This window comes from Hippopotamus amphibius, chromosome 5 (assembly GCF_030028045.1).
Source record: "Hippopotamus amphibius kiboko isolate mHipAmp2 chromosome 5, mHipAmp2.hap2, whole genome shotgun sequence".
Lineage (NCBI taxonomy): Eukaryota > Metazoa > Chordata > Mammalia > Artiodactyla > Hippopotamidae > Hippopotamus > Hippopotamus amphibius.
In genome coordinates, this window is record NC_080190.1 from 131,071,912 (window position 1) to 131,216,090 (window position 144,179).

A 144,179-nucleotide genomic window follows, 5' to 3' on the forward strand; every position below is an offset into this window, starting at 1 on the left:
ATGAAATCCATTCTTGGAAATATTAAATCCAGGGGGCAGTGCCACAGGCACTCTGTTATATCAAGTGACATGGGCATTTTAATCCTTCGGGCAATTGTTAATTGTAAGCCAGACTTGAAATTAGCTTTAATAAATAGAGAAAAAGTGCCTTAAATTAACTGCACTTATGTTGCTTTTGCCTCACATTTTGATTTCAGACACACAGCCAAGCAGGATGACTCGTGGTCATTATCCTAATGATATGGGTCTCCTGGATATAGTCAGAATGTGCCAGACAACTGTGGCCATTCCTTGGCATTCTTCACAGGGTGTGTATAATAATGTCACGCAAATAGATGCTAAGAACAACCAAAGAAAATCCTATAGAAACTCTGGGATACTGCATATTTGAGATGTGGCTTGTTGGTTAAATTCTATCAATAAATACTTTTAAGACATACTAAAGGTCTCTAAGATAATCTAAGAAATTGAATAAAAGTTTATTATATATTCACTCAATGCTAAGCAGCAGATACAAAAATCTACTTTGAATGTACTGTTTCTGCAGGAAGCTGCTTGCTGCCAACTCAATAGGAGAGTAATTGTTTATTATTTGTTCATCCTCTTAGAAAATAGTATAGAGGTTCTTTTCAGTTAACTAGTCTTTATGTACACACTTCTTTCTCTTATTCCTGGACTCATTTTTTTCTCTCTCATAGCCTCTCTTTCAGCTTTAGTCTCTCGCATTCTCTCATCAATTTCTTATTCTCTCAGTCTCCTATATTTTCATTGTTTCTCTTTCGCTTACATTCTTAGCAGATGGCATGTCTGTAGTAATGGTTTTTTAAATTTCAGAATGACATCATCACCAGGCAAGTCAAATATTGTATACTTTATTGATTCTTTCAGTAAATATTCATTAAGCAACTACTATGTGCCAGGTACTGTTCTGGACCAATGCTGAAGAACCACAATTAACAAAACCAATGACATTTCTTCTATTGGGGAGGCTGATATTCCCATTTAATTCTCACCCATTAAAAAGCAAATAGACAATCAATGAAGTAGATCCTAATCACATTTAGCACATGGAAATACTGCAGCTTAGAGATATTAAATACCTTGATTAATGTTGTATATCAAAGCTTTGTATTTTTCTATTATATACACTGCCTTAGTTGAATCAATAATACAAAATAGCTGTGGTAGAAAATGAAGGTGGTCAGCAAATCTTATGAAGACAGTCTTCAAAATATTCAGAGTAATGTGGTGTGAGACCCTAAAATAAATATTGTTAAAACTACATTATTTAAAAAGGACAAGTTACAACTGACACCATAAAAATACAAAGGACCATAAGAGACTAATACAAACAATTATATACCAATAAAACAGATAACCTAGGAAAAATGACCACTTCCTAGAAATGTACAATCTCCTAAGACTGAATAAGGAAGAAACAGAAAATATGAATAGACCAATTATTAGTAATGAAAATGAATTAGTAATTTAAAAAACTCCCAAAAAACCAAAAGTCCAGGACCAGACAGTTTCACAGGTGAACTCTACCAAATATTTAGAGAAGAGTTAAAATCTACCTTTTTCAAAGTATACGAAAAAATTGCAGAGGAAGGAACACTCCCTAATTCATTCTACAAGGCCAGCATCACCCTGATACCCAAACCAGACAAAGATATTACAAAAAAGAAAACTATAAGCCAACATCATTGATGAACATAGATGCAAAAAACCTCAACGAAACATTAGCAAACCAAATTCAACAATACATTAAAAGGATCACACACCATAACCAAGTGGTATTTATCCCAGTGATGCAAGGATGGTTCAATATCTGCAAATCAGTCAATGATACACCACATTAAAAACTTAAAGAATAAACATTATATAAGCATCTCAATAAATTTGGAAAAAGTTTTGGACAAAATTCAACACCTATTTGTGATAAAACTCTCAACTAAATGGGTATAGAGGGAATATACCTCAACATAATAAAGGCTATACATGATAGATGCACTGCTAACATCATAGTCAATGGTGAAAAAGCTGAAAGAATTTCCTCTAAGATCAGGAATAAGACAAGGGTGCCCAGTCTTGCCACTTTTGTTTAACAAAGTATTGGAAGTCCTAGCAATAACAATCAGACAAAAATAAAGAAAGAAAAAGAAAGAAAGAAAGAAAGAAAGAAAGAAAGAAAGAAAGAAAGAAAGAAAGAAAAAGAAAGGTGTCAACTACAAATTGCCACTTGCCATCTACCTCTATAAGGATCAAATCATAAGCTGCTGAGATCATTGACCTTCAACACACCTTGAAAGGAGTTCAGGGCAGAGATCAGAAATGAGGCATCCTGTGCTCTGGAAAGAACTGGCAGAACAGGCCTTTAGCTAGCTAGATATTTTCAGGAGATTTTATGAGCCCAATTCTTGCATCTCCTCAAATCTAGAAAAGCTCTAAAATCTTTCATGATGATGTCTATTCCTTGGGACTAGCAGTAACCTTCACAAGACTAGCAGCAATCATCTGCAAAAAATATGTGCTTCCCCTTCACCAAAATCACATATACACTGACCTTCCCCCCTACCTATTTGGAGCAGTTTCTCAGAGTTATCTGGAATGCTGTCTCCCAGGCTATCGTCCTCATTTTGCCCTAAATAAAACTTAACTCACAACTATCATATTGTGCATTTTTTTCAGTCAACAAAAGAAATATTGGAAAGGAAGAAGTAAAACTGTTTGGAGATGACATGACACTTTATATAGAAAAGCCTAATGAAGCTGCCAAAAACACTATTAGAATTCATCAAGGAATTCAGAAAAGTGGTAGGATACAAAATTTATACACATAAATCTGTTGCATTTCTATACACTAGTAACAACATATTAGAGAAATCAAGAAAATTTTATTTACAAATGCATCAAAAAGAATAAAATACACAGAAATAAATCTAACTAAGGAGGAAGAGACCTTTATTTGGAAAACTATAGAAATTGAAGATGACACAAATAGAATGATTATATGCTGCTCATGAATTGGAAGAATTAATGTTAAAATGACCACAGTCCCCAAGGCAATCTACAGATTCAATACAATCTCTATCGAAATAGCAATGGCATTTTTCACAGAACTTGAGCAAATAATTCTAAAATTAGTAGGGAAACAAAAAAGACCCTCAACAGCCAAAACAATCGAGTAAGAAGGATAAACCTGGCTGTATCATGGGCCCTGATTTCAAACTATACTACGAAGCTACAGTAACCAAAACAGTATGGTACTGGCACAAAAACAGACACATAGATCAATGGAACAGAATAGAGGGTCCAGAAGAAAATCTAAAATTATATGGTCAATTAATAACCTACAACAAAGGAGGCAAGAATATGCAATGGGGAAAAGACAGTCTCTTCAATAAATGGTATTGGCAAAACCAGACAGCTACATGCAAAAGAATCAAACTGGACTAATTGTTCACACCACATACAAAAATAAACTCAAAAAGGATTAAAAATTCAAATGTAAGACCTGAAATCTTAAAACTCCTAGAAGAAAATATAGGCAGTATGTTCTTTGGCATTGACCTCACCAATATTTTTTTTAGATCTGTCTCCTCAGGCAAGGGAAACAAAAGCAAAAATAAACAAATGGGACTACATCAAATTAAAAATCTTTTGAACAGCAAAGGAAACTATCAACAAAACCAAAAGGTCATCTACTAAATGGGAAAAGATATATGCAAATGATATATCTGATAAAGGGTTAATATCCAGTAATACAAAGAATGTGTACAATTCAATATCAAAAAAAACCTGATTAAAAAATGGGTAAAGGGCCTGAATAGACATTTTCCTGGAAGAAGACATACATATGGCCAACAGACACATGAAAAGATTCTCAACATCATAATCATCAGGGAAATGCAAATCAAAACTACCATAAGATATCATCTCACACCTATCAGAATGTCTATTATCAAGAAGACAACAAATAGCAAGTGTTGGTGAGGATGTGTAGAAAAGGGGACACTAGTGCACTGTTGGTGGGTATATAAATTGGTGCAGACACTATGGAAAACAGTATGGAGGTTCCTCAGAAAGTTAAAACTAGAACTACCATGTGATTCAGCAACTCTACTCTGGTCATTTATCTGAAGGAAAAAAAAAACACTAATTTGAAAAGATACATGCACCCCTATGTTCATAGCAGCACTATTTACAACAGCCAAGATACGGAAGCAACCAAAGTGCCCACTGAAAGATTAATGGATAAAGACGATGTGGCACACACACACACACACACACACACGTATATACAGATATACAGATAGACACTATGGAATATTACTCAGACATAAAAAAAAATTAATGAAATCTTACCATTTGTGACAACCTGCGTGGACCTAGAGCATGTTATGCTAAGTAAAGTAAGCCAACAGAGAAAGAAAAATACTGAATTATATGTAGGATCTAATAAAAACCCCAAATGAACAAACACTTGGATACAGAGAACAGGTGGTTGCCAGGTGGGGTGGGTAGCAGGGGCTGAAGGAGATGAGGGAAATAGGTGAGGGAGATTAAGAGGTACAAACTTCCAGTTACAAAATAAATAAGTCAGGGGTATGAAATATACAGTGTGGGGAATATAGCCAACGATAATGTAATATCTTTGTATGGTTATGGATGGTAACTAGACTTAACATGGTTATCATTTGTAATGTATAGAAATAGTGAATCACTACGTTATGCATCAGGAACTAACATAGTGTTGTAAGTCAATTATACTTCAAAATTAAACAAACTCTCATAAAAAGATATCAGATTTGGAGTAACTGGAGGTAGGGTGGGGGAGGGGGAATTGGAAGAAGTTGGCCAAAAGTTACAAACTTCTAGTTATAAGATAAATAAGTACTAGAGGTATAAGGTACGTGATTAATATAATTAACACTGCTATATGTTATATATGAAAGTTAAGAAAGAAAATCCTGAGTTCTCATCACTAAACTTATTGTGATAATTATTTTATGATGTATGTAAGTTAAATCATTATGCTGTACACCTTAAACTTACACAGTGCTATATGTCAATTAGAAGGAAAAAAGAGTGAAAAGAGAAAAAAATTAAACTATTTATATTAAAAATTTAATTGCCTCAATACAACTGTGACAATCCTAGTGAAGATGAAAATGACAAAGTCTTTAATAATCATCGTTCTAATCAGAATTTTTTCTATAAATGTCCATGGATGGAAGCCATTGGTTTTATAAGTTCCCTGAAATTATCTGAAATTTGAATCTGTAGGCACACTATTCAGGGGAGGGGTGCCCCAAGCTTTCATCAGATTCCCAAAGCTTGTTCAGTCAAATGGTCTAGAACCATCACTTTAGAAGTTACATATACCTCTAAAAGGAACTTTCCAATGGATTTCAATGTAAAGAGGTGTATTAAAGAAGAACAAATATCAAAAAGTGGCAGGGACTTTAAAGAATACCCTCAGGAATTAGCCCATACATGAATTGAAGTGAGAGAAAACTAAGGACAAATATAAAAAAAGTTTCACTTATATTCCAAATAAGAGCAGGGAAGGTCCAGGTTGCCTATTGCTCAGGTCCTATTGTACAGTACTGATAGATGACAGGTAGAGAACAGATCTGGTAAGGCTGAGGATTTTTCTGCCTTGGTTGCCAAAGGAGGGTGATCCTCAGATAGGAAACCTAGGACAAATGCTGGTAAGAGGAAAGAGAAGCCTGAAATCCTAAGACTGGTAAAATGTCTCAACTACATTCGTCTCCTAGCTTTCAAACATCACTTATTTAGAATTTTAAAGAAACTTAGTATCCTTTCATCAATTTAATTTGGATATCCTTATGGAATCATGAAGATTTGAAATTTTGGAAGACTGGAATGAGCAAACTTAGCTCTGCTCTTCCAAAGTAAGTCAGAGAACTTAACTCCAGTAGAATGGGTTTTTTAAAAATATATTTTGTGAGTCTTTAAAATGAAGACAACATTGTATAATAAGAACCTATCAGGTTCATTTCCTTTTAAGATAATGTTTCTCAAAAAATTATGGAAATGCAGTAACCATACTTCATATATAATGTGTTTAATAAGTTCCCTATCTGGGAACATTTGGTTTTTCCTAGAACAAAGTAGAGCATGACCTTAGATATGTTAAATACAAAAACTGGCAAACTTAATAGAAGTGGTATTGTTTATACAAATATATGTCTTACTGAGAACAAAGAGATTTAGAAGCTAAATAAGCTTGGTTTAAAACCTGACTCGAAATCAGACATTTTTATTTTGAAAACTTAGATCCATTACTTTCAGATTATGACCTTGAAAATGTCATTTCACTTTTCCAAGCCTCCGTTTCAGTGTAAAATGGGGGTAACAATATAGTTTACCTCCTGAAGTTCTTTAAGGATCAAAGAAAACGATACACATAAAGTGCTTACCAGTAGGCCTACAATGGCACAGGGCTCAGTAAACGGTAGCTTTTATTGCTATTATTATTACTAGCTAATAAAATGTCATTGTTTTGGTAGTTGTAAGTCCAAGCAATGCTTAACAAAAAGGGGCCCATATAATGACATGACAAATTTTAAAACTGTTAAAGAAATTACCATATGAGAACTATTAGTAATGAGTGTAATAAGCCCTAATCTTCGCACATGTTAATATAATGCATCATTAAATTGTTATTAATAATCATTAATGTTAATTTTATTTCAGAGTGAGGTCTGCCAAGGTACTCAGAGAACTGTGAAGTCATACATAATAAATGTCTAAAACATTACAAAAATGTGTGAAATAACAGTATTGATGTACACATAAATGGTGCATTGAAAGTAACTGAAGAAAAGATAACCACTGTAATTCACATATTTGTAAATGTGTTTCTATATTTTCATGTCCAATTATTCAGAACTATGAAAAAGATACTTACTTGTCAGTGAATCTGTGCCACACCCATCGCTCATTGATTTGTCAAGCACAGTATTTTCAACAGGACAGGAATTAGTTTGCTCACTTCTTAATTCAGAGTGTGCTAGGTAATTCAGAAAGTTGCTAACTAAATGGCCTTTTCCTAGTAATTATTATTGTGTCATATCATTATTGAGTTTCAGCTGTCTAAGGCCAATGTAGGAAAGGACGAATTAGACATGTGGCCAGCCTGCAGGGGTATGATAGGATGCATGAATAATGCTAATGCTTGATGGGCTATAGTAAGCACCTTATTAAAAGTACAGCTCAGGTGCCCTGGGGAGGAAGGAACAAGGCTATTTCAGTTGAGTCTTGAAGGACCAGAACTACAGTTCTGATAGTGGATTGATGGCAAAAGTAGGAAAAAGAATCTAGAAAGTAGGGACAGTGTGACCAAGGAGCAGAGAAGAAAAACATAGGTGAGCATTGGGGAATGAATGAATTTAATTCAACTTAATTAGAATGGAACAAGGAACTCATGTAGATTAAAGACAGAGGTATGCTGAGAGGATCACCAATTGACTTCTAAGGAACACTGACATTTTAAGGCCAGAGAGAGAAAAGGGAGGCTGCAGAGGATGCTGCAAAGAATCAGAAGTGAGAAAATAGGACATAACATGGCATGACAGAAGCCATGAGAAGGAAAGATGTCAAGTGGAAGAAAGCTTCCAACGATGTCCAGTGCCACAGATAGGCAAAGTAAGAGCTGAAAATGTCCACTTACGTGGATAGTTAGGTGATTATTAGTAATCCCAGATGAAGCAGATGTGATGGAGATGTGAGAACAGTACAGTTAAAGTACAGTAGGTAAGGAATGAAAGGGGGTGACAAAGGCAGTTAGTGAATGTAGATGAACCTTAAGAGAGACAGCTTTAATGACACTTGATTATGAAGAGAAGACAGAAAGGGTAGTATTAAGGGCCTGAAAGAAGATGCCCTCGGTAAGGAAAGAGCAGACAGCATGCAGTAAGAGTGCAGAGGTGACATGGGCAGGATACAAAACCAACACAGATGGTCCCTTGGCTGGAAGGGAGATCATGTAGAACAGTGAAGCTTTTACAGAAAGATATACCACAGATGGGAGAAGAAATCATTAGAGGAGGAAGAGAATTGAGAAAGCAGAGGATAAGTCTTCCTTGAATAATCCCAACCTTAGGTCCCTTGGAGTCTTATTTTGCAGATGAATGGATCTCTAAAGGAAAGTCTGTGCATCTTAATACATTCGGGATGTTTGCTGTTCATTTACCAGGCCACCCTGCAGTTTATGTGCATGTATTGCCAGAAGCTAATTTTATAAAAATTAGAAAATGTATAATACTTTGTAGTGAAATTGTAGTGACAAAAATTGTTTTTACTACTCAGAAATACAGAGCTTATCTTGCAGTGTAGTACTTAAAAGAGTGGTAAAAATTAAGAGCCGTTCATATTTATCTTTTACAAAAAGACAAATATTCTAAATTTGTTGACCTTTTCTTTATTGAAACATTTTATTTCCTCAGATGACAGGAGGCCAAGCACAATTGGTGTTCCCCCTGCCTTACAGCCCTCTCTTCTCAGCCTTCCTTCCTAAAGTGCTCCTGTCTTGCTGGTTCCCTAACATTGACATGCCTAAGGATTTTTCTAAGGGTCTCTTCTCTACTGTTACTTATTCCCTAGGAGGTCTCTTCCAATCTTATGCCTTAAAATGTCACCCTATATGACTCCCAAATTTGTATTTCTAGCCTGGATTTCTCTCCCCAAGCTTGAGTCTTAGATATTCAACTGCCTATTCAACATCTCCACTTTAACCATCCCACAAATATTTTTTGAACTTTTATTTTGTGCCAGATACTAGTTTTAGCACTTGGAATACATTAGCAATCAAGCAAAGATCTCTTCCCTTATGGACTTTCCATTCCAGAAGAGGAAGAGTGAAAATGGACCAAGTGCATAATAACTAAGTAAAATATGTGGAATATGCAAAAGTGATAAGTCTTAGGTAGTGACAAAATACGATGATGGCTTAGGAGTGCTGGTAAGGACAGATGGCATCAGGTTGCAATTTTAAATAGACTAGTTAGGGTTGCCTTCATTGAGAAGGTGTCATTTGAACAAAGATTAGAAAGAGATGGGTGAGTCAAATAGAAGAAACAGTTAGTGCAAAGGCCCTCAGGTCGAAGCATGTCTGGTCAAATCAAGAACAGTCTGAATTGTGGCTCTGGTAGAGCTCATTTTCCACCTCCCTTACCTACTTTTTCTTCATAGCATTTCTCATCATCTGGCATATTATGTTTATATATTTGTATGTATTTTTTCATTTGTTTATTTTATATTTCTGCTCACCTATTCCTCCAGAATACAAGCTCTGTGTGGACAGATTTTATTATTTTTGGTTCACTGGTATATTTCCAGTTGCTAAAAAGTTCCTTGCTTCTAGCAGAAATACAGTAAATATTTATTGAGTGAATAAATAAGAATATGACAATATGGTAGGCCTATATATGCTGACATTTGTGCATCTTTGATTAAAGACAGCAAAAATTTGGGTACTACTATAGTCACATGCTATTGAGGCCTGGGAAAAAATAAATTGCATATTTTTATAATAACATGGAAGTATAAAGTCTAGAAGGCTAAAAACAAAATGATTAATGTATAAAATTAGGGGATATTTCTGGATAATATGATTTTGGTTATTTTTATTCATTTTTGTATTTTTATATAATTTTTTCCCTATGTGTATATGTCTCTGTGTGTGTGTGTGTGTGTGTGTGTGTGTGTGTGTATGTCCTAAAGCTGTGATATTTGCTGAATTAACTTGAACTTTTGAAATAGAGAGAGAAGCTCTGTGTCTATTAAAGCCTCGCTTTGGGATCTTATTATAATTTTTGGTTCAGTGGACTATAATTGTAGTATACCTCCACAAGCCACAATTTAATGAACCTGGAGCTTCATTTCTAGGACCAAAGAGAATTGGGAAACCTGGAGCTCGATAATGCTGTTTTGTTTCATTAAATGTTCTCACTGTCTGTGTGGAAATAAATGTGACTCGTCCCTGACAGATGATAAAAGACAGCAGACATCATTAGTGTCCATCACATGACTCCTGACACCTACTGGAGAGAGGGCTTCTGTTTGTTCATGATCAGAGGTAAAATCTTTCTAAGATTGATTTGAAATTACTTCTTAACTTCAGTGTTCAGATCTAGCCATGAAGCCAAGAGTGGCTTCCTATTCCAACCTTAAAAACCTTCTTCTGAGGTTTTAAATCATTCAGCTCTGTATTTCAGGATGTTTCAAGGGGCAACCATGCTCACAAAGGCTGAGCGCTCTGTGGAATGCTTTATTAGAATTTCAAAAAAGTGCCATCTCTTGAACTGCTTGCTCATTACTAGGAACAACCTGATGCCAAGCAATTTATGATTATTAAAACATATAATTTGCATTTAAATTAAATGAATTAATAAATAGCAGAGATTACAATAATGTGTTATATTTTCTTATTGTTTGCTGCTTTAATTTTTACACATGTTAAAATGAACAAAATTTATTGGTCTCCATTTGTTTTTTTACAGAGAAATTATTGAGAAAAATATGAATTGGAGAAACTACTTAGTCTCTATTATTTCCAGTTTTTTCATGACAACATGTTCTTATATTGGTGCTTCTCTTAAAATATGGCTTCTTTTAAAGAAACTGGACTATATTTTAATGGTTTTAGGAGAAATTTCTCAATGTTTATCTATGTCTGAACTCTTTTTTAAAAGATATAAAAAGAACCCAAATACTTTGCTTATAATTTCTTATATAAAAAGTTTTAATAATGAAATAAAATGTATTGAGAAACTATTCTGTGTATGTTAGTGTACTAGGTGCTATGATAAATATCAAAATTACAAGATCTCTCTCCTCAAAGTATGGAGCCCATTTAGGGATATACAAGTTAGAGACACAAAAACATTTTAAAATTCAAAAATATAATAAGGTGTATAGAAAACAAATCCAAAGCAGCTTTATACATTTAACCTACAAAATGAGCAATTTCAAAATCTATTTAAAAATTGTGGGACTGGAGATGATATCCTCCTGAACCTGAATCTCTCAAGTCCTTCACCCAGTGATAATATCAAAATAGGAGTGCAAACACAATCACAAATGGCTCAAGTGTTTAGCCTTAGTAGGAAGCAGAAAATACCAAAATCATGTTACCTATAAATAGAGATATAACACCACATTCCAACAAACATCTTAAGACTACTGTAAGCCTGTGGGTGCCAAAAGTAGGAAAGGGGAAACTTAAGAGATACCATTAAAAAGTGGAGCACATCAACGAGTCATAGACCACAGAAAAAGGAAGTACAATACTAAGTGGCAAAATTTGAGGTCTGGTATTTGGCACTTCACAGTACTAGCTATAGGAAAAAGGTTTGAAAATGAGTAATACTGAAGAAAGCAGCCTCAAAGAGCATTCCTTCTTAGTGAGAATCATAGAAATAGAGAAAAGATTATGCTGTTGAGGATGTAGCAGAAATGAGAAAGAAGGGAAGGGAAAAATTGAGGACCTTTCAGAAATGAAAGAGAAACAAGGCATGCTAATCTTTTGTGTCTCCCCTACCACTGAGAGCATTCATTAAAGAAACTGGCTTCACTAGGCTGTCATAAGGAGGTAATCCTGGACTAGAGAGTCAACCCCCAAAATGACTAGGAATAGAAAAAAAAATCAAACCAACTACACACAAAGTTAATGGAAGATGAAAACAGAAAATTCAAATAAAAATACTTCAGCTGATGAAATGCTCTGTATGAACAAACAGCAACAACAAACAAACAAAAAACCAAAAACCACAAACCAAAAGAATATGCTAACACAATTTTTAACTGAATTAAAAATCCTCAAATGAGCATTTGGAAATTAGATGTAGATATGTAGATGTAGATACGGTTATAAACTAGAGACAAAAATGTAAAACTAAAATCACAGTGCAAAAAAAAGGGGCGGGTGATGAAATAAGAGTTGATTGATCTCAGCAAAGAATATGAAGAAAAAAACCAGCCCATCTCAGAAATAAAGAATAAATTGAGAGGTACCCAAGCTATAATAGATTCTAGTGAAATTTACTAAGAGACTTTGAAGAAAAGCATGAAAAAAAAAAAGGATAAAAATAAGATAAAGTAATAAGTAACAGGGTCAAAAAGAAAATGGTTGAAATGGAAGACATGAAAAGAAAATTCAAAATACACATAATTGAAGTCTCTGAAGAAGGAAAATAAAACTTGCTATAACTGATATGTAAAAGTATAATCAAAGAAAACTTTTCAGAACTAAGAAAAAACTTTTCTTACATATTAAAAGGGCCCACTGTGTGCCTAGAAAATGCAAAATTAATCAACTCAGAGACATGCCCTAGAAAAAAAATTAGAATTCAGGGTATGTAGGCAATAAGATTAAGTTACTCACCGGTAGAAGGGGGATTGGGAAAGACAGGCATCAAGCTTTTCAAGGGCAACAAACAAAAAAATCATTGGTGGAGCAACATTTTGAAGAAATTCAAGGAAAAAAAGTTGCAAGCCAAGTATTCTATAATCACCCAACTGCCCCTCAAGTGCCAACGCAATAGAAAAACTAATTTAAAGTTTCATGAAACAAGGGATTACTTTACATATGAGTCCTTCCTTGGTTGGATGAGCTTTATTCAACTAGGAGATAACCTGGAAAATTCTGGCCAAGGAATTGATGACAAGCATTTCATATATTTTTAATTTTAGAGTTAAAGTTAAGAGTTAAATACCTAAAAGAAGGGTACTGGCATGAGTAGAAGAATATATTCTAGAAAAGTAGAAAGAAAACAACTAGAAATGGGAGAAGGGAAAGAAAAGGAGAAAGCAGACTTAGATTATTGACAGTTTTATAAGTATAGATGAAAGTCAAGGATATAATATAAGATTGACAGTCCATTGAATAGGAGGTTATTTATGAAAAGGTATATTAAGTGCATGAAAAAGGTGTAAATATAAGTGAAATCTCTAAACAAAAGTGTTCAAAAATGCCAAAATAATTTTTAGAAGCAGACTCATCAAATATAGAAATGTGAGTATATATAACTAAATACATTTGGTGACTGTAAAATAAAATTATAAAACTATATGCAGATTTGATACTAATATATCAGCCACATCAGAAAATGTGAATGGGCTTAACTCATCTATTACAAAAAAAAAAATCCAAGTTGGCTCATAAAGCAAATCTGAACTCTGTGATTCTATGTAAGGAACACACCTAACACAGTGATTCAAAAGGTTGCAATTATAGGTATGGGAAAGGCCATATCAAAAAAGTGAAACTATAAGATAGCAGGAATTGTGATATTGATATAAAAAGGGTAGAATTCAGGCATAAAAGCATCAAGGACACTCCATAATGCTAAAAGCCAAAACTCTTAATCAAGGTATAATAACTACACATATCAATACACCAAATAACAAGATACCAGATAACAGAGCAAGCATGTCCAAAAAGCAAAACCCAGAGAAGATACAAGGAGAAATAAAAACATAATAATAAAAGACTTTAACACACCAAGTCAAATGAATGAAAAATTAGAAAGTAAGAGATGAGTAGATTTCCGCACCTGCCATTAGAATCATAATGTTTATATAGAGGCCTTAACAGTCATGTACACAGTCCAGATGATTTCCACAACACATTACCCTTGAAAGTATGAAAGTCTGTGTCCTTGAAAATGGTTCCCACTGTGGAAACAGTGGACAGAATATACATCCCAGGGAGGAGGCAAGGAGATTCCCATTGCCCTGGTCCAACTCACGGGACAAGCAGTGGTCACATCCTCTTGATGACCTCCTCCAAGAATAACTGGGGCAGGAGGAGGCTTTACTGGCATCTAGTTGCATACTAGCATCTAGCATCTAAGTATGCTGCTAAGCATCCTCCAACGCACAGGACAGAGCCCCACAATGGAACTTTCTGGCCCAAGATGTCAATAGGGCCAATGTTCAGAAATCTCATTCTAGGGAATGAGGTATAGTATTTATTCATTCAAAAATATTTACTGTGGCAAACATCATGTGTCTAGAGCAGTGCTTGGCATTTGAGATACAGCAATGAAACACAGAGTTCCTTCCTGACGGACCTCAGGGTCCAGTTGGAGAATTATATAAATGAATAACTGTCATGGAATAAATTCTCTAAAAGAGAATAATCACCTAACCTAGTCTTGGGTTGGAAGGGTTGGTGGCTGGAGGGGGAGAAAGTCCAGGAAAACTTGGGAACAGATAGGTCGTAAAGGGTAGATATGTAGGCATTTTCTAGATTAAATATAAGGAAATGGTTTTAGGCAAAGGAAAGAAAGAAGGTGACAAAAAGTACAAGACAACATTAACAAACAACCTTCTCACTGCACTCCACCATGTATACTCTGTGTTCCAGCAACTCTTGGCTGCAACAGGCCAAGCACAATATTTCTTTACACTCTTTCATTGGCTTTTTTTCTGGGTATAGAATGTGCTTTTTTTCTATTTGATGAAACCATCACCATCTCCATCTTTCAAGATCAGAAGTCATGAGAGCAAGAGTATTTTGGTTTTTTTCTGGTTTTTTGTTTGTTTGTTTTTTAATGTTTTTGGATATGTTGAAAGCACAGAAACAGTTCTGGCATGTAGCAAATGTTCAATGAATTTATTTTTGGATGAACAAATGAATAAACCCAAATATTGTTACTGAGTCTAAGCTCGTACTGCTCGCCGCAGCTCGCTGCATAACAGGCCAATAATTGAGAGACAAGTTGTTGGGGCAAGGAATAAGGACTTTATTTGGAAAGCTGGCAAACAGAGAAGATGGTAGGCTCATGCCCCAAAGAATGGTATTGCCCTAGTTAGAATTCAGGTTCCTTTTATACTAAAAGGGGAGGGAGTAAAGTCAAGCATTTCCTGATTCCCATCAGCCTACAGAAGAGATGTGTTAATTTCATCCTCCCTGCAGTCATTCACAGATGGACCTGGTCAGGATGTTTCCTGTGAGCTAAGCAAAGATATTTTAGCTTAATGCTCATTACCTGGGAGGCAGGATTCCCAGAGATGAGCCATTATGTATAATTTAAGGTTATAGGCAACATCCCTTGAGTTATTAACTGTAAGAGGATACAAAACGTTCTTCCCTATTACAATATCAGTTCTTTTCTGAAGCATTCTTCAATTTCTCACTGTAAAACAAACAAAACAAACCAAAAAACCCAGAACTGCCTTTTCCCATACTTCTTACATTGCATATAGATGGGGAAATGTAAAAGATGACATTATACCTAATAGGTGCTTAATATTTATTAAATGAATGAAAAATAGAACATAATGGGAAACAAACAAACATAGATCTAGCCAGGTGTCTGGACCCATGATATTGCTAAGTAAAACATTTCCCTTTTAGTCTTTCCTGAAGGGCAGAGACTGAAGAATTCACTCAATACAAAGAAGTAAAAATCACTTATAACCCAATATCCAAAGATAAATACCCTTTAATTCTTGCTAAGTATTCTTCCAACACACTCACATAGACACACACATATATAACACACAGACATGTATATACAGTCGAACAAAAGAGAATTGTATCACATGTAATCTTTTATAACTGCTTTTTCGCCTCTCTCCATGTCAGTTAAGTATAAATATGTTATTTTAATGAATCCATCATATTTTATTTTATAGATGTAACGACTCATTTTAAAAGACTCCTACATTGGACATTTACACTGCTTTCGTTTTTTGTTTTTTGTTCTTTTTTTTATGTTATGAAGAATGCTGTGGTTAACTTTGTGTATTTTTGCACACTATAGGCATTACTATCTTGAGAGAAATTTCTGAAGTATAAATGAAATTTAAGACTTTTAAAGTACACTGTAAAAGTCCCTTCCAGAAAGTGTGTGAGATTACCATTCCCCCAAGCAGTATATGAAAGAGACTGTTTCCTCACATCTTTAATTAACACTGGGTACTGGGTTGTGTGTTAGATTTTAATTTAATGTGTTATAAACCAACAGTGTTTCCTTTATGGTTTCTGACTCATGAATCAATGACTAGAAATATTTCCCTACTAAAAGTTTCTAAAAATGTCTACAATTTCTTCTAATACTTTTTATGGTTTCATTAATTTTCATACAGAAATCAAAGTCCATCAGAAATTAATGTTAAGTCATGATATAGGCATCTCTTAATGTCCAAGTGGATGCTCATGTTGTTTCAATACATTTAATAAATAATCTATCTTTCCATCTTCATGACTTACAGGATACATTAAATGAATAGCTATATTTGAATCTATTTCTGGACATTGCAAGTTTTCTATTGGTTGGTCTACTTTTCCTTGACAATTGATTATTTTATGTATTATAACTTTATAATACACTTTTATATATCTGATAGATTAAGGTTCTCTTTTCTATTTCCAGATTAGAAGAAAATTTATATTTGTACAATAATGAATGATCTCATTCAGGGAAATCGTTGGTTCCTTTTTTATTAAAGTTTTATTATGTAAAGTTCTTTTTTCCAAAGAAGACTCTTCATATTTCTTGCTGATTTTTTTGATAGTTTTAAAGCTTTGACTGCAATTGTAAAGGATATTTTTATGTTATAATATTTAGCTAATGGTTGTATAGATAGATAAAACTATTGATTTTCATAGATATTTTTCTAAAAGAGCATGTTATATAAACATTAATATTTTCTTAGTTTTCTAGTCAATCATATAATATGCAAATATTATGCTTTTCCCCACATTTACTACTTATTCCTGTTGTTTTTAAAATCTGATTGGATTGGCTTTCACTTTCAGAATAACCTAAAATAGTTTAAAAGCATAAAACTAATGATTTTAATAATGTAAAGCATAATAATGGAATTCTCCTTTCAATACTGAAAAGAATGAAGATTGCAGTGGATTGAACCACATCACATAGGTAAAATCTATGCCTTATTAATAAGAATAAAAGAAACAACAGGAACAACAATGGCACAACTTCATTGGCCACAGTTGGAGAGTGCTAAGCCATTACTCTGAAATTTGGATTTCAAGTATTTATACTTCCTTTTTTGTTATGAGCTGTTTAAGCTAACCAAATAGTCGATAAAATTGTCTTTAATAATTTCACTTAGTATACGCTAAAGGAATGATGGAAAATCACCAGTTTGAAATGCCTAATGAGATAATGAACCTAGGAAACAATTATGAATGGATGCTAAAAGCTTTAGGTAAAATGTTGATGTAAAACCTTATTTTGGAGGGAATCAGGTAATCAGCACAGGGATCTGCTAATAAATTTCAGCATCACCATAAGTGAGACAACCAGATATTATGTGTCTCATTAAGAACTATGAAGTACTCTTGCCTTAAAAACAAGCAAATCACAACAACAAAACCGTCTGGATCTAATCTAACAAAACTGAACTCCTAGTTTACAGAAAATAGGAAAAATAGAGGAATAAAATGAATAACAAAATGAAAAAGCCAAATCTAGAATGCTGAACATCCAAAAAGACAAGTAACATGGTTTCATCAACAATCAATGGCATGAAAAAAAAAGATGCTTCTTGCAGAATACAATTGACTCCTGAACAACACAGGTTTGAATTGAACAGGACCACTTATACGCAGATGTTTTTCAATAGCAAATACTACATTACCATTACATGATCCATGGTTGGTTGAATCTGTGGATGTAGAGGAACCAGGGATATGGAGGGCTGACTATGGGTTGTAGGTAGATTAATCCCCTCATTGTTCAAGGGTCAATTTTAAAAGAAATTTGAGAGACATACAACCAAATGCAGTATAGATAAAAACTATCTTAAATAGTTTTTAAGATACTATTTAAGTGATAATAGGAAATGACTATTTAATCCTATTAGCTGTAATAGTAGCTTCTTAGTAACTCAAAAAATAATACCTAACAAATAACAAACAAACAAATATCAAAGTTCTTTCAGGGTTGCACACTGAAATATTTACAGGTACAATGTCAGTATATTTGAGTTTTGCTTTAAAATATCTCAGTTACAGAAAATGGGTGGAGTATATAAAGCAGTGGCAAAATATTAGTATTTGTTGAATCCAGGTGATGGGTAGACTGAGGTTCATTGTACTATTGTCTCTAGTTTTGTGTAATGCATGTGGTTAGTGACAGATAAAAAAGAAAGCAGGTAAGAAGTAAGATAGTAGAAAAAACAGGTGAGGATCAATGATGATTCTAAGTAAAACAGTAGACAGAGGCAGTTAATATAGTAAGCACAAAATTAAGTATTACAAAGCACAAGTGAGGGTCATACAAACAGAGAAGGAATGTTCAAGACTGCCAAGAATTTCGATGTGAGCAAAAGGACTCAAAAAAGATGCCTAGAAGGACACGCACTATCTGGATCACAAATGTTTAGGAATGTAATAAATGTTTTTAATGTCCGGATTATTTCTTTTTGGTCCACCAATTTCTCCCACACTCTCATTTTACGTAAAGCATACTAATAAGGGCTAAGACTCTGACATCCATCTCAGGGTCATTATAGCAAGAGTTATATTTGGCCATGTTTATTTATAAACCCTTCTTTTAAAAAACTGCTGCAATTTAAGAGACTTTTAAAATTATCTTTAACCTCACTTTGTAAATATGAGGACAACAATAACAAAAAAACCTCTGAATTTTGTATTATCCTAGGATGTACAGAGAAGGCAATCCAATGAAGACCTGCCTTGTCACATTCAATAGAGCAACTGCAGAAGCAATTTGTTACAAGCAGATGGATAGTTGAACACTGAAAAGGATGATAAACTAGAACAAAATTAGATATTGAAATCAATTTCTTTTAGGCTTACCATGAAACTTCAGATTTACACAAACAATTGTATTTGAAGAAGTCAGAAAAAAATGCCATACTAAGATGGGTGCCCGTGAAAACAGAACTTTACACATGCTATAGCCTTTATAGCCACCATTTACTTGGTTGGTCCAAATATTTATAGTTCATTGTTATGACTGCCAAAACTGGCAACCACAAGGATTGTTGTCTCAATTAGGACAGTAAACAGATTGTCTCTTTTTTTAATGAAAAAATCTAAAATGTAATACTTCACAGTTTAACATGTTTATTCATCTAAACGAGCTAAAAAATAATGGTGCGACATCTGTTCAAGAGGCATTGGTACCTCAAATTTTGGCTGCCTCCCCACCAATTTGGTTGTTGTTTTAAAAATGAAGAATAGGAGGGGGTACTGTCATCAAAAAATCTTCTGGCGTGTAAAGTATCTTATTTTTCTTGAGAAAAGGATCTCATGTCTGTTGCTAGGGATAAAAAAATAAAATTGTTTAACAAGGAGGCACAATGCTGAATATGACAGCAATTCAATTGTTTGAAATACATTTACTGACCTACTATAGATATTTCCACACTGGTATAGTTCTTTAAGCAGCTCTCCCAGTTCCCTCTGTACTTACCTGTATGGCTAAAACCTATACAAAATAGTAAAGTGTTTCTGTAGGCACCGAATTTATCTGCTACAATTTTTACTGTAGGTTGCACTGATTTTAGATATGGTGTCAGTGGAACAAAATCTAGCAAACATTCTATCCAGGCTGCATTGGAGCAATTGTAATAAAAGAAGGCAGTGCTGCTAAGGGAGAAGTGGTAAGAATCTCACCAGAGAATCCTCCGGTAAGTGTAAAGAAACCTAATTGTTGGTAAGAAGAGAATAAAAGTTTATCTTAGTCTCTGGCTCAGTAACCTCATGTTATGGATGAAATACATTAAAATTTAAAATTTAAGTTTAATTTCTAGAAGTTTATTTCTGAAGCTTATCTAAAGTATAACCTGATCTACTGAATTATTGATTATATAATTTTAGAATCTGGAAAATATAGCACTTTAGTTTTCACATAAAGGTAAGCATTATAATGAAAATTTAGTTTTATTTTCAATGGGAGTGAAGATTTAGACTAAGTTAAATTTAAAAGAGCTAGTATGATTTTTAACAATACTAAGATCAAAATAGCATATTTGCTTTCCTAGAAAAGAGCAATGTGTCTGTTCTGTAACAAACTTAATGCTAGTCGTCTTGATCTTAAAGAGAACCAGGATTAAATGTACATGTATCCCAATACAACCAAAGACCATAAATGCTAAATGCTGAGTTGATCAATACTGTGATTTTTGTTTTATTTATTAAATGCAAATAATTTTTGATCATCTATTACATGCAAAAACTGTGCCAGGCTCTGAGAGGATGAAAAGAAATTAACTTAAATTTTAACATACATTTATTAAATATGTGCAGATCATTACACTACTAGAATTACAGAAATGAATAAGAATATATTTTCAGGAATTTGTAATCATCAGTGGGGATGGGAGTATTTCTCCTACCTTTATGAAAAATTGAAAAAGATTAGAAAATCTTCAAGTATTTTGTCACCTTAAAACAACAACAAACCTCATGCTGATACTAAAATAGGCTTTTAGTACATTTGTTTTAAAAGAAATTCTAGATGAGGTTATATTTTTACAACATCTCTTCTGAAATGAATTTACATATTCTATATTTTGCATGCAAGATAAGAACCAGCAACCATTCAAGCTTCATTCACAGTGTTCCATAGGCTGTACGTTAAGTCCAGCTGCATTAGTTGAAACTTCTTCTGCAAAAAGAGTACGTTAACAGATAGACTCTAACATTCTGAAAAGTCATTAAAGTTTTTTTGTTTTTGTCTTCTAAATTACTCTTAGCAGCGAATTATTGGAAGGGGAAAAACCCGTGCCTAAAATCTGTCTGGTGCCAGTCTCAGATTTATACCAAATACCACTCACTATTCAAAAGTGTATTGCCCTGAAACTGCAGGCCGGATATCACCTCTCTGTCTTCAAAGATTCAAACCAGACTTCAACTTGGAATATCTCTGCAGAGGATTGGCTGCTTCCCAGTTAATGTGAGTTTGAAAAATATGCATTTCATGAAAAGAGTGTTTTGTAAACATACATTGTCTCACTTTACCTGCTATTTATTAAAATCAGAGTTAGCCTTCGGGACTTACCATAAGTCAATCAGTCATACAAATGGAGCCATAGACTCAGTGTATTGATAACACTAGGTAATGAAATTTGCCTATAATTATACTGTGTTTAGGCTAATAGTCATTACTATCAGAAACCACATTTTTCCCCCAAAGAATACCTGAAGAGTAGAATAGGATAGTAAAGTTTTCTTTTTCTTTCTTTTCTTTTTTTCAGGGTAACGAATTTTCAAACATTTCCAAGAGTATAATCATCTGTTTTAAATACCGTAAATTCTGTTATATCTCACTTGGATAGGTATCTAATAAACAATTATTACATATCCTTGCATTTAAATTACCACTGAAATTAGAAATAATCTTTATTTAATAAGACTGTATTTAACACCAGATGGGAGGGGAAATAACTAAATGAAGATTGTTCACGTAAATGTGATAGGAGTGGGGGAAAGCAGTATTTCTTGACATGTGGCGTGTCACTCAGGAAAGTAAAAGACCCATCATATCCAAAATGCCAGCTTGGATATTCCCTTGCCACCCACTTCACAAACAGACATACCACATGGCATTAAATGCTGCAACCTTTCCTAAAAATGCCACTTGGATTTGTCCACTGTGGTGAGCATATAGGAACTCTTGGTCTGTCTCTTAAAGTTTGTGATTTCAAGGGGAAGAATCCAGTAAATAGCACTGGTTAAATTTTGCCCTCAGATGCTTGGCATAAATGATCTGTGAGGATACTGTAACGTTTGCCTGTTTCACACTGATGAAATAAATTATGCTACTTGAATAAATTCTACGGAACATAATGCTAGACAGCCACTTTTAACTCTCTGCAAAAGTCCCGAAGACTATCTAGGATGTTTATCAATACTTTCTTCTCTTGGGGAGTATGAAAACAATCAACATTTTATTTACTCTTTAGAAATACAATGTATTTACTATAAAACACCTTATGCACATGTTGCAAACTATTCATTTTCTATACATATTTACCTAAGGTAGTAACTAACAACTCTGCTATGGACACACATGTTTTCCATGTTCTAAGCTTTATGTATTCATGTGTTTTAAAAATATTTAAAAATTCCTTTACCAGCAAAAAATATTGAATACATTAGTCATGATACTCCAACAAATGTAAAATACCTTAAAAAATCATATAAATGAAAAACTCCATATGCAAGTAATATGACATATTTTCTTCTATTACTTTTCATGAAAGAGTTCTAATTGATTTAATTCCCAAGAGACAAAATATAATTTCATAAAACAGATTTGTATTGTTCAGATATAAGAGACAACCCAAGAAAATGATTCTGAGTAGACAGGACTTCTGCTATTACTGTTGTGTGAAAAAGACTGCACAATTAGACGACAGATTGTTACATATCTCCCTAACAAGAGGGGCAAACTGATACTGCAAGCAGCCAGAACAACATAATTAAAATAGAATTCCAAGTTTATATTAATAGAGTAATAAGTTAATTAAAATCAAGATCAACTGAACTTTCTATTTACACCAGTTCAGACAGCTCAACAGAAAAGGAACTCTATTTTACAGACATATGTAACTCTTTGAGCTTCTGTCATCCAGGTGCCATTTCTGATGGAGCACATGTGCACTGAACAGTTGGCAAAGAAGGAAAAAGATTACTGTAGATGTATGTGCAGATAGTCTCTCTAATGATATAAAATACGTCTGGAAAGAAAGCAGGGCTTCTTTGTAAAATGAAAAATTTTCCATGACTTTTCATTCCTTCTTAGGTTCTGAATGTGACTAGAGAATGTTTCTGTAAGTGAGGATATATACTTTTACTTATGATGAGTATGGAACAAAAATAGATTTAGTAATCTGTAAGTGATGGAGTTATACACATAAATTGCCTAAGACATCTGAAGAATTTAGGATCTATTTTCCATTTTATCTAAATGCACCATGAATAGTTTACCTGTCAAAGTAGAAAGATTTATAAAAGTATCCAGTAGCACACATCCTACATTGATAGGTAAGGTTCTTTTCTTGATATCCTATGCAACATTTAAAAAGATATTTCTGCAAACTGAAAATACCACCAGAAAAAATTCAAGATCTTGCTGTCTCGGTACTTCAGAAAGTATTGGTCCCTAGAGGTGCTTTTATAAAATTATTTCCTTTTCATGCATTGATTGCTGCTCAGCTAATCATCATCTGGTTCCAGATCAGGGTCAACATCTGTGGACAGTCTGAGATAAAAGCAAGCATAGAAAGCCAGTAGGAGGACCAGTATAGCTGCAAGTACAAGGCCAACTTCCTGGGGAAGGAAAAAAAAAGTAGATTTGAAATTCATGAAATGAGATTGGTTAACGTTATCAGCTTCATGAGACAAAAAAACCACAGTCTAGAATGAATAATCACATTCTTTCTGTTTAACACTTTCTGTCATTAAGCAAAAAAACTTTTGTGCTTGACAATACATATTATAACGGCAGGTACATCAGTATTATTTAATTTGTGATTTTCTAATAGTAAAATTAACATTTATAATTTTAATATATTTTCATAGTTTAGATATCAAACTGTTGGATGAAAAGAATGTAGTTTGTGCCTACACAGTTTGTCTTTCTCTATTTGAGTATGTTTAACTTTATTTCTTGCTTCAATACATGTATTATTAGCTATAGCATTTGGACACAGATTCTTTTTTAAATTATTGTTCCTTTTTCTAATGGGAAAAAAACTATTATAACCAGTTTCTAGATTATGTCTCTGTAAAAATCCTTATTAAATATTATTTTGTTAAAACTCATTTTTAAATTCTAAATTCTACAGTTTACAATGTGGCAGAATAAAACTAAGTACTCTTGGCTCATGAAACATGATATAGTATAATTATCACAACTATGAAGGATGGTCCTGGATACTTCATTTGGTGATTTGATGTGGATTATGTTAATCAGTTATGTTGAAATAATAGCCAAAAAATTACCACATATACAATGGCAAAAATCATATTATTTTCAAAAAGTCTATACACATATGGATACATATGTGTGTGTGTGTGTGTATATATGTGTGTGTGTGTGTATATATATATATCATGAAGGAATTTTCTCAATATTAACATATCATTTGGCTAAACAGAAAAAAGAATAAATAGCATCAGTACAGTATCCTAAAGGGCTTAAATATTCCCTTCTAATTCTCCCTTGCATATCACACCCCTCCTGATATTATTTTATGGAGAAGAAATTTATTGGCACGTACACAAATGTAGTTTACATTTCATAAGAATACAGAATTAATAATTCAACATACACTACCTAATAAACTTTAAAAACATTAAAATAAATTTGGTTTATAATCAACATGTAATTTTTACCTGGATGTTGAAATTACAAATTGACATTTTATACAGATTTTTAGCTTTATAATTATTTTTTTTAGATTTGCAAACTATAAAAAATAAATGTTAATAAAAACCATGGGGTTGAAAGATTTAGTGTCAACTATTTTTGTAAGATTTGATTTCTCAATCTACTCTATCAATATAATGTCAAATTAAAGTGAATTTTTATCTGTTGCAGTTGGAATACTTTGGCATCTCAAAAGGGCATGGCAGCATCAGACAGGTTTCATTTATTTTCTTGTATCCACAGCTGTGCTCCCAGACCCATCTGGTTACACAGCTACTAATTTTAAGAGGATGTAATAAACAAGTGACACACAACTGCAAACTCCATCTGTTCTGTATAGTGGACAACAAAACTGTTCAACAGCAGTCACCATTCACATAAGCTTAACGTAGGAATAAAGTTTTTACTCTGGATTGGAGGCTGTGATTCTCATTTCATTGATAATCACCTCTAATTGCTGCTTTTCAATTCCTTCTTATCCTTTCAAACAACTCTGTATCATCTTCACTGTACATTTTCAGAATATCCAGAGGCATGAAAAAGGGGTTTAAGGGTAGGAAGCAGAGAACATTCATAGAATACAACTTCAGAGGCTCCATTAATTCAGTTAAGTCTATTCAATATACTATGGTGTGGGGGTAAGGCTTAAGAAGTATTGGATGAGGAGGTACAGCAAATAATTTTTTTCAAAATGTCCCTATTCTGTTAAGGAGGTAAGTATTGTGGGGTCTGAATGTTTGGAGGGTTAAAACTATGGTAAAATTTGAAAATACTGCTTTCAGAATTCTGGTCACACTAACTATAATTTAGAGACCTACAGGCATTTATGACTCTCCTCACCCTTGGTCATTTTTAGTTTTAGGTCAGAAATAACAAAAAGAACAAAAATAATGCTTCCAGCTGGCTCATCCCAAGGGGTTATTAGCAGGATCTGGTTGATATTTGAATTTTCATTTATTTAACAGATAAATAATTTTTTATCCTTAATCTTTTATTCTTATTACTCTTTACAAATAAACCCAAATAAACTACTTAATAAACAAATATGGATTATCTTTTTCCTCCTAAATACTGAGAAACACAGGTATTTGCATTCTAAAAAATTTTTTCCTGATATTGCAATTCTTGAAAAATAATCTTCCAATTGAACCGCAACCAAATAGCAAATATTTTTTAGGTGGTTCTCATTACAGGGCCATAAATTATGACATTTTGTTTATATTGGTAAGAGACAGGAACTAAAAATAGTTTCTCAATAGAAATTAACTCCACATTTTGAACCAGTTATTTTCATATCTTATTCTGAATCATTACTATTCCCTGAAATTTTCTATCACTAAACATACATTTATAAAAAAGCCCTAGAAGCCCCTGAGGGTAAGTACCCTATTGGGTAATTTTTATATCTCCAATCCATGATTTCTCAATCAATACAGTTGATTTTACATGCTAATGAAATCTGGAAGTGATTTCTTGTAGAAATTCCTCCAAGACAATTATGTCTTTTTCATCTTCCTTTTCACAGGTTTTACAACATTGTAATACTCACAGCAATTTCTAAGTAAATAATGAAGGATTAAATCAGATTTATATAATTTATGTACAAGGTATATGAAAATTATGTAATGTTTTGAAAACTTTACAGTAATAATATCCATAATACTATCTTCATAAGAAAACTAAGAACATTTTATAATATTAGTATGGTTACACAATGCAGACTTAGTTGAAGTAGGGGATCTTTAGGCCAATAGCAAACATTCAAGGAAAGTCTTATTTATGCAAAGGAGTAATAGTTAATTCAGAGAAATATTTATGTTAAGTGTTTTCATTGTCTTAACTCTTCTGACTATACTGTGAGGTAAATGGCATAACGTCCATTTTACAAATGTGCCAGTTTAGACCCAGCTAAATCATACTAACAGTAAGAGGCATGTGATTCGAGGCCTCTTCATTTTGTGTTCAGTTTTATCATTGCTGTTATTTTTCTGTTCCGTGAAGCTGTTCATATTTTCTGTAGATTTAAATTACTTTAAGAGCATAGCTATGATTCATTCTAAAAATATGTAGTAAAGTGATAAAATATTATAACATTATGGCCATCCTGTATTAACTAGATAAGAGTCAAACATGTTTGATGTTCATTAGTCCTTAGTTGCTTCTCTGACATTATCAATGTGGGTAAAATCACTCACCGGGGAAATTAAATAGCATTAAATGGCAATTGCTGAAAGAAACTTCGTTATTTAAAACACTATGCTAAAATGACAAGGCAATCAAAGTTTGACAGGGCAAACTAATTAGTATGCCAGATTTGAAATGTAAAACACCTCCATGGGTCTGATTCTAAAAAGTTTCCTATCATTTTAATGGGCTCTTCACATAAATTTTCAAGCAAAGTAAACAGTGTTTAAAGCTAAGGTTTTTGTTTTTCACAGGTTTACAAATCAAAATGATATTCTAGTTTATTAAAAAGGAGTTGTTTCTGATGTCAGAAACTTTTCTGTACATCCGTTAAATCAAATGAAACCTAAGAACAATTTTTTTCTCATGAAAGATAAACAAATTCTACATTGTTTTTAAAAAGACATTAGATTGCACTATAAGATAGACTTGTAATAGGAATATGGTTATTTCCTCGAGTTAAAACTATAGCAAAAATTACAAGAGCAAATGAAAAATAGGATGTATACAGGAAAGTAGTATATATCAATAAATGCATGGCTGCACTATTTTTCAAATTCTAATTTATAGCTGCTCATTATATTGTGCCACAAGTGGAGTGTGTTATCTCAGTATTTTTTTAACAAACCCAAAAAAACAAAAACAAAGCACTGTATTGTGACAGATAAAAGTAAGTGACATATTGCTTTCCTGGAAGATGATAGACAATGCTCTCACTACAAGAGAAAATCATCAGGTAACTAACTGCAAAATAAGAAACTAAGCACTGGTTTTAGAAAGTTTGTGTCATGGAAATAGTTTTAAAGATGAATGAAATTTCACATGAAATTAGAAGAAAACTTCAAAAGATTAATCATCTGCCTTTTAAATAAAAAGGCAATTCACTTTTTTTTTCATTAAATACTGACACAGCACTAACTGAGGAGACTGTGTTATGAAAACATACCACAGCACACAGCAATGCTTGATCAAAATCAGCAATCAGGAGTAAAAAGAAGGCAGTGTTTCATGATCATAATAGCAAATTCTGGAAGACAACCAAATATATCATCTGGCAGTTCAACAGCTGTTACAGCTTGGTAGTAATACCTTGGCATTTGCTATAAGCTATAACTTAGAAAAATTGATTTTTCATCTGCCAGATAAAAACCAAAATCTCCTTTTAACATTTTAATATTTAAATAAAATATATGTACTAGTCACTTTAATTTTACACATTTGACAGTAGAGTCATCAAATTAATTTTTCTATTTATAATTTAATTTGACTCTAAACACTTGGCAGAGTTGACATGGGTAATAATGTAAATGTAATTTTGTTGAACTTCATTGTGCTAGCACATTGGATTAATATCTGCTAATATCATTCTCAGTTGCTTTTATCCCTCTTAACCAGTTAAAACACCGGTTTTCTAAAAGAACAAGTTTGGGAACATCATTATAATTTCATCATAAAGTACTGACAACAAAAATAATACATGAATAAAATTACATATATTAATGATCTAAGTATATACAATTATAATTAAAATTTAAACAACCATAAAATGAAACTTACTGCAAGTGAGAAAAGTTTTCAATCCAGGCCACATATATCACTGAAGTGTTTGAACAATAAATAGAGCAGTTAGAAATAAAGTAAATTGCAACTTTAAGTGTAATTGGTTCTCTTAAGTGACATTAGGTCTTATTCTAAGACCTGATAAAATCTAAGAATGGGAAGGATGTTTCTAATTAAGTAAATTCTTTATAAAAAGCCTTTAATTCTAGCATTCAACTTAGATTTTGAAATGTCATAAAACATTTAGAATCCAACATTTATGCAATCCAGTTTTAGAAAATGAAATAGCATGCAATATATCAAATTTTAAAGTTATCGAATACAGGTACCTTTATGCCTATTGCTGTTTTCTTTGCTTCTGCTTTTAATTTGGTTGCTCGTAAAATCGGTTTGGTTTTTTTATAATCCTGTTTACCTAGAAAGAAATAATTTCAGACAATGAGCTATAATTCAAGTTTAACAGGCATCTGAAATGTCAAAGAACCTTTAAACAGAATAAAACTGGGACACAAAGTTGCAAAGTAATTCCCAGTTATAGAAACCATAAACTTGTCACCCTAAGGTCAACTTTTCCTTCTCTTTCTTTTTCAGGAAGAAGACCTGACAGACATCTTTGATTTGCTGTGCAGTGACTATCAACAAAGATAAAACATTATTTTAGAGAATAAAATGTTTAAAGCAAAGAGAGTAAAGCAAATGCTTTAGAAGCATCTGGAGACAAATGTGGAAATAAATGAATATACATGAGATCCCATTAAATAGGTAAGGTTAACTCTGTCTTCATAATTGAAGAATAACAATTCATTGGAAATTTATTCAATAACTAATTTGAGAAATATCCTCAAGTTTTCTCTAAGTAAGGAACTAAAGACTGATCTGTAAGTAATTAACTTTCAGTTGCTGAATAAATTAGAAAAAAAATATTTAACTTTTGTTTGTTCTCTATGGAGGACAGAATAAATAAGGTCAGATAAATGATGTAGGAGAGCTATATTTAGACATTAGTTTCAATCTTTTTTACCACATTTAACAACCAAAAATGAACAAAATTGAGTTAGTGTCACCAAATCTGCTTTTTTGTGTATACCATCTGGTGACCCCAAAAATGAGTAACAAAAGAACTATTACACAGTCTGTGAGGAAAATAGATTTATGAACAATAACAACAACAAAAGCATTAACTAGAATAATATACTTTTTTCTGTTAACCACTCTTAGCTAAGAATTTGGTCAAATGAGTCTTAAATATAATCATGTCATTCTGAGTGGGAATTGACATTTGACCATATATCTCTGCAATTATTTTATATTCTCCTATTAGGCCTTGTTGTTTCTATTTTATTTCATCTCCTTTCAATGATCAATTACTTTCCAAAACTTACCCCTGTAGTCTATCAAAATAATACAACTACTAACTTTAATTTCCACATCTTCCTCAAATTGTGAAGTAAATCTGAAAGCAGTTTATCTAAAGTATATCATCAAAATTTAATGTGCAATATATTTCTTAATGTGTTTGCTAATGGTTCAAAAGTACCTTTAAAATTCTATATAGATTTTTAGAATTAGAAATGCCAGGGAGAAGTGAGACAAATGGATGGGAGAATGAAGAAATACTATATTTGTGTTCATTAGACACATAAAAGTATTTGTTGGCTGGAGAGCTGTTTTTGTTTTTGTTTTAAAGAAGTGTGTATACTATTTCCTTAACTGAAATAGTATAGCACTCATTCTGGATCTATGAGTATGCAGAAGCTTAATAAATATTATTTGATGACCGGGTTTAATGATCCAGAAATGAGCCAATTGTAAAAATGTATATCAAATGATCTAAATTTAAATTATGGAATGAACAAAATACAGAAAAAATATTACTCTGACCCATTTTAAATTAGCAACATTTAATTTTGCTGCAAAAACTTTGACAAGTGTTCACTCTGATTTCACATCTCAATAGTCAAACTATTCATGGCACTATTCCTGCTGAGATATATAAACAGTTCAGAACAATGAAACTGGTGACACATCAAATGTCTCCATTCAGGGTTACAAAGCAAGTCTCTAATGAGAATCTAAAAAGAAATTTCAATATTATGGATTTGAAGCCAAGAAGTCATTTCTTATGTTATATATGCCCTATAATAAACTTTGGGTACAGCAGGGACAAAGTAAACAAACAAACAAAAAAGGATTATTTTAACCAATCTGCTTTTCATAGACATATGCAATATTCTAGATGATGTTTCTGTCATAAAACAGATCCAAGTGTGCCTAAAAACTCAATGTTAAAGTGAGATTTTATCACTCTACTTCACTTGCCATTGGTTAAATAATGTGTTCTATTTAATTCAACTTCTATAATCTCTTAAAGAATAATACTTTTAGATTTATATTAAAGTCGGTATGAACATTTGAAGTTGTATTTACAATAAATAGATGGTTTTAAAAATTATTGCACACCTCATACTAATCCAAAAAGCGCATCTATCATTAATGTAGCATTCTCCTTGCTGACTATGACATCCAAAAGTATATATTGCAAATGTGGTTTCAGTCTACTAAGTAAAAACGTTTACAGGTGCACCTGTTAATTTCTTTATAACTAAAACCAGATCTCTCTATTATACCCAAAGAGATATTTAACATTTTAATTTTTTACGGCTTCAAGAAAAATACCTATGCCCACATGATTGTCAAAAAGTATATATAAAATAAGAAGCTCCTGCCTTCTGAGTACTTAAACCTGGGGGAGAAAAAAAAAAATTATATAATCTAGATTTTATTGTAGACAGTTTCTAAATACAATTGGATCTGATTTGGGTTATATCAGTAACACAATAACCAAAGTAGCAATTTAGCAATTGCTCATTACATTTTATATGAGAGAAATTCAAGCCTACAAAGCCAATGATGTGGGGCCTCAATCATCTCATTTCTCTCTTCTCAATAACACATTCATCACATTTCTGTATTTTAATTTCCTATGACACGATTTAAGTAACAAAAGCTTTCTGCCCCATCTCCACACTTTCTGATGAACTGATTTATACTTCCTCCCTCCAATATAATCCTATTATATTATTTCACTATATTTTATTTTTAAATTATCATACAGTGAAGTTAATATTTTTTCCTTTTGGTGTACCGTCCTATGAACTTTAATGTTTATGTATGGATTCATGTAATTACTACTACAATCAGGATATAGAAAAGTTCTATCATTCCAAAAAACTGCCTGGCATTATCCTTCTATACTCGCCCCCCCTCCTACCCATAATTCCTGGCAACCACTAATATATTATCCATTTCTATAGCTTTGTCTTTTCAATAATGTGGTAATAATGTGACAAGGGCTTCTTTTATTCAGCATAAGGCCTTTAAATTTCACCCAAGTTGTATGTATCAGAATTTTATTCTTTTCTATTGCTGATTAGTATTCCATCATAAAAAGGTACCAGAGCTTGTTTATCCATTCACTCACTGACGTACATTTAGATTATGTCCAGTGTTTGGCAAGCATGGCAAGAGCTACTATAAACACAGGTGTACAGGTTTTTATGTGAATGTAAGTTTTCATTTATCTAGGGTAGGATTGCTGAGTCATATGGTAAGTATATATTTAACTTTGTAAGAAATTGCCAAACCATTTTCCAGAGTGGTTGCATTCCCACCAGCAATGGATAAGAGTTCTGATAGCTTTGCATCATCACTAGCACCTGGTATTGTTGTATCTAGGTTATCTAGATTTTTAGTGTACAATTGTTCATAGTATTCCCTTATAAGCCATGTTATATGTGTAAGGTTGATAGTAGTGTACCCTGTTTTATTACCAGTAGTAGTAATTTGTTTTTTTTTTTTTTTCCTTAGATAGTCTAACCAAATTTTTTCAATTTTGTTAATCACTCTAAATAACAAACTTTGGGTTCTGTTGATTTTTTTCTGCTGTTTTTCTTTTGGGATTTTGTTTATTTCCACTCTAATCTTTCTTATTTCCTTCCTTCATATTGTTTTGAGTTTATTTTGCTCTTGTTTTTCTAATTTTCTAGATAGAAATTTAGGTTATTGATTTGAAATCTTTCTTTATTAGTATAGGCATTAACAGGTATAAGTCTCCATCTAAGTACTGCTTTATCAGCATTTCATAAGTCAGTAAGGAGAATAAAAAAGTTATACACAAAAAAAACTTGTAGATATATATTTACCTATGCACTTACCTTTACTGGTGTTAGCTTATCTTTTCTGTTTGTGGATTCTAGTTATTGCCGTATGTACTTTCATTTCAGCCTGCAGGACTTCCTTTAGTATTTCTTGTAGGGCATGTGTGCTATTGACAAATTATCTGGTTTTGTTTATCCAAGAACATCTTGATTGCTCCCTTTTTTGAAGGATAGTTGTGCTGGATATAGAATTCTTGGTTGACACTTTTGCTTTCATTACATCATATATAATGAATTACTTTTTACTTGCTGCTTTCAAGATTCCCCTCTTTATATTTGACTTTCAACAGTTTGACTATGATGTGGCCAGGTGTGGTTCTCTTTTAACTTATCCTACTTGAAATTTTGTGAGGTTCTTGGATATATAAATTAAAGTCTTTCATCATATTAGAGAAGGTTTTGGACTTATCTTTTCAAATATTCTTTTTGACACTCTCTCTCCCTCCTCTTATTCTGCAACTATTACTATGCATAGAATGGTATGCTGGATAGAGTCCTACGGGCATTTATGGCTCTGTTCATTTTTTGCTGAATCTCATTCTTTACTTTTTCTTCATGTTCCTCAGACTCGATAATCTCAATTAACCTCTTTTCATGTTCCCTGTTTCTCCTATAAGTTCAAATCTGTGAAGCTCCTCTAGTGAAATTTTTATATTGGTTATTATATTTTTTCAAGTCCAGAATTTCTATTTTTATATACATAATTTACATTTCTATAATAATATTCTCTATTTGTTGAGACACCATTCTCATATGTCAATTCTCTAGACATGGCTTTCTTTATTTTTTGAATATATTTAAAATGGCTGATTTAAAGTTTTTGCCTAGGAAGTCCAAGGTCTGAGCTTCTTTTGAGACAACTTCTATACTTTTTCTGTGTATGGACCATAATTTGCTTATTTTTTGTGTGTTTCATATTTTTTGTAGAAAACAGTTTTCTACAAAATAACATTATGCGGCAAAGGTTAAATGATGTAATGTGGCAACTCTGCAAAATAGATCTCCCCAAGGATTTATTGTTGATGCTCTTTGTTCTCCTTTTGTTGGTGTTAGTGTTTGTTTGTTTCTTTAGTGACTTTTATAGAGTCTGTATTCTTTGTCATATGGAATCATTTAGCTTAATGTTCATTTAATAATGGGACAGATACATTCTTAAATGTCTTGAACCAGTAAATCTTCCAGGTTTGTTGAAGAGATGTTCCATACTTTGACAGGGCTTTATAGTTCTGCCTTAGCCTTCACTTCCTGCTAGCCTCCTCAAGGTCAGCAAGAAGTGAGAACTTACAGCCTTTCTAAGTCTTTATTGGACATGCAAAGCCCTGCACAGGTTCATGACTTTCTAGATTCCCAAGACTCTATGCCGGGGATCTTAAAAGACACTATGAACATCTCACTGCTCAGTTTTTTAAAAAAAATTAGGTCAGCCTCATGCTAGCCCCAACTAGTAATATTGCCTCAGGTAGCTGTGATGTTAAATGCTTGCCATGGATTGTTTTTGCCAAATGCCATCAGAAAATGACTCTTCACACAGAATGAGCTCAAATTCAGGTCAAATAAAGACAAGTTCTGAGAATGGGGATTTTCAGTGAGCTCCCAGACAGGTCAAATAGTGACAGTTCTCAGAGGATGGGATTTGGGGTAGCTCCAAACCCATTCTGCCTTCTCCAGTGACTACAAGCTGCTGTTTTACATGACTACTATTGTTGCAAGGCTGAGGAGAGGAAGATGGGAGTAAGGCAAGTTGAACAAAACAAAGCTTGATGTTCTTAGAGTTAGCTGTTTTTCTCAAATAAACACTCTCTGCACTGTTTGAAAACTTTTCTTAATTTATAGATTTCTGAAAAAGTTGATTTTGATAATGTTTTGCCATTGTTCTTACTTTTATAGAAGAGCAGACCTTTAAGGTGCTTCTTTCCATTCAAGAAGCGCTTCTCTTCTGTCCTTTTACCTTTAATATCATTCTATTTGAAGTGAGTTTCTTATCTACAGCTTATATTTAGGTCAGTTTGTAAAATTTCAACCTGAAAATCTTCTGTCCTTTCATTGATATGTTTAGACCATATGCATTTAATGAAATTTTAATGTATTTTTATTTAGATCTACCATTTTATTTTTGTTTTTGTTTCCTTTGATATGTTTCTGCTTCACTTTTCATGCCTGTTTTGAATTATTTGAACTTTTTTTTAATATTTCATTTAAATCATGTATTGTATTTTGATATTTCTCTTAGGTATATCAATAATTTCCCAAAAGGTTACAAAATACACATTTAACCTGTATGAGTCTAATGCAAATCAATATTTTATTCAATTTCCTATTTTCAAACATATGCTACATTATTAAAAAATTTTAACATGCACAATCCATTTCACATTCTAACATAATGGAAAGAAACAGTGCATTGCTTTGTAGTGCTAGTGTTGTTTATCTCTTTTGACTTTGCTATGCTTATATTTGATCTTCTTGGACATGTGTCACAGGTTAGGAAAGTTGTTTCTATACAGTTGACTTTTAATAATTCAGCCCTTTAAATGTCTGCAGACAAAGAATTATACAAGTAAATATACTATTGCAGCACAGATGTATTTTTCCTTAAAAATGCTAGACAAGACACTGGTATCCCTGTTTGATGCATGTTCTTATTATAGCTTAACTGTTTTGCAATAAAAAGTGAAAGGCACATGCATAGTTAGAAGGACTATTATACTTTGGTTACTGAAATTTTATATTCATGATAAAAACTGCAAGTTGTCCTTAGATAATACCTATGTTTTAGTTCTGCAATAAAATTTCTAACTACTCTTCTCTTGAGATTTGTGTTCAGTTTAGTTGAAGAGTATCCTTAAATTGCTAGATCTATACTATTAAAAAGTTACATTATTATTTTAACTATTTATTTATAGTAATAGAATTTTCTTGATACTGTAAAACCAAAAAATAAGTATGGGAATAAATGTAATGTTCAGGTTGATAAATGATGACAAATGTCACTCTTAATCCTCAATCTCAATTACCTCCATCAAAACAGCCATAATATTCTGTTTGATTTTCTCTAAAATAACTACATATTATACCTTAAACTTATGAGACATATTTATACTAATAAAATGCCACTTTTGTATGTTTAAAATAAAGTTGCAAAATTAATATTCTAGTAAAAATTCCATGATATGGAAAACTGTTTTTATGGCTTAGTAAGAATATAGATTCTATTATCCATTGTGTATAGTTCTTAATAATAAACATATATTTAGATGACTGCATTATTGATATTGCCAATACAAACAGAAAATTTCTCTGAAATCATGACATTCAAAGTTAAAATTCCTTCAATACAATCAGATTCTTAATAAATTGTGTTTTTGTTAATATCTCATTATAAAGCTTCTCCTTTTGCATGTAAAATCCAAGATCATTTTTGGGAAGAAATAAAAAAGTTTTCCCCAAATATGCTAATGCTACAGCTAAGCAATGCACTTAGAATAATAAAACATATTAACTTTCATGTTAATGCCTGGACTTATAATAACTTATGTAAGGGAAAAATACACTTAGAATGTGTGAACTTTGCTATTTATTCCATAATAGAATTTAGTAATTTTTTTTTTCAAAATTAATCTGGATTTAATGCTGAAAACTGGGCATTTCAAAATAAGAAACAGTAAAACTTGCATTTTCATGCAGGAAATCTATATTATAAAATTGCTCCTTGAACAAATATTAATGACTGATTATCAAACCTCTATGAGTACATACGCATAGTTATTGAGTAGATTGTGAAATCTCTGACATAAGGTTATTTTGGCTAGCAAGTAACAAAATATTATCCATAAGGAAACAAAGAAGTCATATCTATATGTCTATATATCTATATATAGATATATTATTGCCATTATTATCAGTATTATTATTATTTTTACTTGCATCAAAGCTCTTAATTCATGAGACATTATTTTTTATGGTTAGCAGATAGAGTTGCTAAAATCTCTGAGAATAGTATTGTAGTTAGTGTAACATCAGAACATATCACTGATTACAATTTTTCTTAGTTAACCTTGTGCCTAAGCATAATTGAAAATGTTCACTTATGGTCATAAGAATTCTTATATCTTATTTTCTTAAATAATGCTTTCATTCATTCATTAAAAATTATTGAGGACTTACACTATATAGAAATAGTGTTAAAGGACTGAAAATAAAATAGTTTGGCAAAACATACCAAAAGCCTGTTATCTTGAAGCTTGTAAAAAGATGGATAATAAGCAAATGAAAATAATGGTTTAATTTGCCAGGTAATGAAAAGCACTAAAAAGAAGAATACAGTTGGCAAGGGGCAGAAAATAAAGGGGAGAGAGGTATTGTTTCAGAGAGAGTGGTCAGGGAAGGGGCCTTCTTGGTAATACCACTTGACATTATTGTTTGATGTCACTTAACTGGATACTTGAATGAAGCTAGGGAGAAAGTCATGTGGATACCTTGTGGAAGCAATTCCAAATACCGGGAACATAAAAGTGTAAAAACCCAGAAAACACTAACTTCTAGAGGAGGTCAAAATGTCAGTGAAGTCTCTCAAGTCAGAAATAGAGCTTAGTAGGTAATAAAATTTAAAAGTTCAGTTTCTGATGTCAGGCTCAGTGGTCCAGATCAACTGTCAATATCTGAGTATATGCGCTAAAATGATAATCTTGCAAATAAGCAGGATCTTCAGCTTGGTCCCCTGATATGTGATGTGAGAGTTTTTGAAAGTAAGAGTGAAGTAAAAATATTACTCTCTTTGCTTAGCTAAAATGGTAAATCAAAGGGAATGCATATTCCTGCAGAAGTTTTAGAAACTGACTATATCATCAAAAACTAAATATGCAGTTACACCCATTATACACTGTGGCTAGTTGGTCTTGGAACTGAGTACTATTAAATTTAAACTTATGGTAGAATTTTTTTTACTGTACTTATTGTGGCAGAATATAAATGTCCTTTGCACATGGTCACAACTAGCTAATTAATCTAGCCAATGCATTTTTCTAAATTCTGATCACAGATACCACAAGAGACTATCTGCCTTTACTGGAAGGGACAGCAGTATACTTACAGACCTGCTTGTAAACTAAATAAACTTTTCATCTAGTGCACAACCTGATTCCAAGAGACTAACTGCCTCACTAACCCACAATATATCACAATAACAATGATAAGACATAAGCCTTGGAGAAGATATGAAAATTGCCTGAGATGCCTCAGAACATTCTGGTAAAAATACAGAAGCTTGTCAACTAAGTCTGATTCATGGAAGTTCACTGATTTAGAGCATGTCAAGATTGTCTCCAAGAAAAAAAAGTCAACTTGCTGCACTTTACAGTCTATCTACCATTAAGAAGGGAACATAGGTACAACTTCTTAAAAAAAACTGGCATTACTTGATAATGTCACATATCCATACCTATGATCCAACATTTTTCTACTGGGTATATATTGCAGAGAAAAACTCTTCCACATGTGAACTAAAGAACAGACATGTCTGAAAATATTTATAGATTCCTCATAATAGCACTCACAGGAAAAAAAAAACAACTGAGAATCATGCAATTGTCAAAACAAGGAGGATAGAACAATATTGGTATAGTCATATAATGAAATGCTCTAATGCATAGAAAATGAACTATATCAACATTCATCAATGAGAAGAAAACAAAAATATGAAGCTCAATAAGAACAAGTTACATAACAATATATGCAGCATGATTTCATTTATATAAAGTTCATAAACTAAAAAAGATATTGTTTAACACATATCTAGGTGGAAAATTCATAAATGGAATTAATACAAAATCAAGATAGTGGTTATCGCTCAGAGGTATAGAAGCATAGAGGCTGTAGCAATTGGGAAGGTGCATAAAAAGGCAAGGTACTGGTATATGTCTAATATTTAACCTAGATGATGGATACATGGTTGGTCATGTTGTTAATTTTTTTAATCTACATGCATATTCCATATATGTAAAGAACCTGAAAAGATGCTAAGACATGGTACAATAAAAGGTTCTCCAATAGGTTGCTGTGAAAGCTCCTCTACCTCTTAGAACTTATGACATGGCATAGTCAATGGAGCTTGAAGTGCTTTTAGCTAACTGAGACACAGAAACAAGCCTTTAGCAGGTCCCAAAAAAAAAAAAAAAAAAAAAAAAAAAGAAGTGGCAGTCTCTAGGGTTTTGGAACAATGCCATACATCCTTCAACAGGTAACAGCTGCTAGGAAACAACTCCTGGATTGCTACCAAGCTCTGACGAAGACTGACTACCTGGTCATGAGACTCAGGGACCATCTGGCCTGAGCTACCAATCATGAGTTTGGGGTTATCTAATTCAACAAATCATAAAATTGTGTGTACCATTTTAGTAGTTAAAAAAATGTATGTGGATGTTTCTTTATAATATGCTGCACAAGCTAGAAGTAAACTGCTATCTTTGGAGGTGGCCCTAAAACACAATCTATAAGGGAAATCCTCGCAGTGCCCAAAGTTTAAGTAGTACATTTTGCTGTGTACTTTACCTAGAAAGAGAGGTAACTAAGGAAATACACAATAGTAGTTTTCCTGAATTGGAAGCTGAGCCTGCTATCTCGTCAGTTTGGATTCTTCATGCCTACAAGTAAACAGTAAAATGGGGACTCACATTGTTGGCTGGGGTAATTTTTTATGCTGGCTATCAAAGAGAAAATGGTTTGTTAATACGTAATGAGGGCTAAAAGGAATATGGAAAGATGTGAAGGAACTCCTACTCAATCCCATGTACTATCATGACCAATGGTAGAATTTAATGAAATTGCTCTACAGTCAACTGTAATCTAGAAATGATATAAAGTATACAGGAGGATATGCGTAGGTTGTACAAAAATACAGTTGAACCTTGAACAATGCAGGGATTGGGGCACTGACTCTCTGCACAGTCAAAAATCTAGCACAAATTTATAGTCAGCCCTCTGTATCTCTGGTTCCACATCCACAGATTCAGACAACCCAGGATATTGTAGTACTCTAGTATATATTTATTGGGGAAAAAAATGTGCATATAAGTGGGCCCGAGCAGTTCAAACTCATGTTGTTCAAGTGTCAACTGCATTTTGGCATTTTATTTACATAAGGGACTTGATTATCAGGGTTTTGGTATCCGTGGGGGCCCTGGAATCAATTTCCCGTGGATACCAATGGCCAACTGTATGACTTTATAACAAGAAGAATCATTTAGAACCTTTAGGAATGAAGATTTGTATTACCCAGTTAAAACAAAGGGCTCATCAAACTAAAATGCTTGCTAGGGATAAGAAGATCTAGAATGAGTATTGGAGAAGAGAGGTCATAAATTGTAACAACTATGACCAGCTAGAAAACTGGCAATAATAACCTGAATGTATAATTCTTTGCTTGCTTCTAGAGTATAATGCCCATCCTCTTTACACAACCAATTTCTCTGTAAAAACAGCATTATAAAAATTTAAATATTTCTCTCATATTTAGGCTGGATCGCAATAGGAAAAAAGAAGAAAGAAAAAAATACTAAATATCACTCAAGATCCTAGACTTGGAGAATAACAGCCCCTGGCTTGTTAGAAAATACCTGGGTAGTGATTGAGGATCTTCTTAGATACTCTTCAGGATTATTTTCATGACAAAGGACAGAAAGCCAACTTGAAATAGCATGAAAATGAGAGAAAGAGAGAGAGGAGAGCATAGAGAGAGAGAGGTTAACTGATTACTTCTTGATTCCAGGAGATAAGAGAAGAATAAGAGTTTATTTCTTGTTTCACTCTGGATTCATGGCTATTTCCAGCCCTGGCTCACACTCTTTACAAAACTAAGAGCAAAGTGGAATGGATATTTTTCCTCGGGATCATTTTAATCATTCCTACGCCCCCAAAGATTATCTCTCAAGTTATTTACAATGAGAGAAAACTAAGATTCACTTAATAATATGTGTGTAGTTCCCAATTCAAGCAACTAACAAAACAAACTAGTCTGTCTCTGATTTCTCCTGTTAAATACAAATTGAAAACATATACTTGAAAACTCATTGTATATAATCACCAGAATCTCCTGCTTCAAGTCCTAAACAGGGATTATAAATATCGACCAAAAGCAAAATAATAACTAAAAAGAAAACATTGATACAAAAGAATTCTTGAATTATGCCTGAATTTTTTGATAGCAAAGACAATACTATATATTTTCATAATTTTTATTTATATATACTTTGCAAATAATCTGTGTAGTATCTGCTTTTTAAACAATACTTTAAAAAGATTTTCATTTATAATTTCTAATCAGTAGATATTATATATGTTAAAAGTTCCTTTCTTTTTTCAGTATAATTAAAATATATTTAACTTTAGCATGAGCACAGTTTCTATAAAGAATCACGAGTAGATATAAGAACATATGTTTAATAAAGATCATAAATATTTTGGTACCTCAATATTATTTTCCATTCCTTGTATTACATTAATTTACAAAAGAATAGAGTAATTTATATGCTCCATTTAATTCAACATAAAAACCTACATTTATGCCATGAATTATTTTATATTTAAAGCAATAGTCAGTGTTAATTGTGCCACAGTTTTACTGACAGTTTCCTTAGCTTAATAAAAGAATAGATTACTTAACTGCTGTTGGCTTTTTGCTTTTTAATTCCTTAGCTTTGCCCAGAAACAAGACTGCATCTTTGCCCTTTGTTGATGTTGCTGCTTAAACTCATAATGTGAATATCTGGTTATTGTTTTAAAAATGTTCATTTTTCAGAAGCTCATTCCTTTTTTTCTTTCTTAGAGCAGTAGACTTTACACTAGCCACACTCATTATCATCATGTGGCAGTAGTGCTCTTCCTCTGCCTTTGCTGCTTTAAAAATTAATGCACTGTTATTTTCTGAATACTGCATAAGCTGCTTAGGAGTACATTATGCTATCAAGCAAGCACATGCAGAAAAGCTTCCTAAACTGTTATTCTTTCAATGAAAATACAGCTGGTTCTGCTTCAAAGGCACATCTTTTCACCTGCAAATGGACTTGCTCCTACACTTATTCCTCAATTCATTGTCTTTTATTTGTGCCTGGAAATCTTTAATTGCCTTTAATTAGAAAAAAGTAAATTCAGTGCTTTAATCTTGCAAATACATTCAATCATAATTCTGTCTGGGATGAATACCAAGTTCTATTCACTGTCTGATCTCTATAACAAAGATATATAATTTATTGTCCATTTATACAGACCACACCAATTAAGATACAATAGAAAAGCGAAGAGATAAGAGTCAAAATATTTGAAAAGAAAAATTTGCAATCTAAATTTAATTACTCAAATGAATTATTGGAAGATGAGTTATTTATAGCATGCCAAAAATACTGACAAATAATAAAATTTGCTAATCAACAATAAAGACTATTATATTTCCTTGGACATTTTTAGAGTAATTTCTCATCAACTGCTTCAAATGCCTCCTCCTTTCCTTAAAAAGCAAAATGTTATTTGGAATCTTACTTTTCTCATATTACCATAATTACACATAAAGGGACAATACAATTTGGCATATAAAGTAATTTTCCAGCTACTATATGAACACAATTTTTAGTTACTACATTACAAACTACAAATAACTGTAGAAAAATCCTTGCAAAAGCAAGGGTCAGTCTTTCTTATGGAACCCTACAGCAAGCTCCAGTAGCTGTGTCATTAAACAAAAAGTCTGCATTTTGTTAGCTGCAAGATGAATAAAATCACAAATTGCATGGTCACAGGCAAAACACAATTAAAATTTTAATCAATCAAGTTGATGAGAAGAAAATTATTACAAAACCAGAAACATAATAAAAAATACAGATCCAATGGATTCGCATCAGCATCGTACACTTTTATACTTAGCTAGTCATACAAAATGATGCCACATATTTTCTTAAAGAAAAAAGGAGGTATTTATAAAAGTAAAATTTGAAAAAAGTACTTTTGTTAAAATTATTGAGGGATATCTGGGCTATAGAGAGGAAGCTGGTAAATTAATCCTCAAAAACAAAAATCTCATGCAAACTTTTAAAATTATATTATAGAGGCAACTCAAACAAAGATAATTTTTTGATACTTGGACAGAAGAACTTGACATTAATCCTACATCGCAATCTATTGCACTGTCTATTTGCAGTAGACAAAACATTAAATAATATAAACAGAGTAGGTTAAACAAAGGGCATATAGAATTTTAATATCTGAGAATTAGGGAGATTATTTCATTTATTATTTTAACAGATAATTATTAAGTATATTTTATAAGAATGAGTCAAAAATTATCTGCACTCTGGCTGTAGAACTTTAACTTTCAGAAAAGACAAATGTGTCATTTTTTGTATTTTCATAATCTCTTTGCTTTCTGGTACATTTTGTCCATCTGTCAACAAGCTTTTATATTCCTTCATTAAAAAATGTTTTAGGCAAAGCCACGAGCCACAAATGCACTGCCGTCTTTGCTTCTTCATCAGAAGTGAATCTTCGTCCTCATAGGGCTGCTTTCAGGGGGCCAAATAGGTGAAAGTCCAATGCAGCAAGATCAGGACTATAGGGAGGATGCTTTAACACCTAAAAACAAAGTTTTTGCAGAGTGTAGACAGTGTGGGCAGAAGTGTGAGGATGAGCATTGCCATGCAAGATCACAATGCCCTCGGATAGCAGTCTTCTGTGTTTAATCTGAAGTTAGGCTTCAGCTTTTCAATAAGCATCTCACTGTAATGAGCACTGTTGATTGCTGAACCTTTTTCCTGATAATATTCCAATACTAGCCCTTGAGAATCCCAGAAAACTAAAGCACCAATTTTCTAGCTTACGGTTGACTTTTGCAGTTTTTCTTGGTTGGCGACTGAGGATGTTTCCATTCCATACTCTGCCATTTACTCCCAGGCTTGTAGTGATAAATCCATGTCTCATCACCAGCAATGATTTTCTTTAAGAAACTTTCACCTTCCTTAGAGTATTGGTCCAAATTTTGCTTGCAGATATCCAAATGCTTCTGTTTATGCTCTTCCATGAGTTGTTTTGGTTACCCATCTTGCATAAACTTTTCAAAATCTAAGTCTGTTGTGGATTACTTTGTTTTGAGGTGTTAAAGCATCCTTCCTATGGTCCTGATCTTGTTCCATTGGACATTCACCCGTTTGGCCCCCTGAAAGCAGTCTTACAAGGATGAAAATTCACTTCTGGTATGTTTTGTTTGTGGCTTGCAGCTCAGCCTAAAATATTTTTTAATGAGGAAATATGAAAGCTTGTTGACAGGTGGAAAAAGTATATTGAAAAGCAAGGAGATTATGTTGAAAAGTGATTCATTTGTCTTTTCTAAAAGTTAATTAAAGTAAACTCTACAGCCAGAGTGCGGATAATATTTGACTCACCCTCATATCATTGGGTATGATCATTAAGGATGTAAAAATAAAATTAGACAGAGCTTCTGCCTGCAAAAATGTTTAAATCCTAGTAGGTACTAATAAAACAAGGCAGAAAGAAAGTGGTACCTGCAATCATCAAAGTTAAATGCTAAAAGGACTCCCAGTTCTGAAAACATGGTAGACTGGGCTGAAGTGGACCCTTCTGACATAAGTACATAGAAACAGTGGGGAAAAAAAAAAACACAACATTCTATAAAGCTATTACTATTAGATGTAGACATATTTACATACACACACACATACATATATTTACAACCAAATAAAGGAAATAGAGACAAGGCTCAAATGCCAGAAACAAGGGAAAAAATTCAAAACAAGACAGTGAGTTCCAGCTGATGTCCTGGTAGCCCTGGGTGCAGAAGTGGAGGTGGTCATATTCGAGCCTGTGTTAGATGTCAAGAGGCTTGCACAATAGATTCTAAGGCTCAGGCATGTATAGTGCCACTGTGAGAAAGGTGGTGAAACTGAGATATATGGGTAAAGTTGAGGTTCTCAAAACACTGACCAAAACATACAAAAAATAATCCGTGCTTGTTTGGAGAAATAACAAGGAATCTTTCTGCTTCCTCTTAGCTCTAGGTATGGAGAATAGATGCGTCGCCTGTGAGAAATACAAATCTTAATACTGTTAGACCTAAAACAAGGTGTGAGGCCCAAATTGCAGGAATCCTAGGTCAAGAAATAAGTCCAAAATAAGAGTCCAAAATCTATAAAATCCCTACTGTCAATAAATAAATAGAACACAGTTCTATATTTCATAATTCAGACTGCTTGGACTCTCACAGAGGGAGAAAACAGAAACAAAAACAAACCTCTGTTGAAGTTGAATACACTCACATACAAACTCAGAACTATAAAATACAAAGAGATCAAAAACAAAAGAAAACAAAAACAAAGAAAGAGAAGAAAATAGCATGAGGTAGAATAAATAAGCCAATACAACAAATGGAAAAATTGGTACCATTAAGAAGAATGAATAATTTTAAAAAAACCTAAAAGAATATATAAAACTGGCATTTAAAATAATTAAAGAAGAAAAAATGAAGGAACAGAATAAAAAACAATTATTTTGTAAATGATTTAATAGACATTTTACCTAGGACAAAAAAAAGTCACTGAAATGATACACCCATGGGTGCAACTTAGACATCATAATAAATAAATGAGAGAGGTAAAAAGAAAAAATTTGTGAATGCTAGTCAAAGGGAAGGTAGGTCTGAAAAATAAGCCAGCATAAGGCAGAGATACATGTGATTTTAAAGAGATATGGCTATTATAATGTGAATACTGAATTTCTATATAATACAAATTCCAGAAGGAGAGACTAGAGAGGAGGAAAGTCATCATTAAAAAAAAAAAAAAAAAAAAAAAGCAGATATTTAATCCTTCCAAAATTGAAGAAAGAATCCTCAGGATGAAGAATCACATCAATTCTGAAGCCCACCCCCTTTTTTCTTTTTACTAATAAAAATAAATATTTGCATTAAAGTTGAAAAAAAAGATAAAAAAATTTTAATGACAGGAAAGAAAAATACACCTAAAATAAATGACAATTAGACTAATGGATGAGTTCTCATCAGAAACATTTGAAACAGGAAATGAATGGAACATTTTCAAAGTTCTGAGTGGATGTAAATATCTACCTAGACTTACGTACCCTAAACTATAATTCAAGTATGAGTACAATGTAACAATATTGTCTTATAAGCAGAGACAGGGACATTTTGTCCTAATAGATATTTGCATAAAGGCAAAAGGAACAAGGAAACTTCACCAGGAGGAAGATGTAAAATACAAGAGATGGTGGTTAGTAAATAGAGCAAAAGTAAAGTTAGATCTGAGTAATTATTGGTGGTTAAAAACTTAAAGATAATAATTATTCTCTTGGGGTTTCCCTGGTGGCACAGTGGTTAAGAATCCACTGCAGTGGTTAAGAATGCAGGGGACACGAGGCAAGAGCACCAGAATTACAACTAACTGCTGAACAATCATTGACAGAAAGACACTGGAACTCACCAAAAAAGACACCCACATCCAGAGACAAAGGAGAATCCACAATGAGACGGTCGGAGGGGCGCCATCGCATTAAAATCAAATCCCATAAATGCTGGGTGGGTGACTCACAAACTGGAGAACAGTTATACTGCAGAAGTCCACCAACTAAAGTGAGGGTTCTGAGCCCCACTTCAGGCTTCCCATCCTGGGAGTCCAGCAATGGGAAGAGAAATCCCCAGAGAATCAGACTTTGAAAGCCAGCAGGATTTGATTGCAGGACCTCCACAGGACTGGGGGAAACAGAGACTCCACTCTTGGAGGGCACACAAAAAAGTGTGCTCACCAGGACCCAGGGGGAAGGAGCAGTGGCCCCATAGGAGATGGAACCAGACCTACCTGCTGGTGTTGGGGGGTTGCCTGTGGAGGTGGGGGGCAGCTGAGGCTCACCGAGGAGACAGGGGCACTGGCAGCAGGGGTTCTGGGAAGCGCTCATTGGTGTGAGACCCCCCAGAGTCTGCCATTAGCCCCATCAAAGAGCCTGTAAGCTCCATTGCTAGGTAGCCTCAGGCCAAACAACCAACAAGGTGTGGACACAGCCCCACCCATTAGCAGACAAAAAGATTAAAGTCTTACTGAGCTCCGCCCACCCAGCCCAACCCACCATCTGTCCCTCCCATCAGGAAGCATGCACAAGCCTCCTAGATAGCTTCCTCCACAAAAGGGCAGACAGCAGAATCAAGCAGTATCAGCAGTATTTAGTCTTGTGGAACTGAAAACCATAGCCACAGAAAGACAGAGAAAATGAAAAAGCAGAGGACTTTGTACCAGATGAAGGGACAGGATAAAACCCCAGAAAAACACCTAAATGAAGAGGAGATAGGCACCCTTACAGAAAAAGAATTCAGAATAATGATGGTGAAGATGATCCAGGACTTTGAAAAAAGACTGGATGCAAAGATCGAAAAGTTTACCAAAGACCTAGAAGAATTAAAGAGCAAACAAACAGAGATATGCAACACAATAGCGGAAATGGAAAATACACTAGAAGGAACCAATAGCAGATTAACTGAGGCAGAAGGGCGAATAAGTGACCTGGAAGACAGAATGATGATAATCACTGATGTGGAAAAGAATAAGGAAAAAAGAATGAAAAGAACTGAAGACAGCCTAAGAGACCTCCTGAACAATGTAAAACACACCAACCTTCACATTTTAGGGGTCTCAGAAGGAGATGAGAGAGAGAAAGAACCCGAGAAAATATTGTAAGAGATTATACTTGAAAACTTCCCTAACATGGGAAAGGAAATAGCTACCCAAGTTCAGGAAGCAAAGAGAGTCCCAGGTAGGATAAACCCAAGGAGAAACACTCCAAGACATATAGTAGTCAAATGACAAAAATTAAAGACAAAGAAAAGTTATTAAAAGCAACAAGGGAAAAACAACAAATAACATATAAGGGAACTCCCATAAGGGCAACAGCTGATTTCTCAGCAGAAACTCTGCAAGCCAGAAGGGAGTGGCATGATATATTTCAAGTGATGAAAGGGAAGAACCTGCAACCAAGAATACTCTACCCAGCAAGGATCTCATTCAGATTCGACAGAGAAATCAAAGGTTTCCAGACAAGCAACAGCTAAGAGAATTCAGCACCACCAAACCAGCCCTACAACAAATGCTAAAGGAACTTCTCTAAGCAGGAAACATAAGAGAAGAAGAGGACCTACAAAAACAAACCCAAAACAGTTAAGAAAATGGTAATAGGAACATACATATCGATAATTACCTTCAATGTAAATGGACTAAATGCACCAACCAAAAGACACAGACTGGCTGAATGGATACAAAAACAAGACCCATATATATGCTGTCTACAAGAGACCCACTTCAGACCTAGGCACACATACAGACTGAAAGTGGGGGGATGGAAAAAGATATTCCATGCAAATGGAAATCAAAAGAAAGCTGGAGTAGCGATACTCATATCAGATAAAATAGACTTTAAAATAAAAAATGTTACAAGAGACAAGAAAGGACATTACATAAAGATCAAGGGATCAATCCAAGAAGAGGAGATAACAATTATAAATATATATGCACTCAATATAGGAACACCTCAATACATAAGGCAAATGCTAACAACTATGAAAGAGGAAATGCAAGGCAGAAATAGAGACACGGGTGTAGAGAACAAACACATGGACACCAAGTGGGGAAAGCAGGAGGCTTAGGGGGGAATGAGTTGGGAGATTGGGATACCAAATTGTACACTCTAAATACATGCTGTTTATTGTCTGTTAACTGTATCTCTATAAAAGTTATTAAAAAAAAAAAAAAAGAATGCAGGGCACACAGATTTGAGCCCTGGGCCGGGAAGCTCCCACATGCTGTGGAGCAACTAAGCCCGTGTGCCACAACTATTGAGGCTGCATTCTAGAGCCCACGAGCCACAACAACTGAGCCTGCATGCTACAACTACTGAAGCCCACATGCCTAGAGCCTGTGCTCTGCAACAAGAGAAGCCACCGCAATGAGAAGCCCGCGCACTGCAACGAAGAATAGCCCCCCTGCTCTCTGCAACTAGAGAATGCCCATGCACAGCAACTAAGACCCAGTGCAGCCAAAAATTTAAAAAGAAAAATTAATCTTTTATCAAAAACAAGAGCGAAATAAAGTAATACACACAATAACATGAACAACAGGAAAAAGTAATCAGATATAAAGAGTTAAAAATCCATATATTATTTAGGATAAATAAAGATATAGATACACTTTCGCTTTCACTAAGTCAAACATACCAGATAAACTTTGGAGGAATCAAAAATGAAAAAACAAACAAGAAAGAAAATAGAGACACAAATGGAAAGTAAAACTCTAAAATTCGAAAGAAAAAAAAAGACAGTTCAAAGTTTTTAGGAAAGAAGGTTAGGGTAGAGATTAGCAAGGAAAAAACACCACAGATAAAAAATACGAAATAATGTGAAAATATATTTTAGATTTTTTTATTCACAGTAAATAATATAAGATTACATTTGCTTGCTCAAAAACATTCTTAGGCTATATCAAAATCATAAAATATAATATTAAAATCTAGATGAAAGTAAAGGGGTAGGAACAAAAATGTCAATCAGAACACTAAACAAAAGAAAGGCATTTACCAATATTAATGTAAGACAAAAAAGACTCTGAAAAAACTTAATAGCACTTTATAAATGTAAAGGCCACATTTAAAAAAAGGGGCGAGTAATTATCAGAAATATATACCAATGTAGAAATGCTATGCAACAAAAACATAGCCTCAGAATATACAATGTAAAAAAATGACAGAATTACAAGAATTGACAGCTTCATGGGATTAGTAAGAATATTTTAATTATTCTTTCTTACAGAATGACAGCTCATACATTCATATTAAGTACAAAATAGATGTGAACACCACAATTAATATAAGCAGCACTGCATCCCAATGTTAGAGGATACCTATCCCTTGCAAGCACAGACAGAATGTTAACAAAATTGATCATATGTGTACTAAGCAACAGAGAAAATGTTAATATCTAAAACTAACATCCTAAAAACACTTTCTGAACAGAAAACAATAAGGTAAAAACTCAATTTGAAATGCATACATACATACAGTTGACCCTCGAACAATACAGGTTTGAACTGTGCAGGTCCACATTTACACAGGATTTTTTCCCAATAAATACAAACAGTACCACACAATCCAAGGTTGGCTGACTCCATGGATGCAGAGCCACGAAAACAAAGGGTCCACTATGGGACTTGAGCATCCATGGATTTTGGTATCCACCAAGGGTCCTGGAACCAATCTCTCACAGATATTGAGGGATAACTATATATAATTCAAGAAAGCTCTAAGATAATGGAGCCAATGATGGAGTGAAGAAAACTGACCCATTAAATGAATAAATACATCAGTAAAAATGTTTGAAAAGCAAATAGCAAAGCATTCAACTCAATTATAAAATGTAAGAGAAAAGTTAAAGAATTACAATGAAGGAAATCAGAGACAAGAGTGGAATTATGGAAAAGGAAACAACAAAATTTAGTAACAAAAGCTAATTCTTTAAAATGTCGAAAAGAATTAAACAAATCTCAAGTAACAATGATGAAAACAAAAGAGATATAGTAAAATTAAATAACATTATCAAAGATAGAAATTACAGTTATAATTTTAAAATATTAAGAGAATTTTATGCATAACTGTTTATGAATATATTTGATATTTTCCATTTAACTTTATCACTGAATATGTTAACCAAATTGGTTGAAGAAAATATAGAGCTATTAACTGATGGGAAAAAAAAGGTAGTTAAAAGTCTACTCACCTAAAAAAGCTTCAGACAGGGTTTTTGTTAGGGAGTTTTATAAACATTCCAGAAAGTTATATTTCCAAATTTATATAACCTATCCTAGAGCATATAAGAAGGATATTTCTCCAGTTCATTATAGAAATCTTATATGACTCTGAAACTAAAACTGAACAAGGATGGTAAGAGAATGGAAAGATACGTGCCCCTTTCATGCATGAAGAAGGATGTTAAAAAAATCTCAAATAAATTATTAGTAAACTGAATTCAGCTGTGTATTAAAAAAAATCACGACAAAGTAGGATTTATATCAGTAATGCAAGGATACTTTAACATTAGAAAATCTATAAATAAAACTTGTCAAAGATAGTAAAAACATCCTTCCAACAGAGAGAAAAAATTTAACAAAATTCAACATACTTCATTTTTTTCAAAAAGAAAAACAATCTCTTAGTAGACTATGAACAAAGGGGAATTTCCTTAGTCTGACAACAAGCATGTATCAAAACCCCAAAGCTGTATTATACATAATGGCAAAACAACTGAAGTGTTTCTTAAAACTCAGCAATTTATAGCTACTACTTGAAAAACACAACATAATGATATGAAAGACAAAATACAAAGGTTAAAAAAATTTAATTATGCCTATTAGAAAATCATCTATATAGAAAATCATGAGAAATTATAATTATTATTACTAATGCTAAATGAAGTCAGGTTGCTTAGTACAAGATAATAATTAAAACTCAGTACCATGTTTAAATAGTAGCAAGAACCAATTACAAAATATAATTTTATAAGATCAACTCACAATAATAACAAAAATATTAAGTTACATATCACTTCTGTTTAACTCAAAAATACTCAATAACTTTATGAAGAAAATAATAAAAAAATTATTGAATTTACCAGCCATATAGTCATTTCAAAAGATAAAATTGATATGAGTTTTCACATATAAAGGCATAAATTCTACTCAAAGTAATCTACAAATCCCATGGAATTCAAATTTTACTACCAATGGCCTTCTTCATGACTATATAAAGTTAATTTTAAAATTTACATGAGATGATAGAGGACCAAGAATAGTTCAGACAAGTTTTAAAGACAACAAATGAGGGTGAGGAATTGTCCTACCATTTTAAAGGCTTATTATAATGTTATAGTAACTAAACAAGTAAAGTATTTCCAAAGCAAGAAGCAAGTTGGATAATGGAATAAAGTAGCAGAATTATTATCAATATATATAAAGAAATGAAACAGTACGAGAGAAAAACAACTCAATAGACTTCATTCATCTTCATCACTGGATATGTCACTCAAAGTGGTTCAAGAAAATATAGATCTATTAACAGATGAAAAAAAGAATGAAAGAAAGGAATAGTAGTTAAAAGTCTACTCACACACACACACACACACACAGAAAAAGAACAAGAAAAATGGTAGCAATTGATTTGCCAAAGAGAGAAAAGAAAAGATCAATAAATATGAGATGATTAACCTTAGTAAGTAATAAAAGGAAAATTAAAATAAGAATGAATGAAACTAAAATAAGTTCCATGTGTGTGAGATTGGCAAAAATTTCAAGTCTAGAAAGTAGCAAAGAGATATGGATAAGCAGACAACTTTTACATCATTTGTGTGATTGTAAAATAGTGAGTTCACCCCCTTTAGAGAGCAATTTAGCAGCATTTAGTAAAGCTGAAAATGTACTTTTCTATTGTACAGTAATAGAATATCTGGTATTTGCCAAAATGAGAGAAAAAGAATGAAACTGTGGTAATATTTTCAGGAAACAATGGATATGAATCTTCAAGAACATATTTAAAAAAATGAATCTACAAAAACAGGAAGCCCAGTAAAACTCAAGTAGAACAAATGAAGTCAAATCACTCATCTTAGTGAAACTGCAGAAATCCAAAGACACAGAAAATCTTAAAAGGAGGTTAAAAAAAATTGATTATTTTCAAAGAAACAACATTTAGATTGACTTCCCAGGAGTAAAAATAATAGCCAAAAGGCAATGGAGTGATATTTTCATGTGCTGAAAAAACACACAATGAAATAAAAACAAAACCTTCCAAATGCAAATTCTACAGCCAAAGATAACATATTTCAAAAATAATGGAATATCAGTATCTGGGCTTCCCTGGTGGCACAGTGGTTAAGAATCCGCCTGCCAATGTAGGGGACACAGGTTCAAGCTCTGGTCTGGGAAGATCTCACATGCCACAGAGCAACTAAGCCTGTGCACCACAACTGCTGAACCTGCGCTCTAGAGCCCTCGAGCCAAAACTATTGAAGCCCGCATGCCTAGAGCCATGTTTCTCAACAAGAGAAGCCACTGTGATGAGAAGCCCGTGCACCGCAATGAAGAGTAGCCCCCACTCGCCACACCTAGAGAAAGCCCATGTGCAGCAACCAAGACCCAATACAGCCAAAAATAAAATAAATAAAATAAAAAAATAAATTTAAAAAAATAATGGTATATTAGTATCATTAAAAAAAAGAAAGAAACTGAAAATTTCCCACAAGCAGGCATATATTCTAGGAAATTCTAAAAAATGTTCACTAGGCACAAAAGAAAATGATTTCAGATAGAAGGTCTGGGACATAAAAGAGAATTAAAAATAGAGGAAACAGTAAACATGTATACAGTTATACATGAAATTTTACTAAATAAACTATAATAATAACATTAGGAGTTTTAAAAATACAGGGAGAATTAAGAAATACAAGGATCTATTCTGGACTTTGTATTTCTAAATCAGGAGCAGAGTTTCCTCAGATAGTCATGACAACCATAGTGCTAATACACTGTCATTTCCATGAACTCAGATCTTGTGACTTAATTATCTTTGCATCTGCCAGTACCTAATATAGTCTTTGGCCCCAGGGAAGCAGTATAGTGAAGGGATTCCGTGGTCAGTTTCTTGGAATGGAGTCCTGGCTCTACCTCTTACCAAATGTAGCACCTTGAGAAAGTTCTTACCCATCTGTGCTGAATTTTCCTGATCTGTAATAAATGAAGCGAACAGTAGTTCCTATAGGACTACTATGAGGATAAAATAAGATGTGCCTGGCACAAGATGCCCAATAATATTTAGCTACTTCTATTATATAAGAAAATAGGAATTTATAAGTAAATTAGTTGTAATTTTTATATGATTAACTGAGCACATGTAAATATTATTTGGCCTCATATATTTAATAACATCTATTTATAAAATAATTATGTTAAAAGTTTTAAAAATTCTAGTTTTCAAATTTTGAAATAATTTATCTCTAGAATAATACATGTAATATTAGCCAGTCTCACAGATCTATTTTTAAAACATTATTTCTGAAAAAAATGTAAGGCCCAAATCAATTATTTTCTCTTGTAGTCAGCAATATTTCAGAATATTTGGTTTCTCTTAGTTTACTGCCTTGAAAGTGGGAAGGTATTTTATCTTAGTTCACTACACATTTCAAGATCATGCTACAGTAATTAACAGTGTCCATTTAATGTGAAAATACTCTATCTACAAGGCATTTCCAGTCACAGTGTCAGTTCATTTGATTCTTACCTGAGCAAAGACTGTTATAAAAATGGCTTTTTATGAAAGCCATTAATCACTGTCATTTACTACATAATTAAAAAGGCAAAATTTTTAGTGGAAGATAAATATTAAACAGTGATGGCACTGGTTTTGCCAAGTACAGTTACTGACTGACCATAAAAAATTACATAAATAAATGAAATTTAGTACCAAGGGAATACTGAACACATACAACATCTCTATTCTTTGTGAAAGTTTATTAGCAATCTAAATTACCTTACTAACAACTTTAGTATTAAACACTATGATACTCAGTTTATCTGCTATTTGTACTCTTTTTTTTTTTTACCACCAATACTGAAATATCTTCTCAAGAGAATTTTAGTTGCTTTATTCCCTCCTCACATTTTGGATCATATCTGGGAAACATCTACACAGAACTCCATCTAAGGAAGACACTGTTGGTGATGGATGATCTATATCATTAGTATGAGTTGAGGCTTGTGATACTTTCTAAATCTGACACAGAAAGTCAGAAAAAAAAAATCTTTCCTTGAGAAAATTCCCAAATTAGTTAATATCCTAATTAATTAATATCTTTTCTATTTTTTTCTGTCTTTACAAAAATCTTACATATTATTATTACATTCTATAGTATATACATGAAAATCTAAAGACTGCAGTGCAATATCTTTAAAAAGAGTAAACAAAAGTATACCCTCGTTATTTTACTTTTAGTATATTTTGTTTGACCATGATTACTGTACTTGCAAAGTACACCCAGGATAACTCATGTCCATGCAACATTCTAGTTTACAAACTGCTGTAACACTTTTCATGGATCTCACAAGAATCCTATGAGAAGGGTAGGTCTTGTGCCTCCTTATATTTTCAAAAGGAAGTGAAACAGGAAAGAGAACTTTGTATGGGAACCTAGTGCATAATACAGAACCCTCAGAATAATTTAATATAAGAAGAGGGCTGAGACTTTACAATTATATTACTTTCTGTCTTATTCTTTCTTGGTTCTTATAAACATGAATAGAACTAAATCAAAGGAAAGATATGCAATGTTTATAGAACAGAATACTTCAGGTTGTTTGGATGCCTATTCTCAAAAACTGATTATTAGATATAACTCAATTTCAATAAAAATCTTAGCAGATGCTTTGTTTTATTTTTCTATCATCAGTGATGATAGAAATCAGAACAGTGATTGCATTTGGGGGTGTTGCTGGGTAAGGACTGACTGGAACCATCTGAGAAGATGGAAATATTCTGTATTTTGACTGGCATATGTGGTTACATGGATACATATACTTGTCAAAATTCTCAGAATTGTTTATTTAAGAGTTGGATATGGATTGATCCCCAATATGGTTATTCTTTATTTATGTGGTTTAGCACATCCCATTTGGTCATGCTTCAACCTGGTATGTCAGTCCTTCTGTTTAAACACATAAATAATATAACAATCCACACTTTTTATTTATACTGCATCCTATAAGCGAAGGATATACAAAAGAAATCAAATACCGTAAACCTTCTCTCAAGAAATAATATAGTCAGAAATACTGTTTTTTAATTTGCATTTATCTATCAGTTAGGTGAGTTAGATCTTTCATAAGACTTTTGATTGCATTTTTATTGTAATAGTCATTTGTTTTTATTTGTATATTTAGATTTCCTCTTTTATGAATTGCCTCTTCATATTTTTTGCCCATTTTACTTTTGAGTTTCCAGATTATTTTATTTATTTGTAGTAGAGCTTTATTTTTCTACATGTAAATTTTTAGTTAGTTATATATTTTAAATATTTTTCATTTTGTTTGCATCTCCTTTGTTTTGCAGAAATATCTTTTCCCTTATGGAGTGTACCTTATGTATCATATTTATAAAACAGGTATATACTCTTTTGGTATCAATTACTTCTATTTATTTTCTGACTTGTACTGTAACTCCTTTGTTAACTGTCAGTTATTTAGAAGAGGTTTTATTACGATTATTACTTTTTTTTAATTTCCAAAAGAATGGGAATAGGTGGCAACAGGAAGGAATGTGTAAGAAAAGAGGGTGGGGGTGGGGAAGGAGAAGTTAACTTTTTGACTTGTAACTGATTTCTAATTTATTACACTTTGTTCAAAGTTGTGGTTGTACAATATTGATTCTTTAAAACTGAGGGGACTTGGTTTGTGACCTAGTATGTAGGTAATTTTTTGTAAATACTCCATGCATCCTTGAAAAGATTGGGTAGGAAATCCTGTACCTAGAGCATAGTCTAAAACAGAGAAGGTTCCTGTTATCTTCCTATGCTGTTAACTGGAATTCTCTCTAGTCCACCATTTTACTAAGTTAAAATTTTAATGGAGAATTTTGAGGTTATCATATTATTGCCACTAAGAGTCAACAGAATTGAAAGACTTTATAAGGATAAAAATAAATAATTAAATAGATGATTATGTTAAAAATACTGACTATACACAAGCACCTAGGCTTAAGATTAAGAATAAAAGTATTTTTACTTTTATCAAATTAATAAAAATTATAAGAGCTTTGAAAAAACCTAAGTACAAAAAATGTATTTCTTCATAGGCAAACAGGGCTGCATTTATTTTTGTTCCTTAAAAACTCTGTACAGTCCTTTGTTATTCATATTCTGTGTATCACATGCACCAGGGAAAAGTTATTTTCTTAATATCATATATAATTGCTTTTTTCTTCATCTTAATTCACACGAATATATCAAAGGGAATTCATTGCTTACCAATTTGCTTTCTGTACTGATCAACAGGAAGTTTTATAGTGGAGGCATCTTTTCTACCCATCTTTGATCTCCAAAATGCCTGCTGCAAAGAAAGAAAATAATTATAATGAAGTCCTAAAAAAATAAAAAGGACTATCTACAAACTTCAGTAATAACTTATTTCATAAAATCCATTTTTAAAGTAACAGGTAAGAATGCATTTGACTTATTCCCATTAAATATCAGTAGAATACAAAATTCTTTTAAACAAATTATCAAGGATACAACTGCTGGTAATTCAACTTCCCTATTATTTGTTCCTGGTAACAGTCATTTTATCAAGTACTATCAATGCTCAATTAAACCACATTGTTTCAAAGCTGAAGATGAGGGTATTTAAGGTGAGGGTTTCAGCCATTTTGATGTGTCACTCAGTTTTCCCAGTTCTCTCCCACGTATACGTTATTAAACTTTTGTTTGATTTTCTCCTGTTAATCTGTCGCATGTCAATTTAATTGTTAGACCAGCCAGAAAACCTAGAAGGGTAGAAGAAAATTTCTTCCTCTCATTCACTACATTATATGCACTGTTTGATTTAATCCACGTCTTTCAAATCCTATTCTTTTTACTGAATTTAAATAGTGTAGCAGAGACTGTAATCTACTAACTAAAATCCATATTTTCCTTTTCTTCCTGGCACTATATTTCCTAGTCTCAAATCAAACATTTAATGGAATTCTTGTCAAAAGAATATGAATGGAAGTGATGCATGCCACTTCCAGCCCTGAGCACTAAAAATCTCCCTTGTTGATTCCTGTGTTCTTTTTCCCCTTCTAATTGGCTAGAATGAAAATAATTGCCAGACAAACCCTATGGGTATATTTGTAAGAACACAGAACCTTGATTTGCCTGGGATGGAAAAGGATATTCCCTAGCTTATTTACTATTGTGGACTGAAAAAAATGCACAACCTAAAAGTTAAGAATTATATGTTTTTGGCAGACATTCTTAGGACCTAAAGTCTGGGAGACAGCATCTCAAATAACTCTAAGAGACTGCTCCTGGGCTTCCTAGGTGGCGCAGTGGTTAAGAATCCGCCTGACAATGCAGAGTTCATGGGTTCGATCCCAGCTCCAGGAAGATCCCACATGCCGCGGAGTAACTAAGCCTGGGTGCCAAAAAAAAAAAAAAAAAAAAAAAAAAAAAGAGACTGCTCCGAAGAGTCAAGAGGGGAAGCCAGGATATACAGAAGTTTTTGCAACAAAAGACCAGGTAGTTGGAACATAAAAGGATTACTGTTAATAAAAGAAAACTAGATATGTCAAGTTAAGGAATTTAGTACTTTTCTATGTATGGGAAGATGCAAGAGTCTGGGTTCACAGAAATCATTCCTTTGATATGCACTTCAGCTATCTAGGGCCAGTATCCTGTGTTTTCTCATCCCAAGTTTCCTCTGGAGCACCATCAGGGGTGGCTGCAGTTGCTGACTGCTAGATGGGCTTAGCAGTGGGCAGCCTGTTTGTCTCCATCCTGAGTTCCCTCAGGGTTCACCATTCAGAGGCTTATGGCTGCAACATCCTTTGTTTACTGATGTGGCAGGCAATATTTTAGTTCTCACTATTACTGTATTCTACTTAAAAAGAAATGAAATTCTATTGTGATTGAATCATGTATGTAGGTGGAGTCTATTACAGACTTAAGTGTTCCCCAGAGGTGCCTGGAAGTTGTTCCTCACTGCTTCGAGGAAGGAGCTCCAAGAAAAAGATGAAGTCAGGCAAGAACTGGCCTGCTCACAAGCAAAACTATGAGGGAATAGACAGCTAAGTAATTTGGGAATAAGGTTGGAAAAGTCAACTTCTAAATGCCAAGCAGCAGGAAATAAAAGTTAAAGAGATTTTGAAGAACAAATACTCATTAAGACAAATCAGTTAAAAAAAAGGAGGTTAAAAAAAAGCAGAGCGAGGGACAAAGAGCAGATGAAGGATATTCCTTTCTTACATGAACCTATTGTTCCAGATCACCTGGAGGCAGCCACTATAGAAAGAGAGGCACAGGAGATCTGATGTTTATAAAGAAAGCAGACTTGAGAACCATGTCTAGGAAAGAAATCACAGTGTGATTACATGCACATGGAACTAACTAGAAATGGTAAGAAGGTTACTAAAATCTGAGGGATCTATATTTACAGGGAAATTAGAAAGTTTGTTTAAAAAAGTCTGTGAATGAAAACCAATCCTTGGGCCTCTAAACTTAAACTAGTAGAGTCCTGCCGCCAAGGAAGGCAAACTCTGTGGATTTGTAACACTGACTTCCTGTGTGACCAGGAAGGAGAACCATCCAGAAGGCACAGCCATGACAAGGGAATTTCTCTGAAAAGACCATAATTAGGGTCTAAGCAAGAAACTTCTACTGTGAGTATAATGGGCCTTCTCAGAGGTGTCCTGCGCAGCATGGATCAATGACCCTTCTGTGTTTCCCATTCTTCCCTTTCTAAATGGGAGTGATTGTTGGAGAGATAAAGCAGTTATCCTTTGCTTCGCTGTTATTTATTAGAGGCCTGGTGAGGCTGGGGATCAGTAGGTAAATTTCATAGTCTGTAAGCCTCAAGGAACCACAGACTGGGCATTGGCTTCAGATCCTTGACTTGTGCTGGATTCAATTAGTAGGGAACTTTAGGATCTCCCTACTGGGGAGGCAGGAAAAAGGATGTGCATGGCTATTCCATGACCTGAAAGGTGGAATGTAGGAAAAGGTGTTTACTAAATTACATGTTCTCCTTGTTTTTTCCTGGACACACTCAATTACATTTTCCAGCCTCCTTCGTTGTTAGTTGTGGGCATGTGACTGAGTTTCCATGAATGGAACATGAATAAATTAATGTTTGCTATTTCTATAACTAACCTATAAAAACTTTCCATATGTACTCATTCATCTGGCTCAAATGGAGATGACCTCCAGAATGACCCTGTTAATAATGTGATAAAGATGGCAAAGCCCATGGCACCCTGGATCCTGAATGACTGCATGGAGGACAGCTATTCAACCAGCTTGTTTTCTCTGTCATACTGCTGTGAGAACAAGAAATAAACTTGTAGCATTTGAGCCTCTACACATTTTGCATCTATTTGTCACTGTACGTAGTACCACCCTAACTAAAACAAATATGTATAAATGTCTCCATATAAACTGATGCAATTATCAAACTGTAATTCTCCTCATGAGCATTATTAACAATGCCAAATGCCAAACACATTTGAAATCTGTTCAGACCAAACTGCATTGTTTATTTATATTTATGGTCATACAGATAGAGCACTGATCTCACTTTATACAGTAAAAGGCATCTCAAAAGTAATGATTTCTACTTATATATGAGAAAATTATAAATTCAGCTAAAAATTTATTTTATATTCATATAATCTTCAGATTTAATATTATAGTAATATTTAGGAGTGTACAAAGTAAGATAAAAAGTCAAATAAACTGTCTTCATCTCTCATAAACCATGTAGTTATCACATCTAAGATAACACATCCTTAAAATTTCAGAACTGAAACCAAGACATCACCTAATCCTATATTCTCACTTGTTATAATTCAGAACATTAAAAATGATTCTGATAATACAAGTACCATAAATAATGTCAATAGATATAATTAATTCACATAGCAATTCCATTTGCATAGTGTTTTGCATTTGTTAACTGTAGAGAGGAGTCAAGTTATTTTAATCTTGATTGTGTGGGACTAGACAAGCTATCACTGCATTTTAGGAGAGAAGTTAATTTAAATGAATAAAAACACAAGATATTACTTCCTCTTCAATTTAGTTTTGCTTTTTTACCTTTATGGAATAGCTTAAATGTTTAAAAAGCAAGTTATTAAGGCGACCTACCAAAACGCTTACTCACTATGTTTCCTCCAATTACTTCCTGGTCATTTAAACAAACATCCGAACAGAGATAACACTTTAGAGGCCAGTATTTTATTCATTCATTATCTGTAGTAAATAAAAAAGTCAGGAACTCACAGAGAATATCTTTTCACCAAAGTAAATTGCACTTTATTTACTTTAAAATGTACTTTAAATAGACAAAATTATACCAAAAGGAAAAAAAAAGCTAAAGAATCTAAAGTTTTATACATTTTATAGTATACTCTATGAATGACACATCTATAATAACCTGTGAATATAAAAACTTTAAGAGAATGTCAACAAAGGAGATACACTAAAGAGGAACTAGTTTTAAATGTTTGTTCCTAATTATTTCGGTGATTTGTAATTCCTATGCAAAATTTCAGCAACTTAAACTTTATTCTAGTCTTTGAAATTATTGTCTTCTATTTAAGTGAGGTTACATTTTAACAAATGTTGAAACAAAAAAATACCCAGAGAACACACACATACACAAATGACTCACACTTTATGAGTTGCAACAAACACAAGAAGGTGGAAAATATTTTACTTTCCTCATAAATACACTGAGGCTATTTTAAATGATCTAAAGAGAAACCCATTCATGTGTATGGTGCAAACTGTCAACGCCTCAGACATCTAGAACCTCTAAAATGCTCTGACTTTTCTTTGTTCTTCAAAGCCTTGTGGTAATCATCATTCATTTCTATTGCTTTGATGGTTAGATAGCAAACTCCCAAGAAATCCAGGGAGACATTAGCACATACAGCCACAATTTCTAATAAGACAGCTATTTGCATACAAGATCAGCCACAATTTAAAATGTGTTGTGATAGATGTGGAAAGGGAATAACAGATTTATATTAGCATATACAATACCAAGATTGTTTTCACAATTTAATTCCTTGGAGATTACAGCTCATCACCTTCTTTTATAAAGAAGACTACATTCCCTGAGGAACTAACTTGCTCTGAGACCCAGCTAAACTAAAATATGGATTAATAAGATAATATTTATTATTTATGAATTTTGCTGTAGGAATGATTTCAGATTAAATCATCAGAGAAGTTTTTAACATTCTTGAAACTTGATAAAATATTTTTAAAGAAGAAAAAAATGCTAATTTTATTTAATATCTAAATTGCATATTAAAATCACTCATAATTAATTCTTACTTCATTAAAACTGTACACTCTTTAGGACTTTTAAAATTAAAGAGAAAACTTTTGTTTTTAATATCCTTTCTTAACCTGAATTTTGCACAGCAATTTGCCACATGTATTTTTAAGCATAATATGTGACCTTTAAAAAAAAAACAAAGGTAGTGTTATATTCAATCACATTCTAACCAACTTATTTTATTGCTCATTTCTACCTTTTTTTTATGAAATCCAGAAAGAACATGTAAAGAAATAAGAAACCTGAAGCTTTCACATATGTCTCTGCTTCCAGAAAAAGCATTCAATCCAGACTGTGACATTTAAATACAGATCGAAACAGAGGCCATTAAAAAAATTCAACCCATGGCCACAAAAAAATAACCATCTCAATTTTTAAGGTTACAAGATAGACCCTCACTTAAAAATCAAACAAACAAAAAAACTCTTACTTAAGTATGAAGTTATAAAAAGGCTAAAAAGATGTTTGGCTACAACTTGATCAGAATTGAGAACTAATCATGAAAACACAATCTTATACTAGATGCTGGGATGAAAGAAGTAGTAAATGAAGAGGATAAGGGTCCTAACCTAACATTTCAAAGCAATGTTTTAAAAGTTCAAATTTGATCATGTAATTAACATACTTAAGTCATCCAAATGATGCCCTTTTTCCTATATAAAGAAAAAATCTTTGGTATAAGGAGGCATTAATGATCCAGGTTTGTTTTGTTTCCCACTCATGTTCCAGTGTGCTATCAAATTCAGCTTTTAGGTCCATGATTTTGACAAGGTTATTCATTCTGCAATTTACTTTAAATGTACCCACTTCCATATCCCCCCACTCATGGAATCTATATTTTAATATTTCCACCAAGGGTACATGATTTGATCTCCAGAGATAATTCTCCATACTTAAAGAAATGAAAAATAGGTAATTAAAAGACTATCAAAATGTGACATGGATTAGAATCCAAGTAGACAATGTATACCTTGACAAAGATAAGTCTGTATAAGGAAATAATTCCTATTGTATAAAACTGGAGAGCTAAACAGTGGTCTTCCTAATGATTTCAACGATCAAACTGACCACCTCATCTTTACTTTACCAAATTAATTTCCTTCATAGCTGCAGAAAGAGTATGTAAAAACTTGAATGTGCAAAAAGGTGATTTCTAAAATCCTAATCACTTGCCAACACTGATATAAAAATTCATAAGAAAAGTAACTATAGGACAGCAATCTGTATGACTCAAAAAGTCATGTTCCAAGAAAGGAATCTTAGCGGTTGGGACTACCCTTCTATGCTTAGAACTACAGTAATTATAGTACCAACAAATAGTGCTAGAACAACTGTATATCCCTATGGGGGAAAAAAACAGACCCCTATCTCATATCACACACAAAACTCAACTAAGGATAGATTATAGATCTAGACAAAAGAGAAAAACAAAAAAAAAAATGAAGCTGCTGGGACAAAAAGAGGATTATTTTCATGACCTTGGAGTAGGCAAATAACACTGAGAGAGAACACAGATAGTATGTATGCATCATAGAAGCAAAAAAAAGGATGTACTGAACTTCATCAAGTAGGAAAATAAATAGGTGAATTACCTATAGGAAGTAAATACTCATAATACTTGTATCTGACAAAAAGAACTTGCATCCAGAATGTATAAAGAACTACTCAATAATATAGGACATACAACCCAACAAAAAATGGGTAAAAGAGCTGAACGAAAAACTTCACCAAAGAAGATATGCATATGATAAATAAGCACAAGAAAAAAGTTCTCAAAATCATTAGTAATCAGCAAAATGCAAATTAAAATTAGAATTGAGATATCACTATACACTCACTAGAATAATTCAAATAAAAATTTACCCTATAAAATATTTGGACGATGTGGAGCAACGGAAACTCTCTTGTATGTAAGTTGTAAAATCATACAACCACCAACAATTCTACTTCTATATATTTATCTAACAGGAAAATTACATATGCCCACAAAAAAAGCTTTTTACAAGCTTGTTCATAGCATTTTTATTCATAATAGCCAAAAAATGAAAACAACCCCAATGTTGATTAATAGAAAAACTGATAAAGTGTGATTTATTCATATAATGAAATAATACCCAGCAAAAAACTACTGATAATATGCAACAATGGAAATAAATCTCAAAAATAGTATGCTGAGCAAAAGAAGCAATGACTCTTTTGGATCTAAACTGAATGGGCATTCATCAGTTTCATTATAAGTGGCTTTATAACATGATTTAATAATGGTCATCCGTGCTCCTTCCCTGACGCATACACTGAAACACTTAATTCCTATGGGCTAAGGAATATATACAAGGTGAGAAAGCAGAGATGGAAAGTCTAGATAAATCTATTACAAAATAAGTAAAAGGAAGGAGAGAGATAGGAGAGTAAGTAGAGAGGAACTGAGGCTGAGGAAGATTTTTTATTATGCTTTGTTTTGTTTTACTCTTGAGAGCATGTTTGTTTTTGAATACAGATGGAAATTTGAGTTGGTCTAAATAGTAAGTAGAAGGAGCCAGGACAAAGTGAGGGGGTGATGACACAGGAAAAAAAGTAGAAAATGACTGAGGTTTCCAAGCAGATAGGAAGGGATAGAATTCAGGGTATACTTGAAGGGATAATCATAGCAGACTACTATTTCACTTCAGCAGGAAAGAAGAAAAATGATGAGTAAAAATATATGTAAGTTTTGGGGTCTAGCAATCAAAAATAGAGGGAGCTCTACGTTGTAGCTCTCCTTTCACTATGAATCAGGAGGCAACATTATCTCCTAAGAGTGAACTGGAAGGTAGGAAATTTGGAGATTTGAGAGTGCAGAGGCTGGAATTTCTGCTGTTGAGAAATGGAAAGAGGTGTCTAGTGAAAACAGGATTAATGAGAAATACTGAGACCACATTAACTTGGTCACCATGAATCCATGGTAGCAGCGAACTACATGACTACAAATAATATATTTCTGAGTGTTCAGCTGTGCATTTCTGGTCAAGGGAAGGGGTAGACAGCTGGATTAATCAAAGTTTCAGTTTTCCCAGACAGGCATAACAGAAGGGCAGTAGGGCAAAGAAGATTAGAATACTATAAAAAGTATGTGAAATGATGTACCATGGGGTTTAAAAATAGAGAAAGAAGTGGAGACAGCAGGAATTTAAGAGTTAAGCAGAAAATAGATAAATTTTGGACTTAAAGATTTACATGAGGTCAAATAACCGAAGTCATCTTTTACTTGAGAAGAACTAAACGTTAGGAATAGAAAGTATGAGGTGATTGATGTTATTATTGAAATACAGCAGGTTATGATGGAGGGTGACTAAAATGATAGAAAAATATTATGGCAGATAAGTTAAGGAAATGAGAGACCAGGATAATACATACTTCATACATATGAACAGCGAAGGCACCTAGGAAGGTGAAAAGATTTGGGCTAGGATGGAAAGAAGGACTCCAAGTTAGGGAGACCCTGTGAACTGAATGTCCGCAGATAACAGCAAAGAAGAGAGGTAAAGTGCGCTGTGGTCTAATGGAATGAGCCACAAAGGAGCTGGGTTTTTTGTTTCATTTGTCGTTTCATATGCTTGGGAAAGCAAATGATCTGGAGGTGAATAAGGAAATAAAAAGATAAGAATTAGAATCTTGATCCACAGGTATGTGGAGGGTTAAATAAAGAAGAGTCTCCACTTAAGAAAGCTTCAGGGAAATGGTGTCTCTGAGAAGAAGGCTTCAATTAATGTCAAAAAGGAAAAGTAATAATCAGTTGCTTGCGAATGGATGGATTTCAAGAGGGATATAAAGAAAAATACAGGGAGACAAGGGAATAGCAAAAGATTTGTCCATGAAAAACAGAAACAGAAACAAAAAATCACAAAATAATGGGGCACATAAGTGTTAAGGGAGGACAAATGGCCAAACAGATCATTTTAAACAGTGAATGAAGACAACAGGAATGTGTAGTATCTTGAACCAGCTTATCTTAAAACTGCATGGAGTACTCAGGCCTCTCACGAGGCAGCTGTGGCCTGGGTAAAATGGGGAGATCCCAGTCCCTATGGGAAGGATCAGCTGCCCAGAAGTGAGCGTCTCAGTTCCAGAGGAAAAGCCTCAGGTCTCAAGAGTCTAGCTAGGCACACCAGTTCACCAGGAGCGACTAGAGGCTCTAGGTTAGCATTTGCTGAAATGTGTTCAATCCAGCACCAGCATCAGAGTTATCTGAGATGCTCTTTAAAATACAGATTTCTGGGCCACACCACAATTCTATTGAATCAGAATCTCAAGGGCTAAGGTCCAGGAATCTCCAGGTTTTTGGTTTTTAATTTTTACTTCGACCATTAACATTTGAAAAACACTAGTTTTCTTTTTAACCAGCTCTTGGGTAATTCTTTTGTGTGCTAGCATTTGAGTAACACTGCTAGAAGTAGATGTGAGGCCTGCATAGGGACTGTGAGATCCTTCAGTCTTTGGTGGAGGCTGAGTGGGGCAGTCTGACCACATCGCAGAAGCTTTTAAAGATTGGCTAAAACCTCAGACTTTTTTCTGAATTCAACAGGAAACCATAAAAGGGTATTGTACAGTGAGGTAACCATCTCAGACACTTTTTAATGATATTAGAATGACTAGAAGGTTTGAACATAATAAGTTTTTAAAAAATCCACTAAGGGAGGAATGCAGCAAGTAGAAAGGAAGTGACCTTTTGGTGTTTGACTTTTAGAATTTGGGAACATCCTGGATGGGGGTGTGAGGCAGAGGAAAAACTGACGATAACTATGCTTTTAAACTGAGTCATAATTAGAATACAAAGTCCCAGGTCTCACTCTTCAGAGATACCCAGCCAGTAATGTTGGGGTGCGGCCAAGGAAGCTGCATTTTAAACAAGCACCAACTCCCTGCCAGAGTTTTCAAACTCAGGTGGTTCATGGACCATACTTGCAAAATATTGTGTTAGAGAGATGGACGGTGATGTCATTAACAAAAATAGGTAATATAGCGCGAGTAGTAGGTATGGGTAGGTGAGCATAGAGTAGTATTATAAATCGACATTAAAAAATGTTTAAAATTGCTATAAGAAAACAATGCACTTGTTTTTTCTGAAACCTAATAGAATTAGTTAATCCAAACATAATTGTATCACAAATTCCCTGGTCTTCATAAAAAAAATACCCACAAATATTTTACTTACTTTTATTTTAATGCCTTTTTAATGCACAGATTGTTGTGGCATCTGGACACATGACATACTTGAAAACAACACATTAAATTTATACTGCCCAGAATAGACAAAAAGCTGCCTTGCGTGTACCATCAACAACACTCATCATTTGAGGATGGGGGAGTTACATTGTCTGGGTCCAATGGAGTTATTTTTTAAAATTCTGAACTTTGCATAACTATCAAAGGAATAGGCACTTTAAATCTGGGAGGGAGAGGCTTTCTATCTGGACCATGTTCCTAAGCAGAAAAATGATCATTATGATTTACAGGGTTTAAATTCAGGAAAATGGGAAATGCACTTCAGTTAATTTTTCGTATTACATTTGCAAAAGAAGATAGGTTAATTAAGCTAGGATTGGGCTATATAACTTTTAATAGTTAACAAAAGTCATTAATGACATAAATTATACTTTTTCAAATAAAGATTTGATTGATATTTCGATTGTAAACTGTACTTTCAAAAAGTTTCTATAGGTTACAATAATATGGTACCAAATAAATAAAACTGCGGACACTGTTTTTACTATTACAAAGTGCTGATACAAGAAGAGACACATATCCAACCATGTAAAAAGAACAAAGGCATCTACAATTGTAGTATAAAATCGGTAAGTTAGGCAGCATGTACACTGCATGTTAAGAGCTGCCAACAGTCAAGAGGAATGAGAGGAAGCAAGTCTACGTTTGGCTTTAGGGACTCTGAAGTAGAGAAATGGAAGTTTCATGCATTTGACTTTTGACCTACTCACCTTCAGACTGTTTTTCCTGAAGAGACAGAGTAATTAAAAATAGAGTTCTAGCTCTAACGATCACAAACTTTGATTTTTCAATACTTATGATCCCTTTATACTAGGTTATTTTAAGGGAATTTTATGAAATCCAAGATTGTTCCAATTATCATATTGATAACTAAAAACTTTATTCCATCCAGATGGTACCAAAAACTGGCAGCTAAAAGATGAAGGAAAACAATAAGCTCTAGATGTAAACCTCTCACATGGCATCTATACTTATCTCTGAAATTCCTATGTAAACAGATATACACCTATTTTATCATAATTCTTCAATATGAACCCCCTTTTCTTGGTTCTGAAGTAATATTAATGACTTCTTATTCAGAGCTTTCAATAAGTTACCTGAGACAAAGGTTTACTAGCAAAAAGTAAATTTTTTATGTTAAGCCCAAATGTTAAGTGCATTTGACTGGGAATTTCTAAATAATATATCTGTGTAGATGAAGTGTTCTGATTCGCTCTAAATCTATACAAATCACTATTTATAACCAAGTTTGGCTTATTTCAAACAAAGTTAAAATTTTTAGTTTTCTTAATTTACATGTATTTTACATTGAAGTAAATGTGAATCAAGTTCCCCAAATGTGGTAGTTTTAGTACAATATACTTATAATTTTCTAAGTTTACTGAAAAGGTTTACTGAGTCTTCACGTGTGCCTTGTCAGTCTCTAGGAGAGGACTTGAAAATGTCATATTTCCAATGTTACTTGTCCAACTTTTCAAATTTTGCACATTATCATCCCATAAAATCTCTGTTTCATGTAAAGTTTGGTGAAATAAAAGGATTATTGGAAAACTGATTTATTAGGATTATAAGGTAAGGGAGTACTCATCTGGTTAATGAATAAAAGACATCAAGAACTGGCTAAGAGACATGCTTGTCAATCAGATCGCCAACTTCAGATGTGAAAGGAATATTCTGTCAAAAGAGACCTAGGCTAGGGTGACCATACAACTTACGGTCCACATCAGGACACTTCTGAGAATGACATGGGATCCTGTGACACCAGGACAACAACTATAAACCAGGGCTATCCCAGGCTAACTGGGATTACTCTTATCCCAACTATGAGGCACACAAGGATAATTCACAACACACTATAGCTCAACTGGTTTTGCCTTTCATAAGTTGTTGTAGTACAAACAAAGAATGGCAAATGTTCTTCTGCAATGTTTACATTTCAGGAAACAGATGATTATTTTAGACAGTACTTGCTGCAGATATGAGAATACTACAAGATCAGGTTGTGCCACAGGACAAACTGTTCTTATTTATAAAATCTCTCTGTGATGCTGTCCCTCAGTATCCACGGGGGATTGGTTCCAGGACCCCTAAGGATCCTTAGCTCTTTTAATGCTCAAGTCCCTTACATAAGATGGTGCAGTATTTGCACATAACCTATACACATCCTCCCATATACTTTAAATCACCTCTAGATTATTTATAATACCTAATAAAATGTAAATACTATGTAACTAGTACTCAGTGTGTGGCAAATTCAAGTTTTGCTTTTTGGAACTTTCTGGAATTTTTTCTTTTTTTGAACAGTTTTGATCTATGGTTGGTTGAATCAGTGGATGTGGAACCCATGGATATGGAAGGCCTACTGTACTTGGTATTGAAATTCTTAGGCATTGGATTCCAAGTCAGTATTCACCTGATTATCCTCCTCCATCATCTTGATTTCTTCCTGACTGCCTTCATAAGTCATAAGTACTCTTCCTCAGTCTGCTTGTTAAACCTCGGCGCTCCCCATAGCTCATCCATTCCATCTGTGCTCTCTTTGGGTGCCTCGTTCTTTCAAATAAGTATTTATGTCTCAGGGACCTATATCCCTGGCCCTGACTTCTTCAGTCACACATTCAGCATCATTCTAACTGAGCATGACCAATGTGAATTTCTCATTTCTCCCTATGATTGGCTTGCTTTTACTGTTTTCTTCTTTATTTATTTTCTAACTAAACTCACAGGATTATCACAGAAGCAATGTTGTTTCTTCTCATTGCATGTTTTCCTCAACTGGTGGTGTTAACTTTGATCACTTGATTAAGGTGATACCTGCCTGACTTCTCCACTGTGAATTTAGTCTTTTCCCCTTTGTAATTAATAAGTATTTGGTGTGGAGATACTCTGAAACTATGCAAATATCCTGTTCATCTTCAAATTTGCAATTTTTATTGGTTTAGCATTTATTGATGTTTTGTGCTGAATTAATTATACTCAGTTGCAAAATGATGATTTTCTAATTTCATCATTCCTTCCACATTTATTAGTTGGTATTCTACTGTATGAAAAGGTGTTTTAGTCTCTCCATTTATTTATTCATTTTTGTGTTCATAGCAGTATATACCCATAAATTACTGTTTTACTCAATGGGTAAGAATACATTTATATAATTTGTTTATTTTGATGCTCAAATTGTCCTGCATTTAGCCAATGGCAGGTCCTTCAAGTAGTTTGTGTCCTTCTGACATACTGCTATCAGTTTTTAAGCACCCCTTTATTTTCTGGCACAATAAAATATCTGAGATTCATCTTATACTTTCCCTGCTCCTGATCTGGAATCTGCCATTTCTCCCAGGAGCTGAGTTCCCTTTCAATGAGTAACAGTATTTAGAAATCAAGCTCTGAGAACAAGATATGCCCATTGCTAATGGAGTGATACTGTTTCCAAGTCTTCTTAGTGGACAAAGGTAGGGAATATATGTATTTATGTGAAGTCAATACTTCAAATTTCCAATCCAATGCCACAGAATTCATTGTAGTTTTGCCCTTTCCACATTTATATTTGTGACTTTCTTCTCTTCAGGTGATAAATCTGTCAAACATCGTTATCAATGTAAATTTATCATATTTAATTTTTTTTATATCTGGTCATAAAAAGTTAATATTTCCAATCTTTAAATTTGTAGATCTATGAAACGATAGACAAAAGCCCATTTGAACTAAATCTATCAAACAACCAAATTTTGTTGATATAGACCAACTTAAGATAACAGTAATATCAAATATTAAATACCCCACAGATGCTAATCACATCTGTAATTTACACCTTACAGACATCTGCTGCATTCTACAGTGAGGAAAATGAGATTGGTCTTAAACTAACTAGGCCTATCCCTAAAGCTGGTCATAGGGCCTGTTTCCCCCAAGCATATGGCTGTACGTGGGAGGGGTAGATAATAGAATAAAATCAAGGTTATTTGAAGTTAAGAAATAAACAAGGGATTATAAACAGACAACTAAAAGTGTCATTTTAATGTGTAGCCATATACTGTGTATATATAAGTACTCATAGATAAAAAAATATATAGGGCTTCCTAGGTGGTGCAGTGGTTAAGAATTCACCTGCCAATGCAGGGGACACGGGTTCAATCCCTGCTCCAGGAAGACCCCACATGCCGCAGAGCAATTAAGCCCGTGTGCCACAACTCTTGAGCCTGCACTTTAGAGCCTGTGAGCCACAACTATTGAGCCCATGTGCTGCAACTACTGAAGCCCACGCGCCTAGAGCCCATGCTCTGCAATAAAAGAAGCCACAGCAATAAGGAGCCCGTGCACCACAACGAAGAGTAGCCCCCACTCACTGCAACTGAAAGAAAGCCCGCGCACAGCAAAAAAAGATCCAACACAGCCAATAAAATTAATTAATTAATTTATAAAAAATACATATATAGATTGCATATATCAAATTCCTAACATTCAAGCTCTATATTATGAAATTATATGTATGCATATTGATTCATCAAATCTAAGGTTTAAAAACTATGATTCTTACACTTCTTCCCACTGAAAAGTATATACCCACTGAACTTCCTTAATCTAGCTTAATGGCAAGCACCACTTATGCTAATTATTAGTCATTTCAATGTATATTATCTATTTCAAGTAATTAGGTTTCCAAATTCAACAAAAATTCTTGGGAAAAATCACTTAAGTCCATCTAGAGAAAGCAAAAAATAACCCAGATTTATTGTTCTTTCTTTCACTCTCTCTGCCTGGCTAACTACTTTAGGAACAGTGAACTAAAAAATATAGTTCTAGTTGGGCACCTGGATAGTTTCCAAGAAGCATAGAATGTTTGTCCTCTGACAAAAGACAAGCATTATAGAAAAAAATAATCAGACCAGAAGTTATAAAACCTTAGTTTAGTCATGTCTTTTCAATATAAGACTGTATGACTTTGATAAATATATGCTATTTCCCTTCTTATGCAATTCCCAAATTTCCTTCAAATTCAAAAACATAGTACACATGAGCATATATGTCAGGTCAAGGATGATTATTTTCATGCCTAGAAACACATCCTTGTATATTAGGATAGGCCCAATAATAATACTATATACTTTTTAAACTCTTCTTTTAAAACCAATGAGATATGTTCACTGAGGTTAGCTTAATCTGAGTAAATAAGGGGAAATAAACAGCTCAAGGCAACCATCAGAATGACCTTTATGATTGTTTTGTTTCTAGTAGTTTCATAATTCTATATGACTTTCTAAAAAATGGCTTTATTAGTAAATAAATGTCAAAAGTATAAAAATGACTAGTATGCATCCAATATCATAAAAGTTGTGTTAAATCTTGAAGTCCTATGTGATTACATCATTACCATTTTACTAATATAAGAATTCCTCAGACTGGTAGTTTTCAAGCAGATTGTGTTATTAAAATTTATATTTACAAACAATGATGCAAATTACACATTTATAAAACTACTAACTTATACTACCAGAAAAATGCAAGAAAGAACATTGACTTTAAAAAATTGATAAAACAGTGTAGAAAAAGGTTAATGGAAAGAAACACTGGGTTATTAGGTAATATAACACTACCATGAAGAAATAAAGAAAATTAAAAATTACAATACTAAAAAGTATATTTAAATGTTTCTATAACAATGGATTGATAGATAAAAAGATATCCCAGATATGAACCAAAAACACAAATGAGAAAAACATAAATTCTAGTTCCTAACATGTTCTATCTCCCACCTTTTATTTTCTAATTCCTAGTCTATCAAACATATAATGGCTTTTATATGGCATTTCATTTAAAAAGATGTCAAATAACTGCTTGATACCTGACTTTTTAAGAGCATTTAATGTCACAAAAAAAGAAATAAAGAAAAGCTATCAAATGAAAATATGGAAAATATTGATTTGAAATAGTCAAAAACCAATTTCCACCAACTATGGACTACAGAGATTAAAAAACTTCAACTGAAAAATATCTAGAAATTATGAGTGTTCTGGTTATAGGAGTGCTCATTCTGTGAAAATTCATCATCTATACCTTGTGTTATGTGCATGTTACTGTGTGTGTTACACTTCAGTGAAAAGTTACAGAAAATATAGGATTCAACTGATATAATACTTGGAAGAAAGAAATTAGAACAGGCAAAAGATTGAAAAAAAACTAAAAAGAAAACACCAGGGAAAGAATAGTAAAGTTCCCCAAATTATATGAAGTAATACAATAAACTAAGAGCAATAAATAATGAAATAGAAAAAAAAGATGCAAAAGAGATGAGATAATCAGTATAGACCAAAGCTGATCCTCTGAAAAATAATAACATGGAACAAACTTTCAAGAAAAAAAAGGTACAAAAGTATTAGAAATGAAAAAGGGACGTTGGCTAAATATCCAGCAGATATTAATATTCTTTAACAAGATGATATCATGACAAATTCATCATTAATAAAATATACATTTCTTAGAGGCCAGAGGGCAGACAGCAGAAGCAAGAAGAACTACAATGCTGCAGCCTGCGGAAGAAAAACAACAATCACGGAAAGACAGACAAAAAGAAAAGGCAGAGGACTATGTACCAGATGAAGGAACAAGATAAAACTCCAGAAAAACAACTAAATGAAGTAGAGATAGGCAACCTTCCAGAAAAATAATTCAGAATAATAATAATGAAGATGACCTATGACCTTGGAAAAAGAATGGAAGCAAATATCTGAAATATGCAAGAAATGTTTCACAAAGAACTAGAAGAATTAAAGAACAAACAAAAAGAAATGAACAATACAATAACTGAAATGAAAAATACACTAGAAGGAATCAATAGCAGAATAACTGAGGTGGAAGAAGGGATAAGTGGCCTGGAAGACAGAATGGTGGAAATTACTGCCATGGAACAGAATAAAGAAGAAAGAAACAAAAGAAATAAAAGAAATGAAGACAGCCTAAAAGACATCTGGTAAAACATTAAACACACCAACATTAGCATTTTAGGGATCCCAGAAGGAGAGAGAGAGAAAGGATCCAAAGAAATACTTGAAGAGATTATAATCAAAAACTTCCCTAACATGGGAAAAGAAATAGCCACTCAAGTCCAGGAAGCACAGAGAGTCCCAGGCAGGAAAAATCCAAGGAGAAACACTGAGACACATAGTAATCAAACTGACAAAAATTAAAGACAAAGAATAATTATTAAAAGCAACAAGGGAAAAATGACAACATATAAGGGAACTCCCATAAGGTTAACAGCTGATTTCTCAGCAGAAACTCTGCAAGCAAGAGGGATTGGCATGATGTATTTAAAGAGATGAAAGGGAAGAACCTACAACCAAGAATATTCTACCCAGCAAGGATCTCATTCAGAGTCAATGGGAAAATCAAAAGCTTTACAGACAAGAAAAAGCTAAGAGAATTCAGCACCACCAAACCATCCCTACAACAAATGCTAAAGAAACTTCTCTAAGTGGGAAACACAAGAAAAGAAAAGGACCTACAAAAACAAACCCAAAACAATTAAGAAAATGGTAATAGGTACATACATATCAATAATTACTTAAGTTGAATGGAATAAATGCTCCAACCAAAAGACACAGACTGGATGAATGGATGCAAAAAAAAAAAAAAAAAAAAAAGACCCATATATCTGCTATCTACAAGAGACCCACATGAGATTTAGGGACACATACAGACTGAAAATTTGTGGCTGGAAATCGATATTCCATGCAAATTGAAATCAAAAGAAAGCTGGAGTAGCAATACTCAAATCAGATAAAATAGACTTTAAAATAAAGAATATTATAAGAGACAGGAAGGACAGTACATAATGACCAAAGGATCAATCTAAGAAGAAGATATAACAATTATAAATATATATGCACCCAACATAGGAGCACCTCAATACATAAGGCAAATGCTATCAGCTATAAAAGAGTAAATTGACGGTAACACAATAATAGTGGGGGACCTTAACACCTTACTTATACCAATGGACAGATCATCCAGACAGAAAATTGAAAAGCAAACACAAGCTTTAAATGACACAATAGACCAGATAGATTTAATTGATATTTATAGGTCATTCTACCAAAAACAGCAGATTACACTTTCTTCTCAAGTGCACACGGGACATTCTCCAGGATAGATCACATCTTGGGTCACAAATCAAGCCTCAGTAAATTTAAGAAAATTGAAATCACATCAAGCATCTTTTCTGACCAGAGCAATATGAGATTAGAAATAATTTATAGGAAAAAAAAGTAAAAAACACAAACACATAGAGGTTAAACAATACATTACTAAATAACCAAGAGATCACTGGAGAAATCAAAGAGGTAGTCAAAAAATACCTAGAGAAAAATCACAGTGAAAACACCACAATCTAAAACTACAGGATGCAGCAAGAGCAGTTCTAAGACGGACGTTTATAGCAATACAATCCTACCTGAAGAAACAAGAAAAATCTCAAATAAACAATCTGACCTTTCACAGGTTAGAGGTAAAAGAAGAACAAACTAAATCCAAAGTTAGTAGAAGGAAAGAAATCATAAAGATCAGAGAAGAAATAAATGAAATAGAAAGAAAGAAAATAACATCAAAGATCAATAAAATTAAAAGCTGGTTATTTGAGAAGATAAACAAAATTGATAAACCTTTAGCCAGACTCATCAAGAAAAAAAGGGAGAGGACTCAAATCAATAAAATGAGAAATGAAACAGTAGAAATTACAACAGACATCACAGAAATACAAAGCATCATAAGAGAATACTACAAGCAACTGTATGCCAATAAAATGGACAACCTGGAAGAAATGGACAAATTCTTAGAAAGGTATAAACTTCCAAGACTGAGCCAAGAAGAAATAGAAAATATGAACAGACCAATCATAAGTAATGAAATTGAAACTATGATTCAAAATCTTCTAACAAGCAAAAATCCAGGAACAGATGGCTTCACTGGTGAATTCTATCAAAAATTGAGAGAAGACCTAACACCCATCCTTCTCAAACTCTTCCAAAAATTTCCAGAGGAAGGAATACTCCCAAACTCATTCTACAAGGCCAGCATCACCCTCATATCAAAACAAGCCAAAGATAATACTAAAAAAGAAAATTACAGACTAATATCACTGATGAATTTAGATGCAAAAATCCTTAACAAAATACTAGCAAACAGAATCCAACAACACATTAAAAGGATCATACAACATGATCAAATGGGATTTTTCCTAGGGATACAAGGATTCTTCAATATACACAAATCAATCAACGTGATACACCACATTAACTAATTGAGGAATAAAAACCATATGATCATCTTGATGAAGAAAAAGCTTTTGACAAAATTCAACACCCATTTATGATAAAATTGTTCAGAAAGTGGGCACAGAGAGAACCTACTTCAACGTAATAAAGGCCATATATGACAAAGCCACAGCGAACATCATTCCCAATGGCGAAAAACTGAAAGCATTTCCTCTAAGATCAGGAACAAGGCAAGGTTGTCCACTCTTGACACTACAATTCAACATAGTTTTGAACGTCCTAGCCACAGCAATCAGAGAAGAAAAATAATAAAAGGAATCCAAATTGGAAAAGAAGAAGTAAAACTGTCACTCTTTGCAGATGACATGATACTATACACAGAAAATCCTAAAGGTGCCACCAGAAAACTGTTAGAGCTAATCAATGAATTTAGTAAAGTAGCAGGATACAAAAATAACCCACAGAAATCTCCTGCATTCCTACACATCAACAACAAAAGACCAGAAAGAGAAATTAAGGAAACAATCCCATTCACCATTGCAACAAAGAGAATAAAACACCTAGAAGTAAACCTACCTAAGGAGGTAAAAGACCTGTACTCAGAAAACTATGACACTGATGAAAAAAATCAAAGATGACAAACAGATGGAGAGATATAACTTGTTCTTGGATTGGAAGAATCAGTATTGTGAAAATAATATGCTACCCGAAGCAATCTATAGATTCAATGCAATCCCTATCAAATTACCAATGACATTTTTTACAGAACTAGAATAAAAAATATTAAAATCTGTATGGAGACACAAAAGACCCTGAACAGCCAAAGCAATCTTGAGGAAAAAAGAGAAACAAAAAATGGAGCTGGATGAGTCAGACTCCCTGACTTCAGACTATACTACAAAGCTACAGTCATCAAGACAATATGGTACTGGCACAAAAACAGAAATATAGATCAATGGAACAGGACAGAAAACCCAGAGATTAAACCCATGAACCTATGATCAACTAATCTATGACACAGGAGGCAAGGATATACAACGCAGAAAAGGCAGCCTCTTCAATAAGTGGTGCTGGGAAAATTGGACAGTTACATGTAAAAGAATGAAATTAGAACACTCCCTAACACCATACACAAAAATAAACTCAAAATGGATTCAAGACCTAAATGTAAGACTGGACACTATAAAACTCTTAGAGGAAAACTTAGGAAGAACACTCTTTGACATAAATCACAGCAAGATCTTTTTTGACACATGTCCTAGAGTAATGGAAATTAAAACAAAAAGAAACAAATGGGACCTAATGAAACTTAAAAGCTTTTGCATAGCAAAGGAAACTATAAACAAGATGAAAAGACAACCCTCAGAATGGAAGAATATATTTGCAAACAAATCAATGGACAAAGGATTAATCTCCAAAATATATAAACAAATCATGAGCTCAATATCAAAGACAAACAAACAAAAAACCAAACAAACAAAAAACAACTCAGTGAAAAAATGGGCGGACGACCTAAATAGACATTTCTCCAAAGAAGACATACAGATGGCCAAGAGGCACATGAAAAGCTGCTCTACATCACTCATTATTAGAGAAATGCAAATCAAAACTACAATGAGGTATCACCTCACACTGATTAGAAAGGGCATCATCAGAAAATCTACAAAAAATAAATGATGGAGAAGAAGAGGGTATGGAGTAGAGGGAACCCTCTTGCACTGTTGGTGAAAATGTAAATTGATACAACACTATGGAGAACAGCATGAAGGTTCCTTAAAAAACTAAAAATAGAATTACCATATGACCCAGCAATCCCTCTACTGGGCATATACCCAGAGAAAACCATAATTGAAAAAGTCACATGCACCCCAATGTTCATTACAGCACTATTTACAATAGCCAGGACATGGAAGCAACCTAAATGTCCATCAACAGATGAATGGATAAAAAAGATGTGGTGCATATATACAATGGAATATTAGTCAGCCATAAAAGGAATAAAATTGGGTCATTTGTAGAGATGTAGATGGACCTAGAAACTGTCATACAGAGTGAAATAAGTCAGAAAGAGAAAAATAAATATTGTATATTAACACATGTGGAATCTTGAAAAATGATACAGATCAACCGTTTGCAAGGCAGAAATAGACACACACAAGTAGAGAACAAACATGTTCACCAAGAAGGGGAAAGCAGGGAGGGGGAGAATGAATTGGGAGATTGGGATTGACATATATACACTAATATGTATAAAACAGATGACTAATAAAGAAAAAAAATCAAATTGTATGCTTAAAAAAATAAAATAGAATGTCAAAAAATAAAATATACATTTCTTAGAAAACAGCTTTACCTGAAGAAAGTGGGAGTAAAATTTAATAGAAAAATAGTCATTTTTCTAAAAGTCAATCAGTGTTTAAAAAGCTACCCTTAAAAATAAAAGATCCACACAAAACAAAGCAGGCAAGACTAGACAGCTATAGAGGTAAGTTCTATTACCCATTCAAGGAAAAGAAAATCTTTAACAACTTAGATATATAATAAGCTATTTTGAAAAATACAAGTAAGAACAACACTTCCCAACTCATTTTATGAGGCTAACAAAACATTGAAATAAAGACAAGGCAAGGACTTTATGAGAATGAGAAATCATAGGCCAATCTCAATTATGAAGAGAGATAAAAATTCTAAATATAATATTAGAAACTAAATCCAGTATGTATAATAACAAAATTCACCATAAAGAAGCTGGGCCAACAACAAAAATGGAAGGATAGCTTAATATTAGATAACACATTAATAATATTCTCCATGTTAACTGTTTAAAGAAGAGAAAAAAATGAAAGTCCTCAATCATAGATACAAAAATAAAAGTTACATTTACTACCCATTGATTCTTAAAGAGAAACAAAAAGAAAAAAAGAAGAGTTGGGTGGGGGCAGGGGAGAAAGGGAGGGAGGAAACAGGTATAGAAAAGAACACTTTCACTCTGCTGATAAGTAGGCAAACAGATAAAGATTATCCTTAATAATGAAAATCATAAACAAGACAAATATATTTATTGTACTGAGAAATCCAGGTAATATAGTGAGACAAGGGGAGAAAGGATATAAGGATTGGAAAGAAAAAAACCCATAAATTATTATTCACAAATAATATGACTGGGGTACAGAGAAAGGAAACTACAGGCAAATTATTAGAATCTGTACAAGAGTCTTTACAAAGGCTCAACAAGGTTACTATATATTACGTCTAGGTACAAAGAGCATAATTACTATAACAACAAAATCTATAAAATACCTATAAATACTATGAATTCCTCTAAAATGCATGCAAGACCACTTACAGGACTTTCTAAAGATAATAGATTATGGCAATAAAATAAAACCAGTAAAATAAAATAAGAGTATTTTGGGAGTTGATGCAATATCTTGTAAAATTTAAGATATGTATATACCACAATCATCAATTCCACTGTAAATTATATGAATTAAGAAACAATTCTATATTTACATGCACAAAAACACTAGAAAGAATGTTCAGTGCAATATTTTTAATAAAAGCAAAAGAAGAAAAAAGCCTTGCATGCATATAACAATTTTTTCATCAATGAAATATGAAGCAGTTAAAATGTGTGGAAAAATACATATGTTAACACATTTATATAACATTTTAAAATATTCAAATCAATAGCTAATATTATTTAGTAAAATATATATTATCTATGTATATTCATGCTTCCTAATAAACACAAAACACCAAATTCTTTGGTTATTTGGTGGTAATGAGGAAGAAAGATAACAATTGAGATAGCTTCCACAGAGGTATTTAATTGGATCTGTTGACAACATACAGTTGGGCCTTCCTTTTTTACCCAGGCTGAAAATACCTGTTTCAAATGGAGTTTTAAGATAATTTTGTTTTTATCTACTATCATGCAAAGCTTTTTATTTGTTCCAGCTGTTCTTTTCCTTGTTCTTCTTTACCTGCCTCTTTGGGATTAACTGAACATTTTTTAGTATTCTATCTTCACTTTTAATTTATTAGTTATTCCTCTTTTTCATTTTCAATGGTTATGCTAGAATTTACAACCCACATATATAACTAATCACAGTCTATCTTCAAATAACATTGTACTACTTTACATATTATAAGGACTTGCAACAGTATACTCCAATCCCCTTCCCTATCCTTTGGGCTATGGTTGTCACACATTTTACATCTACATATATTAATTATGTCATAGTTAATAGGTTTGCTTTAACAATCAAGCATCTTTTAAAAAATTCATGAAATGAGAAAATTATACTTTATATTTACCAACATATTTACTATTTCCAGTCCTCTTTATTCCTTGTATAGATTGATGTTTCATTTTCATTTTTCCTAAAAAACTATCTTTAATATTTCTTGCCATTTAAGTGTTTCAGCAACAAATTCTCTAAGATTTTTTTTTTACATACAAAAGTATTTGTTTTATGTTTCAGTTTTGAAGAATATTTTTGCTGAGAATGGAATTCTAGATCACAACTATTTTCTTTCAGTCCTCTGTTTGGCATAGTTTTGATGAACACTCTTCAGATTTACCTTTTTTTCTTTGCTTCATATTCCTCCCCTGCTCTAGCAATTCAGAAGATTTTTTAAATCCTTGTTTTCAGCAATTTGACATGTTTTGTGCCTGTTTGTCTGCTTACATTGTTTTACCCTGGTTAGGGTTCCTTGAGTTCTTAGGTCTGTGAGTTCAAAGTTTTCATCAAATTTAAAAAATTTTCTGCCATGATTTCTACAAATATTTTTCTACCCCCCCCCCACCACTTTCTAGGACTTCAGCTACATATATGTTTGACCACTTCATATTGTCTCATAAGTCACTGAGGCTCTGTTCTGTTTTTGTTTGTTTGGTTTTTGCAATGGTTTTCTCTGTTTTCCATTTTGGGGCTGATTTTTTTACAATATATTCAAGTTTGCTGATCTTGTCTTCTATAGTATCTAATCTATTAATATCATATAGCAAAATTTTTAATTCAGAAACTGTATTTTCTTTTACTAGAACTTCTTTGATTCTTTCCAATACCTTCCATTTCTCTATGCTCATGTTTTCCTCCAAAAACTTAAAAATATTTATAACAACTAATTAAATTTCTTGCTAGTAGGTCCACCAAAGCTGTCATTTATGAGTCTTTTTCTATTGAATGTTATATCTCCTGGTTGTGGATCACATTTTCCTGCTCCTTGACATGTCTAGTAATTTTTATTGGATGATGAACACTATAAATGTTACATTGTTGAGTGTCTGGATATCATTTTCTTCCTCTGAAACATTTTGGGGTTTCTGGGGGGGAGGATTGGAAGGCAGTTAAGTTACAAATCAGTTTGATCAGGTTTTATTTAAGTTTTTCTAGGTTAGGCCTGGCACAGCCTTCACTCAGATCAGTCCTACTTGTAAGGCATTATAACCTCTAGGGTCTCCACTAAATGCTCTACTTGACCATGATGTCCCCCCAGTCTGACTGGTCAAAGCTCTAATCTCCCCACTCTATATAAACTCCCATAACTGGTCAATTTAACACCCCCTTCCCAAGCTATGCCCTGTCATATAGAGATACATACTATACATGCATGGCATAGCACCCAATAAAGATGCAAGGGACACGCTATGCAGATTTCTGAAATGCTCTGGCTGCATAGCTCCCTCCAGAACTCTGTCCCACAATACACAGCCCATTCAGCTTCTCCAAACTCCAATCTCTATCAGCTAAATTCAGTGAGGCTGCTGCCTCCTGTTTGGGTTCCTCCTGTCTATATCCACAAGTAGGAAATTAATTCCAGGAAGAAAGCCAGTGCTTACCTTGTTTTTTTCCCTTCTCTTAGGAATCACAACTCTATGCTGTCTGTTGTCCAATGTTTAAAACTGTTGAAATATACCAGTTTGTTATTGATAGTTATTTAAAGTAGGCAAAGTGTGGCCCTTATTCCTCCATCATGGCCATAAGAGGGACACTTTTGATTTGTCATTTTATTTCTTAATCTTGGGTGTGAGACATAAATTTTATAACATTGTTTTATAACACTTCACTTGATAATGAAAGATTTCATTACAAAACAGATAATATGCTTTTCATGTACAAGTGAAAATGAAAATTTATTTGAATTATACAAACAGTTTGGTTTGTTCATTCAATCAACTACAAAATTTAGATAGCTATTATTTTCTTCATAGTTAGAATTTTCCAAAAGTCAATTAACATACAGTCCCAGAGATTAACATTTGAGGTTAGTTTGAAAGAAAAAAAATCTGGGACCATTATGTGGTAGTTAAAACCACTGAACTTAACTAAAAGATATATGAATATTCCTAAATTTGTGAATAACAATGGTAGTGTTAAAGCCATGTAACTTACCTTAAAGATATAAAAGGAAGGATCTGAATATAACTGGCCAGCACAACAGTTTATTTAGTACAACAGAATCACAGAATCAGAAGAAATCTCAAAGATTAAATATATCTATTTGTTCTTAACCTTTATACCTTGGAGAGTCCAACAAGCCTGATCAGAGAACCTGGATTCAGCCCTACCCTGATCCTACTAACAATAACAAAAAACAAATAAAAACAAAAGCTTTGTCTAAGAAGACCACATAAATGTTAATCTGAATTCTGCTGTTACAGCAACAGTGTGAAAATTAGACAATTGGCTTTTGTCTACACTGGTAAAGAATATTGACCTGGTTGAACGCTCATATTTGAAAAGCAACACATCCGCAAGATCAATGCATTTCAGTATATCTCTAGGATTCAACTAACAAAGGATATCCAAAGGAATGATATCTATTGCTTCTCACATTAATTATGCTTGATGCATTTCCCAATTTATTAAAAAAAAACCTACCTAAATTTTGAAAAGACTATCTGAGAACCAAGGAGACTATGTTAACTAAAAATTAAGCTTCATAAACATTTAATGAGTTCTGTGGCCTATCAAAGGCATATTTACTATCAAAGGCATATTTACATATTATAAAGAAACTTCAAAGAAATTAACCAGATTCAATCACTACACATCATCTGTGTTAGACCCAATTTATGTACTTCCTCAGATTCACTGCCTCCTGGATCCTCAGTCATTTGCCCAATGAATAGCACCAGCCATTACCCTCAACTAATCTTCTAATACGGCTACCTGACTTGGCTTCCTCTGGGGGTGAAGGTGAAGGTACAGCTTCCAACACCACCTCCACAGCTACAGCAATCCCTACACCTAGACCCACAGGAAGCTTGGCTCCTCCCACCACTTCCAAATCCCAAGCCCCATACCCCAACAACAATCTGAAAAGTATAGGGATAGTAACATACCTATGAGGTGAGCTTTGACCAATGGAAAATGAGAGACAGGAAGACGTTGGCAGATAAATTTCTTTCTCTTCCTCAATCCAACTGATTGGTTCTTACAGCTAGCCTGGAGATGTCCCACATGACTAAACAAAAGTTTACATTTTCTCTTGCACCTGTGACCAGCTTAGTAACCACCTTATATTTGTTTTTCCTCCTTATCTAATGTTTTTCTTTCTTCCATTTTCCACCCACTCTTGTCCCCCTAGTATTACACCCAAGCTTAAGCTGTGCCTCAGAATCTGTTGTCTGGGGAACATATGATAATATATATAATTTATTACTCTATTTCTGTCCCCTAAATACATTACAGCTTTTTGCAATTAACTTGTGTTTTCTCCAAACAGTTTTGAGTGTCCAATAGAGACCCAGAATAACTCTCCCTAGGAATTCATTAGCTGCTTTTTAAAAGTAGAAATCTCATTGTGTGGGTTCCTGTGTCTCACCTATTCTAAACACAGATAAGAAGAAAACTATGATAATAGCAGCAGAGATATAGGAAGTAGAATATTAGATGTAAATACAAAAATGTTAAGTGAGTAGAGCAAGAAAGACCTGGTATTAGCTACAAAAATAATGAGGCAATTCTGGAGCACACAGTCAGTTAAAAGTTATCCATACACTCATATTGATAAATAATGACTTATCAAATGTGATTGGTAGAATTCTAAGATGACCTCCAATATACTTTTCTTTGCAAATCTCTTCCCTGCCTTAAATGTGGGTGGAATCTGTGAATATGATGAAATACAACTCCTGTGATTATATTGTATTAACAGCAAAGGGGGTTCGCATATTTAATTAATGTTTTATATCAGTTAACTTTAAAATAAGGATGTTATCCAAGTGGAACTAATCTAATCATATGAGCACTTTATGGTCTAGAGGTCAAAGCCAGAGAAGTCAGAGAAATTCAAACTCAAAGGAACTTTATGTATGAGAAATTCCCCATTGAAGGATGGGGCCATGTGGCAAGAAATAAGGGTAACCTGAAGGATATCAGTCAGTCAAAGAGGAAATGAGGACTTCAGTCCTATAACCACAAGAAACTAAATCCTGCCAACAACTTATATGAGCTTAGAAGTGAATTCTTTCACAGAGTCTTGAACAGCCTGGTTGGCATTTGATTTCAGGTTTGTAAGACCCTGAGCAGAAAACTCATTCAGGCCATGTTGGACTTCAAACCCATAAAATTGTGAGCTAATAAATGGTTGTTGTTGTAAGCCACTAAGTTGATGGTAATTCGTTATGCATCAATAGGAAAGTAATACATACCTGGGAATGAATTATCTAATATCTAGTTTATTGTATCAGTTAAACATAGCCATGTTGGTTATTATTAGTGATTATAATTATTTTATTTTATTTATTTTTTTGTTTGTTTTTTGTTTTTATGGCTGCACCACACAGCTCACGGGATCTTGGGTCCCCAACCAGGGATTGAACCTGGGCCCTGCAGTGAAAGCACTGAGTCCTAACCACTGGACCACCAGGGAATTCCCAGTAAATATTTTTAATAACAAAAGAATGTGTAAAGTTTGTTAGATCCTTCCTAAACTACAATCTTATTAGGGAATTGAATTGTCATTATACTCTACTAACATATGTTTTAATGGTTTCTATTTTAAAATCAATTTTTATTCACTATAAAGTGGCATTACTACTCTACAAGTTTTCTCTCTTTCCCATTGGTCAATTTTCAACAGTTAATTAAATCTTCCCTCATATAAGCTAACACTTTACCTCAGAATTGGGTCCCCTAGAAGAATATTTCAAAAAAAAGAGGGCAGGGACTTCCTAGGTGGCACAGTGGGTAAGAATTCGCCTGTCAATGCAGGGGACACAGGTTCGATCCCTGTCCCAGGAAGATACCACATGCCATGGAGCAACTAAGCCCATGTGCCACAACTATTGAGCCTGCACTATAGAGCCCGTGAGCAACAGCTGTTGAGCCCATGTGCCGCAACTACTGAAGCCCATGCACCTAGAGCCCGTGCTCTGCAACAAGAGAGGACACCGCAGTGAGAAGGCCATGCACCACAACGAAGAGTAGCCCCTGCTCGCCGCAACTAGAGAAAGCCCGTGTGCAGCAACGAAGACCCAACACAGCCAATAAAATAAATAAATAAATAAATAAATAAATAAATAAATAAATAAATTTTATTAAAAAAAAAAGAGGGCAATTATGGTGAACCGTTTGCTATTTTCCCCCTAAACTAATAGAATAATGATCAGTGATGTTCAAAATGAAAGGCTGGGAAATACATAAATACTTTCTGAATTAAAAATTCAATTATTTTAATATAGCTTATATTTTATTTCACTTTCTTTTATACACTGTTACTTCTATATGACTAAACACAACATCTTCATCAGCCATATCATATATTAAAAGACTGTATTTTATTTCTGCCCTAGCTCTTTGTATTTGAACTTATGTGTTATCAGGTGTATAAAGTACTGATTGAAAGAACGTGCTTTCATCTTTATTATTTTTATTATTTTCAAAGAATTTGAGAAACATATATTTTGGATCTCCTGGCTAAAGAAGTGGAAAACGAATATAGACAACACTAGGTCACGTGATCCTTAAATGCTCACTCACATGGTATCCATTGGGAACATGCAACAATAACAACAAAACCAGGAATACTGAGCTGCAGGATTTTTGTTTACCAAGTTTCATACCTTTTGCAAAATCACTTGCTTTATTTCATGGTGAGAGTACAGACTAATACAACGCTAGCAGCTTTCACTAAGTGTTTCAAGTCAATTTGTTTCTTTATTCTGAGAATTCCATTTAAATTTTTACCAAACCCACATTAGGCAAACACTCATGCAAGGAAAAAAATGGCATTTGTGAAATGAACTAACATAGTAGAGTGAAAAGCATTCCTTACAAAAAGAGAGAGGTGATACATCAACAAAGAGTTCACATATTCATCACTTAACACTTTTAACTGTGATTATCATTATAAAGAATAAAGGAAGAATAAAAAGAGGTGTGGGATAAACTGAACTGATAATATCTACTAAAGTTACTCATGTTCTATCTGATTAAAGAGAAAGAGTGATTATTTTATGAATCAAAGATTGACGTTTAAAGGGTTTATTCATAAAACAGCCAGAAACTATTTGGAAGTAAATTGTTTGCTACTAGTAATGGTTGGGGTTTTGTAAATTTAAGCAATATGCTGGTCTTCATGATATTAAATTAAATAGTTTAATTGTGAATGCTGATAGACTATAAAAACTTTTAGATAAAAGCTTGTTTTAATTATTAAAAAGGAAAAATATATGCCTGATGTAATCATAATTTGCATAATATTTCATGTTCAGGAAAGTAATCTCTAAGTAAATAGTGGGACCTGCTTTAATTTGACAAGCAAGCTATGTAAGTTATTTCCACTTGAATCAATAATTACATTTATTCACAATAAATCAATATATCTACTGATAAAATACTTCTTTATGGAAAATTTTGTATGTGCTGGTACATAATAAGAACACACATGAAGAAAGATTATATGTGTGTGTAAGCTTAGATATTTATTCTAGTGTTATCACATGCCCAAAGAGATAGCTCCATGTATTAAGTTTACAGTATAAAATACAATTAGTTTTCATTTTTAATCAAATTTAAAAATTATAGGTAATTTTTTTTTCTCATCAGTTATCCATTTTATACATATTAGTGGACATATGTCAATCCCAATCTCCCAATTCATCCCAAACCACCATCCCCACTTTCCCCCCTTGGTGTCTATACATTGTTCACATCCATGTCCCTTTTTCTGCCTTGAAAACTGCTTCATCTGTACCATTTTCCTAGATTCCACATATATGTGTTAATATACGATGTTTGTTTTTCTCTTTCTGACTTACTTTAATTTTCAATTAAATTATGAGAGAGTTTCTAAAATATGTTCAGAGAAAAACAGCAACATTTATAATTGAAAATAGAAGCAAGAACAGAAAATGAGAAAGAAATGCATACTTTATAAAACATAACTATAGAAAAGAACAGAAAAAGTTTATTTCCCAGTGAAAACTATACTCACTCTGGGCAGAAAGAAAATGACTAAAATATCAAAATGGAATGTTAGAAAATAGTTTTTTAATAATAAATGTTAACTCAGTGAAAATCTACACTTCCTAGAACACTCTGATGATAGGAAAATAATGAGTAAATTATTTCTCAAGTGTGATGTATCTAGGAAATAGATCAGTGAAACAAAAAGAATAATATCATCACAGCATACAAACAGAAAATTCACATATAGAGGCAAAAAATCACAGTTTACATTGCATTCATGTTTAAAATCAAACATCACTTTTTCACATTTTGAAGATTTTCCCCCCCTAAATATGGAAAGAAAAACAAGCCAGGGCTTTAATATAATATTTTTTTCAACCTGGAACAGCTGCAAAAAACAAATCTTGCTGGAGATAAGCTTGGTTATAAATATCAACATTCCCTTTAAATAAGGGAGTCCAGTTTTCATACCATCTGCCTCTCTCTAAAAGGGAAAAAAAATATGAAAATCATAAACCAGGACATTCTCTTTCAAATAAGGCACTTAGAAACGAATGTAGTAAAAAGGCCGTGAACTCTTCTGAGTCCCTGCCTTTAAACTTGCCCTCTTTAGTTCAGATCAGAAAATGGGATTTTATGAAAGTAAACAACTCTTAGTACAAGAATAAACTGCATGAAGCAGTTAATAAAGAAAAAATATTGTTTTCCAACTTTTTCACATTATTGGCCATAATCACAATCTCTGATTGGTCCAAATTTGTCCTTAACGAATCATATTCCTAACTGTTTATTTTTTAACTACTTTGTCACTTTTGTTACCCTTACTCTTTCCAGAACTGTTTTACTGCCTGTTCCAAAGACTTTCATGTTAGCATTTTCAGTACAAAAATCTAGTTACTAACAGAACTGGGCTTTTAATATAGATTCTATCATCTGCAAAAATCTTTCCTATTCCTCTCTCAACACAGCGGTCTTTTCATACTTGAGTTTCGATTTTGCCTGAAAACTTTTTTTCATCTTTTACTCTTAATTATTTTTCATTCTTTGTTAGTGACCTTGTGATTGAACATTTTAATTTTTCACTGTACCACATCATTACTACTTCTGTAATGAAGTTCATAAAACCATATCCATTTTTTAACTCCTTAAAGCATTCACAAGAAAGAATAGATGCAAGATGATCTACCAAGAGTAGACAGAGTAGTATACTAGAGACGGCTACAAAAAAAGAATATCCAGCATAGTAATACTGAAACCACTTGAGAGCAAATAAAAGAAACACAGAACAGAGAAAATGGCATCCTCTATTTTAACGATATATGTAAATGTTTAGTCAAGTCCCTGAATTACAGGGGTAGGATTCTGAAAAGCTACTAAAACAAAAGCACCTAGGGAGCCTTGGCATAATTCATTCTCATTCTCATGTTTATTCTTTCCCTTCCTCTTTTTCTCCTATACACATAAACACACCTATATATTGCAAACAAAAAGAAGAAGACTGAATCTTTAATCATGAGCATTTGCAGTTATTTTGGTGCTAAAATGCACTTAAATGTGTCCTGCAAAGGAAAATATGCCCTAAGACTTTTCACTTTCATTCTTTTTAGGCCATGGACCACCTAGGTCTGTAATTATAGAAAATAAAGTTATTTTACAAATGACATTTAATTGCTTTCTTGGAATGCTGCATCTTCAGTGTGTAAGGAGGGAGGAGAGGGAGAGATTTCTTCAAAGTAATGGTCAGGGACTTCTCTGGTGGTCCAGTGGTTAAGAATCTGCCTTCCAGTGCAGGGGATGCCATTCCCTGGTTGGGGAACTAAGATCCCACATGCCACAGGGGCAACTAAGCCTGCTTGCCACAACTACTGAGCCCATGCACTCAAGAGACTGCGTGCCACAACTGGAGAGCCTGCATGTGGCAACTACTGAGCCCACGCACCACAACCAGAGAGAAGCCCGTGCACTACAATGAAGAGCCTGTGCACCACAATGAAAGATCCCACATGCTGCAACAAAGATCCTGCGTGCGGCAACTAAGACCCAACACACTCAAATAAATAAATAAATAAATAAACAAATTATAAATAAATATAAATAAATAAATTTAAATTAAGAAAAAACTAGCTGAGTTCTTTCAAAAAAAGCAAAGGTCAATAATATTTAAAATAAATAACGATATTGTAGCAATCGATATTTTATCTTTTTCATGATTTGATGTAGACATACAAAATATGAACAATTAGATGATCAATATTGCAACAGAAAAGTTATTTTTACACATTAGACCCATCAACTATTACTTTTAAAATGTTAAAAAGCTCTTTTCATATTAAATTTAATCTATTGTTTATTTTCTGACTTCCCTGCACTAGAATGTAGTAACACAACTGTTTGTACACTAATCTCAAACAATTAGAACACTGTGTACATAGTAGACACTCAGTACTTTTTTGAGTAGATATTTTCCAGAATACAATTATGTTACCTTAAAACATCCACATTTTATGCTTAATTATTATAAACTTAATTTAAAATGCTTTGAGTTGTAAAATATTACTGTAAGTTCTCTATCTTACATAAGAATAAGAGTCTGATAAAGTATGGGTGAACTCTTTCCAGCTTTAATTTGTTTCCTTTCTGGTTTTGTCACTTTTGAGTTGTTTACCAAGCTAAGCTCATTTACTTTTGTTTTTAAATCAGTACAGTAAGAATTCTTAGCCCATGTGGCTCTTGTAAGCATTAAATTAAATAGCTAGTTCATTTAAAGTACTTAACATGGTGCGTCTCACATAGTAAGTTCTCAATAAATGTTGTTAGTATCCTTACATTATGCTGGCTTAATCAGTTACTCACTGTTGAGGCACCAAATAGCTTTTTTTAGAAAATAATAATAATAATAATAATAATAACCTAAACTGGATGACCTCACATTTATTTAAAAAGTCAATGAGATACAAAAAAAGAAAAGAATGTCTCGTAATATGTATCTTATGTGTAACTTAATTACATATAAATTGTACCCTTTCTGCTATTATTTGGTCTCCTAACCATCACCCATCATCAGCTAAGTGGCTTCAACAAAAGTATCTTTGGGTAAATTTTAAAATCCCAGCTTACATATGCTGTCTTCTTGTTAATGTGTGAAAGCTTTACATATGTGGATTATCACTTATATGCGTACAGTATACGTACATAATTAGTATTCAAAAATACTTTCTAAAATGGAAGGCTTCTGAGCAACAAAAAAAAATCTTAAACATTAGTCCCCGTCTCTTAAACTAACATTAGTCCCCGTTTCTTAAACTAACAACTGAATCTCTAAACTTTGTTAGAAATCTCAAATTATTCTCCAGTCTAAGAAAAGAATCTTCTCAGTTTAACACTTCCACCACTTCTTTGTTATTCTCTCCTCAGCAGTTCAGGAGCTATAAACTCTTGGTATTATTTCTTAAGTCTGTATGTCACAATTTTTCTTATATACCCACCACATGCATTGGTCAGGTAAATATGTTTCTTTCTACTAGAGCGGTAGTCTGACATTAAATAAAACTGGTTCTGTCAATGACCACAAGCTGAATTTGCAGTAATAAATTTAGCATCCCAGATATTTAAAATGACCATGGGTCTAACATACAACGGCAGACAAGAAATACAATTTTAGAAAATACTTTACAGTACATTCCAATGTCATCCAAAAGGCTTTAAGAAATATACAGTAAGTATTCCAATCACTTCTCTATTTTCTTTTTGAAAATTAAACTTCACTATAACATTATACTATTTTATTTCAAAGTCTATCATAAAAATTATTTTATAAAAGCACTGGATAACTACTTCATTAATTTTAGAAAATTTTCCTACATTAGAAATGATTGGGTCTTTATTATCACATTAACCAATATTTAGGAGCAAGAAATAGCTTATATAGCATGGGCCCCTCTAATAAAATGTTTATTTTCAAATTATTGCTGAACTCAAAACAATTTAAAGAAAAAAGCAACTGAACTTCCCAAAGCAATTTTTGCAGCAAAATGTGTAATCTGATTTTTTACAAGTACAGAACACTACCCAACAACTTATCCCCAAGATGATCCCATCTCCCGTTTGACTCAGTAGCCATTGCAGTTTGCAGAGCTCTCCTGAAACCCATCTTCATTGCAATCTGGGCACATGAGCTTGTTTCCCAAATCACAAAGTAAACAAGATCTTTAGGTAAGGCCAACTGACTTTGCAAGTTCACTCTCACTTTCTCACACATACCAACACACATTTACACACACACCAAACAGACAAAAATCCACATACACATGCTCAAGCACAAACTCTGCCAGTGTAAGAAGTGTCCTACTTCCTCTGTGCCCTGGAGTCCACCCCATAAATATTCTTCCTTCCTTTTTACCTTTTGTTCACCTGTTTTCCATCTCCTCTGTCGCTGCCCTTTTCCCGGGTCTCAACAGCATTACTGCATTAGTATCATAATGTCTCCAGTTTTTCCTCCCCTCAAAGCCATCCTCCGCACTGATTCCAGAATAATGTCTCACATGAAAACTCTAATTTTAAATGATACATGCATCCCAATGTTCATAGCAGCACTATTTACTCTAGCCAAGACACGGAAACAACCTAAATGTCCATCGACAGATGAATAGATAAAGAAGATGTAGTATACATATACAGTGAAACATTACTCGGCCATAAAAAGAATGAAATAATGTCATTTGCAGCAACATGGGTGGATCTAGAGATTACCATACTAAGCGAAGTAAGTCAAAGTCAATATCATATGATATCACTTATATGTGGAACCTAATAAAAATGACACAAATATAGGATTAACTTATACTATACTACTACATATATGTACTACTATATATAAAATAAACAACAATGACCTATAGCATAGGGAACTATATTCAATATCTTGTTATAATCTTTAATGGAAAAGAATCTGAAAAAGTATATATATATCAATATATATAATCACTTTGCTGTACACCTGAAACTAACACAACATTGTAAATCAACTGTACTTCTATAAAAACAAAACACAACAAAAAACAAAAAAGGGAATAATCTCTCACAAATTAAATTTAATCAAGAAATTCCTCTGAGGTATATCATTTCATTCAATGTTCCCCTAAATCCTTTAGGACAGAGTTGTAATTTCATAGTGTGGTATAATCTAACCCCTGTTTTCCTTCTAATCTCTTTATCTGTCTTTATCCCACACATGCACTATGTCCCAACTACTTTTAATTACATTCAGTTTTCTGAAATGATCATAATATACAACAGCTTACTGGCTTTGCCCATGCCCTTCCTTTCTCTGAAAATGCTTTGAAATACTTCTTTACCTGGATAGCGTATACTCCTTTAAAACAGTGGAAAGGCAGGGTAGTCATTAATTCTATTCCCATATCTTCCAATTTTCCTTTCCCTTTGGGTAGAGGCCAGTATTATACTTCTCAATCCCCCATTTGAAATCAAGTACTTTGCTTTTACCAATGAAACTCTACATGCCAATGCATAACAAGCCACTCTCTCTTCCCACTTCTGCAGTGGTCATGGAAGTGCATTCAAATGAAGTCTTCAATGTCTTTAGTCACTGAGAGTCCCTACCAACCCAATTTGGACAGGCAGTCTATGTGAGAAATAAATATTTGTTGTGTTAGCATTGGGAGGGGATTCACAGGTACACACTGCTATATTTAAAATAGGTAACCAACAAGGACCTGCTGAATAGTGGCAGGGAACTCTGCTCAGTATTCTGTAATAACCTAAATGGGAAAAGAATTTGAAAAAGAATAGATACATGTATATGCATAACTGAATCACTTTACTGTACACCTGAAACTAACACAATATTAATCAACTATGCTCCAATATAAAATAAAAATTAAAAAAAAAATTGAGCTTTGGGCTTATTTGTTCCTATATTCCTATAGCATAACCCAGGCTATTTGAGTGATACAAAGGGTTACATTTTTCAGGAAGACTTTCATGAACCCAACACAGTCTGTTTAAATGCTGCTTCCCCAAGTAATGATAATGTTCTATTCATACTGCTGTAATTATCTACCTCCCTTCAAACTGTACTTCTGAGGGCAGGAAGTATGTATTTCATTCCTGTATCCTAACCAACTAGCATAGCTCATAGGAAGCCCTTAAAAAATATTTGCTAAATTAAGCATTCATTCATTCATTCATTCACTCATCAAGGGCTAGAGACTACTCTGATCCCTAGAGTAAAACCAGAGCAAACAAAAACCCTTGCCCTCATAGGAAGAACTAATATTCTTGCATGATAATAACAATAAGCAAGATAAATGCTAAGTAGAAAACACAGAGCAGGGATATTTTGGATAGTGACCATGTGAAACCTCATTTAGAAAGTGACCTTTTAATAACAACCCAAAGGAAAGTAAATCAATTGGCCGTGAAGATATCAGGGAGAAAACAATTCAGTACAGAAAATAATGGAAAAACCCTGAGATGAGAACATGCCCGCCATGTTCAAATAACAACAAGGGAGACAGTACGGCTGAGCAAGAGAGTAGTTAGGGATGAGATTAGAGAAGTAACAAGGGGCCAGGTCTTGCAGAGACATACATGCCAGTTTCAAAGCTTTAGCTTTTATCTTGAGTGAAATGGGGAGCCATTGAATAGTTCTAATTAGAATGAGGGGTGGAAGAAGAGAGTAGAAGATAGGGTCACAGATATAATAGGGGACCACTTTCTTCCATTTTATGACATATTTCCTTTCTACACAAAACATGTTAAGACATTGATGTACCAATTAATCAAGAAAGATTTAAAATAATGTTGAATAATAGGTATTTTATGATGATCTTAATTTGTTCATTACTTACTATTCAGGGATTTTAGCCAATATATAATTATCAAATATAGTAATGTACCAAGGTATCATAATGTATCAAACATCAATAGAGATCAAATATTTAATGTGGCAACAAATTCTCATAGACTATTAAAAAGACTAAATTATTGAACAAATTAATCAGATAAAAATGTATAGTTTTATGGATATTGCTTCATTTTCTTGGATTTGCCCAAAATCACAAAATAAATCCTAGTAAAAACATTTCCCCATTGTAATCCTGCCTCCCATAAAATAGAACTAATTCCAAGCTCAAGTTCATTGTCAAAAACAAACAAACCAAAACAAGAAAAACAAAGTGAAAGAAAACAAACCACAAGTCAAAACACCTTTTGCCAAATGTTAAATCAAATAAACACACCTTGTGTTGTGTCCTTGAGGCTGCCAAGTCTGAACTCTGGAGAGCTGCCAAGGGGTAAGATGTTTCCAAAGGCAAGATCTTTACTGAAGAAGCTGTGCTCACATTCCTGGCAAATTCAATTCCAGACACCAATAATAATATTCTTCGTTGCTTTTTCTTACTGGAATTCAAAATAGAGTATATGGGAATATTAAACGGATGATCTCCACTTCCTTAATGCTCACAAAATAAAATCACTGTGCAGCATTTTCCAAGTTGTGGTTTGTGGTTTGCTAACTTTGTTATATGTTCATTTAAATTGTTTCTATGGCCATATATACTTGAAAACACAGCATATTACTCCCCCTTTACACAAAATACACTTTCATAAAAAGGCTCTGATAAGTCCTATAATAGAAAAGCCTACTTAAAATTATTTGACCCAATGTGTCTCAAATTTATTTAAGGAAAGATCCCCCCTTCCACTGTAATAAACAGTAACATTATTTCTGCAGCTCACACTTTAAGAATGGTTCATTGTATAGTGACTACCTAAAAGTAGTAAGATGTTCCCACTATATTTTAGACTTAAATATGAATGTAGAGACTGATTTGAATTTATTTTCTATTATTGCAATTTATAGAGTTGACCTATAAATATAATTATGTTTATTCAACCATAAATTAAGTACATGTTGCTTTCTAAACCAAATGCCCATTAAAAAGCAACAAGGAAAACATTCAAGTAATGTATGGTTTATTCATTTTTGCTCAATGAATATTTACTAAATACTTATTATGTGCCAGGCACTGAGTTTATCTCCAGCTTTATGCTGCAATTGCTCTCACATAGATAAGAGTATCAAACTTAAGTGGTTCCAAACTGTCTAACAATAATAGTCAACTCAAAATTTAACTCAAAGTATTTGAGAAAACAAGTTTTACTAATTGTAATCACATAATTAAAAATAGCTTGCAAGTGGTGGCCAAGATGGTTGGGTAGGAAGACCATGAACTCACCTCCTCCCAACAGACACACCAAAAATCACAATTACCTACAGAGCAATTCTTGGTGAGAACAACATGAAGATTAGCATAAAAGATTCTCCACAGCTAAACAATTAAAGAAGGGGCCACAAGAAGATGAATAGGAGAGGCAGAGATGCAGTATAGTCAGAACACACTTCCTTGGGTTGTCAACCCACAAATGAAAAGAATATCAAAATCTTAGAGTTACTCCCCAAGGAATAAGGGGTCTGAGCCCCACAGCAAGCTCCCTAGCCTGGGGGTCCTTCACGAGGAAGACAAATCATCAGAATGTCTGGCTTTGAAAATCAGTAGGTCTTATGTTTGGGAAGCCAGAGATCTATAGGAAACACTCTCTGCTTTCAAAGGGCATATGTACAACCTCGCATGCTCTGAGTCCCAGCACAGAGGCAGCAGTCTGAGAGGAGCCTGCGTCAGACCCACTTGCTGATCTTGGAGAGCCTCCCACAGAGACAGGAGGCAACTGGGACTCCCCATGGGGATGGAGAAGCTGGCAACAACTATTTCTGGGAGCTCATTCTACAGCAATAACATCAGCATTTTCAACCCCCATCTTGGAATCCTCCCTCAAGCCATCAGTGGGACAGCAACAGGCCCATGCCTTTCTGGACTGTGTGGATAGCCACCCAGAGACTTGGCCCTGCTCTTTAACAGGTCAGTGCCAGCCCAGTGCCCACCTGGACCATGCAAAAAACCATGCTAGGACCCAGCCCCACCCACCAACAGGTGGGCAGCAGTCCTGTTTCCCCCAGGCTATGCAACCAACTGCACTGGAAGCTCATTCCACCCTTCAGCAGGCCTGCAGCTACCACACAACACATGGCTTTACAGTCAACCAGGAGGGGCCAGCCTCACCCACCAGCACAACCATGGTAGTTGGCACTGCCACAACAGAGGGCACATGCAGCCCACGTAGAGGACACCCCTAGGACACATAGTTCTGGTGACCAGCAGAGAGCATGCTGGGCTACATAGAATGTCTTTTACATAAAGTCACTTCTCTGAAAATAAGAAATGTAACTGACTGATCTAACACATAGACATAAACATAGAGAACTGGGCAAAATGAGGCAACAGAGAAAAATGTCCCAAATGAAGGAACAAGTCAAATCTCAGAAAAAGACCTAAACAAAAGGGAGATAAATAATCTATCCAATAAAGAGTTCAAGGTAATGATCATAAAGATGCTCACCAAACTCAGGAGAAGAAAGCATGAACACAGTGAGAATTTCAGCAAAGACTAGGAAATACAAAGAAGAACCAAACAGAGCAAAGATTACAACAACTGCAATAAAAAAATTTACTAGAAGAAATCAATAGTAGATTAGATACAGAGGAACAGACCAGCAATCTGGAAGATAGACTAGTGGAAATTACCCAAGCTGAGCAGAAAAAAACAAAAAAATTTAAAAATTAGGATAGTTCAACAGATCTCTTGGATGAAATCACACAAACTAATATTCACATTATAAAAGTCCCAGAATAAAGAGAGGAAGGAGCAGATAACTTATCTGAAGAAATAATAGCTGAAAATATCCCTAACCTAGAGAAGGAAGCAGACATCCAAGTCCAGGAAGCCCAGAGATTACAAAACAAGATGAACACAAAAACTTTCATGTCAAGACATTTTATAAATAATAAGGCAAAAATTAAAGATAAAGAGAGGATATTAAAAGCAGCATGTTAAAAGCAACAGGTTATGTATAAGGGAATTCCCATAGGGCTATCAGCTGACTTTTAGCAGAAACTGAAAGTGAGATGGTAGTGGCACAATATATTTAAAATGATGAAAGGGAAAAACCTACAACCAAAAATACTCTACCTGGCATGGCTTTCATTCAGATTTCTTAGAGAGATCAAAAGTTTTACAGACAAGTAAAAGCTAAAAGAGCTCAGCGCCAGCAAACCAGGTATAAAAGATATATTAAAGGGACTCCTCTAAGAAGAAAAGAAAAGGCCACAACTAGAAATATAAAAATTATGAAAGGAAAAAAAATCTCACTGATAAAGGCAAACATGAATCAACCACTTATAAAGCTAGTGGGAAGATTAAAAGACACAAGTAATAAAATCATTTATATCCACAATAAATAGCTAAGGGACACAAAAACAAAAATATAACATCAAAAACATTAAATTTGGTGGCGGGGAGTAAAAATATAAGGTGGTTAGATTGCTTTCAAACTTAAGAGATCATCAACTTAAAATAATCACACACATACACACACATACACATACATGTATACATATGTGTATACATATGTATATAAGTTGCTATATATGAACCACATGGCACAAATCAAAAACTTAAAATAGATACACACACAAAAAAAGAGAAAGGAATGTAAACATAACACTAGGATAGCCATCGAATCAAAAGGGAAGCAAAAGAAGAAAGAAGAAAAAAGAGAAAAAAGAACTACAGAAACAATCCAAAAACAATTAACAAAATGACAATAAGTACATACATATCAATAATTACTTTAAATTTAAATGGAATTAATGCTCCAATCAAAAGACACAGAGTGGCTGAATGGATTAAAATTAGCACACATATGTATTATTTCTACAAGAGATTCATTACAGACCTAAAGACACACACAGACAAAGTAAGGAAATGAAAAACAAGTACTCCATGAAAATTGAAGCAAAAAAGGCTGGGGTAGCACTGACATAAAAAATATATTTTAAAACAAAAACTGTAACAAGAGACAAAGAATGACATGACATAATGATAACTGGATCAATCCAACAAGAATATAAAATAATTGTAAATATAAATGCACCCATTACTGTTATAGGAGTACCTAAGTAAATAAAGCAAATATTAACACTAAAAAGGGAGAAACTGACAGTAATATAGTAGTAGTAGAGAACTTTAACATCCCACTTACATCAATAGACAGATCATCCAGACAGAAAATTAATATGAAAAAACTGGCCTTAAATGACACATTAGAGCAGATGGAATTAATAGATACATATAACATATTCCATCCCAAAACAGCAGAATACACATATTTTTTTTTCAAGTCCACATAGGACATTCTCAATAGATAGATAGATCTATTGATAGATCACATGTTAGGCCATGAAATAAGTCTTAATGAATTTAAGAAGATTAAAATCACATCAAGCATCTTTTCCTACCAACACACTATGAGACTAGAAATCAATTACAAGGAAAAAAAATTCAGAAAATGTGGAAGCTAAACAATTTTCCACTTAAGCAACCAATGAGTGACAGAAGAAATCAAATGAAGTAAAAAAAAATACCTGAAGACAAATAAAAATGGAAACATAACAATCCAAAATCTGTGGGATGCAGAAAAAGTAGTTCTAAGATGGAAGTTTACAGTGATAGAAGCCTACCTCAGAAAACAAAAACATCTGAAATAAACAATCTAATCTTGCACCTAAAGGGAAAGAAAATAAAGATCTAACAAAATCCAAAGTTAGTAAAAGGAAAGAAATAACAAAGATCAGAGCAGACATAAATAAAACAGAGAGAGAGAGAGGGAGAGAGGAAAAAGCTCAATGAAACTAAGAGTTGGCTTTTAGAAAAGATAAACAAAATGGATGAACGTTTAGCCAGACTCATCAAGAAAAATAGAGAGGGCCCAAATAAATAAAATCAAAAATGAAAAAGGAGATGTTACAATTGACACCACAGAAATACAAAGGCTCATAAGAGATAACTACAAGCAATTCTATGACAATAAAACGTAAAATCTAGAAGAAAGGGATAAATTTCTAGAAATATACTATCTCCCAAGACTGGATCAGGAAGAATTAGAAAATATGAAGAGGCCAATTACAAGTAATGAAATTCAATTAGTGATATATATATATATATATATATATATATATATATATACACACACACACACACATACACACTCTCAGGCTTCCCTGGTGGTGCAGTGGGTCAGAATCTGTCTGCCAGTACAGGGGACATGGGTTCAAGCCCTGGTCTGGGAAGATCCTGCAAGCCACGGAGCAACAAGCCCATGCGCCACAACTACTGAGCCCACATGCCACAACTACTGAAGCCCGTGTGCCTAAAGCCTGTGTTCTGCAACAAGAGAAGCTACTGCAATAAGAAGCCCATGCACTGCAATGAAGAATAGCCCCTGCTCTCTGCACCTACAGAAAGTCTGTGCACAGCAACAAAGACCCAATGCAGCCAATAAAAAAATAAATAAATAAATAACCTCTCAACAAAGTCCAGGCCCAGATGATTTCATAGGTGAATTCTAGCAAACATTTAAAGAGTTAACATCTATCTTTCTCAAACTATTCCCAAAATTGAATAGGAAGGAACACTTCCAAACTCATCCCTCAAGGCTAACATCGCCCTGAATACCAAAACCAGAAAAAGAGAACACACACACAAAAAAATTACAGGCCAACACCACTGATAAACATATCCAGATATCTTCAACAAAATATTAATAAATCAAAGCAAACAATACATTAAAAGAATCATACACTATGATCAACTGAGATTTATCCCAGTGACAAAAAATGATTCAATATTCACAAACCAATCAATGTGATATGCTACATTATCAAATTGAAAAAAAGATCATCTCAATAGACATAGAAAAAGCTTTTGACAAAATTCAACATCTGTTCATGATAAAACTCTCAACAAAGTGGGTATAGAGGAAATGTACCTCAACATAATAAAGGCCATATATAACAAGCCAATAGTCAACATTACACTCAATAGTGAAAAACTTAAAGCATTTCCTCTAAGATCAGGAACAAGATACACACGCCCACTCTTGCCACTTTTATCTGACATAGTATTGGAAGTCATAGCACAGCAATGAGACAAGAAAAAGAAATAAAAGAAATCAAAATTGGAAAGGAGGAAGTAAAACTGCCATTGTTTACAGATGACATGAATATATATATAAATATATATAGACATATATGTAAAATATGTATATACTATATAATTTATATACATATATGTAAAAACATAGAAAATCCTAAATACACCACCACAAAACTATTAGAACTCATCAATGAAAGGTTAATATACAGAAACTGTTGTATTTCTATACACTAACAGTGAACTATCAGATTGGGAAATTTAAAAAAATTCCCATTTATAACTGCATTTAAAAGAATAAAATACCTAGAAATAAATCTAACCAAGGTGGTAAAAGACCTGTACTGAGAAAATTATAAGACATTGATGAAACAAACTGAAGCCACACAAACAATTGCAAAATATACTGTATGCATGGACTGAAATACTTAATATTGTTAAAATGACCATATTACTCAAGGCAACTGACAGAGTTAATGCAATTCCTATCAAAATCCCAAAGGATCCTTTACAAAACTAGAACAAACAATTCTAAAATTTGTATAGAAACACAAAAAGACCCATAATAGTCAAAACAATCTTGAGAAAGAAGAACAAAGCTGGAGATATCACCCTCCCTGATTTCAAACTACACTACAAAGCTACAATAATCAAAACAGTATGATACTGACACAAAAAAAGTCACACAGATCAATGGAACAGAACAGAATCCAGAAAGAAATGCTCACTTATATGATCAATTAATATATGACAAAAGAGGTAAGAATATGCGATGGACAAAAGAGTCTCTTCAATAAATGCTGTTAGGGAAATTGGATGGCTACATGAAAAGAGTCATACTGGACTACTTTTTCACACCACATACAAAAATAAACTGAAAATGTATTAAAGACTTAAATGTGAGACTTGAAACCATAAAACTCCTAGAAGAAAACACAGTATGCTCTTTAATATCAGCCTCAGCAATATTTTTTTGGATCTGCTTCCCCAGGCATGGAAAACAAAAGCAAAAATAAACAAATAGGACTATGTTAAATGAAAAAGCTTTTGCACAGCTAAGGAAACTATGACCAAATGAAAACACCTCCTACTGAATGGGAGAAGATATCTGTAAATAATATATCTGATAAGGGGTTAAAATTCAAAATATACAAAAAACTCATACAACTCAACATCAAAAAAAAACAAACCACCCAAATACAAAATGTGCAGAAGACCTGAATAGACATTTTTCCAAACACAAACAAATGGCCAACAGGCACATGAAAAGATGCTCAACATCATTAATCATCAGGGAAATGAGAATCAAAACCACAATGATATATTACCTCACACTTGTCAGAATGGCTATGATCAAAAAGAACAAATAAATGTTAGCAAGGATGTGCAGAAAAAGGAACCATCAGGCACCATTGGTGAGAATGTAAATTGCTACAGCCACTATGAAAACAGAATGGAGATTGATCAAAAAATTACAAACAGAACTACCATATAATCTATCAATTCCACTTCTTGGTATCTTTTTCTGAAGAAAACAAAAACACTAATTCAAAAAGATATATTTACCATTATGTTCATTGCAGTGTTATTTACAAAAGACAGGAAAGCAAACTAAGGGTTGCTATTGATAGATGAATGGATAAAGAAGATGTGGTATATGTACACTGGGATATTACTAAGCCATATAAAAGAATGAACTCTTGCATTTCATGACAACATTGATGGACCTAGAGAGTATTAAGCTAAGTGAAATGAGTCAGACAGAGAAAAACGAATACTGAATGTTTTCACTTATACGACAAATTTAAAAAATAAAGCAAATGAGCAAACATAGTAAAACAGAAACAACATCATACATACAGAGAACAAAAATATGGTTGCCACAGGAGAAACTGTTGAGGTGATGAGTGAAATAGGTGATGGAGATTAAGAGGTACAAACTTCTAGTTACAAAATAAATGATTCATGGGGATGAAATGTACAGTATAGTGGATATAGTCAATAATATTGTAATATCTTTGTGTGGTGACCAATGGTAACTACGCTTATTATGGTGATAATTTTGAAATGTATAGAAATATAAAATCACTATGTTGTACACCAGGAGCTAACATAGTGCTCTAGGTCAATTATACTTCAAGTTTTAAAAAAGTAAATGCCAATTATACACTATTTCATCATGTCCTCTTTTTTTAAATAAATTTATTTATTTGTTTGTTTGTTTATTTTTGGGTCTTCATTGCTGTGCATGGGCTTTCTCTAGTTGCAGCGAGCAGGGGCTACTCTTTGTTGTGGTGCATGGGCTTCTCATTGTGGTGGCTTCTCTTGTTGCAGAGCATGGGCTCTAGAGATGCAGGCTTCAGTAGCTGCAGCACACGGGCTCAATAGTTGTGGCTCTTGGGCTCTTGGGCTCTAGAGCACAGGCTCAATAGTTGTGGTGCATGGGCTTAGTTGCGCATGGCATGTGGGATCTTCCTGGACCAGGGATCAAATCCATGTCCTCTGCATTGCAGGCAGATTCTTATCCACTGTGCCACCAGAGAAGTCCCTCATCATGTGCTCTTAATCTCTCTTTGAGATGTGTGAGATCACAGGGAATATTTTATGTTGCCAAAAAGTTAATCCAAAATCAAATCAAGCTTGAGTATGAAAAAATAAAAATAATAAAAATATTAAATAATAAAAAATGAAAACAGAAATTCCATATGACCCAGCAATTTCATTTTTGGACACTTACCTAAAGAAAACACACTAATTCAAAAAGATATTTGCACACCAAAGTTCATTGCAGCCTTATTTACAATAGACAAAATATAGAAGCAACCTGAGTGTCCATCAATAGATGAATGGATAAAAAGGATGTGGCATATATATATATATTTATATTTATATATGAATATGCACAATGGAATATTACTCAACCATTAAAAAGTGAAATTTTGCCAAATTTGACATGTATGGATCAAGACAGTATTACGCTAAGTGAAATAAATCAGATGAAGAAAAAGACCAATACTGCATGATCTCACTTATATGTGGAATCTAAGAAAACAAACAAAACAAAACAAAATGAAAAGAGACCCATAGATGTAAAGAACAAATGGGTAGCTACCAAAAGAGAGAGAGGTGGGGAAGAGGGTGAAATAGGTGAAGAGGATAAACAAATAAGTCCCAGCATAAGGAATACAGTCAATAATATTTTTGTATGGGGAGAGATGGTTACTCGACTTATTGTAGTGATCATTTCATAATTTATGCAAATGTCAAATCACTATATAGTATACCTGAAACTAATATAATATTGTAGGTCAACTGTATGTCAGTAAAAAATAGCTTGCAATTTTTAGACTATTTTAAAATAATAATGATAATTCAGGTCAAGTGTCACAATATGAAAGCATAGTCTTTTAAAAAATGGTGGTGCAAAAGAAGAAAGTTGAACTTCTAGTTCATACCATACACAAAAGTTAACTCAAATCAAATCATAGACCTAGATGCAAAGGCTGAAATTATAAAATGCTTAGACGAAAACATAGGAGTATAACTCCACGACCTTGTGTTAGGCAATAGTTTCTTAGATACAACATGAAAACCTCAAGCAACAAAATAAAAAATAGGTAAATTGAACTTAATCAAAGTAAAAAACAAAAACAAAAAACTTTTGTATTCCAAAATACATGATCAAGAAAATGAAAACACAACCCACAGAATGGGAGAAAATATTTGTAAATTGTATAACTGATAAGGGTCATATACAGAGAATATATGAAGAACATTTACAACAGTAAAAGTACAAATAACTCAATTTTAAAAAGTGCAAAGGATTTGAATAGATATTTCCTCAAAGAATAAATACAAATTGCCGATAAGCACATGAAAAGATACCCAACATCATTAATCATTAGGGAAATTCAAATCAAAACGACAATGAGATACTACTTCATACTCGCTAGGATAGATGTACCAAAAGACAGACAATAAGAAGTGTTGATATGGATGTGGGGAAACTAGAACCTTCATACATTGCTGGTGGGAAAGCAAAATGGTGCAGCTATTTTGGAAAACAGTTTGGCAGTTCCTCAAAAAAACTAAAAAGAATGGTCATGTGATCTCGTAATTCCATTCCCAAGTATATACATGAGAGAAATGAAAATATATGTTTACCTAAAAATGTGTACACAAATGTAAATAGCAGCATTATCCTTATAGCCAGAAAGTGAAAACAATTCATGACAAATAGATAAACAAAATGTGGTATATCATACAACTGAATATTATTTCAACATAAAAAGTAATGAAATATTGATACACAGCACAACATGGATGAACTTTGAAAACCTTATGCTAAGTGAAGGAAGTCATTCACAAAAGTCCAATTAATGCATCATTCCTATTGTTCTCTTTATATGAAATATTCATAATGAGAAAATCTATAAAGACAGAAAATAGGTTGATTAATGGTTACTTAAGGCTGAGGGTGAGAGCAGAACAAACAGGGAGTAACTAATAATGGGTACTTTTGAGGTGATGAAAATATGCTAAAATTAGATGGTGGTGATTACACAACTCTGTAAAGATAGTAAAATCACTGAATTGTACACTTTAAAATGATAAATTTTATCGTGAATTATATCTCAATGAAGCTGTTAATAAAATAAAAGAATCACCAGGACTTCCCTGGTGGCACAGTAGCTAAGAATCCACGTGCCAATGCAGGGGACAAGGGTTCCATCTCTGGTCTGGGAAGATCCCACATGCCGCGGAGCAACTAGGCCTGTGCGCCACAACTGAGTCTCTGCTCTAAAGCACATGAGCCACAACTATTGAGCTTGCATGCCACATCTACTGAAGCCCACGTGCCTAGAGCCCACGCTCCACAACAAGAGGAGCCACTATAATGAGAAGCCCGGGCAACGAGGAGCAGCCCCCACTCGCCACAACTAGAGAAAGTCTGTGTGCAGCAATGAAGACCCAATGCAGCCAATTAATTAAATAATTAGAAAAAAATTAAAAAAATAAAAGGATCATAATAATATAGATCTGTAGTCCTTATCTAAAATGTTTGGGCCAGATGTGTCTTGGAGACTATAGAAAGGTAATATGTCACATATCCACCATAATTATATAACACTCTTAGAAGAGTGTAGGGCAGCATATCAATACTTCATAGCAAAACCTTATCAATATTGACACTTGACTAGAAAAATAAATACTATATAAGTAGTCCTCTGTCATTTCAAGGCTGGTTTGCTTCAAATGAGTTTGTGAAAAACTTGGATAAAAATAATTTTCAAAACTTTTGTATTTTGAAAATGTGAATAATAGGTGTTGAACCCTTATAATGATGATGATTAATATTAGTAATAATAATAATATCAGCAGTTTCCATTTACTGTGTTAAGTATGTCACATACATTATCAGAAATTCTCATAATATTCCTGTAGGATAAGTACAATTAAACCCAAGTAGGAAAACTAGGTTTTCTAATGATTAAGTGACTTTTCCAAGCATGCAGAGTTAAGAAGGAAAAGGGTAGAAATCTGAACTCAAATCTATCTAATCACAGAGCACACTCATTTTCCTCTACAAGGAAGAGTGTGTTCAGATCATTTATCTGAGATATAGACTTTACAACTGTAAAATGGAGAAAGGAAATTGGGGATTGTTTATATATCCCCCTCAAAGGAAAAGCTGCTATAAATAGAACATAAATGGATATATCCCAAGGCAACTTTTACTTTATGTAGGTTTAAGTCATAGCATTAAAGAATTTTAGGGAGTGCTGTATTTGAAAAATTTAAGAACCATTATTCTAAATACTAATCTGATCATGTGGCTCTACAGTTCAAAAATCTGAAATAGATCCTCATTGCCCACAAGATGAGAATTGCTTTGAATGACATGTAATAGACTCCTTGGCCTGAGCTAGCAGGTCTTTATTGCCTGAACTCCAGCCTCTTTTTTTTCAAATTCTGTTCCAGTATTAGTGAATTTCTTTTATTTCCCAATCACATGACCCTATTGACAGCTTAGGAGATTTACAAATCTTGTTCCCCATGCTACCTTAGCCCCAGCCTTATCCACCTTGAATTTACAGGCATCCTTCAAACCCTCATTTCAATATCACTTTCTCTGAAATAATTCACCTGTACTTGCCAAACAAATATTTGCTGATTAAATGACCAACATAAAACCCCACTTATTAAATGTAGTACATGTTTATCTCTTTAAGTACATAGAATTTTGGCATATGATAGTAAAGTATTCATTTTTTCTCCTTATAATATTGTAGTATTAACTGATTTTTGTCTTTGAAAGTGATATTCTAAAAACTTTACATGAATTTTGTTTAATTTAAAGCACAGTGTTGAAAAAGAGAAATTTGGATTATTAAATATAAAGAATAATATATTCTTGGTTTTAACCCCAATCCATAGATGATCAAAGAGATGCTGGGGTAAGTAGAACATTGATGGGCAACAACTGAGTAAATCTGGATACCATGAATTAAAAAGAAAGTTTCAGTCTTATACACTAAAGTCCATATATACAGCTTAGGTTAGGAGTTTCAAAGTTTTTCTGTAAAGGGCCAGATCATAAAGATTTTAGGCTCTGGAGGTCAAGAGACAAAATCAAGTGATAACTCAATTTTGTCACTGTGATTTGTAGTGCTCTGAGAAGCAATGTAAAGCAACCAGAGCACCACAATTACATCTCTGTTGCAATTACTCAGCACTGCTGTTTTAATACCAAAGAAGCTATAGACAACATGTAAACAAATGAGTGTAGCTATATTCCAATATAAAGTTGAAATTTCATACAATTTTCACATTGCAAAATATTATTTTGATGTTTTTTAACCATTTAAAAACATAAAAACTATTCTTGGTTCATGGGTCCTACAAAAACAAGCTAGATGCTGATGTAGGTGGGCCCCAGGTCATAGTTTGTTGAGCTATGGTTTATTTTTTAATCTATTCACACTCTTGAACTGGCAGGTTTCATCTCTGGCATAAATAAATCAGAAGATCACAATGTTTTATTTAAATTTAGATTGTTGTAGCTGAATTAATTTTTACATTATATATCTTCTCATGCAGTTTATTTTTTTTACATTTGAATTTTTAACTATACTTAACATAATTATTTAAAGCCACTTCTACATTCTTGGACTCTACGATATGTCATCTGTTTTGCTTTTTTAATATCCCATCCCTTTTGTATTTACATTGTATCATCTTCTTATACATTATTATCCTTCCCCCCTCCAAAGCAAAACCTATGTAGTTTAGAGTTCTTTATATACTGAAGAGTGGTTTTTTGTTGCTGTGTGTGAACAAGACAAATTGCATGGAATTTTTTTTTAAACTCTAAAAATGTTGCTCTATTGCCATAGTATTTAATACTACAGAAAAGAAGTCTGAAACCAGCTTAATTTGTGTTTCCTGATAATAATATGCTATTTTTCTCTATATATATTCATGAAGATCTTATTTCCTTTATCATTGTAATTTGAAAAAATTTGATATTGTGTCTCTGAGTTGTCACATCTTATATAAGAAATATCCTTTCTGCATACATTGGTGTTTTTTAGCTCAAAAAAGTTTTATCTCCTGTTATCTCTTTATTACTTTTTTCCAAATGTTCTGTTCTCTTCTTTAGGAACAATTATCTATTTCCTAGTCTCTTTCAGAAATTCCAAATGTTCATATAATGGACTTCATTCTTCTTTCTCCACATACAGTCTTCTTTTTACGCATTCAGTATTTCAGCTAGGACAACTTTTCAGGTCTATTCTCCACACATTAAATTTCCTACAGTAATATCTGTTCTGTTCTTTACTGCTACAAATATGGACTTTTAATATGTTGTTGTGGTAGGCAGAACAGTGTCCCTCCTCAAAGATGTCCAAGTCCTGATTCTTAGAATTTCTGAATATGTTACTTTACATTGCAAAAGGAACTTTGCAGTTGTGATTAAATGAAGAACCTCCTGATTATCCAACTGAGTCTTTAATAAACATTGTTAAGCTTTCCTAGTTGTGGTCATAAGTGTATTTGACTACAAAAGAATAGTGAGAGATGAAATGTTGCTGGCTTTGAAACTGGAGGGGGCCATAAACCAAAGAATGTGGGCAGCCTCGAGAAGCTGGAAAAGGCAAGGAAACAGTCTCTCCCAGAGCCCTCAGAAAGGAATGCATCCCTGCTGATACCTTGATTTCAGCCCAGTGAAACCTATATCAGACTTCTGCAATACAAAATTATAAGATCCTGAATTTGTGGTAGTTTGTTACAGCATAAATATAAAACTAACATAGTTCTCACATTTTTCAGTTTTTTTGTCTTCTTTTGCTGTACCTTATTCTCTTCCTACAGTCACTTAATCACTGCTCTTTTTATTTGGAGTTCTCCTATCCATAGACGCCATGTATTCTTGCATGCGTTAGATGTCGAAGAAGAAGTCCCTCAAATGTTCTTCCTTAGCTTAAAATTCTTCTCAGATTTTCACAGGTATGCCTATGAGTATTCTGCCAATTTCCTTTTTTTTTTTAAAGCTCTTTATTGGAGTATAATTGCTTTACACTGTTGTGCCCATTTTTGCTGTACAACAAAGTGAATCAGCTGTATTTATACATATATCGCCATATCCTCTCCCTCCCACGACTCCCTCCCACCATCCCCATCCCAGCCCTCTAAGTCATCACCCATTATCGAGTTGATCTCCCTGTGTTATGCAGCAGCTTCCCACTAGATATCTATTGTACATTTGGTAGTGTATATATGTCAATACTACTCTCTCACTTTGTCCCAGCTTTCCCTTTGTCCCCCACCTCATGTCCTTATGTCCATTCTCTACATTTGCATCTTTATTCTTGCCCTGTCACTGGGTTCATTAGTACCATTTTTTTAGATTCCATATATATATATACACATACATATACATGAGTTAGCATACGGTATTTGTTTTTCTCTTTCTGGCTTACTTCACTCTGTATGACAGACTCTAGGTCCATCCACCTCACTACAAATAACTCAATTTGCCAATTTCCTTTTCCTTGGTTTTGTGGGATTTTTTTGTTCCACTTTATTCATTTCAAATGCTAAATTTATGCAGAAAACGTTGGCATTGAAAGAGCTTGTATAGATCATTTCTACATAGTCCAGTGTTTTCCCAATGTGTGTGTATGTAGAGAGTGAGGGGGATGTTGAGGAAAGGAAAAGAGACAGAGAATAGACCTCTATGAACAGACAAAATGAAATCAGGAACTGGGAGATTCTTTTTAAAATTATACCTAAAAATTATCTAATACATCTCAGCCCAGAAAGATTCAGTGCTATAATCACAGTGAATAATGAGAATTTTCATAATGCTCAAGCATATTCTTCATAAAAAAATGGTAGAAAACCACAAATCTTCAACTTTTTCTATTCACAAATAAGAAATTTGATGCCTGGAGACATTATAAAACCCAATAAATGATGTACCTACTGCTGGAGCCAAGTCTAAAACTTTCAGTCCAGTGCACCTTCTACCTGGTGTAGGTTATAAACTGTAATCCACAATTAGGATTTTGCCACAGGTATCCACATAATTTCTCATTAAAATATTTGAATATTTTAAAATTCAAAGAATGTAAAAATGCTTTTTAGATTAAATTATCTTCCCTTTGTCTTCACCAAAATTTTAAGTTGTTCAAGCTAATTGGTTGCTGTTTTTGCAACTCTGTCCTACATAATACTAGTACAGAAGAACTAAGCTACTTTATTTCTGCTTCATTGTCCATGTTCAATGGCTTGAAAACCATGAAACTGACAAGATCCTCTCATTTAGGGAACTGTCTCCACCTTCTGATTCAACACAACAGTTTGTTAAACTGCTAAGTACAGAATATTTATCTTTCTATTCTTGTTTAACATTTACAAAACTAAAAAGTAAGCTAAGAAGTCATCTCTTCATTTTCATGGAAATATATACCTACTCACTCTATTGTTGCAAAGATACTTAACACTTGTACCATATAAGAAAGGATTAAATGTACATAATAGGTGTGAAAAAAATTTAGCTTTAGGAGCCTATGATTCTTATATGTTCAGTAAGGATATATTCAGTCTTAAGGATATTAAATATGGTTCACTATGTATCGCTATTTTCCATTAATGCAATTTTAGTCATTTTGAGAGAATACCAAAAAGTAACTATATTCTAAGCAGTATTTTTATTAAGACCTTCACACTTAGAGTCAAATCTACTGATATCAAAAACATAGCACATATTCAACAGATGAATGGATAAAGAAGATATGGTGTGTATATATATATATATATATATATATATATATATACACAATGGAACATTAGCCATAAAAAGAATGAAATCTTTCCATTTGTAACATGAATGGGCCTAGAGGGTATTATGCTTAGTGAAATAAGTCAGACAGACAAAGACAAATACTGTACATTATAACATACGCAGAATCTAAAAAATAAAACAAACGAATGAATATAACAAAACAGAAACAGACTCACAGAGAACAAACTAGTAGTTACCAGTGGGGAGACTGGAAGGGGGTAGGGTCAGAGGACTAAGTGTTATAAACTACTGTGTATAAAATAAATTTGCCATAAGGATATATTGTACAGCACAGGAAACATAGCTAATATTCTATAATAACATTAAATGGAGTATAATCTATAAGAATTTTGAATCACTGTTGTACACCTAAAACTAATACAATATTGTAAATCAATTACACTTCAATTTAATAAAATAAAAAGAAAGAAAAAACATGGTACATATGAACAAATACTACGGTGAAATTTGGCTTAGTTTCATGTTTCTATATGGAGGAACTTCCATTGGAATAGTTTGGAGGTGATTTTGGCATTGGAGTAGGGGAAGGAAAGTTTTCATTGAGCTGGTGGCCCTCTACATTATACAATATTCAGCACCCTTAAACATCAGGGTCCTAAAAGCCAGTAGATTTTTAAAATATCATAATAATTTAATAACACCTCCACATATTTCAAATGGCCCAGAGGTACCATCCAGGATGAAAAAAAGGAGCACTAGCTTAACAGTCCTGGCCTCAGATCCCACTTTGTATTCACAGCCTCCGGGCAGTTATGTTGAATGCTGAAATCCATTGGTCCATATTATTCTAATGGGTAGAGATAACCTATTATAAACATATAAACACTAGAGGTTTATCTTCTTTTGTTTCCCTCTCTGCCCTGAATCATACAGATCAACAATTCTGAGTAAGTATATCTGTTCTTTAAACTCAAATTTTCACTCGCTGGACTAAAGTCTAGGTTTTGCGAAAGGGCATGGAGCTGGAGAGGGGAAGGAAGTACTGGTACTCATTCTTGGTCTCCCACTGAAAGCACTATGTCCAACTGGGTCTGTAGTGGTGAAGTGGATATTGCCAACTCCACCTGTCTTTGCAAACTCAAGAGAAGAGCTATTACTTATTAAGCCCCTAAAATTCTAATTCCATTCGAATTCTCTCTGTAATCAATGTCTTTATTCTAGTTTCTCCACTAGAAGTGAAGTGAGTTGAGAAAGCAATACTCAAATACTAAACAGTTCAAATAAAATTATAAGTGCTAAGGAAACAACAGGTGCTCCTAAATACTCTTATGTTTATTACGAAAGCTATATATTTTTCTCTTTTCATTGTTTTCTCTAATGATAGTATCTACTACTGATGCCCACTTTTATTGATAAAGCTAGATAAAGGTACATTAGCAAACAAAATATCTCTATTTACAGTCTTCCATTTTAATACAGAAATCAGGAAAAGAGTCTAAGTGGAGTCAAACACAATATTTTTTAGCCATGGGAAATTATGTTATAAAAGATCATTCATTTAAATTAAAGAATTCTAGTAGCATATACTAAAAGTAATCAGCTTTTTGTCCAAAATGCACTTTGATAGAAGAGAAAGTTTATGTGTTTAATGTTTATCTCAAAAACACAATTTAACATTTTCCCAAAATATTTGACAATAATTTCTCTTTTTACTTGCTTAAATATAATAATATTCTTTAAGAGAATGATCAAATGGCATTTGGAAAATAAAATAAAATACAAAAGACAGCAATAATTTATTGATCATTGGTAGTTCATGTTTGTTAAACACTAAAAAAAGAAAAAAGAAAAAAAAGAAGAAGGAAAAGAAAGAGAATTCACTGAAGACCATGAACTAAGGTAGGCTACACTAAAATGCACTGTGGAAGAAAGGAAAGAGACCCAACTCTGCTCCCAGCCAAGTAGTTTTGGATATAAATTACTCAGTCAACTCTTTGGAGTGAGGCAAGGTGGAAGAGTAATTTCCTTAACCCTCAGGAAGTTGATCAAAAACAGATGTTATTTATCCAAGGTCCACTTATGCTTCTAATTGTGTCTTTTTCTAAGGGGAGAGTCAATAGCTTTCCTTGGCTTCTCAAAATGGTATATGGCACAAAAAAGGTTATCATTGTTCAATTATAAAGTACTCTTTCCCAATCCTTTCAGGCTATGAATATACTTGAAAAACTCTAGTGATGTCAATGGAAAAAAAAAAAAAAAAAAGAAATGCCATGCAAGACATTGCAAGTACTATCCAACAAGAATACAGAATCAACAACAGAGATCATAGAGACAAAAAGATAGATTAAAACTGTAATCAGTAACAGTTTACATCTGTGTAGGTCATTATTTTAATAGCACTTTCACAATCAATTATTCCTCCTTACTTTGTAGAAACAAAGGGCACAAAAGTATCTCCACTTTCCAGATGAGAAAACAGTTATGAGGGTTTCTGCCCAAGGGCAAATATTTCCTAACTCTGCTAGAATCCTGACTTTTAGGCCAGTCTTCTTCCCAGTGGTAAAAAGCAGTGCAAGCTTCCTTCTTGGGGATTTATACAGTAAACCTAGCAGAAAGAGGTAAAAGCAGATTTTTAGTTCCTTTGTGTTTTCTCTCTGGAATGTTTGTTCTGCTGAATCATTTGGGGCCAGCTGATTGGGGCAAAGGACAGATTTGAAACGGTTATCTATGGTTACCGTCGCATAGATAATCATTAAATATGGGACAGTAAAGCAAAACAGGGTTTATATACTTAGCACCACCTTTTCTCTATAATAGGGTCTGAAAGGGAGATCATATATTAGGGCCTGTCCAATAATGAATTGCCTCAACTTCCTGAGAAGCTCGTTGAGCTCAAACATCAGCAGCGATTAAAAAGAATTCCAGGTGAAAGGAATCAGATCTCCTATTTCCCTTTTCCTAGTCATCCACAAGGACACCAATATCTGTGGGTTCAGGGATTCACCAAACACCAGGAAAAGACCACTCCCGCCCCACCATCCTGGCCATAAAGCCACCTCAGGCTGCTTGAAGCCCTTCTCTGCACATGGTTTGGTCTGCAGATACCTGTTCATTTTACAAGGAAAGGCGGAGAAAAGTGTGGAGGGGAGTAACATAAGAGAGAGAGGCCTGAACGGGAACTACACACAGAGAGAACAGGACAGTGAAATTAACAGACGCGGGTTAACTGACAGCACAAGGGAGCCAACCCCTACCTTAGTAGCAGGCCTTGGGAGGTGGGTGGGGCTATGGTTTCCAGGGCCCAGCAGCCAGCGCCAGACACGCTGGCAGGGCGGGAACTGCGCGTTCCTCAGCAACCGCGGCGGCCACGCCCACCCGCCGCCGGAATCGCGCGCCCGCCATCCCCACCCCCACCGCGAGCTCCCTGCTCCCTGGAAAGGGTCCTTAAGTCATCACCGTACCTACTGAGTTTCCAGGGCTCTGGGTTCCTCCTCTTCCAGAGCCCCCCTCCGCCCAGCCCGCCCAAGTGCCGCTCCCAAGGGCGGATCGAACGTCTCCTAAATGCATTGGGGGCTCACTAAAGAGGTCCGCCCGCTTTCAGTACAGGACCCCGAGCTTCCCGGGCAAGGCCTCCCCAATTCCCTCGCCCTCACGGGACACACACACCTCAGCTCAGCCAACGCAAGGGCCGACAAACTACGTGTCCGGCTGGAACTGTTGCTGTCCACGGTGCTGTCACTCAGCGGAGGGGGCGGGACGAGCCTGCAGCACATCCCTACTCCCAGAGGGCGGTACGGAAAAGAGGCGGGGCTCGAAGGAAAGGGGCGGGAGCAGCCTAACGCGCTCCGATTGGTCAGTCTCTCTCCCGCCTCTGCGCAGGTCGCGGACAGAAATGCGCGGGCTCTGTGGCCTTTCCTTCCTTTTGACGTGATTCCAAAGCTGTAATACCTGCCTCACAAAGTGACCATAGAAACTGGTAATAAGGACTGCGACTTGTTTATAAATATAAAACACAGAAATACATTCTTTTGATTACAGAACTTTTCTCACCTAACACACACACACACACATCCCCATCCACACTCCCTGGGGGGCGTCTCTGGATGGAAGGATGAACTGTCTCTGAAAACAATGTTGTCTGCAGATTCAAGCTTTCAACAGATTAAACAATTTAGGAAAGGTGATTCCTGAAACCTACCCAACAACTAAGATTTGGAAATAAGTCCAGGTACCAAGTCTTCACACCTACGAAATGGGAATGAAATATTGTTATTAGTTATTATTTGCAAAACATCTGACAATTGAATGATTTATACCTTATATAATCCTCACAACACCCAATGAGAGATGTTATTATCCATAGCCTATGAAGGAGGAAACACGTTGTGAGTGACATTTATTCAGTCATTCAACAAATGAAAAAGTTTCTGAAGTCATTATTTTTATACTGTGTTAAAATGAACTTAAATTTCTTTAAAAAATTATGTGACTTCCAGTTTAATTTTTCTCTCTCTGAAGTATGTCAGTTTCTTCTAGGCCAGCCCATCAAATCTTTAAAAACAAACAAACAAATGAAAACCTTGAGAAAGGAGATAGCATACAAAAGAACTGAGACAAGTATAAACAAACTAACTAGAAGGTTTTCTGAAATCTCTCAAGATATTAGGGCCAGGAATTGAGTTTAAAATGTAATTTTATTTTCCGTCCTTCTATATCCTTTGTTGGTCCCCAGTTCCTCCACCAGAAATAAAGGTAGAGTTAAATGAGATTATCTTAATACTCTTAACCAAATTTGCATGTGTGTAGCTTTAATATAGTAAAACTCTTTTTCTTTCTATAATATACCAATACCCAGAAGTGTTTACCTTGTCAGTCATGGTAGTAAGAAAGAAAATAAAAACAAAAAAAAAATCAATGCCTCTGGATAAGTGCTTTGAGATTCAATTAAATGGCCACTATACTTTGATGAAATTGTTGGAATGAAAGAAACACATTCAAATTACAAATGATTTTATTCTCTTGTCCTGCTGAATTTCCAAATTCTTCTGAAAGTTTGCTAGACATGAATACCTCTGTACAAAAAAAGTCTTCATTTGTATGACTCATGATCCCCATTGTGTTACTTTAATGTTTTAAAAATATTTGATTTTACACTAAAAGTGCTCCGATTGTATATTAAGTACACTATATAAATACTGTAAGATCTAAATAAAAATGGTGAATTATTTATTTGAATCCTTTTTCAATTACTTATTCAAATAATTACAGCAAATGTGTTTGAATATTCTCACATATATGAGACTACATTTAAATAAATGTATGCATATAAATGTGTAATCATTGAAATAAACACAGCTGTATATTCCCCATATGTATAACTCCAGATGTTTGAAGCATATATTCAAATTCCTGGAACTCTACACCTTGGTATCTGTTTAAACATCCAGTAGAAAATAGTGAGTTACATATACATAGGAGTAAATTTCCAAACAATCCACAGTGAGGAAATAAGGTTAGAACAGTGAGTAATGAGTCTCTGCCAATGAATTTCTTACTTTGAACATATCCTTATGAGATAGCTTGTCCTTGCAAATTGTCTGCAAGTAGTTTACTGATCTATAAGGTAGGCACTAGCCAACTTATCTTCCATGAATATGACTATTTGCAAAGTAGTCTTGCAAGCATATTTCAAAATAATTAACCTCCAAAAACTAATGTTTCAAATTAACTTTTAACACTCTACACTTTTGGTGTGGGAGAGTCTCATGTTATCCATGCCTCAATTACTTATTTTTCAACTCATGCTTGTGCTCCAATACTTGGAACACGTATAATTTAAAATTCCCTCATAGGCACAAATATATGTTAGAAGAAGTTATGAGGAATATACTAACCAAATACAAAATAAAATATATCTAGGAACATTGAACAAGAAATAAATGGCTTAACATAAAATTAAAACATCCAGCTATATGTTATGAATACACTTATTTCTTTATTATATAGTGACAGAGATGTCATTTAGTTAAATTTGTGGTAAGTTGAAATGTAAACTAGAATCTAATACTTATATGTGATAACATCTTTGGTCTAGATGAATATACTTATAGATTGAAATTTGGGAGACTCAATTTGATCAATTTGCAGAAATTATAACCCTGTCAAAATGTGTAAAATTCATTGAATATATTAAATTAAGAAATATAATATCAAATTACTATTTTGTTAAGCAGTCTTTTGCCTTAAATTTTAAAGGCTGAATTATCCAAATTTGCTTTCTCAGTAGCTGGAATCAGCTGCTTACTAGGTCAAACCACATATTATTATTACTGTGGGATTGTCCTAGAACAACATCAGTGAGGTGGTTTGGGTGAATTTAGTTTAAAAATTTTAAAAGATGATTTTTTTGTAAGTTCATGTAAGAATTCTGTAATCTTCAAAGTCTGTACTTAAAAGTGTTGGTTTTAATCTATTGTACTGTATTTAAATAACTTTAAAAAAATGTGGGAAAAGGGTATGCTTCCTTAAAGAAAGGCTTCATTTTCAAAACTCAGAAAATTAATAAACTTTAAAAAATATTTTTTGACTTTTATGTTTGAAATTACAGTTATATAGCACTTATATAGAATGAACTCCACGTAAAGAACTGACCTACATTATTAAACACATATTTCAGTGTTTGTTTGCTTTCTGAATAATTGAATGCAATACTGTCTCTGAAATCCAGAAGAAAATTATCTCAAAAAGTTCTTCAGATGGTTAATAGTAAGAACATATATAGAGAATTATTTTATGTACACAAGAAATATGGGCCACATATTACAAATATTTTGAGGATATAATTTCAAATGTAGAGTTGCCACCTATTTCTTTAACCAGCAAATAATATATACGTAAAGAGCATATCTTTTAGTGAGTTGAAAATGTTCACGTTTAGTTTTCTTTTCTCCTTATTGAGCATTTAACCCAAAATGTTAATGACGTATTTCACAAACATTTCTGAAATCAGGATGTGGCTTACAAAATAATTCCCTGATAGCATTTTCTCCTTCTTAGTGGTACACATAGTAGTGATAAAATGTTCCTTTTGTGTATTACCTCCTCAGTTTCTCCAGCCCCAAATTCCAGTCACTGGTTCCTTTGTTCATAGTCATTTATCACTTTTTAGTATAATTTATACATAATTATTTATTTATTATGTGAGTTGTTTATCTTTCTTCACCTCAGAATGTAAGTTGCTTGAGGATAGAGATCTATTCTGTCAGTTTTATTAATCTGTGTATCCCAAATGCCTAGCATCTAATAGGTAACCAAGAAAAGTTTTAATTAAATTAATTACTGTAATTTATTTAATTCCATATACTATTCTAATGCATGCATATGCCACAATTCCTGTATCTATTGTCCTGTGATAGTGCTTTGGGGCTGTTTCTAGGTTTGTTCTATAACAAACAGGATGCTATAAATGTTCTTATATGATTTTCCTGGTGTAGATTTGCAAGAGTTTCTCTTTGGTTTATAAACTGGAGTAAAATCACAGATTTGTAGAGCATGTGCACATTCTGAATGAAAATACAATACAAAACCAAATTTTGTCTTTGTTAATTTTCTCTAATATTTAATATTTCATTGATTTCTGCTCTTTGATATTTCTTTTTTCAACTTAATTTTCTTATTTTACTATATCCTTAGGGCAGAAACTAAATAAAATTGATTTAAACTTTTATTCTTTAATAATATAAGCATTTAAAACTAGAAAATTATCTCTAAGAACTGCTTTAGTAATATCCCATAAATTTTGTTATGTTTTAATTAAAAGTCATTTGAAAATATTTTTGAATTTCCCTTTCTGTGAGTTTTTCTTATATCATCATTTGTTTAGAATTCTGTTTACTTTTCAACAATATCTTATTGTTACTGACTTTTAATTTCATTAGTTTGAGAACATACTCTATAAGATTTCAAACATTTGAAAATTATTGACTTACTTTATAGCCCAGCATATGGTTTATCTCAATGACTGCTCTGTGTGCTAGTAGAGAATATGTATTCTGCAATTGTTGGATGTAGTGTTCTGTAATTCTAGGATTAATAATACTTGTATCCTTAAACAATTGCTAAGATTCACTAATAGTGTATCCATTTATATTACATATTTAGGAGTGATCCCCTTATGCTCTTCTTTCATACTACCCTCAGTTTTCTCCCCAACTCCAGCATTCCAAAGCTGGAGTTCACAGTTTCACATTGCATACACAATACTTCACACATCCTGTTCATAAATGGTACTTCACAAATGCAAAAACCTTGCAACAGTGTAATTCTATTTTTCACCCCCCACCCTATTTTATGTATTATTGTTGTCATATATGTTTCTTTCAAATGCATTATAAAACCTGAACTTAAAATGTAATTATTTTTGACTTTTTTTTTAAGGAAATTAAGAGAATTATCTTTTATATTTATTCATATATTTACCATTTCTGGTGTTTTTGTTCTTTCCTACATTTCCAGTGGAACCAATTCCCTTCATAATGCAGGATTAGCAACACCAAACGTGTTGATGATGCTTTCTCTCAGCTTTTATTTATCTGAAAATGTCTTTCTTCCCTCTCGTTTTTGACAGTTACTTAGAATTCTGGGTCTTCTTGCTTCCATGTTTCTGATGTGAGGTTTGCCATTATTTATCTAACTAGTCCTTTGTTGCAATCTATCTTTTTTTTCCACCTCAGACTGCTTTCCACATGTTATCTTTGGTTTTCAGCAGGGACTATCACCTATCTAGGTGTGCAGGTGTGCTTCTCTTTGTATTTATCCCGCTTTGATTTTGTTGAACTTCTTGGATTTATAAGCCAATACTTTATATCATTTAGAAAGTTTTGGACATATTTTTAAAAAATAATTTTTCTAGCTCATCACAAGTGTTCTCTCATTCTGGGATTCCAATTGCATGGTGATAATTGTTTCACCCCAAATCCCTGAGGTTCTGTCAGTTTCCAAGCTTTTATTCTCTATTTTTCAGATTGGATTCCCACTTCAACTGTCTTTTTTCAGCCCTGAAACTTATTCAGTAATTTTTAAATGTCATTTACTAAAAGTGATCAACTGTTTATTTCTATTTATTTTTTAAGCTCTTTATTGGAGTGTAATTACTTTACACTGTTGTTCTAGTTTCTGCTGTACAACAAAGTGAATCAGCTGTATTTATACATATATCCCCATATCCCCTCCCTCCTGTGACTCCCTCCCACCCTCCCTATCCCACCCCTCTAAGTCATCACCCATCATCGAGTTGATCTCCCTGTATTATGCAGCAGCTTCCCACTAGCTATCTATTTTACATTTGGTAGTGTATATATGTCAATGCAACTCTCTCACTTCGTCCCAGCTTCCCCTTTGCCCCTCCCGTGTCCTCAAGTCCATTCTCTACATCTGCATCTTTATTCTTGCCCTGTCATTGGGTTCATCAGTACCATTTTTTTTATATTCCATATATATAAGTTAGCATATTTGTTTTTCTCTTTCTGGCTTACTTCACTCATTATGACAGACTCCTGGTCCATCCACCTCACTACAAATAACTCAATTTCATTTCTTTTTATGGCCGAGTAATATTCCATTGTGTATATGTGCCACATCTTTATCCATTCATCTGTTGATGGGCATTCCGGTTACTTCCATGTCCTGGAATGTAGGATCAAAGAAACCTAATTTTTTGCATTGGTAGTTCATCCCATCAATGAAACAAATTATAGTAACTTATGACTATAAATATTAAACTTTGGCAAAAGGAAATATTTTATTTGCCAGCTCTTCATTGGGCATCTCAGTTATTCTGAACCCATGGCATACATTTCCCCATCGATATTATTAGTATCTTATTTTCTCACATTAAAATTGTAACATTAATTTGTTCAATTTATTTATTGCTTTGGAATATTTCTCAAATTAAAATTGCAATGTTTTCACCAAAAAAAAAAGAAAAACCCAAAAAGCAAACCAAAAAAATAAGTCATTTACTGTAGAATTTCTAAATTTCCCTTTAAGTGTTATATTTCTATTTCACTACTGAGATTCCTTAACTCTTCATTCATTTTGGCCATATTTCCCATTGAGTCCTTGAACATATATAATAGCTGTTTTAAACATTTCACCTTGCAATTAAACTTCTACTCCTTCTTAACATCTGTTTCTATTGACTGCTACTTTTCTTTGTTGTTGGTCATATTTCCCTGTTTCTTTGCATATATAGTAACCTTTCATTGTGTACTGGGCACTGTGGATGATATTTTGTAAGGACATTGAATTATGTTGTATTCCTCTGAAAAGTGTTGTTGGTTTTTTATTTGCAGTCAGTTCAATTATATCCGATCACTTTGCACTTATGTAGGCTTGGTTCTATGCTCTGTTAAGATGGATCAATGAAAATTCCAAAATGTTTTCCAAAACCGTCTACATTGGTTATCCTCAAATTCCAAACTCTATTTCCCCTCCTGTTCTTGTCCAGGCCTGATTTTGAGCTTTGTTAGTGTAGGTCTACAATAATTCTTAGCAGTCTTTGCACCTAAGCTATGACCTTTCTGGTGTCTCAGTTTTATCCCTGAGTGCTTCTGAGGTTTCCTCACTCTACTTGGATGGGAATTTCATTTCCCAGCTCTGGCCAACCTCTAATATCTTTATTCTTCTCTCAGTCTCACAACAACTAGTCTTTAGTAAGCCTTGCAGTTTCTCATTGTATATGCAGAGCATAATCCTTGAGTAAGGATTTATAGGGGACCCCCAAACAGACTTTTGGTTCACACCTTATATGCATCTTTCTTTTTTCCAGTAGCCTGCCCTGCAGAGTCCAGCTAATTTGACAGCCCCAAATTCTGAAATCTGCCTCCACATGTAAGCGGAACTGATGTGCTTTGCTTGTTTTCCAGCTTCTTATGCTGTGATCAGGAAATTGGCTTCAGATGGAGAGCTGCAGTGAACATGGGACTTTATATTATGTGTTTTCCTTCTCTCAGGGATCACAGCTCTATGGTGACTCATGCCTAAGGCCTGAAATGTTGCCCCACATATCTTGTCCAATTATTTAAATAGAAGGGCTAGTCTGGTACTAACTTCTCTGTCATGGTATAAAGTAGAAGTCTACATTGACATTTAAATTTTAATTCTGTATCTTGCAATTCTGCTAAATTCTCTAAATTATCTACGTTATTTTTTCTACATAATTATGTCATCTGTAAGTGACTAATTTTTCTTTTTTAATATTTTTTATTTCTTTTTCATGCTAAAATGTTGAATAGAAGTGATGATGGCAGGCATTGTTATATTTTCTGTATTCTCAAAGGGAAAGTTTTAAATATTTTATCACTGAATGTTTGCTATAAATTTTTTTAATTTTTAATTTTTTTAATGTATTATTTTTATTTTTGGCTGCTTTGGGTCCTTTTTTGCTGCACTCAGGCTTTCTCTAGTAGTGGTGAGCAGGGGCTACTCTTCGTTGCAGTGCACAGGCTTCTCAGTGTGGTGGCTTCTCTAGTTGCAAAGCGCAGGCTCTAGGCGTGTGGGCTTCAGTAGTTGCAGCACACCAGCTCAGTAGCTGTGGCTTGCGGGCTCTAGGGTACACAGGCTTCAGTAGTTGTGGCTCACGGGCTTAGTTGCTTTGCAGCATGTGGGATCTTCCCAGACCAGGGCTTGAATCTGTGTCCCCTGCATTGGCAGGCAGATTTTTAACCACTGTGCCACCAGGGAAGTCCTGTAAATTTTTTAATATTCAGTATTAGTTTAAGGAAGTTCCCCTTTATATTTCAAGTATTTTTCAAAAAAATCACAAGGGATACTGGTTTTATCAAATCTTTTTCTGCACATTTTGAAATAATCATAAAGTTTTTAAACTTTTCCTATTGGTGTGAATTAAATTAATACTTCGCAATGTTAAATTTAACCCCAGTGGCTCCTCTCACCATCCTACCAGGTACAGCTGAAGCTCTGGCTGGTGGCCCAGGTGAACAGATGCCAGCACTCAGGGCTTCAATGGGTCATAGGGAACCAGAAACTTTCTACATCGTTTGACATCATGGTACATGGGATAACAAAACCAGGAGGGTGAAAACACTGCCTTCTGTACCTGGGCAAGGAATCAGGGAAGTAAACAGAGAGGCAATAAGGCCAATCCCACCAAGTGGAAGGTCAACCAGTGCTCAGCGTTTAACATAAACCAAGCCTTTTACTTGATCTTTATTGAGTTCCAGAATGTATCACTTGGGGCTAGATTTATGGCATGAGAACTGTGTAGGCACACAGAACCTGCAGAAGGGCCCCCTGTTTGACTAATACTATCTTATTGCCATCATGAAATTCTTAATAATAATTTTATCTTTGAAATTGTCTTTTGTAAAGGAAGTTTAATTGGATACAGGAGCACATGCATGAGCAGAAAAGATAAGCACGGTGTGCATATTTGGCACCATTCCTGGGCATCCCATGTACATATAGAGCTCTGGATGCCCCAGGAGCACAGAATTCCGACAGATTCCAGATGTGTGGGAGTTCAGCAAGACCCAAAATACAAGTAAGACAGAAGGCACTGCTTCTTCCTACAGAAGCTGAGGGAGAAACTGAAAGAAGTCTTTGATTTTGGGGTTCTACCCTCCTTTGAATCTACATCTACTGGGCTATTTCTGGCAAGCCTGACTCTTACAGACATCCACCCTCCATGCATGTCTGCCCTCTCCAATCAGCACCAGAGAGTATGAAAGGAACTCTCACAAAGAAGGATACCTGGTGTATAAGATGTATTACCCAGGTGGCCTGCTCATATGGCCTCCTCAATTTCTGCTGGTAGGAAATGAGTGATATATCATTTCCATACAGTAAAAGAGCCTTAAAATAGTGTACTTCCATTTATTCAGCCTTTGTGATACTCTTATCATGCATTTTATTTCTTCATTTGTTATGCCCTCAGCAATACATGTTATTATTTTTCTTTTCATAATTCAATTTTCCTTCTTAAAGGTTTTAAAAATATGCAAAGGTCTTTTATATTCACCCACATAGTTATCATTTGCCGTGTTTTTTATTTCTTTGTGTAGATGCATGTTTCCATCTGGTATTATTTGCTTTCTGCTTGAAGGACTTCCTTGAACTTATGGTGCTAATGATGAATTATTTTACCTTTTGTATGCTGGAATAAGTCTCTATTTTGCCTTCATTTTTTAAAAATATTGTTGCTGGGTATAGAATTCCAGATTGGCAGTTTTCATTCCAGTATTTTGTTACAGTATATATGTTGCTCCACTTTCTTCTGCCTTGAATTAATTCCAACAAGAAGTCTTTTATCTGCAATCATATTTGTTCTTCTTTAAGTAGTGATTCTTTTTTCTTTGGCTGTTCTTTAAAATTTCTGTTTAGAAGTTATTTTAAGAAATTTGATTGTATATCATGATGTAGATATCTTCATGTTTCTTCTGTATGAAGTGTGTTGAGCTTCTTGGATGCTTGTTTTTATAATTTTCATCAGACTTGTAAAATTTTCAGTCACCATTGCTCCAAAAATTTTTTCTATTACCCACTCTTCTGTCTCCTTCAAGTACTCCAGAGACATACATTGGGCTACTTGATCTATTCATATGTTTTAATATTTTTGCTCTCTCTTTGTATTATTTTGGATAGTTTTCATTGTTTGGTGATAGTTTTATCATTTATTGCTTTATATTTCAAGTTCATTTATATTTTCTTCTGTTAATCCCATCCAGTGTATTTTTTTAATATCAGACTTTTTATGTCTCTAGAAATTCAATTTGATACTTTTTTGATATCATTTATGACTTTTCTTAATATAGTCATCCTTCCCTCTATCTTATTGCACATTTGGAAGATAATTATATTAACTATTTTGTTATCCTTGTCTACTAATTCTATCATCTGTCACTTCTGAATCTGTTACTTCTGAATCTGTTACTGTTGATTGAATATTTCTTTCATTATATGGGTGAGTTCTTTGCATGCCTGGCATTTTTTTCATTGAATGCCAGATATTTTGAACTTTACCTTGTTGGATGCTAGATATTTTTATGTTCCTAAAGTATACCTGAGTTGTTTTTTGTTTGTTTGTTTGTTTTTGTTTTGTTTTTGTTTTTGTTTTGTGGAATGCAGGTGCTACTAGAAACAATTTAATCCTTTTCAGGGTTGTTTTAAGTTTCCTAGAATTTAGTCTGTTAATCTTTCCCCACCACTGACCTAATACACTTGTGCTTATTCTAACCCTTTGAATTATGGTGTATTTCCACTTTGGCTGGTAAGGTCACATACTATTCTTGACCCTGTGTTAGCCCTGTGGATTGTTCTCTCTGCTTCTTCAAAGTAGTACATTTTTTTTCTTTTTTCCAGCTTTATTGAGATACACTTGACACACAACAATGTGTAAGTCTGAGGTGTACAGTTGTACAGTGTGGTGATTTCATATATGTATGTATTTACTGCATTATTTTTATTTTTTTATTTTTTATTTTTCTTTAAGAACTTTTATTGAGATACAATTGACATACAATAAACTGCATATATTTAAAGTGTACGATTTGATTTTTTTTTCTCATTAGTAATGTATATATGGCAATCCCAATCTCCCAATTCATCCCACCCCAACCCCCCTGCCCCCAGCTTTCCCCAGTTGGTGTCCATATGTTTGTTCTCTACATCTGTGTCTTTATTTCTGCCTTGCAAACCAGTTGATTTGTAACATTTTTCTCTATTCCACATATATGTGTTAGTATACGATATTTGTTTTTCTCTTTCTGATTCACTTCACTCTTTTTAAAAGTTCAGGTTGTTTCCTCACACTGATTCACTGATCAGTATTCAATTGAAATTCAAGAAGTAATCTCTGTATCTACACAGAGCTCTCACTCTATGGTGCTCTCCTGTCTGGTATTCAGCTCTGTGAACTGTAGCTGCCTTGGCCTCATCAGTTCCCAACTTCATGACCTCAACTGAGGGACACCACCAGGCTCCACCTAGGTTTCCTCTCCCTGCACTATGCCCTGGAAACTCTATCCAGGGTGAACGAAGGGCAGTCACAGCTCTCACTTTATATTTTTTTCCTCCCTCAGATTACTGTTCTGCTGCCTAATGCCCAATGTTTAAAACCATTATTTGAGATGTCCAATTTTTGGTGAGAAAATGGTGGCCTCCAGGAGGGCTTATGCCAATGAGTACTCCCCAGACTACTTCCACTAGTGTCTTTGTCCCCACAGTGAGCCACAGCCACCTCCTGGAGACCCTTCAGTACAAGCAGGTAGGTCTGGCCCAGGCTCTTATGAGGTCACTGTTTTTTCCCCTGGGTCCTGGTGCACATGAGACTTTGTATACACACTCCAAGAGTGGAGTCTCTGTTTCACCCAATCCTGTGGAATTCCTGCTATCAAATCCCATTGACCTTCAAAGCCAGATGCTCTGGAGAGAGTAGCACAGACATATATATACTACCAACTGTAAAATAGATAGTCAGTGGGAAGTTATTGTATAACAAAGGGAGTACAACTCGAGGATGGAAGATGCCTTAGAGGACTGGGGCGGGGAGGGTGGGGGGGACTCGAGGGGGGGAGTCAAGGAAGGGAGGGAATACGGGGATATGTGTATAAAAACAGATGATTGAACTTGGTGTACCCCCAAAAAAATAATTAAAAAAAAAAAAAAGCCAGATGCTCTGGGGACTCCTTCTCCCAATGCTGGACTTCCAGGCTGGGGAGCCTGACGTGAAGCTCGGAATTTTTACTTCTGTGGGAGAACCTCTGCAATATAATTATTTTCCAGTTTGTGGGTCACCCACTCAGCAGGTATGGGATTTGATTTTATCATGATCGCACCCCACCTACCATCTCATTGTGGCTTCTTCTTTGTCTTTGGATGTAGGATATCTTTTTTGGTAGGTTCTAGCATTTTTATGTTGATGGTGGTTCAACAGTAGTGATTTTGGTGTTTTTGTGAGGGGGGGGTAAGCTCAAATCTTTTTTTCTTTTTTTTTTTATTGTTTTTGTGTATAGTTGACTATGCAAATTTCATTTTTAATATCCATAAAGCCTTTAAGTAAACCTGTTTGGTAACATTTTTTAGATTGCTTTCCATATATATTTTTTTTAATTTATTTCATTTTTTTAAATTTTATTTATTATTTTTTGGGGGGTACACCAAGTTCAATCATCTGTTTTTATACACATATCCCCGTATTCCCTCCCTTCCTCAACTACCCCCCCACCCTCCCTTGAGTCCCCCCAACCCTCCCCGTCCCAGTCCTCTAAGGCATCTTCCATCCTCGAGTTGAACTCCCTTTGTTATAAAGCAACTTCCCACTGGCTATCTGTTTTACAGTTGGTAGTATATATATGTCTGTGCTACTCTCTCACTTCTTCTCAGCTTCCCCTTCACCCCCCACCCCCTCCCAAACCTCGAGTTCTCCAGTCCATTCTCTGCACCTGCGTCCTTGTTCTTGTCACTGAGTTCATCAGTACCATTTTTAGATTCCGTATATGTGAGTTAGCATACAATACTTGTCTTTCTCTTTCTGACTTACTTCACTCTGTATGACATACTCTAGGTCTATCCATCTCATTACAAATCTTTCTACTCTACCAAGTCTTTAGTTGCTTTAGGTGAAGATTAGATCTGATCTTTATTACTTAATCAGAGCTGGAAACAGAAGTTCTGTGCTGCTCCATTTTATTTGAAAACTAATGATCAGAATTTTGGGGTGTTGGAGGAAAGAGTAATATTCCAGAGATGGTTTGTATTTCCACTGTAACCACATTAGGGCAATAAGGATATAGACTCACTTAAAACTTAACTGAACAAGGAAGGGAGGGAAGATGGGGATATGTGTATAAAAACGGATGATTGAACCTGGTGTACCCCCCCAAAAAATAAATAAATAAATAAATAAATAAAAAAACTTAACTGAAGCATAAGAGTCTCAATTTTTGACTGCAAATAAGTTCAAGTCCACCTTGTGGGTACAACTTCCCAGGGATTTTTTTTTTTCTTTCTTTCTCTGCTCAGAGTCAGGAGAACTATAGCTCTTTGAGGATAGAGGCACAGGTATATTTATTTTTGCTTCCTCCTTGCATTGAGGTTCCCATCTCAGGGTTTGAGAGTTTCTGATTAGATTTCCTACTTTGGGTGGGCCCTGACTCATGAAGGTTGTGAAAACCACTGAAGTTTCCAGCTTCAGCATACACATTCAGGGCAAAAGCAGTTTCTTTATTTGTTGCTTGCTGCTACTTGCTGAAATACAGCTGTTGCAATTAACTGTTACTACAGAACATACCACCAAAAATTTAGTGGTATAAAACAATAATAATTTTATTATGATTAAAAATCCTATGGGTCAGGAATTTGGACAGGACTCAACGTAAAGTATTTGTTTTTCCACAATGTCTGGGGTCTTAGCTGGGAAATCTAAACTGCTGGGAAATGACTTAAATGGCCGTCTATTAGAATCAATCATCTTTAAGCTCCTCTATACAAATGTCTCCTACCTGGGTTAGGATATCTTGAAAGCTGGATTGCACTTAGCTGGGACTGTTGACAAGAGGACCTGCACATAGATTTTCAGTGGCTAGGAATTCTCATAGCAGGTTAAGGTCACATTGTAGATCAGTGAGATAGAAGAAATTATTGTGTCCATCTTTGGAAAATATAGTTTGCCATACCGTCTTTTATATTTGTGTTTGAAAAATGCTTTCATCTCACTAGCTCTCTGAAGATATATCTATATCTGTATATCTATACCTATATCCATATCTGTATATCTATATCTATGTCTATATCTATATCTATGCCTTCAGCATTTTTATTTGTTTTCAGGATGAAGAATCCCAGAGATCAATCTGGATATTTAAATCAATAAAACATCACCAGGTATGGAACTCTCAACTTTTATATATATATATGAAAATCAATTTTTCAAGTTCCACAAAAATATTATTGGTGTTTTGGTGGTATTCATTACAGGCATACTTTGGATATACAGTGGGTTTGGTCCCAGAATACCACAATAAAGTGAAAATCACAGTAAAGTGAGTTATACAAATTTTTTGGTTTCTCAGTGCATAAAAAAGTTATGTTTACACTATAGTCTCAAGTTTGTGCCAGCATTTTTTCCAAAAAGAGCAATGTACATAACTTAATGTTATGTAAAATACTTTATTGTTAAAAAATGCTAACCATCAACTGAGCCATCAGTGAGTCATAATCTTTTTGTTGATGGAGGATCTGCCTTGATGTTGATGGCTGCTGACTGATCAGGGTGGTAGTTGGTGAAGGCTGGAGTGGCTCTAGCAATTTTTTAAACAAGACAATAATGAAGTTTGCTGCACTGATTGACTCTTCCTTTCATGGATGATTTCTCTGTAACACGCAATGCTGTTTAATAACATTTTACCCACAGAAAAGCTTTTTTCAAAACTGGAGTCTTAACCTCTCAAATCCTGCCCCTGCCTATCAACTAAGTTTATGTGATGTTCTAAATTCTTTGCTGTCATTCCAGCACTCTTCACATCTTCACCAAGAGTAGATTTCATCACAAGAAACCACTTTCTTTTCTTATCCATAAGAAGCAACTCCTCGTTCATTAAAGTTTTATCATGAGATTGCAACAATTCAGTCACATCTTCAGGCTCCACTTCTAATTCTAGTTCTCTTGCTATTTCCACCATACCTGCAATTACATTAGTGACATGAAAGATCACTGATCACAGATCATCATAACAAATATAATAACAATAACAATAATAAAAATAAAGTTTGAAATATTGCAAGAATTATCAAAATGTGACACAGGGACAGGAGATGAGCAAATGCTGTTGCAAAAATTGTGCCAGTAGACTTGCTCAATACAGGGTTCCCACAAACCTTAAATTTGTAAAAAACACAGTATCTTCAAAGTGCAATAAAGTGAAGTGCAATAAAACAAGGTATGCCTGTATTGATTTTTAGATGCCTTAGTAATATTTAGTGTTCTTATTCTTGAACATACATAGTACATCTTTTTTATATCTCATTAACAGAAGTTGCATATTTTTTTTCCATTCAGGTCACGTATACTTATTTTTAGATTTGTTTTTTTAGAATATTGTAGTTTTTGTGGTTTTATGAATTGCATTTACTACATGCACTATATTTTCTAATTGCTTACTAATGGTTTGTGGGAAAGCTATTGATTTTTGCAAACTGATCATGTATACAGACATTTAGCTTGGTTTAATTTCTTAGCTGTTGATTGTCTTGAAATTTAGAATCATGTACAAATAATGATAAATTGTCTCGGAATTTGGAATCATGTAAGACTGATAGAGTTGTTTCTCCCTTTCCAATGTATATACTATTTTATTTTATTATTCCCTTAGCTAGGACCTCCAATATGATGTTGAAGAATAGCAAATGATAAAGAGAATCTTCATCTTGGTATCAACTCTAATTTGAAATATATCTAATGTTTCGGCATTGTCATGTGATGTTCACTTAAATCTCTGGTACTTTATGAAGTTAAGGATGTTCTAGTCTAGACTTGTTTTGTTAAATATTTTTTATTAGGAATGAATACTTGCTTCTATTTAATGTTTATCATTACCATCTAAATGAATAACAGCATTTCACGGTTATTACATTAAGAGATATTCTAATACAGGAATATATTTTATCTTGAAGAAAAACTGAGTCATGCTTTTTTTTTTTTTTAACATGCTGCCTAATTTACTTAATACTTTATGTTTTTTTGCATCTATTTTGGAAGTGTAATTGGCATATTGTGGGTCATGTGTGTGTGTGTGTGTGTTTGCTATTATTGCCCAGTTTTGGTAACTATTGGGTATTTTAGGTTAATAAAGTGAGGTAGGTAGCTTCACCTTATTTTCTTTGTTCTGGGAACTTTTGCAGAAGTTGGGAAATTGTTATTTTGTAAAGTCTTACCAGAACTTGCTATCTAGGGAAAGATCTTCTAGTCTTGATACTGCTTCAATTTATTCTGGGGTTAAAAGTTTAATTCAATTGTTCTACTTTCTCTTGAACACATTTAATATTCACATTTTCCCAAAAGCATGAACATGTTATGTGGGCTTAAAAATGTATGGCCTAGAATTGTACATTCTTTTACAATATTTTAAATCTTTTAAATTTATTTCAATAATTTTGTCAATTTGAATTCCTAATGTGATCTTCCCTTTTTTCGTGACCATACTTTCCAGTTTTTTTTATTGTTAATCTCTCCAAAAATCTTGCTTTTGATTTCTGTTGATCAGCTTTAGAAATTATTTTTTAATTTTATTAATATATATTTTAACTTTATTGACTTCTTTCTGTTTTCTTTTTCTGTTCATTGCTTTTTTCTATGTTTTTATTTTTAATCTATTGTTTTCTAATAATGCATTTGGGTCTATAAATTTTTCTCTGAGTTCTGTCATGGACATAGAGTATATACTTTCATAAATAGTGCTTTTTATCCTTTATCCTTGGTTAAGATTTCTTTTCATCTTAGAGTTATTTAGTAGCATTTTCTTTAATCAATAGGTTTGTAGATTTGGAGGGAGCCTGAAGAAGAGCCTATGATTTTGGAGGGAGCCTGAGGTAAAGCCTATGATTTTGTGATTAATTTCTTATTTTCTTACAACACTCTCAGTAAATATGGTGTCTATGACAATGAACAAGAAAAGGAAGTAGAAGAGCTCTTCAGTATGTCACCACTATTTTCTTTCCTGTGGGTGCTAAGACAATTAAAGATGACTCTCTCAACGCCAGAGAAATTCCACATCTTGGCACTAATGATAGCTAACACTTATATATGGCTATTAATAAGCTGAATAAATTCAGTGCTTTATGCTCAAAAAAAAAATGGCCTCTGTGATAACATTTTTGTTAGCTTTTTTTGAGATTCTTTTTGTGATTAGTACATAGTAGGTTGATTTCTGTTTTCTTTTGGTGTGCCATTCATGTTTAAATCCTCTATTGAGTACAAGCTTATATAAAATTCTACATATATCTACTATATCATTTGTTGTGTTATACAGATATTTTATATCTTAACTTATTTTTACATTGCCAATTCAACAAATCAAAACTTTCTAAAATTTGTCACTATGATTGTGGATTTATTACATTTTTTTGTATATTAGTTTCATTTTCTGTATTTTGTAAGTATGTTTATTGGTACATAAAGAACCATTACTACTACATACTGTTAAAATTCCTCCATTATATTTAATCAGTATGAAAAAGCCCTTTCATATCCTTTAATGTTGCTTAACTTAAATTCTATTTGGTCTAATATTAATATTGCTATTCATTCTTTTTTTAAGTTTCTGGCTTATCTGTTTTTATTTCTTTTTTATTCCAATATTTCTGTGTCAGTTTGTTGCAGGTAAGCTTTCCTACTTCTATTGAATTCAGTCTTCTTTGATTATTCTAAATTTCTAGTAGTTTCTAAACCAAAATGGGATATACTTTTTGTTTTCAAGTGCAATAACGAATATTTTAAATATATTTTTACCATCAACTCCAATAAATCGGAACAGAGGGAGAGGATGTAGACTTTACCTAGTGTGCTTTTTTTATCTTAGTGCATTATAGTATTTTTAAGTTCTGCAGCTTATCATGACTTTTTTTATAAATGTATTTATTTATTTATTCATGTATTTGTTGGTTGTGTTGGGTCTTTGTTGCTGCACATGGGCTTTCTCTAGTTGCGGCGAGGTGGGGCTACTCTTCATTGTGGTGCACAGGCTCCTCATTGCCATGGCTTCTCTTGTTGTGGAGCACCAGCTCTAGGCGTGTAGGCTTCAGTAGTTGCAGCACGTGGGCTCAATAGTTGTGGCTCATGGGCTCTAAACCACAGGCTCAATAGTTGTGGCGCACGGGCTTGGCTGCTCCATGGCATGTGGGATCTTCCTGGAGCAGGGATCAAACCCGTGTCTCCTGCATTGGCAAGTGGATTCTTACCCACTGCGCCACCTAGGAAGTCTATCATGACATCTTAAAAGCATTATTTTCCTTATGCAAATATAGCTTTCATTGTACATTTCAGAACATACAATAAAGCTTCATTTTCAAGCTATCCAGAAACAAGTAAATAAGGTTTTCTATTTTTGTAAGAATTTTAGAAAAAAAAAAATAGAGACAAAATAGAAATGCTTAAAGTTAGCAATTACTAGTAAAAAGACACTATTATGTTTTGGGAATTTGGCTATTCTTTGGCCACCTCTTATTTGAAATCTGCCAAATTAGCAATTTTATCATTTGCAATACTACCTTATCTGAATTTTTTTTATGGAAAACATAATTTTGAGTTTCAATTAGACTTAAAGAAGGAAAACATAGCTGACCCATTGTTAATTTTAGTCACATATATTCCCTGGTTGTTCATGGAAATAAGGATTTTTACGTGTGATATTTGTGTTATGGAATATTAAAACCTAGCAGAGATTTAGCATTGTTCCACACAAAATATTGAAGGCCCCAAATTTGTAGCAAATTCCATGGCAGTTTTAAGGTTGAGCTACTATAATAAATAAATGGGCATTCTTGATACTTGAACATGGAATATGTGCACAGAGAAAGGAAATAATGTTGTACTTCATAAGCACTGTATTGCAAGTGAAAAGTGCAATGTCTTAAATAAAACTGTATTTTAAAAAATAAAGGTTTTTTGTCAGTCAGCCAAATTCATGGATACTGGACCAAAAAAAAAATTCCTTTAGCAACCTGACATTCACTGAATTAACCATATATTGCTCACTGATGGGGAATATCCAGGATGAGAGATAGATCATGATTGACTGCTTTCTAGGCAATTTTCTCATTCTGTAATGTCTACCAGAACTGATGCAAAAATTGGAGATGAATAACTGTTTTTGTTTTTTAAATAGTTGAGTAGATTAAAGATATGTTGGTCTTTTAAGTGTTCCTGTAGAATCAGATGTCCCAATATCCATGAGAGCTATTATATTTTCTTTTTCACATGGCCAGCTGTCTTCTATTATGCTTCCTGAAGAGATTCACATTATAAGCCCAGAAGTAGGATGAAGTTGTGATGTGATATTGAGGTTCTTCTTCCTCCTCCTAGGTAGGGGTTGTGGTACCTTAATACTAAAAGAAGTTTTAAGAGAAAAGTGGACACTGCTGCAATCCATTTTAAAGAACTTTGGGGCCTTTCAAAATTGAATTTAAATACTTGGTCTATCTCATGTATATGTGACAGATTATTTAATGTCTCTGTGCCTTAGAGTTCTCATCCATAAAATTGGGATAATAATATCCAGTTCACAGTGCTTCTGTAAAAATTATAAAATAGTGTTTGAAAGGTTATAAATACAATAAGGCCCTCTGTATGAATGATGTGGTTTCCTAAATTTAAATTTACAATAAATTACTTTTATTTACCCTAGAAGTGCTGGACAAAGGAGAGGAGCAGGGTTGCTATCTGTCCCATTAGACAGATACTAGTCCTATCAGACTACTCGGAAGTAATGCCACAGGAGACACAAAGTAGAAGCAGACGGGAGATGAAAGATCTCAACTTCAGGTCAAGACAAAATATTTTGTGATTGTTTATAGGCACAGAGTAGATTAATTGATAAAAGAAAAAAGTGCCAAATTTCAGTGGTTTAACATAGTAAATTTTATTTCTTGCTGACTTTGCAATTTCTTTGACTTCCTTATAGTAAGACAGCGAGACCTCTGCTCCATGAATTCATCCAAGAAATGAGGCTTCTTTCATTAAGAGGTTCCGCTATTCCTAGAGTCTTGAAGATCACACGTAAATCTATTTCATCTGGCAAGCAGGAGAAGTAAAAGAGAGTAAGAATAGATAAGTGGGTGTATCTTTAGGGACCATGAATAGAAGTAGTATGTATTATTTCTAAGTTTTTCATGCTGCATTGGCTAGAAATTAAGTGACATGATCCCATCTATGAGGAAAGGAAAGGTTTAGAGATATAATCTGTGTGCCCAGAGCAGAAAGAAAATAGAGTTTGCTAAACATGTAACATTGTTTCTGCCAGAGATGCATTTGGTCAGATGCCCAATTAAGTGCAGGGAGTTAAATGAACTTTTCTTTTGAATTTCCTCACCTAAGGTTTTTCACACTCCTTTTTTATAGTCTTCAAAATAACATCCAATTTTTGCTTAAGAATAAATGCAAGAATAATTTATGATTTGCTAATCAGTTAGCTCAGCAGATTTTGATTTAGTGCTGGATTCTTATGCTTAGCTCTTAGCTCTTTGTGAAGTTCAAGTCATTCAACCTCTTCAAGTTTTGGTTATCTGAAAAATGTCTAACTAAATTATAGAAATGGAAAGTTAAATTGAGATGACACATAAAAACTTGTTTATAAATTAGGAAGCATGAGGCATTATTTTTACTAATGAAAACATGGCTGAAAAATTACTATAATAATGACTTGGCATTCACCACTCTGCCTTGTCTTCATCAAGTCCATTAGCAAACCTGTGCAAATCACACTGTTTAAATGTCAGATGTATATTTGAATTTCACATGTATTATACAGCTAGAATCTATGTTTAGTTAACACTTTCTTGTACTGACAGAATTCAAATAAACTATGATATAAAAAATAATGAAGTCATCACAGAGAACATGATATCATTACATATGAGCCAAGGATTTGGAAATACAAAGATTCAGAAGGAGGCAAGAAAGGAATTCTTAAAGGTCAGGATGGGCAGGGGTCTGAAAAGTGGAGAATCCAGTTGGTCAATCAACATTACATTAGATAATGGAATAATAAAAAAACCTAAGTAGGGCTGGTTTTGTTTGTTTGTTTTTATTTTTTTAACGTCTTGAATTTATCCTCTACTTTTGTTTTATTTTTTTATTGAGGTAACATTGGCTTACAATGTTATGTACATTTGATGCACACATTATATTTCTACTCCTGTATACACTACAGCACGCTCACCACCAAAAATTTAGTTTCTGTCCTAAGCTAATTCTTCATCAAAGAATTGAAAAGAGGAACTTAATTCTTTAGTTCCACTTTTATTCTATTACAGACAGTAGTCTACCTTTGAAAACATGCTTCCTTTGTAATAAATCTTTGCTTATTTAACATTCACAACCCTGTCCTTAATCATCTAAATTGAAACTTAAGATCAAATTGTTTTTCACGCAAATTAGAAGATATGCCAGTTTTATGAAGGCCCACATTATAATTTTTAGAGAGACTGAAAAATAATTTTTTCTTTTCTCTTTCCTTTTTTGCTTTCCATTTTGCCTTTTCCTCTCTTTTTTCCTACATTTTCTTCATTACTTTTTCACAAGTTTTCTTAATTTTGTATACATTTATGTCAATATTCTATAAAATCTGGAAATCATGAAAAGGATATTCAATAATTATGTATTATGCAGCACTTGTTACCTCTAACTGAACTAAATTCCATGTAAGAATCAAATAGTCCTTTTGTCAATTATATGAAAAATTTCTCTCAACCTATCATGTGTCCAAAGGTTAATAAAAACTTTGTCTTAATTTCTTTCCTAGACTCAAGTCAGATAGTACTATATATTTGTTTCATTTAGTTTTCTTTTTCAAATTTGACTGACACCGTGATTGACTTTGAATGACCATTTAACTGATCTCCAAACTTGTATGAGGTCATTTCTTAAGCACACAATTTTTTTGCTTAAATGTGAGTTGAAGCATATATGTGTATTTGCGTGTGCAAAAGAGAGAGGGAACGTCTGTATAGTAAATGCCCATTGCAAATTATGGGCATTTATCAATTACAGTAAATGCCCATTGCTAAGGACTTTGAAATCTTCATTCCTTGTGACCAATCCATAGCTTCTAGACTCCATCACCTATTTCTTCTTCCACTTTCTTCTTAATTTCCTAACAATTCCCATCATACAATAAGTGGTAGATGAAATCAAGGAACCTATCTTTTCCTACAAAAAAATGAGGGAATAGCTTAATTTAGAGACATTAGATGAGATTTGGCCTCACTCTACTTTCAATTTCCATTTGCTGTGGGAAGCCAAAGACTAACATTTAATTTCATGTATTTATTGTTTGTCCATGTCTGTCATGTCCTAATGTCCTCCAAGTGTTCTTTATTCTCTTTATTGTCACAAAAGGAAGGAGAGAGGAAAAAATGTTTGTTTGTTTGTACAAGTATGTGGGTATTTTAATTCCATGCCACCTTTTCTGGCATTTAAATCAAAAAGGACACTAGATTGATGGGGTACATTTATTTTTTACTTTTATGTCAGAAAGCATAAAGTCCATTTCATTTTCAAGTGTTATAATTTGTCTAGCAATTTAACTCCTCTAAAATCACTCTATTTCAGATTGTCTCTGTTCAACTTAATCTCCAACATATACTTGGGTAAAATTTACCCTTAATAAATTGGTCATCTCAAACACCATCTGTTCCCAGAGGCTTTCCAAGATACAGTTTGGCCCATGTATCAGTTCTCTGTGTTCTCATTACACCCGAAGACTCTTCTCTAAACATTTAGCAAATTTTATTGACCATAAGTTTCTGAAAATCAGGGATTATATCTCATTCAACTTCTTATATCTTGGAATATTGTATGATGAATACAAGTTGAAGTGAATATTATAAAAATATCTATCCCTTTCCCCCAATCTGTAATTTTAGTTCCAGTCTAACAGCAGTGATTTGTTCACTTTTGACAGTGGACACGTAAAAACTATTTTAAATTTTTTATGGAAAAGTAATGAATAAGAAGAGCTAAGAAAATTAGTGCATTACATATGCAAAAATATATGGACAAATCAGTAAAAAAGAACAGACAATCCATAAACAAACATTTTAGCCATGAGGATTTAATTTAACATGTCATAAAGGTAATGAAAAGAGTAGTAAGTAAAATATGTTCCTATTTTTAAACAATAAATTCAGAGTTACAATTCATCCAAAAAATAAAAATAAACTCCAGGTATATCAAAAGTTAATATTAAATCATAGAAGAAATTATGATGAATAAAAAATGGCATAATAGCTGGCTAATCAGAACCATGTAAGTACAAAAGTAAGGAATATATAGACACATTTGACTATATAAGAGTATTTTTTTAAAAACCTCTTGTTTGTTAAAAAAAAATTAGAGAATTAAAAGGCAAACAATAAATAATGGAAAGATTGCCACATGTTTTAATGACTAATAATTTGTAATATTTTAAAAAATACTAATCACTCAACACTAAGGTCATTTTTCAAAACAGATTAAAAATAAAGTATTGGTATAACAATATTCAGTATTGGTCAGAATGCAGTAAGATTGAAACGTAACACTGGAATCACCAAAGAAATTGTATATTATGCTCTTTACATTGCTTATTAAAATAATCAAATGAAGAAATACATTTCATAAAAATTTTCTCAAGTGTTGGGAGCTTCTTTTTTATTTTTTAATTAATAAGGAAATTAAACTAACCAGACACCTGCTTCTCTAAGAATTTCAGTCAATTTGGTACTAATATTGATGCTATTTTTCCTGTGATGATCCTCCTGTTTTATTTTCTATGATTTCTCTTTGTGCTTTCTCTGTGTGTGTGTGTGTGTGTGTGTGTGTGTATATATATATATATATATATATATATATATATATAGTCAGACTTGCCAAAGATCTGCTTATATTTTTGGTCTTTCAATTAAAGAAAAACATAAATATCAAGTTTTCCCTATTGTACCAGGTAGTGCAACCAGGTAGGATTATTGATATCAAGTGACAAAAACTGACTTTGGGACATCGAAAAAGATGCCAGAGGAATAGGACATGGTGATCACCTTTCTCCCCACAAACACATCAAAAATACATCTACTTGTGGAGTGGCTCCTGCAGAACACATTCCAAATGTGTTCTACAGGAGACCTCAGACCACCAGAAAGACAAGAGAATTTCCACATAATTGGGTAGCACAAAGGAAGGAAGGAAAAAAGAGACACAAAGAATCCTGAGGAGACCGGCCCCTCTGGGAGGGAGCTGTGAGGAGGGGAAGGCTCCCACACACTGGGAAGCCCCCTCACTAGTGGGAAAGGACAGGGGGAGCCTCAGAGCCCCCAAAAGAAAGAGCAACAGCAGGTGCGCAGAGGGCAGAGCAGAGAGATTCCTGCACTGAGGATTCAGGAAGCACTTCCCAGCCAGAGAAGCTAATCTGCTCACCCGTGGTGGCAGTGGGGTTTGGCACCAAGGCTTGGGCTTCAGAGAACAGACACCAGGGAGAGAGCTGGGGCTGGCAACATGAGAACAGCCTGGTGGGCAGGTGTGCCAACAAGCTGGGAGGGAGTTTGGGGAAAATTCTGAGCCAGACGGAGAGGCAGGGGACTTTTGTTTCAGAGTGCTTGGGAAAAACTTCCCTCTCCATGAACTCACAGGCTGCAAAGCTGCATGACCCACAGCTGCTGGATCGAAAAACCCACCTGCTGCCCCATGCCCCCACCCTGCTGCATGCTGGCAAGCCCCATCACCCACCTGCCTACTGCTCCATTCCCCTGCCCTGCCACATGCTGCCAGGTCCCACTGCCTGCACACCCACTGCTACCAAGTGTCCTATGTGTAAGGCAAGTCATTGGCCACACCCTCCCAGCAACAGGTGAAGCCTACCAACATCAAGGCTCCCATGTTCAGGACCAACTTCCCTGGGAGAATGCATAGCACACCTCAGGCTCATGCTGACCTCTGTTGCTACAAGCACTCCCACAGATTTCAATTAGACTGCCATGTCCCTTCCTCCCCCTGACCTGAAGTTGCACGTGAGCCCCAATCATCCTCTTTTGCCCCCTCTTGCCTGGACAGGGAACTGACTCCTGAGAGCAACACACATGCAAAGAAGGGACCACAACAAAAACTGGTCCCCAAAGACTGCAGGACCAAAGAAGAGGAAGGGAAACAGCCACAGGAAGAGTAGATTTAATACCCACAATAGGCTTGATAGACCTTGCATCTGTGGATCACCTGAATAGACAAGTGTTTCTACAATAGAGACTGCAGACATAGGTGGCAACTGGGGACTATGGGGACAAATACACACAGGACTAATACCAGATCACAGTCTGAGCTCTCCACAGTCCTCTCCACAACAGGTGCAGAGCCCTAGCTAAAAGTACCAGACGATTTCTTGGTATGTTTGTCTTGTTTCTGGTATTAGGTACTTGTTAGTTTAATCTTTACTGTATATATTTGTATGTGGATTTACTTGTAATTGGTATGAATACTCCCTTCTTTCTTTTCTTTGCTCTCTTTCTCTCTTCTCTATGGTTTCTTTTCCTCTTCTCTTTTTGCAAGTGCAAGTGTGCACATCACCTTGTGTGATTTTAACTGATTAGAGTTGCTTTTACCACCAGTCTTGAGGATTTGTCTGTCCTTTCCCCTTCTTCCCTTTTTTCTTCCCCTTTTTTTCTTTGCTCTCCTTATACCTCCTTTTTCTCTGTGCTGTGCAGCTTCCAGGGTCTTGGTGCCCTGGACGGGGGTCAAATCTGGACCCCTGAGACAGCAGAGCAGAATCCAGGACTTTGGACTACCAGAGAATTCCTGACCCCATGGAATATTAATCAGCAAGTGTTCTTCCAGAGGTCTCATTCTAAACACCAAGCTCCAAATCCAACCAAAGGCCAGAAAGCTCCAATTCTTGATACCTGAAGCCAAACAGAACAGAGACAAGAGGAATTATTAGGCAGCATAGGGAAAGAAGATAGCAAATACTATAACAGACAAAATGAGAAAACAAAGAAACACCTTGCAGGCAAAGGAGCAAGATAAAAACCCACAAGACCAAATAAATGAAGCAGAAATTGGCAAACTGCCTAAAAAAGAATTCAGAGTAATGATAGTAAAGATGATCAAAATCTCAAAAACAAAATAGAGAAAATACAAGAAACATTTAATAAGGATCTAGAGAACGAAAGAGCAAACAAACAGTAATGAACAACACAATAACTGAAATTAAAAATACTCCTGATGGTATAAACAGCAGAATAACTGAGGCAGAAGAATGACTACGTGAGTTGGAAGATAGAATGGGGGAAAAAGCTGCCGCAGAGCAGGAAAAAGAAAAAAGAATAAAAAGAATGGAAGACAGTCGCAGAGACCTCAGGGATAACATTGTGGCCCAACATTTGAATCATAGGCATCCCAGAAGTAGAAGAAAAAAAGAAAGGCTCTAAGAAAATATTTAAGGAGATTATGGTGAAAAATTCCCTCCCATGGGAAAGGAAATAGTAACCCAAGTACAAAAAGTGCAGAGAGTCTCATACAGAATAAACCCAAAGAGAAGCACATTGAGGAACATATTAACCAAACTAATGAAAATTAAACATGGAGAAAAAATATTAAAAGCAGCAAGAAAAAAGCAACAAATAACATAAAAAGGAAAACCCATAAGGATAATAGCTGATCATTCTGCAGAAACTCTGCAGGCCAGAAGGGAGTGGCATGAGATAATTAGAGTCTTGAAAGCAAAAAACCTACAACCAAGAATACTCTACCCAGCAAGAATCTCATTCAGATTTGATGGAGAAATCAAAAGCTTTCCAGACAAGCAAAAGTTAAGAGAATTCAGCACCACAAAACCAGTCTTACAACAAACTGCTGAAGGAACTCTTCTAGGCAGTAAACACAAAAGAAGGAAAAGGGCTACAAAAACACACCCAAAACAATTAAGAAAATGGTAATAGGAACATACATGTCAATAATTACCTTAAATGTAAATGGATTAAATGCTCCAACCAAAAGACACAGGCTGGCTGAATGGATACAAAAACAAGACCCTTATATATGCTGTCTACAAGAAACCCACTTCAGATCTGGGGACACATACAGACTGAAAGTAAGGGAATGGAGAAAGCTATTCAATGCAAATGGAAGTCAAAAGAAAGCTTGAGTAGCAATACTCATGCCAGACAAATTAGACCTTAGTAAAGACTATTACAAGAGACAAGGAAGGACACTACATAATGATCAAGGGATCCATCCAAGAAGAATATATAACAATTGTAAATATCTATACACCCAACATAGGAGCAACTCAATACATAAGGCAAATGCTAACAGTCATAAAAGGGGAAATTGACAGTAACACAATAATAGTAGGAGATTTTAACACCCCACTTGCACCAATGGACAGATCATGCAAACAGAAAATAAATAAGGACACACAAGCTTTAAATGACACATTAGACCATCTTGACTTAATTGATATTTATAGGACATTCTATTCAAAAATTACAGAATACACTTTCTTCTCAAGTGCACATGGAACATTCTCCAGGATAGATCACATCTTGGGTCACAAATCAAGTCTCAGTAAATTCAAGAAAACTGAAATCATATCAAGCATCTTGTCTGACCACAGTGCCATGAAATATCAATTACAGGAAAAAAACTGTAAAAAATACAAACACATGGAGGCTAAACAATATGCTATTAAAAAACCAAGAATTCACTGCAGAAATCAAAGAGGAAATCAAAAAATACCTAGAAACAAATGACAATGAAAACAGGATGACCCAAAACCTATGGGACACAGCAAAAGCAGTTCTAAGAGGGAAGTTTATAGCAATACAATCCTACCTCAAGAAACAAGAAAAATTTTGAATAAACAACCTGACCTTAGACCTAAAAGAATTAGAGAAAGAACAAAAAAACCCCAAAGTGAACAGAAGAAAAGAAATCATAAAGATAAGATCAGAAATAAGTGAAAAAGAAATGAAGGAAACAATAGCAAAGATCAATAAAACTAAAAGCTGGTTCTTTGAGAAGATAAATAAAATTGATAAGCCAGATTCATTGGGGAAAAAAAGGGAGAAGATGCAAATCAATAGAATTAGAAATGAAAAAGGAGAAGTGACAAACAACATCACAGAAATACAAAAGATCATGAGAGACTACTACTACAAGCAACTATATGCCAATAAATTGGATAACCTGGAAGAAATGGATAAATTCTTAGAAAACTACAATCTTCCAAGACTGAACCAGGAAGAAATAGAAAATATGAACAGACCAATCACAAGTATGGAAATTGAGACTGTGATAAAAAACCTCCCAACAAACAAAAGCCCAGGGCCAGATGGCATCACAGGCAAATTCTATCAAACACTTAGAGAAGAGCTAACACCTACCCTTGTCAAACTCTTCCAAAATATAGCAGAAGGAGGAACATTCCCAAACTCACTCCACGAGGTCACCATGACCCTCATACCAAAACCAGACAAGGCTGCCCCCAAAAAAGAAAATTACAGGCCAATATCACTGATGAATATAGGTGCAAAAATCCTCAACAAAATACTAGCAAACAGAATCCAACAGCACTTTAAAAAGATCCTACACCATGAGCAAGTGGGGTATATCCCTAGAATGCAAGGATTCTTCAATATAAGCAAATCAATCAATGTGATACACCATATTAACAAATTGAAGGATTAAAAACCATATGATCATCTCAATAGATGCAGAAGAATCTTTTGACAAAATTCAACATCCATTTATAATGAAAACTCTCCAGAAAGTGGGCACAGAAGGAAGTTTCCTCAACATAATAAAAGCCATACAAGGCAAACCAACACCCAACATCATTCTAAACGGTGAAAAACTGAAAACATTCCGTCTAAGGACAGGAACAAGACAAGGGTGCCCACTCTCTCCACTATTATTCAACATAGTTTTGGAAATGTTAGCCACAGCAATGAGAGAAGAAAAGCAAATAAAATACAAGGAATCCAAATTGGAAAAGAAGAAGTAAAAGTGTCACTCTTTGCAGATGACAGGATATTATACATAGAAAACCCTAAAGAAGCTTCCAGAAAACTCCTAGCACTAATTGATGAATTTAGTAAATTAACAGGGTACAAAATTAATGCACAGAAATCTCTAGCATTCCTATACACTAACAGCAAATGATCAGAAAGAGAAATTAAGGAAGCACTCCCATTTACCAATGCAGCAAAAAGAATAAAATACCTAGGAATAAACCTGCATAAGGAGGCAAAAGACGTGTGTGCATAAAAGTGTAAGACACTGATGAAAGAAATCCAAGATGATACAAACAGATGGAGGGACATACCATGTTCTTGGATTGGAAGAATCAACAAAGTGAAAATGACAATCCTACCCAAAGCAATTTACTGTTTCAATACAATCCCAAACAAATTACCAATGGCATTTTTCACAGAACTAGAACAAGGAAGTTTACGATTTGTATGGAAATGCAA

General features: G+C 33.9%; 1 protein-coding gene across 5 annotated transcripts; it reads right to left on the reverse strand.

The window, feature by feature from the left end:
• Nucleotides 1-20,140: 20,140 nt before the first annotated feature.
• Nucleotides 20,141-114,721, reverse strand: TRIQK (triple QxxK/R motif containing). Of its 5 annotated transcripts, none has more exons than XM_057736625.1 (7): nucleotides 114,618-114,686; nucleotides 113,378-113,556; nucleotides 94,771-94,930; nucleotides 60,357-60,461; nucleotides 56,484-56,562; nucleotides 28,490-28,575; nucleotides 20,141-23,314 (listed from the first exon to the last, which is right to left on the reverse strand). In XM_057736625.1, the coding sequence occupies exons 5-7, from the start codon at nucleotides 56,542-56,544 to the stop codon at nucleotides 23,201-23,203; spliced, it is 261 nt and encodes an 86-aa protein (XP_057592608.1). In that variant the 5' UTR covers nucleotides 56,545-56,562; nucleotides 60,357-60,461; nucleotides 94,771-94,930; nucleotides 113,378-113,556; nucleotides 114,618-114,686; the 3' UTR covers nucleotides 20,141-23,200. The 5 variants fall into 5 exon arrangements, with proteins under 5 accessions (XP_057592608.1, XP_057592607.1, XP_057592610.1 ...); XM_057736624.1 differs by having other exon boundaries at nucleotides 56,484-56,565; XM_057736627.1 differs by lacking the exon at nucleotides 60,357-60,461.
• Between the last annotated feature and the right edge of the window lie 29,458 nt (nucleotides 114,722-144,179).

Bases quoted from the DNA above. Each gene is read 5' to 3' on its own strand.
- TRIQK (XM_057736628.1), bottom strand. From the start codon at position 56,544: ATGGGTAGAAAAGATGCCTCCACTATAAAACTTCCTGTTGATCAGTAC. The intron at 28,576-56,483 runs GTAAGCAATGAA...ATTTCTTTCTAG, and splicing joins TCAGTACAGAAAGCAAATTG to GTAAACAGGATTATAAAAAA. The intron at 23,315-28,489 runs GTACCTGTATTC...TTCCTTCCCCAG, and splicing joins AAACAGCAATAGGCATAAAG to GAAGTTGGCCTTGTACTTGC.